At 43.9% G+C, this 144179-nt stretch overlaps 5 protein-coding genes across 8 annotated transcripts in view; 2 read left to right on the top strand and 3 right to left on the bottom strand.

Moving 5' to 3' along the window:
• The window catches only part of elof1 (elongation factor 1), a 56406-nt gene extending 53073 nt beyond the window's left edge, over positions 1–3333 (top strand). The window contains exons 3-4 of the mRNA XM_060855172.1: positions 527–597; positions 3123–3333. Of these exons, the coding sequence (XP_060711155.1) occupies positions 527–597; positions 3123–3187 (136 nt within the window). The 3' untranslated portion in view covers positions 3188–3333. The remainder of the gene's footprint in view (positions 1–526; positions 598–3122) is intronic.
• A 6685-nt stretch (positions 3334–10018) lies between these two features.
• On the bottom strand, positions 10019–35766 carry LOC132835791 (calponin-1-like). The gene is made up of 7 exons (XM_060854857.1): positions 35617–35766; positions 31415–31536; positions 30428–30494; positions 26380–26517; positions 26159–26275; positions 12513–12659; positions 10019–12204 (listed from the first exon to the last, which is right to left on the bottom strand). Exons 1-7 carry the CDS (start codon positions 35755–35757, stop codon positions 11890–11892), a joined length of 1047 nt encoding a protein of 348 aa, XP_060710840.1. The 5' UTR covers positions 35758–35766; the 3' UTR covers positions 10019–11889.
• Positions 35767–75918: 40152 nt separating this feature from the next.
• On the bottom strand, positions 75919–110160 carry LOC132835792 (TLC domain-containing protein 4-B-like). 3 transcript variants are annotated; one of them, XM_060854860.1, is made up of 7 exons: positions 110131–110160; positions 105308–105463; positions 99884–99973; positions 88102–88160; positions 85685–85779; positions 85496–85569; positions 75919–76313 (listed from the first exon to the last, which is right to left on the bottom strand). In XM_060854860.1, exons 2-7 carry the CDS (start codon positions 105448–105450, stop codon positions 76004–76006), a joined length of 771 nt encoding a protein of 256 aa, XP_060710843.1. In that variant the 5' UTR covers positions 105451–105463; positions 110131–110160; the 3' UTR covers positions 75919–76003. The 3 variants fall into 3 exon arrangements, with proteins under 3 accessions (XP_060710843.1, XP_060710842.1, XP_060710844.1); XM_060854859.1 differs by lacking the exon at positions 110131–110160 and adding an exon at positions 109883–110124; XM_060854861.1 differs by lacking the exon at positions 110131–110160 and adding an exon at positions 106779–106799.
• Positions 110161–114138: 3978 nt separating this feature from the next.
• Positions 114139–115104, bottom strand: LOC132836047 (basic salivary proline-rich protein 3-like). Its single transcript, XM_060855284.1, has one exon. The coding sequence runs from the start codon at positions 115102–115104 to the stop codon at positions 114139–114141; it is 966 nt and encodes a 321-aa protein (XP_060711267.1).
• On the top strand, positions 114667–137257 carry apex2 (APEX nuclease (apurinic/apyrimidinic endonuclease) 2). 2 transcript variants are annotated; one of them, XM_060855018.1, is made up of 6 exons: positions 114667–115187; positions 115654–115737; positions 124611–124776; positions 125628–125774; positions 135307–135376; positions 136047–137257. In XM_060855018.1, the coding sequence occupies exons 1-6, from the start codon at positions 115103–115105 to the stop codon at positions 137043–137045; spliced, it is 1551 nt and encodes a 516-aa protein (XP_060711001.1). In that variant the 5' UTR covers positions 114667–115102; the 3' UTR covers positions 137046–137257. The 2 variants fall into 2 exon arrangements, with proteins under 2 accessions (XP_060711001.1, XP_060711000.1); XM_060855017.1 differs by having other exon boundaries at positions 114669–115259.
• The last annotated feature ends 6922 nt before the right edge of the window (positions 137258–144179 follow it).

Here is a 144179-nt window from a genome sequence, read left to right as displayed (position 1 = left end):
TTTGGGGCTGTTATGCCAAGTTGTGCTGTAAACTTTTTATTGTAGGTTTCCTTTCCAAGGTGCACCTTCTGAAGCTTAGTGCTTCAAGTTTATTTGATCTTCCACCTTATGGCCTTTCCTGTAAATACTGCTTATAGTGATTGAGTCTTTACTGTTTTTATTAAAGAGTACTTTTTTAAAAAAAGCAGCATATACTGTTGGAGTTTAAACACCTGTCAATATCTAATTTCATGCACCATCCAAGAAATACATAAATGAACAAATTCACTGAATGTTTGCCAGTTTCTTGACCAGAGAGGTCTGTGTGCATGGAGCTGTGCTTCCTGAATTCTGTTCTTAGCTATCTGCAGGTAATGCTTCTGTGATCCTTTTAAATTTCATAGGTTTTGCCTTTGGCTGGGGCTGAACAAATCCGGGTGGGGAGAACTAATGGGAATGGGTTTTCTCGTTCTGAGAATATTGTGTGGAGTATCATGTTAAAATTTAGTTATTTCTAATGTTTTTCTCCCCACTCCCATTTTTTCAGGGATCGCGCACGGAATACAGGAATCATATCCTGCACTGTGTGTTTAGAAGAATTCCAAACTCCAATAACATGTATCCTTCATTTAAAAGCAAAAGAACATGGTTGGAGAGATTCTGGGACAGTTCACGTCCATGGATATTCGGTCTGACCTTCTCCTTGTCCATACCTCCTCATGGCCATGTTTCTCCATTCTTGTGTCAAGCATACAACATCCAATTTAGTAGAAGTAAGATCTCAAGGAGTGAAATGATCAGACTTCAGCAAGTGTGGCCTAAAGCTTAGTCAGAGATTGTTTGTATGGATGCCCTCAAGAATTCAAGACAAAACTGTAGAGCCTGGGCGTAGATAGCTGAAGCCAGTGTTAGCAGAAATTGGGGCAAAGGAGAGCGGAGATGCTCAAAGTGAGTGTTGGAGGAGTGTGACATTCTTTGGTTGAATAGTGGAGGCATCCGCTTGTTGGATTGGACATGGGAAGTGTATCACTGAAGAGGTTTGAGATAGGGTGGAATGTGGCCATGAAGGGATTTAAATGCAGTTTAAAATTCAAGGCATTGAGAGGACTAGTGTCTAACTTAGGCTTATTACAAAGAGGATAGGATACAGACAAAAAACAAATACTTGGTGAGCTGAAGTTTGTGGAGAATAATCTAGAAGCAACAAAAACATGGATGCGATTTCTACAGAAGGTGGAAGTAGGTGGATGTTGTTATGGCGATCCAAGTATTTTTGTGATGCAGAATATTTGTGATCAGAAGTTTTGTTTGGGTTTTGATAAAATGATAAGACTGTGATTGAAGTCAATGGCAGAGAGGGTTTAGAGTCAGTGGTGAGTCAAAAAATAATGGCTTCGGTCCAAGTTTAATTGGAAAGAAATATGGTTTGTCCAGATCTTGATATGAGCCAGGTATTACACCAGTAAAGTGGCAAAACAAGCAGCGTTGATTCTGATCCAGTAGGAGAAAGTGAGGACTGCAGATGCTGGAGACCAGAGTTGAAAAGTGTGATGCTAGAAAAACAAAGCAGGCCAGGCAGCTTATGTCCGAAACATCGATTCTCCTGCTCCTCGGATGCTGCCTGGCCTGCTGTGTTTTTCCAGCATCACATTTTTCAACCTTGATTCTGATCCAGATGTACTTTGCAGTGCTCTTCTGGTCAGGTTGCTTTCCTCTACTATTATCAATTTCAGCTCGTCCACAAAGATGGTGTCTGTATTCTCATCTTTAGCCAGTCTTGCTCACTCATTATAATTCCTGTGCTCATTGACCTACATGGGTAATTACTTGATCTTCACACTGTGAACAGGTTTACTGAAGAAAAGTGTTAGGTTGATGAGCTAGCAGATGTAAGCGATCAGTTGTGGAAGCCATGGATATTACAGGATGGAGATTATTGAGATTTTCTTTTCGGGTGGCACTGCACCTGTCTGATTTAATTTACATCTACAATCATCCACACCAGCTTCTTCCTGTACTGTTCCGTCTGAAGCCCTCCAAGAATCTCTTCTTGGTCTCCTTATTTCTCATCTCCATGCAATCTCTGGCAACATCCTCTGAAAACTTACATACTAGTGACACACATTTCAAGCTCAAGTTCACTGCTGCTTTGTCTGTTCCCTCCACCATCTCTTAAATGACAGAATGAGCAGAAATATCTTCAGCTGAACGTTGGTATGATTAAATCCAGTGTTCTCAAGCTGCCAACTTCACCTCAAAAGCTGCCTAAAGCTGAACCAGTTTTTTTTCACAGTCTCTGCTGCATTTAAACTTGATCAACCTCCAACCATTCATCTATGCCATAACAACGTCCATTTTTAGGTTGTAAATTCATCTACCTGTGCTCCTGCCTTAACATTCTTGTGGTTTACATACTTATTCACATCTCCAGTTGCTCCACATTTGACTATTCTACCTTGTTCTTGGCTGGCCTCTCACTTTTAACTTTTTGTGAACTTAAAATCATCAAAGGTCTGTTGACAAGTGACAGTGAGTCTTGTTAATCGATCTGTGTTGAGTGAATTGGATAAAATTGGTGAAGCAGCCCCTTGAGAACTGTTTCTTTAGTCTCACTTGTAATCTCTGTTTGCACTACAACCGTCTGAGATATCTGCTGTTCTTCAATGTTGATCTCTCTTGAGCACCTCTGATTTTAAATGTTCCACCATTGGGAGCTGAGCCTTAATCTGCCAAAGGTCTAATGCCTGGCATGTTCTCCAACTCTCTTCCTCTTTCTTTCTTTAATACACTGCTTAAATCCTCCCTATTTGACCAGACATTTAGTCATTTTTCCTAATAAGAGCACTATATATATACAAGTTGGTTTTGCTGTTGGGATAATGGTGAGATTAGTTCTCCCTGGGTGGTAAACTTGGTGAGATTAGCTCTTGCAATGGGCACTGGGTGAAAAGGTTAGTGAACAGAATTCTGTACTTTTGGGCCCATTGTTCAGGAGCTGTGGGAAGAGTGCACACAATTTGATGTCCCTAAATTCCCTTTCCCCCAGGGCACTGGTTTTGCAATTCAGTGTTAATTTTGGTGATTTTAGATGACTACTGTTGATTTCATTGCTGGTGTCGTTTCTTTAACTGCTGTTAACTCAGATCTGTCAGAGCCAGTGGATGTTTACAGTGATTGGATTGATGCCTGTGAAGCAGCAAACCAGTAGTCTATGCTCAACTCCCTTAGATTTTTACTTAAAGATGTTTTTGAGATTGCTTTTTTTGAATGTATATAATTTGAGTTCGTGTGGAATCTGCTGTAATCCATTGGACTGTTCACAGCCTGTGTTATTAAAAAGTTAGAATTCTTCTATTTTTTGTGTGAGCTTTTACTTCTCTATGTTGAATTTTAATGAAGTGAGTGTGCCGTTGTTGGGCTGGGGTGGACAAAGTCAGAAGTCACATGATACCAGGTTACAGTCCAACAGGTTTATTTGAAATCACAAGCTTTCGGAGCACTGTTGCTTCATTAGGTGAAGTGGAGGCAAGTGCACAGGAATAGAATTTATAGGCGGAGAGATCATTGCAAGATAATTCTAGGTAATTAAGAATGCCAAAGATAATACAAATGGTGTGAGTGAAATGTTGAAGGTCTGAATAACAAGTCTCGACTGGTGACCAAAAGTGTCAAATGGTGTGAGTGAGGTGTCAACAGCTGAATGGCAAGTGAAGGGATGACCTATGATCCAATTGATTAAGGCAGAAAAATAACTTCAACAAATACATACCAAATGGCTGGAATAAATGATAGGTATAAGGAAGGCTCTAACCAAAATAACAACTAATCTAAAACTGTGCAAGTTAATGAAGGTAGAGATAGTAACAATTTATCAAGGTGATGGTGTGAAAATAGGGACAGTAAGGAAGATTTTACAGATACAAAACAGTGTGGTGGGGTTACATGTAGTGCGACATTAAGCCAAGATTGTGTTTGAGGCCATCTTAATTGGTACAGAACTTGGCTATCAGTTTCTGCTTGGTGATTTGGCTTTGTTGTCGACCTTGAAGACAGCCCTGGAGGACGCTTACCTGAAGATTGGAGGCTGAATGTCCTTGATTGCTGAGGTGCTCCCTGACTGGGAGGGAAATTTTAATGGGTAGCTTTTGTCTTTCAGTGAATGTGAATGCCCAATCCCCAGTAAGTTAGCATGTGGGCACATATGAGTATAGGACTGAGACTGCATTAAGTGTAACAGAGATGCATTATGATGTGGAGGTGCTGGTTTTGGACTGGGGTGGACAAGATCAGAAATGACATAACACCAGGTTATAGTCCTACAGGTTTCTTTGAAATCACAAGCTTTTGGAACGCTGTTCTTTCATCAGGTGTAGTGGATGGAAGCATAAAGGCACAGAATTTTTATGCAGAGAGCTAATGGTAAGATAATTCCAGGTAATTAAGAATGCTATAAGATAAATATAAATTGTATGGATCGACTATTGACAGGCTGAATAATAAATCTTTGCAGGTGATCAAAAGTATCAAATAGTGTGAGTAAAGTGTCAACAGCTGCGCAGCAAATGAAAGGATGATCTAAGATACGATTAATGATTACAAACGATCAAAAATACGATGGTGTTGAAGACAAACCAAATGACTGGAATAGCATGATACCATCACATGTGGGAATACCGCCTACCACGGACACGGTACATACTCGTGAATTGGCCAAAGTTGCCTTACTTATATGCTGCAGGAAAGGATGCCTAGTGACATGCTATATTGGCAAGACCACGCAGACACTGACAATAGATGAATGGACACTGTGCAACCATTGCCAGGTAGGAGTGATCCCTCCCAGTTAGGGAACACTTCAGTGGTCAAGGACATTTAGCTTCTGATCTTCGGTAAATGGCCTCCAAGGTGGTGTTCAAGATGCATAACGACACAGAATCACCAAGCAGAAACTGATGGTCAAGTTCTGTACCCATGATCCCTGTACATGTAACTCCACCATGCTGTTCAGTGTTTGTAAAATCTTCCTTACTGTTCTGTTTTGACACCATTATCTTGATAACTTGATATTATCTCTCTACATAATTAGTTTGTACAGTTTTGGATTACTTTAGAGCCTTTTCATGCAACTCTGATACCTATCGTGCCATTCCAGTCATTTGCTCTGTCTCAAGCATCATCTTATTTTTGATTTTTTTTTGTAATTAGTAATAGAATCATAGGTCATCCTTTCACTTGCTAACCAGCTGGTTGACACTTTCCTCACACTTTGACATTTTTGGGTCACCTGCAAAGAGTTGTTATCCAGCCTGCCGATACTCCACTCACACCATTTGTATTTATCTTTGACACTATTTATTTACTGGAATTATCTTACCATTATCTGTCTGCATAAAAGTTCTGTGCCTGTATGCTTCCCTCCACATAACCTACCGAAGGAGCAGTGCTGCAAAAGCTTGTGATTTCAGATTAACCTGTTGGATTATATCCTGGTGTCATGTGACTTCTGATCTAAAATTGAAGTTAAGGCATGAAGAAAATATAAATTGCTCACCAAGAACATAAATCCTTTAAATTTTAATTAGTAAAGATGGACAATAAAAAGTACCAAGCAATAGAGAACAATTTAAGCAACAGAGTGGGACAGACCAAGGCCCCAGTCTCTCACTGGGTTGGGTTTAACTAAGTTGCAGTTTGCCTCTGGTTTGGGAAGAATTTCTATGAGTGGGGCGCAATTGTAGGTTGCCTTTCAGCTTGGGTTTTCTTTCTCTTCCAACCAAAGTAAGTGGATAGTTTTTGAAGAGGGTGTGTGTGTGTCCACCTCATTCCCAGTCTCTGGGTTTACACACTCATTCTCACTATTGCATGCCCCACCTCCTCTTATGTATTCACCATCTCTCTCTCGACAGTATATCCTTTCTCATTCCCTCACAAGCACATACACACACCCTACCTCAGTCGTTCCCTTATACAGAAAGCATGTGGTGTATTAGCTTTTATTCGTGAAGCCATTGAGTTTCTGAACCATGAGGTCATGCTGCAGCTGTACATAACAGTCTGGCTGCATTTGGAGTATTGCATACAGTTCTGATCACTGCATTATAGGAAGCATGTGGAAACTTTGGAAAGGGTTCAGTGGAGATTTACTAGGATGTTGCATGGTATGGAGGGAAGGTCATATGGGGAAAGGCTGAGGGATTTGAGGCTGTCCTCATTAAAGAGAAGAAGGTTGAGAGGTGACTTAATTGAGACATACAAGATAATCAGAGGGTTAGATAAGGTGGACAGTGAGAGGCTTTTTTGAGTATGAGGGGACGTAGCTTTAAATTGAGGGGTGATAGATTAGATTAGATTACTTACAGTGTGGAAATAGGCCCTTCGGCCCAACAAGTCCACACCAACCCGCAACCCACCCATACCCCTACGTTTACCCCTTACCTAACACTACAGGCAATTTAGCATGGCCAATTCACCTGACCCGCACATCTTTGGACTGTGGGAGGAAACCGGAGCACCCGGAGGAAACCCACGCAGACACGGGGAGAACATGCAAACTCCACACAGTCAGTCGCCTGAGTCAGGAATTGAACCTGGGTCTCAGGCGCTCTGAGACAGCAGTGCTAACCACTGTGCCACCGTGATACAGGACAAGTGTCAGAGGTAGTTTCTTTACTCAGAGATGTAGGGACGTGAAATGCCCTGTCTGCAACAGTCGTAGACTTGCCAACTTCAAGGGCATTTAAATGGTTATTGGATAAACATGGATAAAAATGGAATAGTGTAGGTTAGATGGGTTTGAGATTGTTTCCACAGGTTGGCTCAACATTGAGGGGCGAAGGGTCTGAACAACATAGAACTTTACAATGTTCTCAGTCCCTATCTCAGTCAGTTACTGTCTCTCTCCTACACCCTCTCGTTTTCAAGTTCATGCCTTCTTGCTTGCTTTTCCTTGTGTATGCTTGTGCCTTCTGGGTAGCTCAGGCATTCACCTTGCTTGTGCTCACATCTCCATCTCTTTGCTCATCCCTGGCCCGCTATACACCCTTTCGCACCATCACTGAGGAGTGCATTGTTAATGAATCTCCATTGTTTCACAAGATGTAAATGTACAATTGAATCTGCAAGATGCTAATTTGGTTTATTATTAGCTAGGGTTTAAAAAATATGACTCCAAACAGGTTTCATTTATAAACACAAAAATGTACTTAGTGTTAACAAGTGGCAAAACGGGTTGCTAACTACTATTATAACTGTGTAAGATGGAACATAAAGCTCTGCAGAATCTTTGTCAGTAGAAAAATACAGACAATAATAAAGTCTCATGAATCAAAAGACCAAAACTCAAAAGTGGAATGAAGTGACATTCTTAGTTGTTTTGGTGTCTGTCAACAAGATCATATTGCTGAAAATGTGTTGCTGGAAAAGCGCAGCAGGTTAGGCAGCATCCAAGTAACAGGAAATTCGACGTTTTGGGCAAAAGCCCTTCATCAGGAATTTGCCCGAAACGTTGAATCTCCTGTTCCTTGGATGCTGCCTGACCTGCTGCACTTTTCCAGCAACACATTTTCAGCTCTGATCTCCAGCATCTGCAGACCTCACTTTTTACTCGAAGATCATCTTGCTGTCAGTCTCAGGACAATTGAAAATCCTCGCTTCTGATCGATGGCCATTTAGATGGGTCTTGTTTATCAGAGTCTTTGAACAATGCCTTTTAGCCAAAGGGAAGGAAAGAGGGAGACCACTTGTTCTCTTGCAAATCTCTCCATAACAGAGAAAGAAACCTGTCTTTGTGTTTGTTGCATACTTTTCCAACTTTTCCACACTCCAGTTTGGCAAAATAGAAACTCCAACAGTCTAAATTTTGTTGCTAGGTAACCTGCAGCCCATTGCTCCTTCCACCTATTTGTCTAATCAAAGTAAGAAATTCATCTGACCTTTCTCTAAACAGCTCAGCTTTTCCAAAAGTCACTTGACTTTATGTAAATCACAGTACAATTTCACTTTTGACTTGAATTTTTAAAAAAGTGGTAAAATCTGCATCCTAGGCATTGGCCACGACTTTTGATTTTCCAATTTACATTCTCAAAAAAATATTTATGGTTCTCACTGTGTACCTGCTCCCCTTTGCAACCCCCTACATCTACATCCGTCTCATGCACCTTCTCTTTGTCTGTGTTTTTGCCACCCTCTTGCATACTTATGATGTCTACACAATAGTGCAAGCACTTGGTCTTCCCTAACATCCATCTGGCAACACGGAAACTCTCACTTGCGGTCTTTCCTTCATCTCACTGCTCAGTCACTCAACCACTCCAGTATTAAGGTCTCAGTTTGAATGAAGTCCCACATTCACACAGCTGGCTGCTGCTCCAATCACTGTATCTTTTCTCCCACAAAGGAAATGATTTGTGATTGGAGAAAAAGCTCCTTGCAGAAGTTTTCACTACCTTGTTTTTTCACCAGTGGTTCTGTACTCTGGACGCATCAGTTGTACCATCAGTTAGTGAGAAGGTTTTTCATGAGGTGAAGTGAGCGGTGCTATGGAGGCTTGTGATTTCAAATAAGCCTGTTGGACTTCTGACTTTATCCAACACTGGCACCTCCACATCATGATTAAAGATAGACTATGGAAGCTACGCAGTTTCATGGATTTCAGAATGAACACACTGAATGCTGGAAATTAAAATTAAAACAGAAAATGCTGGAGATACTCAGCACACCCTGCAGCATTTATGGAACGAGAAACAGTGAAGATTGCAGGTGGTGATCCCTGACAATGTGGGATGATGATTGAAATTCTGGGCCAAGTCCTTCACGTTGGCTAGCATACCAAAATGTTGTGTTGCACCAGTAACTGATGCCAGATTGCCTCTGTATCAGTTGACTCTACATTCAGAATCCATTGCATTGTTGTGAGAATTTTTATGTATTCCTCTTGCACTATCTAGAAAGGCTTTTTTTTTGTTCTTTCATGGGACGTGGGCCTTGTCAACGTTTGTTGCCCATACATAATTAACCTTGAACTGAATGGCTTCCTTGACCATTTCAGGGGGCAGTTAAGAGTCAACTGTAATGCATTAGATCTGGAGTCCCATCTAGGCTGGACCAAGTAAGGATGGTCGATTTCTGTCCCTGAAGGACATTAGTGAGTCAGATGGGCCTTTATGACAATCAGCAATTGTTTAATGCTAATCATTACTGAAACTAGTTTTCAAATCCATACTTTATTAATTGAATTTAACTTTTTGTGACATTATCACTGTGGTACTATCTCCCCACTGTTGTTTCATAGGGCATATCGGGTCATTGAGTGATACAGCATGAAAACAGACCTTTTGGTCCAACAAGTCCATATCAACCATGTTCCAAAACTAAACTAGTCCCAAAGCCTGCATTTGGCCTGTATCCCTCTAAACGTTTCCTATTCATGTACTTACCCAAATGTCTTTTAAACAGTGTAACAGTACTTGCATCCACCACTTCCGCTAGCAGTTCATTCCACACACTAACCACTCCATGTGTAAAAAGACACGTTGTCAGAGTCATAGAGATGTTCAGTACGGAAACAGACCTTCAGTCCAACTTGTCCATGCCAACCAGATATCCTAAATTAATCTAGTCCCATTTGCCAGCATTGGCATATATCCCTGTAAACCCTTCCTATTCATCCAGATGCCTTTTATATGTTGTAATTGTACCAGCCTCCACCACTTCCTCTGGCAGCTCATTCCATTTACGCATCCCCCATCATCTGAACATGTTGCCCCTTAGGTTTAAGGTGAGACAGGAAAGATTTAAAAAGGGACCTGTGTCCTACTGTGGATAAATATTTTAGAATCTATGACTCTAATTGAAACCTGAGGCTTTTCTACTTTCATATTCTTCACAATAATGTTTGAGTAAGACCTGCAATGGGAAAGTGTTAATGAATTCTGTTGAATCCAGTGTCTGAATGAGAGCATTTGAATTGTAGATTTAACGTGCCTTATATGTTAAGGTAAGAACACTAGCTATGAGAGCATTTATTCAATAAATCAGAAGCTTGGTTTAGTTAGGTTTTATTAACTAACAGTGGCATCATGTGCTCTGTATTAGGACAGCAGTACACAATTCATATTAAACTCATTTCAGGAAAAAAAACCTTTTAATTAGCCACATCGGGTGGTTTAACATCATTTACTGAATTGGGAACAATCACGTATCCAGATCCCAGGTAAAGAATTATTACTGTCTGGAGATTTCCTGATTCTAGCGGCACGGTGGCACGGTGGTTAGCACTGCTGCCTCACAGTGCCAGAGACCCGGGTTCAATTCCCGCCTCCGGCGACTGTTGGTGTGGAGTTTGCAACATTCTCCCCGTGTCTGTGTGGGTTTCCTCCAGGTGCTCTGATTTCCTCCCACAAATCCAAAAATGTGCAGGTTAGGTGAATTGGCCATGCTAAATTGCCCACAGTGTTAGGTAAAAGGGGTAAATGTAGGGGAATGGGTCTGGGTGGGTTGCGCTTCGGCAGGTCAGTGTGGACTTGTTGGGCCGAAGGGTCTGTTTCCACACTAAGTAATCTAATCTATTTGAGATTGATTAAAATGATTTGCAGAAGTTAGTCAGTATGTTTGAGCTTCTTTTGAATCCATTCTGTCTACATCTTCCATCATTGACCTGTATCTGCAGTGACATTTCTCCAGTTTATGTGCTGCACTAAGTATTGCCACAATATGCTGAGTCCATATATGGACATCGGGTCCACGAGGTGCTGGGCCTGTGTAAGGAAGCTGAGTCAAAGGGACCTGATGTAACCAGTGACTAGCTGATTGAGGTTTGTTATGTGAGGCTTCCTGATGGTTAAGTCTATTTTGAGATTGGTTGTCATTCTGTTGTTCTTTTGAAATGAAATATCATGTCTCGCTTGTCTGACTTTTAAACTGCTACACTATTTTTTTGGATTTCATGTTTTTGAATAAATAGCAATGAGCCAAGTGAAGGAAAGCACAGAGATCTGGTGTGACCAGTGATGTTCTGATAGAGTTCAGAGTCTAATTGTGTGCCTGCAATTGAGAGGTGTTTGTTGAGTTTGAGAAGTGCTGTTGTGAGCAGGAGATTTACACATCTACACAAGTCACTACATAATTGCTGATTATAATGTTTAAACATTCATACTGGAAAAAGAATACAAAATCTAAAAACTAATCTAATTAACAGCTGTTAAAGCATTCTCATCATCTCAGGTTTTCCTCTGCTACTGTTTCTGTACCAGTGCTGAGTTGGAGGTTAAACTGCTTCAAGCTTTGTAAAATTTCTGTCTCAATATTACCACATGGACATCGCAGCAATGTGTCTGAATTGTTAAATCTTCTCATGTACATGATTGTTAAGCTCATAATAAGGATATCTAAAAATGACTGGTGGATCAGTGCAGTGTTTCCTATGTGGGTCACTGTAGAAAGGGTGATTTCCAATGGCAGCCAATTCATACATTGTATAAAAGTTTACTACAGTGAGTTAATTTACAGAAAGATTTATAAACAACGAGCAAGTGCTGACAAATTGGTGAGTAGGGAAATTATTAAAATTAAACTTTAATTTGTATTTTAATGTTTTAAATGTTATAATGAATATATAAGCTAAGCAGGGTGAGAGATGATTGTATCCATCCAGATCTAATTTAAAACATTCAGAGTACTTTGCCAATTATTACATTAATCTGTAATTATTATTACAGTTTTTGGAATTGATTGACCACCCAGCACTGGTTCAAAGAAATGTTTCAGGTTTCCAAATATAATTCAACCAGCAGAGCCTAACACTGCACGAGCAAGAAAGCATTCTGTGTAGCTAAGTGGTTTGTACCTGAGAGATGTGTAAGGCTGCGATGCACATTTGAACAAGCCAGTTTATTAAGCAGTGCCACTCTGCTCTCATTCAAAATCCTGATATATTTGCCTGTGACGGTTGGAATCTGTTTGCTGATTGTACTTGTACTCTGCTGGGTAGTCACTCTCACTGCATTCAGAGCCACTGGTTAGCTGGTTCCCATTGTTGATGGGGAAGTTGGGAGTGGAGCAGTACTTGGGATCATATACCTGCCGGCTCAACCCATACACAGTCATCCCTTTCTGTGAAGCCCCTTGGTTTGTTCCCATCTGCAGTGACACAATGGTGGAATCACATTTCTCAGTTCCAAGTTTGTTGTCAAAGATGTGTCTTCGTGTCCCTGGAGCAGTCATTCCAGCCTGAAATTAGTAATAGGTTTTGTCAAAGAATGATTGATGTACCCTGCCTGTCCCCTGCAAACCCTCTACCATGCCCTCTGTTTATATAGTCTACATTCTGCAACCCACCTCATAACATGATACTCAATGTCTACCCAGTAAAATTTTCTTTATTCTTCCATACAGGTTAAAGATTTAATCACTTCCATTAAACAGCAATGAAATTTGACCTGATTGCTCTTACACAGTGTCATTTTTAGGTAGAAGTCATTGTTTTCCAAAAATGTCAATTTCCTCCTGTCTTCATGCTTTCAGATGCTTCCCCATACCTGTGTTGCACCCTTGTTGGTTCCCATTTGGAGGCTAATGGTAGTCTGGTCAAGCGGCTTCTCCACTCCAGTTTTTGGGTCATATAAATGCCTTCTGGTACCATATGCTGTCATCCCCTGCTGGCTGGCAAATTTATTTGTTCCCATCTGGAAGAAAAATGGTCAGAATGCAAAAGTGTCTGTGAAACTTGCTCACTTAGTGTGGTGGCGGTGGTTTTGGAGGGGTTCGGAAGGGGTTGCAGTGCAAGGTTAAGTAAAGGAATTTCTCTGGTTGGAATTAAATATTTTTCCTCTGTGAAGTTGAACATCCCTTTAACGGAAAAGCAGCCTTCTACCTTTAGTTAATTTTAAGGAAATTACCTTTCTCAAGAGAATCACTTGTTCAATCTATGGGATTCCCCAGATTGTCAGGATGTCTGCGCTCATACCAAACTGTGTACACTACAAAGTTTCTCCCTCCAGTGTACAGTGCAGCTACCCCTTCTTTTTATTACTGGCAAAGCCTGCTACAAAATCTGCCATTGCGTATTCTTAACAATCAGTGGAGTGAGGAAGAATGACAAAAAGATGAAAAGAGAGCTAAGATTGCTGTTATTCCCAAAAAAAACCACTTTAAAAACGGAAATGCGGTGCCTGCATTCCCTCTGGTTTTCTTCCTAGTGCTGCTTGGGTCTTCAAGCACCCATGTGCAATTTCTGGAACTGGAAGTTGCTGATGTCGATTGTCACGTATGGAACATTGGAGAAGGTATGTGTGCAAATGTAGCTTAGAGGGACATTGCTTGGAGGGCAGTTGAGGTGGGAAATCTCACAACCTTTAAAAGATACTCGGATGAGCACTTGATCTATTACATCCACACTAATCTAATCTAATCATTCAAGACTATGGAGAAATTGATGTAAAATTTGACTAGAGTAGATTTAGAGTAGACCTGATGGACTGAAGGGGCACTTCTGTCCTGTATGATTCTATGAAAAATCTACAGTTGTTGTCATCTCTCTGCAGGAATAAAAATTGTATTCTGGACTCCAAACCAAGTTTTTCCCCCTCCCTATTCATTTTGTCTGCTGCTGTGGAATCAAGTCTATTATTTCTATTTCTACTTTGTTTTCTTCCCCATTTTCTTTCATGACTTTCATCTGATTTAATTTATTCTTGCCCAGGTATTAACCTGCTCAGCCACCACAAAATCCTATCCTGCCCTTCATCAGTCTACAACTTTCCTATTCTCTAGCTTCCGTTCAATGCTCACCTTCCTCTTATATAAGCCTATAGATTTTTTCTGTTGTCTCCAGCATCCACTAAATATTCTACTAAGGTATTCTTGATTAATTTAATAGGATCAGCTGTCCCATCCTACCATATGAATCCGCTGAAGGCTTATCTTTCCTTTCTGCCAGAGTTGATCCTGTCAGCAGCAAACCATTTATTGGAATTCTCTCTCACTGCATCTATGCCCAGAATGTAAATAATGCATTTAACATCCATGAGCTTACTTGAATAAGTACTTGCATCAGTGTAATATCATTGACTTTGAGGTGATGATATGTTTCCACTTAATGAAACTTCCTAGTCTACTACTTAAACCATCCAAACCACTATAGTGTCAATTTTAAAAAAAAGTTTGGATGTAGGTTTGCTCGCTGAGCTGGAAGGTTCATTTTTCAGACGTTTTGTCACCATACTAGGTAACATCATCAGTGAGCCTGGTGGTATGGCCAGCTTTTTATTTAGATGTTTAGGTTTCCTTTGGTTGGTGATATCATTTCCCGTTCCTTTTCTCACGGGGTGGTAAATGGGATACATGAACATCAACTAACCACAAAAAGACATGACCCAACTCTCACTAGTATCCTTACATACAGATGAGGAAGGACACCACTTTGACTGGGATAACACATCCATCCTAGGACAAACCAAGCAGAGACATGTACAAGAATTCCTAGAAGCATGGCATACCAACTGGAACTCTATCAACAAACACATTGACTTGGATCCCATTTACTACCCCCGAGAAAAAGACATCGCACTGGAAATGACATCACCAATCCTAGAAAACATAAACACATAAATAAAAAGTGTGCCATACCACCAGTGCTTCATCCGGAGGCTCACTGAAGATGTTACCTAGTATGGTGACGAAACGTCCGATAATTGAACCTTCCAGCTCAGTGAGCAAACTTATATCCATTACTTCAGTATTCGTGTTGACATATTTGGACTTGCACAAAAACAGATTTAGAAGAATTCATCAAAATCAAAATTATCAACCCCATTTAACCTCAGCCATGACACACAAGAAAAACATTAATTTTCTTAGATAATATGTTTAAATTGACATAAGACAACAGGCATATGTAAGCAAAATAAGTGATACATATTTCATACAGCAAGTCATCATCCTAAAGACACCATCGGCATATTGAAGAGGTTACATCTGATGAGTTTCCATCACATTTACGTAGCTGGGATATTTTAACCAGGCCCTTTTGTACTTTATCTCACATCTCAATTTCAGATTTAAATTTAACAATTACTATAGCATCCACAACAATCTTCTGCACAGAGTAGCTCCTGATCATCTGCAGCCTTAAGCTAGAGATACCATGTCCAGTTGTAAAAATTGACATAGTGAATTATTTGCAAAATCAAAGAATTATAATGGTGCAGAAGGGGACTATTCAGCCTATTATGCTTGCAATGGGCGCTATTATCTAGTCCAACTATCAAGTGCCAATCTTCTGCCTTTTCCCCAAATCCTTGCATACCATTACAAGCTTAAAAAAAACCCATTGAATGTCCTCTTGGATGCCTCAGTTGAATCTGTCTTCACCAAATTGCCAGGCAGTGCACTTCATACACTAACTACTCACTATGAGAAAAAAAATTCTCACATCACCCTTGTTTTGTTTGCACATACCTTTTTTCTCTAAGGTGGCCTGAAGGGGTGGTTGGGATAGAAGATGGACGCTGCACAGGGAATAGTGGAAAACACAGAGGTCACCAAATCCTTTCTGGCCTTAGTTTCCCTTTTTGAACAAGGCTGTAATATTAATATTTCAGTAGTCTTCTGGCAGCTCCCTTGAGTCCAGAGTGGAATAACCCCACAGAGACCAGTATCCTGACACCATGTCACCCTTTACTTACATGAGGAAAGTCCTTGCGAGTGATCCAACTTGCTCAGAACCAGTTGTCAGAGTGAATGGGATGTCTGACACTCCTTATCTATCAACCAGGGCTCCTTGATTGGGCTGTTAATCTGGTTCAATCAAGGAACTCATATTCTATGAGGTCCACCTAGCTGACCTTATTATACTCACTATGCAGGTAAGACTGAAAGATTATGGCCAATTTCTCTGCAATTTCTGCCGTCATTTCCCTCAAAATCCTTTGGTGCATCTCATCCGGTCCCAGTCCCAACAATCTCTCCAAAACTTCTTCCTTATTAATTTTGATCCCTTCTAGTGACAGGGTTTCTTCCTCTGTCACCATGATCCAGGTAGCATCCTCCTTTGTAAAGATATAGACAAAGAACTTATTTAACACCAACCATGTCCCCTGCCTCCATCGGTCAATCTTCTTCTTTGTTTGTGATCGTGCCTACTCCTCTTTTAACCATTCTCTTACTGTTTATATGTTTGGGATTTTGGGATTTCCCTTTATGTCATTTACTAGTCTTTTAATAGTTCATCTTTGCTTTTCTTATTCATGTTTTCATCTCCCTGCCTAGACCTTCAGTGTTCCAGTTGATTCTCAATTGTACTTTCTGCCTTACACCTTTTTTTTCTTTATTCATTCACTGGATGAGGGCATCACTGGCTAGGCAGCATTTATTGCCCATCCTTAATTGCCCACAGGGCAGTTAAGAGTCAATCACATTGCTGTGGGTCTGGAGTCACATGTAGGCCAGACCAGGTAAGGATTGCAGCATTTATCCCTCAGGGACATCAGTGATCCAGATGAATTTTTCCAACAATTGACAATGGATTCATGGTCGTTATTAGACTCGTGCTTCATTTCAGCTACTCTTTCTCTTCTTTCACTTGCAGACTTTCTTCTCCTTACAAATAAATACCAGCCAAACCTTTGCAACCTGCTTTTCACCCTCCTATGACCATTCCGACCTCCCTTACCCAACTGTAGCCTTAATTCCACCCACTGCACAATCTGCAGTTTCTGTGACTTCCCTTATTTCTCCCAAGCAGCCTCTATCATTCCTCCCAACCATCCCTTTTAGCCACTTTGGAAAAACAGTGACTCTCATTATACCTTCTGGCCTTGAGTTCCCTTCCTGACCTCAGCAAAATGCAGCTGGCATCGAGCACCGGCAACTAGCTGTTCCCTCCTGGTCCTTGGACCCCACGCCTTGACATTTGTCCTCCAACTCTTGCCCTCATACTACTGCAGTGTGGTAATTCAGTTCCTGGGGCATTGGCACCAGTAGTAGAGTAGAAGGGAGGTTTTCCGTGGGGTGGGCATGACAGGTGCAAATCGAAAAATTAAAGCTATAGAGAGGGCTTTAAACTAAATACATGCAGGTTGGGTTATAAAATAATAGAGATGTACACACGGAAACAGACTCTTTGGTTTGACTCTTCCATACAGACCAGATACCCTAAAGTAATCAAGTGCCAATTGCCAGCATTTGGCCCATATCCCTCTAAACCCTTCCTATTCATATATCCATCCAGATGCCTTTTAAATGTTGCAGTTGTACATGCCTCCACGACTTCCTCTGGCAGCTCATTCCATACACTCATCACCCACTGTGTGAATATGTTGCTCCTTAAGTCTCTTTTAAATCTTTTCCCTCTCACCTTAAACCTATGCTCCAATTTTGGACTCACCTACTCTTGGGGAAAAAAAAGACTATGGCTATGCACCCTATCATGTCCCTCATGATTTTATAAATCTCTATAAGGTCATCCCTCAGCCTCCCACTCTCCAGGGAAAATGGGCCCAGCCTATTCCCATAGTTCAAACCTTTCAAAACCAGCAACATCCTTGTAAATCCTTTTTGAATCTTTTCAATTTTACAGCATCTTTCTTACAGTAGGAAGACATAATTGAACACAGTATTCCAAAAGTAGTCTAACCAATGTTCTGTACAGCTGCAACATGACCTCCCAACTCCTATACTGGGTGCACTGACCAATAAAGGCAAATATGCCAAATGCCTTCTTTCAAGGTATTGTGAACCTGCACCCCAAGGTCTCTTTGTTTGGTAACACTCTTCAGGACCTTACCATTAAATGTAAAAGTCCTACCCTGGTTTGTCTTTCCAAAATGCAGCACCTCACATTTATCTAAATGACACTCCATACACCAGTCCTTGGCCCATTGGCCCATCTGATCAAGATCCTGTTGTACTCTGAGGGAACCTTCGCTGTCCACCAAATCGCACATTAGCCACCCTCCAGTCTTCTGGCATCTCAAGTGTGGCTATAGATGATACAGATAGCTCAGCAAGTGGCCCAGCAATCACTTCCCACAAAGTCATGGAATACACCTGATCAGGTCCGGAGGACTTATCCACCTTTATTCATTTTAAGACGTCCAAGACCACCTCCTCCTTCCCCCCCCCCTCGCCCACCCACCCCATAATATGTTCATTTTTCAAAATATCATTATTTCTCCAAGTTTTGTAGCTTCTGTAGAGGGAATACATATCCTGAAAAAGCAAAGACAGATGGCAGAATTGCAGGACAGCTATTTTGATACAGTGGGGAACATTATCAAATGCCTTACTGAAATCCATATACGCCACATCAACTGCTTTACCCTCATCCACCTGTTTCGTCACCATCTCAAAGAAATGACAAAACATTGATCTTGGGTGACTTTCATCTTTGGGTAGATTGGGAAAATCAAATTGGCAGAAATAGCCTGAAAGAGGAATTCATAGATTATATTTGATAGTTTCCCAGAACAAATTCTTGGCTAAGTTTGCAGACAATACAAAGATAGGTAGAGGGACAAGTAGCATTAAGGAGGTAGGGAGGCTGCAGAAGGATTTGGACAGGTTAGGCAAGTGGGCAAGAAGTGGTAGATGAAGTACAATGTGGGAAAGTGTGAGGTCATGTACATTAGTCGGAAGAATAGAAGCATGTACTATTTTCTAAAGGGGGAGAAAATTCAAAGGTCTGAAGTGCAGAGAGACTTGGGAGTTCTAGTCCAGGATTCTCTCAAGGTAAATTTGCAGGCTGAGTCAGTAGTTAAGAAAGCAAATATAATGATGGCATTTATTTTGAGAGGACTTGAATAGGAAGCAGGGATGTACTTCTGAGGCTCGATAAGGCTCTGGTCAGGCTTTATTTGGAGTATTGTGCACAGTTTTGGTCCCCGTATCTCAGGAAGGAGGTACTGGCCCTCGACCATGTCCAGAGGAGATTCACAAGAATGGTGCTAGGAATGAAAAGCTTAACATTTGAGGAACGTTTCAAGACTCTGGGTTTATACTTGATGGAATTTAGAAGGATGAAGGGGATCTAATTGAAATATACAGAATACCGAATGGCCTGGACAGAGAAGATGTTGGGAAGATGTTTCTGTTGGCAGGAGAGACTAAGACCTGAGGACATAACCTTAGAGTAAAGGGAAGACCTTTTAGACTAGAGATAAGGAGAAACTTCTTCAGCCAGAGAGTGGGGAATTTATGGAATTCACTGCCACAGAAGGCTGTGGAAGCCAGATCATTGAGTATATTAAAGACAGAGATAGAGAGGCTCTTGGTTGTCAATGGCATCAATGGTTACGGGGCGAATGGAATTGAGAAACATATCAGGCATAATTGAATGGCACTGCAGACTCGATAGGTTGAATGGCCTATCTTCTGCTTGCATACCTTATGCTCTTATACGGGGATCCAACTAGGCTATTTTGGAGCTGGTAATGTGTAATAATACAAGTTTAATAAATGATCTCAGAGTAAACAAGAAATAATGACCATAATTCTGGTAGAATTTAGCATTCAGTTTGACAGTTAGAAACTTGGGTTGGAAGTGGATGTGTTGAACTCAAATAAGACGTTGCTGGCTGGAATGGACTGGGAAAGCAGATTCGTGAACATTGGCAGACTTAAGTAAACAGTTCACGACTCAACAAAAATATGTCCCAGTGAGGAAGAAAGATTCTAGGAAGTGGTAAACCAACCACAACTAACCAGAGAAGTTAAGGGTAGGATCTAATTGAAAGAAAAAACATATAATGTGGCAAAAATTAGTGGTAAACCAGAAGATTGGGAATGTTTTAAAAACCAACAAAAGATTACCAGCTAAGTAGTGGAGGGAGAAAATGAACTTTGAGGGTAAACTAGCAAGTCATATAAAAAGGGGTGGTAAAAACTTCTTCAAATGTTTGAAAAAGAGGAGAGAAGCCAAAGTGAACAGAGGCAACTTAGAGAATGAGGCTTAGGAAATAGTTTTGGGGAACCAGGAAACAGCTGAATAAATCCTTTGTAACATGGTAGAAGATAAAATATAGCCAGAGGCAAAAGTAGAGAAGGAAATCAATACAGTAGCAATCACGGACAAGAAATTATAGGACTAAACAAGTCTTTACCCAATGGCAGACAGTGATTAGTGGGGTACTGCAGGGACTGGTACTTGGATCCCAGCTATTTAAAATATATATATTAATGATATAGTTGAGGAAACTAAATGTAACTTTCAAGTTTGCAGACGATACAAAGTTGGGTGGGGTGGGTAAGCTTGTGAAGAGGATATTGGAGTGCTTCAGTGTGATTTGGACAAGCTGATTGGGCAAAAGCATGATGGAAGCAGTATAATATTGATAAATGTTAGTTTTGGTCTCCTTATTTTTGAAGGATGAAGGTAGTACAATGAAAGGTTTGCCAGGCTGATTCCAGGCAGAATGGACTTATGAGGCGTGGCTGATTTGGTTAGGATTATGTTTCCGGGAGTTTAAAACAATGAAGGTGATATCTTAAAGAAACATAGAAAATTAGACAGGATGATACAGGGTAGATGCAGGAGGATGTTCCCGATGGCAGGGGAATCAAAAACTAGGGCTCATAGTTGAAGAATATAGAGTAAACATTTTTGGACTTGAGATGGGGAAATATTTCTTCACCCAGAGAGTGATGAGCCTGTGGGATTCGACACCACAGAAAGCAGTCAAGGCCAAAACATTGTATATTTCAAGAAGAATTGGGTACAGCACGTGGGGTTAAGGGATTAAAAAGACATGGGAGGGGGAAAAGCAGGAACAAGCTATTTGACTTGGATGATCAGCCATGATAATAATGAAAGGCAGACTAGTCTCAAGTTGCCCACTCCTGGTCCTGATTTCTGTGTTTCTACAGACATGGTAGACAGGAAAGAACTTTTCTCTTTGGTGGAGGGATGAATGATGAGGGGGTGTAAATTTCAGGTGAAGGGAAGGAGAATGGTGGGAAACTGGACCTCACTGTCTGTAAGGGTGGTAGGGGCAGCTACACTCTGAACATTTAAAAATTATTTGGATGTGCATTTGGGATGCCAAGGTACAAAAGGCTATGGATCAAGTGCTGGAAAACAGATTAGAATAATTTGGCAGATGTTTTTGACTGGTGCAGGCATGATAAGCTGAAGGACCTTTTCTGTGCTGTAGACCTCAAAGATGGTAATGACTAGTGCACTAGAGAAAAAGTACTAGGAACCTAATGGAGTTAAAGGCTGCTAAGTCCCCTCAGCCTAATGGGTAACATCCTAGAATATTATTGAAAGAACTGCAGAGATAGTGAATGCTCTTGCAGTAAGCTTCTGAGGATTCTTAGATTCTGGAAAGTCTGAGAGGGCTGGAAAACTCCCAATGTAACATGTTTATTTAAAAAGAGAAGGGGACCAAAAAGAACTTAATTGTAGGCATGTTATCCCACTGAACTCATTTCTACCTACCTTGACACTGTCCTGTCCCCCCTAGTCCAGGAAATCCCCACATACGTTTGAGACACCACCCACGCTCTCCTCCACCTCCAAGACTTCCGTTTCCCCGGCCCCCAACACCTCATCTTCACCATGAATATCCAATCCCTCTACACAACCATCCGCCATGACCAGGGCCTCCAAGCCATCCATTTCTTCCTCTCCCGACGTCCCCAGCAGTACCCTTCCACCGACACTCTCATTCATTTGGCCAAACTGGTCCTCACCCTTAACAATTTCTCCTTCGAATCCTCCCACTTCCTCCAGACCAAAGGGGTAGCCATTGGCACCCATATGGGCCCCAGCTATGCCTGTCTCTTTGTTGGCTACATAGAACTGTCGATCTTCCGTAATTACACCGGCACCACTGCCTACCTCTTCTTCCGCTACATTGATGACTGCATTGGCGCCACCTCGTGCTTCTGTGAGGAGGTTGAGCAATTCATCAACTTCACCAACACATTCCACCCTGGCCTTAAATTTACCTGGACCATCTCTGACACCTCCCTCCCCTTCCTTGACCTCTCCATCTCCATTAATGACGACCGACTTGACACCGACATTTTTTACAAACCTACCAACTCCCACAGCTACCTGGATTACACCTCTTCCCACCCTACCTCCTGCAAAAATGCCATCCCGTATTCCCAATTCCTCCACCTCCGCCTTATCTGCTCCCAGGTGGACCAGTTCCACCACAGAACACACCAGATGGCCTCCTTCTTTAGAGACCGCAATTTCCCTTCCCATGTGGTTAAAGATGCCCTCCAACGCATCTTTTCACATCTCGCACTTCCGCCCTCAGACCCCACCCCTCCAACCGTAACAAGGACAGAACACCCCTGGTGCTCACCTCCCACCCTACCAACCTTCGCATAAACCAAATCATCCGCCGACATTTCTACCACCTACAAACAGACCCCACCATCAGGGATATATTTCCCTCCCCACCCCTTTCCGCCTTCCGCAAAGACCGTTCCCTCCGTGACTACCTGGTCAGGTCCACGCCTGCCCCCCCTAACAACCCATCCTCCCGTCCTGGCACCTTCCCTTGCCACCGCAGGAATCCCACACCTCCTCCCTCACCTCCATCCACGGCCCCATAGGAGCCTTCCACATCCATCAAAGTTTTACCTGCACATCCACCAATATCATTTATTGTATCCGTTGCTCCCGATGCGGTCTCCTCTACATTGGGGAGACTGGATGCCTCCTAGCAGAGCGCTTTAGGGAACGTCTCCGGGACACCCGTACCAATCAACCACACCGCCCTGTGGCCCTACATTTCAACTCCCCCACCCACTCTACTGAGGACATGGAGGTCCTGGGCCTCCTTCACCGCTGCTCCCTCACCACCAGCTGCCTGGAGGAAGAACGCCTCATCTTCCACCTTGGAACACTTCAACCCCAGAGCATCAATGTGGACTTCAACAGTTTCCTCATTTCCCCTTCCCCCACCTCACCCCAGTTCCAAACTTCCAGCTCAGCACTGTCCCCATGACCTGTCCTACCTGCCTATCATCTTTTCCACCTATTCACTCCACACTTGCCCCCCCCGACCTATCACCTTCATCCCCTCCCCCACTCACCCACTGTACTCTATGCTACTTTCTCCCCACCCCCACCCTCTTCTCACCTATCTCTCCACCCTTCAGGGTCTCTGCCTGTATTCCTGAGCCCTCCACAATCACCTGATGAAGGAGCGTTGCTCCGAAAGCTAGTGTGCTTCCAATTAAACCTGTTGGACTATAACCTGGTGTTGTGTGATTTTTAACTTTGTACACCCCAGTCCAACACCGGCATCTCCAAATCATGTATTCCTGATGAAGGGCTTTTGCCCGAAACGTCGATTTCGCTGCTCCTCGGATGCTGCCTGAACTGCCGTGCTCTTCCAGCACCACTAATCCAGAATCTGGTTTCCAGCATCTGCAGTGATTGTTTTTAACCTATGTTATCTTAGTGTCCATCAATGGGAAAAATTAGAATTTGGTAAAGCATTTCGAAATATAAAAAACACAGAGAGAGCATGGCTTCATGAAGGAGAAATAATTTCTTACAAATTTATTAGACTTCTTTGAGGAGGTTATATGGACTAATGGACTTGAATAACTTCTCCAAATACAAGAACTATAGATGAAATGGTGAACCCATATGAATTGTGCTGAGCCTACAAGAAACAGCAACTAAACTTGAAGAATGGAATGGGCTGAAACTGCAGAAACTACAGCATGAGGCAATCGCAGAATAATGGAAACAGGAACTGAACTTGGAAACATCTGGAGGTGGTGGCAACAGAAAGACGTCAAAACAGGTCAGCTAAAGATGAGTGAGCGTCGGAGGTAGATCTTGGATACATGATTTAACTTCAGCCAAAACATCAACCAGTAGTGCAAATCACTCTTTGGGGCAGCACATGGCTCAGTGGTTAGCACTGCTCCCTCACAGTCCCAGGGTCCCAGATTCGATTCCAGCCTTGGGTGAGAGTCTGTGTGGAGTTTGTACATTCTCCCCGCATCTGTGTAGGTTTCCTCTTAGTGCTCCAGTTTCATCCCACAGTCCAAAAATGTGCAGGTTAGGGTGGATTGGCCATGCTACATTGCCCCATAGTGTCCAGGAATGTGCAGGCTAAGTGGGGTAGCCATGGCAAATGTAGGGTTATAGGGAAGGGGGCAGGGTGCTCTTTGATGTGTTGGTGTGGATTAGATGGGCCAGAGCCTGTTTCCAAATTAAGGGGATTCTATGAACTAAGACCAACATTCATGGAAGCAGCCCTGGGTCAGGGACCCAGCCACTGGACTAGGAATTCTGAAACCAAGACTAATCACATTGTGCCTTACTAGGTAATATTCTGTACAGAAACAGAAATAGCTGAAAAAGCTTGACAGGTCTGGCATCGACTGTGGCGAGAAAGCAGGAGTTAATGTTTCAGACCCAGACACTTTCTCAGGACGCTTCCTTAGCAATTTCTGTTTTTGTTTCTTATTTACAGCATCTGTTGTTCTTTTGGTTCTTATTTAGTATTCTGTATACGTTGCAAGTGCATGTGATATTCCTTTGATTGAATAAACTTTAACTTCAGCCTTTTATCAGTCTGCGTGAGTGAGTGTCATTTGGAGAGACACAACAGTAACAAGCAGGATAGGTAAAGGAGAACCAGTAGATGTAATTTTCCAAAAGGTGTTTGATAAGGTACTGCATCTAAAGCTACTTGATAAGATACGAACCAGTGTCACTGGAGGTGGTATATCAGCACGGATAGAAGATTGCCTAAGTAATAGTAGGCAGAAAGTTGGAATAAAGGGGAAATTTTCAGGATAGCAACCTGTAACTAGTGAAGCCCACAGGGATCAGTGCTGGGTCCACAATTATTTATATATTAATAATTTGGATGATGGCAGTGAATATACTGTTGTCAAGTTTGCAGATACCACAAGGTGGGAAGGCAAATGGTGAGGATGACACAGAGTTTACAGAGGGATGTAGACTGGCTAAGTGAGTGGGCAAAAACTTAGCAGATAGAATATAATGTGGTAAAATTTGAGGTCATGCTCTTCGCAGGCAGAAAATAAAAGCTGAATAATACTTAAATGGTGAAAGACTGCAGAAAGTTGCAGCGCAGAGTGATTATGCACGAGTCACTATGCACGAATCACAAGAAGCTAGTGTCCAAGTTCAGCAGGTAAGAGGCAGGCAAATGGAATGCTGGCCTTTATTCTAAAGGGAATGGAATATAAAAATAGGGAAGTTTTGCTAAAACTGAGCCAGACTACCGTGAACAGATCTGGACCTACTGTCTAAAGAAATATATACTGGGATTGGAGGAAGTCCAAAGAAGGTTCATTCAGTTGATCCTGGATATGGAAGGATTTTGCTATGAGGAGAGGATGAGTAGATTGAGCCTGTACTCATTGGAATTTAGAAGAATGAAAAGCAAATTCATTGAAACATCTAGGATTCTTAGAGGATTTTACCAGGTGGATGCAGAGAAGCTATTTATCCTTTTGGGAGAGTTTAGGACCAAAGGGTATAATCTGAGTAAGGGGCCACACAGTTAAAACCGAAATGAGGAATTTCTTTCTCACAGAGAGCTGTTGAGGCTGGATATTTAAGTGTATTCAAGACTGAAGTAGGGAGATTTTTAATCATCAAGAGAATCAAGGTAATGGAGAAAAGGAAAGAAAGTGGAGTTGAGGATTATCAGATCAGCCATTGTGTCCTTGAATGGTAGAGAAGAGTCAATGGGCTGAATGGCCTGATGCTGCTCCTACGTTTTGGGATAACAACCCTTTCAGTTTTGGACATCTGTTACAGTACTATCACAATTTTAATCTGTCTGCACTTTTGGCACATCCCTTTGAGAAGTTCATCTTGTTCCAGCCCTCTCACCCCACTCCTGTCCAGAATTATGATAAGTTATTCAATGTGATATCTTGACTTCTGTTCTCTCTTGGCTTCTACACCAGTTGACTGATCATCTTTGGCAATTTTGACTTCTGCCTCAGTTTACAATGCTCTTTCTTCTTAGGTTTGCAGCATTCTTATCCTTAAACCAATCTATAAAATTAACTTTGATGTGCAATGCTGTGATCACTCTCTCCAATGTACAGTGTTTCTCGTGCATGAACAGTTTAGTTTCCCTTCTTCCAGTGTTTGCTGTGTGCACGCAGCATCCCTGCAGTTTCCCAACCAGTAGCCCCTTCCCATGGTTGTGCCTGTTTGTACCTGCAGTCCAATGATATTCTGTCCTGCTTTCAGTGTCTCGTTATCAAAAGCACGTTGCTGCTTTTCTGCATATCTCACACCAATATCCGATTTTGTATGATAGCCTTTTGTTTTTGCCTGTGGAGAATAAAAGCTTAAGTTTGTCTGACTCGCTTAACACAAGAGACAATCAACCAAGTAGCTTAGGTTGAGATTAAAATAGTCAGAGTGGAAACACTCACCATGCTAGCCAAGGCCATAAGTGTTGTCTGAACTTGGGTTAAGTTACAACCCTCATATAAATCGTTGGCTTCAAAGCTGTCATGACGTTTCACCCCATATTTTGTAATTGCTTTGATAAAGTTCCCAATGTTCTCCAGCTGTCAAGAAAGAGCAATCATGAACACTACAAACAATCCCTACTCTTAGGACATGGCTGCTTGTAATTGTATCACGTTAGGGTGCGAGGGATAGGACAACATTTGGGAAAGACATAAAGGCTTCTCGCCTGTCCTCCCACACACACGGACTCCCGCCTGTCCTCCCACACACACTGACTCCCACCTGTCCTCCCACACACACTGACTCCTGCCTGTCCTCCCACACACACAGACTCCTGCCTGTCCCCCCACACACACTGAGTCCCGCCTGTCCTCTGCACACACTAACTCCTGCTGTTATCCCACACACACTGACCCACGCCTGTCCTCTGTACACACTCACTCCCGCCTGTCCTCCCACACACACTGACTCCCGCCTGTCCTCCCGCACACACTGACTCCCGCCTAGCCTTGCACACACACTGACTCCCGCCTATCCTCCCACACACACTGACTCCCGCCTGTCCTCCCGCACACACTGGCTCCCACCTGTCCTCCCGCACACACTGACTCCTGCCTGTCCTCCCACACACACTGACTCCCGCCTGTCCTCGCGCACACACTGACTCCCACCTGTCCTCGCGCACACACGACTCCTGCCTGTCTTCCTGCACACACTGACTCCCGCCTGTCCTTTCCCACACACTGACTCCTGCCTGTCCTCCCACACACACTGACTCCTGCCTGTCCTTTCCCACACACTGACTCCCGCCTGTCCTCTCCCACACACTGACTCCTGCCTGTTCTCCCACACACACTGACTCCCGCCCTTCCTCACACACACACTGACTCCCGCCTGTCCTCTGCACACACTAACTCCTGCCTGTCCTCCCACACACACTGACTCCCGCCTGTCCTCTGCATACACTGACTCCTGCCTGTCCTCCCACACACACTGACTCCCGCCTGTCCTCCCCCACACACACTGAGTCCTGCCTGTCCTTGCACACACACTGGCTCCCATCTGTCCTCCCACACACACTACTCCCGCCTGTCCTCTCACACACACTGACTCCCGCTTGTCCTCTCCCACACACTGACTCCTGCCTGTTCTCCCACACACACTGACTCCCGCCTGTCCTCACACACACACACTGATTCCCGCCTGTCCTCTGCACACACTAACTCCTGCCTGTCCTCCCACACACACTGACTCCCACCTGTCCTCTGCATATACTGACTCCTGCCTGTCCTCCCACACACACTGACTCCCGCCTGTCCTCCCACACACACACTGACTTCTGCCTGTCCTTGCACACACACTGGCTCCCACCTGTCCTCCCACACACACTGACTCCCGCCTGTCCTCCCACACACACTGACTCCCACCTGTCCTCCTACACACACTGGCTCCCACCTGTCCTCGCGCACATACTGACTCCCGCCTGTCCTCCCACACACACTGACTCCCACCTGTCCTCGCGCACATACTGACTCCCGCCTGTCTTCCTGCGCACACCGACTCCCGCCTGTCCTTGCGCACACACTGACTCCCACCTGTCCTCTCCCACACACTGATTCCTGCCTGTTCTCCCACACACACTGACTCCCGCCTGTCCTCGCGCACACACTGACTCCCGCCTGTCCTCCCGTACACACTGACTCCCGCCTGTCCTCCCGCACACACTGGCTCCCACCTGTCCTCCCACACACACTGACTCCCGCCTGTCCTCTGCATACACTGACACCTGCCTGTCCTCCCACACACACTGACTCCCACCTGTCCTCCCACACACACTGACTCCCGCCTGTCCTCCCACACACACTGACTCCCACCTGTCCTCTGCACACACTAACTCCTGCCTGTCCTCCCACACACACTGACTCCTGCCTGTCCTCCCACACACACTGAATCCTGCCTGTCCTCCCACACACACTGACTCCCGCCTGTCCTCCCAAACACACTGAGTCCTACCTGTTCTCCCACACACACTGACTCCCGCCTAGCCTTGCACACACACTGACTCCCGCCTGTCCCCCCCACACACTGACTCCCACCTGTCCTCTGCACACACTGACTCCCGCCTGTCCTCCCACACTCACAGACTCCCGCCTGTCCTCCCACACACACCGACTCCCGCCTGTCCTCCCACACACACTGACTCCCGCCTGTCCCCCCCAACACACTGACTCCCACCTGTCCTCTGTACACTCTCACTCCTGCCTGTCCTCCCACACACACTGACTCCCGCCTGTCCTCCCACACACACTGACTCCCACCTGTCCTCGCGCACTCACTGACTCACGCCTGTCTTCCTGCACACACTGACTCCCGCCTGTCCTCTCCCACACACTGACTCCCGCCTGTCCTCTCCCACACACTGACTCCTGCCTGTTCTCCCACACACACTGACTCCCGCCTGTCCTCACACACACACTGACTCCCGTCTGTCCTCCCACACACACTGACTCCTGCCTGTCCTTGCACACACACTGGCTCCCACCTGTCCTCCCACACACACTGACTCCTGCCTGTCCTTGCGCACACACTGACTCCCACCTGTCCTCTCCCACACACTGACTCCTGCCTGTTCTCCCACACACACTGACTCCTGCCTGTCCTCGCGCACACACTGACTCCCGCCTGTCCTCCCACACACACTGACTCCCGCCTGTCCTCCCACACACACTGACTCCCGCCTGTCCTCTGCACACACTGACTCTGGAATTAATATCATAATCATTACCCTTCCATTAAACTTGAAGCTTTAACACACAAGTTAGCAACAAACGTTTAACTGACACACAGCTACACAAATAAAACTTTTACCCTAAGCACAGCTTCTGCAGACTGATGAAGTGACAACTAATGCAGATCCATCACATTAACATAAAGCTTGAAAGTTTTATGAGATTAGGTTAGATTGGATTAGATTAGATTACTTACAATGTGGAAACAGGCCCTTTGGCCCAGCAAGTCCACACCGATCCGCAACACACCCCAGATCCATTCCCCTAACATTTACCCCTGCACCTAACACTCCGGGAAATTTAGCATGGCCAATTCATCTAACCAGAGTCTGGTTTCCAGCATCTGCAGTCATTGTTTTTACCTACCTCATTCATCTAACCTGCACATCTTTGGACTGTGGGAGGAAACCGGAGCACCCGGAGGAAACCCCCGCAGACACGGGGAGACTCCACACAGAGAGTCGCCTGAGGCAGGAACTGAACCCAGGTCTCTGGCGCTGTGAGGCAGCAGTGCTAACCACTGTGCCACCGTGCCACCCAAAATGCATTGCTATACTTTTTACTGCAAATCAGATCTTAATCTTGGTGTAATTTTAACAACTGACAAATGTTAATTATACTTGTGACTACTCTGATATGATTATTCTGAAAGTTACAGAGCTTTAACAATTCATATTCATTTGTGAGGAATTGAATTCATAACCTCTATGATTTCATAGTAATGGTAAGAGAACAAAATGGTGAGGTATTGGTAATAATAGAGAACTTGCAAATTCCAGAATGGAGAGTATTCTGAGGGGGAATGATCCCCTTAAAATGTTCTTATCACTTTTCAGCCTCCCTATCGTCCCCCCCACCAGCAACCTCCCCACATTGCCTTTTGCACCCTCCCTGTATCCCTATCACTTCACATCCTTCTCTCTCTTGAATCCAGTCTTCCTCTCTCTGTGATTGATTATTGCTGAATGTCACCATTTACCACAGTCTTGGTAGGTCAGAATCTTGGAGTTCTGTACCTAGCAGGAGTGGGAATATTCCCACAGACTACAACAGTTCATCAAGGTCCTCTTCATCAGATTTGTAAGGACAATTGGAGATGGCCCATAAATACTGGCCTTGTCAAAATTAAACATTAGAGGAATAGAAGAAAAGATTTCATATTCACATTGTTGCCCAGACCAATCGACGTATGCACACTCTTAATTCATTCACTTATTACCTGATGCCAGTTCTGTGGTGAGTCACTAATTTTCTTCACTGAACCAGGTTGAAGTTTATTTATCAGCCTTAAATATAAGGAAATACAAGATAAAATGTAATCATACTTTTCATATGAATGTGGAAAAATGAAGTTATGGACTCCTTTACACAATAAAGTTTGACTAGTCTGTACTAAAGTGGGGCAGCATGGCGGCTCAGTGGTTAGCACTGCTGCCTCACAGTGCCAGGGGCCTGGGTTCAATTCTGGCCACGGGCCACTGTCTGTGTGGAGTTTGCAAGTTCTCCTTGTGTCTGTGTGAATTTCCTCCGGGTGCTGTGGTTTCCTCCCACAATCCAAAAGTTGTGCAGGTCAGGTGAATTGGTCATGCTAAATTGCCTATAGTGTTAGGTGCATTAGTCAGGGGTAAATGCCAGGGAATGAGTCTGGGTGGGTTACTCTTCGGAGGGTTGGTGAGGACGTATTGGGCTGAAGGGCCTGTTTCCATGCTGTGGGGAATCTAATCTAATCTAAAGCTATAGATTGGTAATGGTCAGAGAACAGAATGGTGAGGTATTGGTAATAATAGAGAAAAGCAAGGAACTTGCAAATTCCAGGATGGAGAGTATTCTGAGGGGGAATGATCCCCTTAAAATGTTGTTACATATGGCCATTTCCTGCCAATGTGTGATATTTTCCTGGCCGCTGCATGAATGCATCTGCTTGTAGCACAGAGGGAGAATTTCTGAGAATAAAGAGTAAAGAGACATGAGCAAATATTACAGAATAATAAGGCACTGGCAGGCATTTCAGGGAATAGTTTCAAACAGGGTAGAAACCGCAGGGTGCAGTGAAAAATATAATTTAGAGGCATTGTTAGAGGAATTTATGCCCACAAACATTCTGGGATCAGCTTGCCCCAGATCCAATTTGGAGCTTGTGACTTCTATATTTGGGTTCTTCTATTTCTAGAATTGTATCTTGGACATTTCCAAAACTTCTGCTTACTGGCACAGTATGACTCCATTTTTCAGTTCTTCCATTAGGTTTTCTGTAAGAGTTGCTCCGGTAACATCTTCAATCCACCTCCGAATTGCCTCATCTTTCTGTGGGTCATATTTCTGGGCAATCTATAGGTCAGACAGTAAATGCATGTGAAACTCTCAGCCACAGCTCTCTATTTCTTCCTGTTTCATTTGTGTATCTAGATACCCCTTGATTGTAACTGTACAAATCTTCTCAGTTACTCCCTCTAGGAGCAAGTACCATATTGTCTCTGTTTGGTTAAAGATACAATCATAAAGTACAGAAGAGGCCCTTCAAGTCTGTACTGCCAAAGCTACATTAAATCTACACTAGTTCCACTTTCCAGCGCTTGAATGTTGTGATGTTTCAAGTGCTTATCCAAGTACTTTTTAAAGGTTGTAAGTTATTCACCTCAACTACCCTCCCACTTAGTGCATTCCAGATTCCCAATAACCTTTGGGTGGAAATATTTTTCTTCAAAATCCTCTTTAGACATCCTGTCTTTCATCTTAAAATTATTGAGCCTTTGATTAAGGAGAACAACTGCTTTCAAATCAGTTATATACCTCCATCATATAATGATACCAAAGTCGGTGGAGTTGTTGACAGTGAGGAGGGATGTGGCAGGTTACAGCGGGATATAGATAAGCTGCAGAGCTGGGCAGAAAGGTGGCAAATGGAGTTCAATGTAGCTAAGTGTGAAGTGATTCACTTTGGTAAGAGTAACAAGAAGTACTGGGCTAATGGTCGGATACTTGGTAGTGTGGATGAGCAGAGGGATCTTGGTGTCCATGTACACAGATCTCTGAAAGTTGCCACCCAGGTAAATAGTGCTGTGAAGAAGGCATATGGTGTACTGGCTTTTATTGGTAGAGGAATTGAGTTCCGGAGTCCTGAGGTCATGTTGCAGATGTATAAGACTCTGGTGCGGCCGCATCTGGAGTATTGTGTGCAGTTTTGATCGCCATACTATAGGAAGGATGTGGCGGCACTGGTACTGGTGCAAAGGAGGTTTACCAGGATGTTGCCTGGTATGGTAGGAAGATCGTATGAGGAAAGGCTGAGGCACTTGGGGCTGTTTTCATTGGAGAAAATAAGGTTTAGGGGTGACTTGATAGAGGTGTACAAGATGATTAGGGGTTTAGACAGGGTTGACCATGAGAACCTTTTTCCACATATGGAGTCAGATATTACGAGGGGGCATAGCTTTAAATTAAGGGGAGGTAGGTATAGGACTGATGTTAGGGGTAGATTCTTTACTCAGCGAGTCGTGAGTTCATGGAATGCCCTGCCAGTAACAGTGGTGGACTCTCCCTCTTAATGGGCATTTAAACGGGCATTGGATAGGCATATGGAGGAAAGTGGGCTAGTGTAGGTTAGGTGGACTTGGATCGGCGCAACATCGAGGGCCGAAGGGCCTGTACTGCGCTGTATTTTTCTATGTTCTATGTTCTCTATGTTCTGGGTTCTATCAGGTATCCCCTCAGCTTCCTGTGCTCTTAAAAAAACAACCGAAGCTTATCCAGCCTGTCTTCATAGCTGAAATGTAGATGGTGACCAGAACTGCAGGCTGTGACCATTATAACCTATGGCATGACTGATAAAGGCAAATGTCTTGTATGGCTTCTTAACTACCATATTAACCTGTCCTGCCACCTTCAGGGATTTTTGGACAAGCGCTCCAAGATCCATCTGTTCCTGTGAGCTTGTCCTGCTAGAACATGTTTCTTTTAAATACACAATTTGATTTTTTTTAGTGGCTACCTTACATTGACAGCCTCTAGTTTTGCTCCTTCTTGCAAGTTAAAGGCTCTGTATGTGTTTATTCTATTAAAACCTAGTATAATTTTAAAGAATTTTTGTTTTATCTTTGTGTGCAGTTTTGTATTATATTAATTATTAATGGAATTTTAGAAGATATTAAAGATTGCAATGATATTGCTGAAAACAAGGTTTTATTGCTTAAAAGTAAAAATAAACAACATGAGACAGTGATTTAATCATTAGTGAGAGGTCAATGATTGCATTTCATTGACCTGCATGTCAATTGTTGGAGTTGCACCAAGTCAGCCTGTGCGTCTCACTGGTTGAAAAACACTTTGGAGAGGCAGAGAGGATGACACAAACAGTATAAATGGAAAGTTCTGCTGCATCTTCAGATGGAGAAACAAAGTCAATATTTTGGATTTTAATTGTTCAGAACTGTAAAATGTTCAACATGTAACAAATTTTAAGCAAATACAGTGTAAGGAAATCAGGAGAGGACAGAAAGGAAGCTTTGTGGTAGAATTGAAGAATGGAGTAATTAAATTGTAAAAGACTTGACCAAGGCAGAATGATGAGAAAGCAGTGGGAGCAGACAGAGGTCTAGAAAAGAGGCCACTGAGGGAAAAACAGCAGGAACATTTTCAGAACTCAGTCTCACAAAGCTTCTGCTTTCAGATCCAGAAAACCCTGCATTAACTCATTACCTGTAGAGCTGCTGTGTCAATGGTGTGCTTTCTAGCTCACCCTTTGACTTGTTGCCATCAGCCTAGATCTCCTAGAGTAGTGTGCTTTTGCAGCCTGCTCTACCTTAGATCTACCAAATCCATTGTTGCAGTTTATTAATCTCTTTTATTTTATACATGCAAGGGTGATGGATGCTGTAGTCAACCATGCCAAAGGCTGCAGATAGGCTGAGAAGGTAAAGGAAATATAGTTTACTATGGTTACTCTATTGCTGTCCACATTAGCTTTCTGAGGCTTAGCCAGATGGTTCATGGAATTGGAATCTTATTTGACTCTAAGGTTCAGCTTCCAATCAATGCCCTTTTTCCACTAGAAACACAGCCCACATTGACTAACTCCATATCTGGCTCAGTCTATCCTCTGTTGAAACTCACTTTTGTTACCTTCAGACTTGACAATTCCAATGTTATCGCGATTAGCCATCTCCCTTTAACACTCTAAACATTAGCTCATCCATATTATAGCCCCATTCTAACTTGTACAGTCCATTCACCCATCACCCCTGTTCTCATTGATCCATATGCTCCTCCAGTCCAAGTTTCTTGCACATCCCTAACTACGTTTGCTCTTATGTATGCATGCATATGTTCAGGTGTCTGAACTGTAAGCTCTGGAATTCTCTCCCTAAATTTCTCTTTCTCTCTGTGTCTCTTCCTTCTAAGATATTTCATAAAGCTACATTTGACTGAACTTCTGGTCACCTATCCTTATATGGTTCCTTGTCACATTCTGTTTCTTGAGACATTTTGTAACGGTAAAAGATTATAAAATACAAGTCATTGTATCAAACCTATGCTATACGTCCGTAGAATAAAGCAAAAAATAAGAAAGTTTACATTTGAATATCCAATTATTTACAATGAAATTGAATAAATTTGAATTGCTGAGTTAAACTGAAGATTTACATCAAGAAAAAAAATTGCTGCCAAACCTTTCATTTGAATAAACCGCTACACAAGTTGTTTGTGTACCATACTCTGTGGTGATAGACTTAGTACATTTGTCATTCCTTCATGTAATCTCTAACCTTTTGTACTCAAAGGGAATGCCACTGCTGCCAGTAAGACTGCAGCTAAATAATTTTAATATTAGTTCCAGTGAAACAATGATATTTTGGCTACAACTGAAGTTGAAATACTTATGAAAGCGGGTCTCATGAACTGAAGTTCTCAAACTGTCTCAGTTTTATAAACTCTGAAATTGCTTTAATAAAAACTCAAATAGATGCAGACTGGAGCCACGTGACCACAGCCATTTAACAGTTGGCTGTTGGCTGCCGTTCACATCCTGTGGAACTAATACTTAAGGGAATTAAATATCATCTGTTTCATTTTCACTGAATTTAAATCACACTTGTTTACCTTTATCTTGTTGAACTCTGACACATTTCTGACTTCATTTCCCAAATTCTCTTTGGAACCTGACTCATCGACAAGCTAGCTAATATTGAAAGGAAAGTTTCTAGAGATTGCTATCGATTGATGCTAAAAGTGAACAGAGTAGAAATTGCCAGCGCTTTTCTGTAAGTTTCTAAACACAGCCTTAAAAATCACCTGACACCTATTGATGAAATGTTTTGGTGGACTTGTGGCTCATTAACCACTAACATTCGGGTAAAATAACTTATTCCGCACATTCAGAGTTTCTGTACACAAAAAAAGGGCAAATCCTACCTTGCGATTCACCTCTGCTGAAAGACCATATGCCGGTCCCTTGTTGAAATGAACTGACATCTCTGAGCTGCCTCTTGCAAGTTTACAATCCCCATGCACCAACACCTGCTTTCTCTCTCTCGATAGTTCTGAGAGTCCCATAAAATTCCCAAACTTTTCAAACTCTTGAATTAGTTGGGGGCTGAGAAACTTATCCTATTGGTTCAGAAGACAGCAAATCAGGAAGGTCTAGCTTACAATTTCAGTGATGCCTGCCTATTGGAATTTTACGAAGTGTCGTCACTTTTTCCATGTTGTCTGTTTATTTTGGATCTGAGCAGAGATTGGTTTGATTTCACATCAGAATTTTAGAGTTAGACAAAAGAAAAATCGGAAATTTTTAAGATGTTAAGAGGATATTTGCTCCTGAGGAAGACCAGCCAACTCAATCCCCGTAAAGGGCTAGGTCCCAGTGAGCAGTTCCAGAATTTAAGCAAACCGTTAAGTAGTGAGTCTTTGCTGAGCTTCAGTACTTGGCAAGTTGACATAGGTTTTCACCGAAAAGAAAGCTCAATTTTCAGCAAAGCTATCTTGAATTATTCAACATAATATTACTTGAGTATTTAATCTTCTGATAGAATGCAGTCAGCCTGAATTTTAAGCAATTCTTGAGCTATTTTAACCAGCAGCATCTAGAAAAATGGAAAGGTTATGACAGGTTCGTGGACAGAATAACTTAGAACAATGCTCAATGAATTAATAATATACAGGATAAGTGATGCTTCTTCACTCAAGGTCTCAGTTGAATAAAAATACTTGAATTAATTCTGAGTATCAGTATAAGCCAGCACTTCAGGAAACAGCCGATGAAGGAAATACATTTTTTTATATTCATTCAGAGGTTGTGGGTTTCATTGGCTGGGCCAATATTGCAGTTCCTAATTGTCATTGAGAAGGTGTCAGTGAATTTACTTAGAGAACTGCTGAAATTCCATTTGGTGAAGGGACATCTACAATGCTGTTAGGGATTTCCAAGACTTTGACACAGCAACACAGAGTAATGGTAATATATTTCCAAGTCAAGATGGGTTGTGGCTTGGAGGCGAACTTGCAAGTGGTGCTGTTCTCATATATCTGCTATCTTTGTCTTTCTGGATGGTAGTGCCCATAGTTTTGAAAGGTGTTGTCTAAGGAGCCTTGGTGAATATCTGCTGTGTATCTTGTGGATGGTAAACACTGCTGCCACTTTGTGTCAGTGTTGAGTGACTGTATCTGGATGTGCTGCTAATCAAGTGACTTGCTTGGTTCTGGATGGTGCCAAGCTTTTTGAGTGCTGCTGGAGCTGCTCTCAGCCAGGCAAGTGGGGAATATTGCATCTCACTCCTGACTTGAGCCTTGTACATAGTGGACAGGTTTTGTGGAGTCAGGAGGTGAGTTATTCCTAGCATTTGGTGTAATCTTGCAGCCACTGCATTTATGTGACTAATCCAGTTCAGTTTCTGGTCAACAGTGACCCCCAGACTGTTGATAGTTGAGAATCAGTGATTGTAAAGCCATTGAATGTGAAAGAGTGATGGTTAGATTTTCTCGTGGTGGAGATGGTCATTGCCTAGCATTGTTACTTGCTACTTGTCAGTCAAAACCTGAATATTGTCCAGGTATTGCTGCGTTTGTACATGGATTGTGTAATGAATAATGCTGAACAACGTGCAATCTTCAGTTAACATCCCCATTTCTGACCTTATACAGTCACAGAATCATACAGCATGGAAACAGACTCTTTGATCCAACCAGTCCATGTCAACCATCATCCCAAACTATACTAGTCCTACTTCTGCTTGACCTATATCCCTCCAAACATTTTCTACTTGTGTGCTTATTTAGATGTCTTTTAAACGTTGTAACTGTATCCACATCCACCACTTCATCTAGATGTTTATTCCACACACAATGGCTCAGTGGTTAGCACTGCTGTCTCAGTGCCAGGGACCCGAGTTTAATTCTAGCCTCGGGTGACTGTCTGTGTAGAGTTTGTACATTCTCCCCATGTCTGCGTGGGTTTCCTCCGGGTGCTCCGGTTTCTTCCCACAATCCAAAGATGTGCAGGTTAGGTGAATTGCTAAATTGTCCATAATGTTCAGGGATGTGTGGGTTAGGTGTATTAGTCAAGCGCAAATGTAGAGTAATAGGGTAGAAGAATGGGTCTGGGTGGGTTACTCTTCAGAGAGTTGGTGTGGACTTGTTGGGCTAAAAGGCCTGTTTTCACACCGTAGGGATTCTATGGTTCTATGGAATCACTCCTCTGCGTAAAAAAGAATGCCCCCAAGTCTTTTCTAAATTGTTCTCTTCACACGTTAAAAATATGTCCACTTGTCTTTAAATCCCCCACTCTAGGGAAAATATATCTGCCATTCACCTATATGCCTCATGATTTTATAAACCTCCATAAAGTCACTCCTCAAACTCCTAAGCTCCAGGGGGAAAAAACAGCCTATCCAGTCTCTCCTTATAACTCAAATCCTCCATTCTTGCCAACATCCTGGTAAATCTTATCTGACCTGTCACCAGCTGATAGTATCCTTCTATAACAGGGCAAACAGAATTCAACACAATACTCTAGAAACTCCCATACTCAAATGTCTGAGCAAAGCGTGCTAACGCCATCTTAGCTACCCTATCCGTATAAAATGTGGGGTGCTGGAAAAAGCACAGTAGGTCAGGCAGCATCAGGGGAGCAAGCAAGTCAACGTTTTGGGCAGGATCCTTCATCAGGACTGATGAAAGGTCCTGACTGAAATGTTGACTCTCCCAGGAAGGAGCTAAAGAGGGAGCTAAGAGAAGCGAGAAGGGGACATGAAAAGTCTTTAGCTGGTAGGATTAGGGAAAACCCAAAGGCTTTCTATAGGTATGTCAAGAATAAAAGGATGACTAGGGTAGGTATCGGTCCAGTCAAGGATAGTAGTGGGAAGTTGTGTGTGGAGGCGGAGGAGATTGGAGAGACATTAAATCAGTACTTTTCATCAGTATTCACTCAGGAACAGGACACTGTTGCTGATGTGAATATGGAATCACAAATAATTAGAATGGATGCCCTGGAAATATGCAGGGAAGAGGTTTTGGGAATATTGGAAAGGATGAATATAGATAAGTCTCCTGGGCCTGATGGCATTTACCCCAGGATCCTATGGGAAGCTAGGGAGGAGATAGCAGAGCCATTGGCCTGGATTTTTATGTCGTCATTGTCAACGGGAATAGTACCAGAGGACTGGAGGATAGCGAATGTGGTCCCATTGTTCAAGAAAGGGAGTAGGGATAGCCCTAGTAACTATAGGCCAGTGAGTCTGACTTCAGTGGTGGGCAAAGTCTTAGAGAGAATGGTAAGGGATAAGATTTATGAACATCTGGGTAGGAATAACGTGATCAGGGATAGCCAGCATGGTTTTGTGAAGGGCAGGTCGTGCCTCACAAACCTTATTGAGTTCTTTGAGAAGGTGACTAAGGAAGTGGACGAGGGTAAAGCAGTAGATGTTGTGTATATGGATTTTAGTAAGGCGTTCGATAAGGTTCCCCATGGTAGGCTAATGCTAAAACTACGGAGGTATGGCATTGAGGATACATTAGAGGTTTGGATTAGGAATTGGCTGGCTGGAAGGAGACAGAGGGTAGTAGTTGATGGATTATGTTCATCTTGGAGCGCAGTTACTAGCGGTGTACCACAAGGATCTGTTTTGGGACCATTGCTTTTTGTTATCTTTATAAATGATCTAGAGGAATGACTTGAAAGCTGGGTAAGCAAGTTTGCGGATGACACAAAAGTCGGTGGAGTTGTGGATAGTGAGGAAGGAAGTGGTAGGTTACAGCGGGATATAGATAAGTTGCAGAGCTGGGCGGAAATGTGGCAAATGGAATTCAATGTAGCTAAGTGCGAAGTCGTTCACTTTGGTAGGAATAACAAGATGATGGATTACTGGGCTAATGGTAGGCTACTTGGTAGTGTGGATGAGCAGAGGGATCTTGGTGTCCATGTACACAGATCTCTGAAAGTTGCCACCCAGGTAAATAGTGCTGTGAGGAAGGCATATGGTGTACTGGGCTTTATTGGCAGAGGAATTGAGTTCCGGAGTCCTGAGGTCATGTTGCAGTTGTATAAGACTCTGGTGAGGCCTCATCTGGAGTATTGTGTGCAGTTTTGGTCGCCATACTATAGGAAGGATGTGGAAGCTTTAGAACGAGTGCAGAGGAGGTTTACCAGGATGTTGCCTGGAATGGTAGGAAAATCTTATGAGGAAAGGCTGAGGCACTTGGGGCTGTTCTCATTGGAGAAGAGAAGGTTTAGGGGAGATCTGATAGAAGTGTATAAGATGATTAGGGGTTTAGATAGGGTAGATACTAAGAACCTTTTATCGCTAATGGAGTCAGGTGTTACTAGGGGACATAGCTTTAAATTAAGGGGTGGTAGGTATAGGACAGATGTTAGGGGTAGATTCTTCACACAGCGGGTTGTGAGTTCATGGAATGCCCTGCCCGTATCAGTGGTGAACTCTCCTTCTTTATGGTCATTTAAGCGGGCATTGGATAGGCATTTGGAAGTTATTGGGCTAGTATAGGTTAGGTAGGACTCGGTCGGCGCAACATCGAGGGCCGAAGGGCCTGTACTGCGCTGTATCCTTCTATGTTCTATGTTCTATGCACCTCGGATACTGCCTGACCTGCTGTGCTTTTTCCAGCATCACACATTATTGACTCTGACTCTCCAGCATCTGCAGTCCTCACTACCTCTTATCTATATGTGATGCAAATTTCAAAGAATTATGATGGAGGGCAAGTCATTGATGAAGTAATTGAAGATGGTTGGGCTTTAGGCACTACCCTGAGGAACTCCTGCAGTGATGTCCATGAGCTGAGATGACTGACTTCCAAAAACTACAATCATCTTCCTTTGTACCAGGTATGAATCCAACTAGGGGAGACTTTTCCCTCGATTCTTATTGACTGCAGTTTTATGAGGTTTCCATTATGACATATTTCATTGAATGTAAGGTTCATCAGTAGTGCTGAAAGTTCCTCCAGCAGATAGTCCAAGAATTTTGGTACAATTGCAACATTTAAAAGGCATTTGGATGGGTATATGAATAGGAAGGGTTTGGAGGGATATGGGCGCTGGCAGGTGGGACTAGATTAGGTTGAAATATCTGGTCAGCATGGACAGGTTGGACCGAAGGGTCTGTCCATGTTGTACATCTCTATGACTCGAGTTCAGTTAGGGTCCACGTAGAAAACTTATATAAATAGACTCTGGTATCCCATTCTCTGAAAATCTGGCATTTCAAATGTGCTTTGCTGTTGAGATCAACCTATTTATGTTAAACATCTTTCTAATTAGAAATGCAACTAGTCACATCTAGATTCTCAGTAAGCCACAAATGGTCTGTGGCTATTGTGTTGGACAACAATAGACTTGATCAACTGTCCATAATACCATAAGATATAGAAACAAAATTATGCCATTTGGCCAGTTGGGTCTGATCTGCTATTCGCTTATGGTTGATATGCATCTCAACCCATCTATCTCTGTCTTAAATACTCTCAAGGCCTTGGCCTCCACAGCCTTCTTGGGCAATGAGTTCCACAGAGTCACCATCCTCTGGCTGAAGAATTTCTTCCTCATATCAGTTATATAGAGTCACCCATTCACTTTGAGGGCTGTGCCCTTCAGTTCCTGGTCTCTCCTGCTAATGGAAACATCTTCTCCATGTCCACTCTATCTAAACCTCTCAGTATTCTGTAAGTTTCAATAAGATCTGCTTCATTCTTCTAACTCCCTTGAGTACAGACCCAGAGTCCACAACCTCTCCCCTTCTGACAAGCCCTTTATCCCCGGGATCATTCTTGTGAACCCCCTCTGAATGTATTCCTAGGCCAGTGTGCCCTTTCTTAGAAACAGGGCTTAAAACAGCTCACAGTATTTCAATTGATTTTTTAAAAAAATTATTCATTGTGTGAGACGTGGATATTTCTGGCTGGGCCAGCATTTATTGTCCATTCCTAGTTGCCCTTGAGAAGGTGGTGGTGAGCTGCCTTCTTGAACTGCTGCGGTCCACCTCCTGTGAGTTGACCCTCAATGCCATTAGGGAGGGAATTCCAGGATTTTGACCCAGCAGTGGTGAACGAATGGAGATCTATTTCCAAGTCAGGATGGTGAGTGACTTGGAGGGGACCTTGAAGGTAGTGTTGTTCCCATATATCTGCTGCCATTGTTCTTCTAGATGGAAGTGGTCATGGATTTTGAAGGTGGTGTGTGAGGATTTTTTGTGAATTTCTGCAGTGAATCAGTGAGCATCAGTGGTAGCTGGAGTGGATGTGGTACCAATCAAGCAGCTGCTTTGTCTACAATGGTGTCAAGCTTCTTCAGTGTTTTTGGGGCTGCACTCATACAGGCAAGTGGGGACACCACACCACTGAGTACAGACACACCATCACACCACTGACTTGTGTCTTGCAGATGATCGACAAGCTTTGAGCCAGGAGGTGAGTTATTCACCGCAGTATTCCTAGCTTCTGTCCTACTCCTGTAGTGTGGTGTTTGTGTGGTGTTTATGTGGTGAGTTGAGTTCCTGGTCAGTGATTACCCACAGGATGTTCATAGTGGGGCATTCAGTGATGGTAACACTGTTGAATGCCAAGGGGTGGGGTGGTTAGATTGTCTCCTATGTAGAAGTATAGAATCCCTACAGTGTGGAAACAGGCCCATAGTAGTCCACACCGCCCCTCTGAAGAGTATCCCACCCAAGCCCATTCCCCTTACTCTATCTTTACCTCTGACTAATGCACCTAACCTACATATCCCTGAAATTCAGCATTTCAGTATGGCTAATTCACCTAATCGGCACATCTTTAGATTGTGGGAGGAGACAGGAGCACCTGGAGGAAACCCATGCAGACAGATGTAAAATATGCAAACTCCACACAGACAGTTGCTCGAGGGTGGAACCCAGGTCCCTGGCACTATGAGGCAGCAATGCTAACCATTGAGCCACCATGCCTAATGCACAGTGATGGTCATTTTGGTGATGGTCATAGCCTGGCATTTATGTGGCACGAATGTTACTTGCCACTTGTCAGCCCAAGCTTGGATATTGTTCAGATCTTGTTGTATTTGAACACAGACTGCTTCAGTATCTGAGGAGTCATGAGTGGGGCTGAAAATTGTGCAATCATTAGTGAATGTCCCCACTTCTGACCTTATGAAGATGGTTGGGCCGAGAATACTACCTTGAGTATTTCCTCCAGAGATGTTCCAAGAGCTGAGATGACTGACCTCCAATAATCATGAACAACTTCCTATGTGCCAGGTATGACTCCAACTGCTGGAGAGTTTGCCCCCTGATGCCCTTTGATTCCAGTTTTGTTAGGGCTTCTTAATGCCACACTCAGTTGAATGCAACCTTGATGTCAAAGACTATCACCCTCAAATCACCTCTGAAATTCAGCTCTTTTGTCCATATTTGAACCAAGACAGTAATGGGATCAGGAGCTGAATGGCCCTGGCAGAACCCAAACTGGGTGTCACTGAGCAGTTTATTGCTGAGCAGATGCTGCTTAATAGCACTTTTGATGACACCTTCCATCACTTTACTGATGATCAACAGTAGACTGACAGAGTGGTAATTGGCTGGGTTGGATTTGTCCTGCTTTATATGTACAGGATATGCTTGGGCAATTTTCCCCATTGGTAGATGCCAATATTGTAATTGTATTGGAAGAACTTGGCTGGAGTAGCAAGTTCAGGAGCAAGCCTTGAATACTATTGCTGAAATTATATCAGAGCTCATTGCCTTTGCAGTATCCAGTGCCTCCAGCCATTTTTTGATATCACATGGAGTGAATTGAATTGGCTGAAGACTGGTATCTTTAAAGCTGGGACCACTGGAGGAGCCCGAGATGGATCATCCACATCTGACCGGAGATTGCTGCGAAAACTTCAGCCTTATCATTTGCACTGATGTGCTCGGCTCCTCCATCATTGAAGATGGGGATATTTGTAGAGCTTCCTCCTCCAGTGAGTTGTTTAATCTTCCACCACCATTCACAACTGGATGTGGCAGGACTGCAGAGCTTAGATCTGAAGTGTTGTTTGTGGGATCACTTAGTTCTGTCTATCACTTGCTGCTTACACTGTTTGGCATGCAAGTAGTCCCATTTAGTGGCTTCACCAGTTTAACACCTCACCTTCAGGTATGCGCGGTACTACTCCTGGCTTGCCCTCCTACACTCTCCACTGAACCAAGGTTGATCGCCTGCTTGGTGGTAATGGTTGAGTGGGGGATATACTGGGGCCTTGAGGCTACAGATTGTGTTGGAGTACATCTGAAGTTGATGGTCCACGGCGCCTCAAAGATGCCCAATCTTGAGTTGCTAGATTTGATCATAGTCTGTCCTATTTAGCACAGTGGTAATGTCACACAACATGATGGAGGTTATTCTTAATGTTAAGGCAGGACTTCATCTCTACAAGGACTGTGCGGTGGTCACTCTTACTGATACTGTTGTGGACAAATGCATTTGCAGCTGGCAGATTGGTAAGGATGAGGTCAGGTATGGTTTTCTCTCTTGTTGGTTACCTCACCACCTACCGCAGACCAGTCGAGCAGCTATGTCCTTTCGGACCCGACCAGCTCGATCAGTAGTATTGCTGCTGAACCACTCTTGGTGGTGAACATTGAAATCCCCCACCCAGAGTACATTGTGTGCCCTTGCCATCCTCAACGCTTACTCTCAGTCTTGTTCAACGTGGAGGAGTACCGATTCATCAGCTGAGGGTGGAGAGTATGTGGTAGTCAGCAGGAGTCTTCCTTGCCCATGTTTAACCCGAAGCCACAAGACTTCCTGGGATCCAGAGTCAATCCCAGACTGTTTACCACTGTGCCAACCCCTCTACTGGGTGTGAACTTCAAGTGAGACAGGACATATGCAGGAATGGGTGATGGTGGTGCTGAGACACTGTCTGTAAGGTAGGATTCTGTGAGTATGTCTATATCAGGCTGTTGCTAGACTAGCTTGTGAGACAGCTCTCCCAATTTTGGTCTCAGGCCCTATATGTTATTGAGGAGGATTTTGCAGGGTCAACAGGACTGTTTCTGCCGTTGTCTTTTCCAGTGCCTAGGTCAGTTCCAGGTGATCCTGTCCAGGGTGATGTACAGCCTCAGCTGTACATCCCAGCTCTTGTATTCAAGTCGTCTGAATCTGCATGTTTACCTTAAGAGAATCCTCAACTACAGTTCATAAGTCCTTTAATGCCTCAGATTTCCAAAGCCTTATGGCTTGCCAGTTAGATGCAAAATTGGCTTAATGGTAGGAGGCCTGTGACCAGTGGTAATTCACAGGGATTGGTATTAGGTCCAAATTTGTCATTTATATAAACAATTTGAATGAGAATATAAGAGGCATGGTGAGTAAGTTTGTGAATTACACCAAAATTGATGGTATAGTGGACAGTGAAGGAGGTTATCTAAGATTACAAAGAGATTTTGATCAATTCAGTTAATGGGTGGAAGAGTGGCAGCTGGAGTTTTATTTGGATATGAACGAGAGGTTCTGGATATAGGTTTGCTCACTGAGCTGAAAGGTTCATTTTCAGACATTTTGTCACCATACTAGGTAATATCTACAGTGAACCTCCGGAGGCTAGTCCTAGTATGGTGATAAAACGCCTGAAAATGAACCTTCCAGTTCAGTGAGCAAACCTACATCCAAAACTTCAACCGGAGCTACAAATCTTCTCAAAACTCGATAAGTGAGAGGTATTGCATTTTGATAAAACAATGAAAGACAGGACTTCGACAATTGACAGTAGAGCTCTGTTGTTGTAGAACAGACCTCAAAGTTCAGGTCCATAATTCTTTGAAATGTGCGTTTGACATGCTTGCCTTCACTGCTCAAACGTTTGAATATAGGGGTTGGGATGTCACATTGAGGTTGTACAGGACATTGGTGAGGCCACTTCTGGAGTACTGTATCCAGTTCTGGTCACCCTGTTATAGGAAGGATATTATTATGCTGGAGAAGGTTCAGAAGAGACTTACAGTTACTGGAAATGGAGGCTTTAAATTATAAGAATAAGCTGGATAGGCTGGGACGTTCTTCAATGGAGTGTAGAAGATCGAGGGGTGACCTTATCGAGGCTTATAAAATCATGAGGGACATAGATAAGTTGAATAGAAACGGTATTTTCCCTTGGGTGGAGGAGTTCAAAACTAGGGGACATATTCTTAAGGTGAGAGGAGTAAGATTTAAAAAGGACATGAGGGGCAACTTTTTTACACAGAGACAGGTTTGTGTGTGGAATGAACAGCTAGAGGACGTGGTGAATGCAGGTACAATTATACCATTTAAAAAACATTTGGGTAGGAACATCTATAGGAAATGTTTGGAGGGGTATGGGCCAAATGCAGGCAAATGGGACTAGTTTAGTTTGGGAACATGGTCGACAAGTTGAAGTGAAGGATCAGTTTCCATGCTGTATGACTCCATGATTCTAGTTAGAATATAGTCTACACCTCTGTTCTTCCTACCAAAGTGCATAACCTCACACTTTCCTGCATTGTTTTCCATCTGGCACTTTGTTCACTCTCCTTGTCTGTCCAAGGCCTTCTGCAGTCTCCCTGCCTTCTCAACACTACCTGTCCCTCCACCTATCTTTGTGACATCTGCTTTGTATCCATTCTCTGCCTTCTGCCAGTCACCAATCCTCTATCCATGCTGGTACCATCTCCCTAACATACTTGCTGTTATCATATATAGCATCCTCCTATGCGGCACCTGGTTAAAGACTTCCTGGAAATCCAAATTGATCATGCCCCTCCGTTATCTAACTTGGTCATACTAAATTGCCCATAGTGTTAGGTGCATTAGTCAGAGGGAAATGGATCTGGGTGGGTTACTCTTCGGAGGGTCAGTGTGGACTTGTTGGGCCGAAGAGCCTGTATCCACACTGTAGGGAATCTATACATCAGTTTTGGGGCAGCACAGTGGCTCACTGGTTAGCATTGCTACCTTACAGCACCGGGGTCCCAGGTTCAACTCCAGCCTTGGGTGACTGTGTGGAGTTTGCACATCCTCCCCGTGTCTGTGTGGATTTCCTTTGGGTGCTCCGGTTTCCTCCCACAGTCCAAAGATGTGCAGGTCAGGTGAACTGGTCATTCTAAATTGTCCATAATGCTAGGTGCATTAGTCAGAGGGAAATGGGTCTGGGTGGGTTGCTCTTCGGAGGGTCGGTGTGGACTGGTTGGGCCAAAGGGCTTGTTTTCACACTGTAGGGAATCTAATCATGATCTCCCCTTGCTGAACCCATGCTGACTCGGCAATATTTTACCTTGTACTTCCAAGCACTCAAGAGTACAGTGCTGGAAAAGCACAGCAGGTCAGGCAGCATCTGAGGAGCAGGAGAATCGACGTTTTGGACATCCTGATTATTCTCCTGCTCCTTGGATGCTGCCTGACCTGCTGTGCTTTTCCAGCAACACACTCTCAACTCTGAACTCCAGCATCTGCAGTCCTCACTTTCTCCCACTTCCAAGTACTCCACAATCTCATCCTTAATAGTGGACTCTAAATCTTACCAATAACTGAGGTCAGGCTAACTATCCTATAATTTCCTGTTATCTGCCTCCCCCCTTCAACAGGGCAATTATATTAACCATTTTCCACTCCTCTGGGAACATCCATGATTCTAGTGATTCATGATGTTCACCACCAATGTCTTGACAATCTCCTGAGCTAGCTCCTTCAGTACTCTGGGGTGTAGTCCATCTGGTCCAATTAATTTACCTATCTTCAGACTTCAGCTTCCCCCATACTTTCTCCTCAGAGATGGCCACAACACTTGCCGAGGTTGTTGGGAGTTTTATCTGTGAGTATTGTTTCAGATGAGATTGTACAATGTTATCCTGTCAAATATGAAACAATGTTTTCGTCAGAGTTACAGGAGGTAAATGATGACTTCTCCTGTATGAAAAGCACATGAGGATGCTGTGACTGTGTTTTTTGGCTCAGTAGTAGCATATTTGCCTCTCAATTATAAGGTTGTGCAGTTACATTTCATTCCAGAGAGTTAATCTACTGTCCAGGTTGGCACTTAATCCGGAGGGAGCATTGCATCATGATATATGCTCTATTTCAGATTCTAATTTAAACCAATGCTCCACTGCACCTCAGTGACCTTGGTGTTTGATAAAAAAAAAAGGTCCCATGACATTGTTCTGAAGAACAGAGGATTCTCCTTGGTGTACAAGGAACCTGTTTCTCACCCAATATCCTCAAACCAGCATTATCTGGTTTACATCACATTGCTCCTTTGAGGTCTTGCTTGGTCCTAATTGGCTGTTGTTCTACATCACAACTACATGTATTTAGCTGTTCAGCATTTGGAAGTTCTGAGGTGGTCAATGGTGCTATAGAAATGCAAGTTCTTTCATACTTCACCGTACAAGTGAAAGTTTTAATATTTCAGTTTCATAAGGAATTGCAGATGTATTTATGTGAATACATAATTGGTATCTGAATTAGAAAGATGTGCCGATTATAATGAAAAATATTCAGAAACTTTGAGAATCATAGTGAATTATGGAATAATAGTGACTGTAGATTATTAGACTTACAGCCAATAAATGAGGGAAATGCTGCATTTCAACTCCAAAAAAGACTGCAATCCAAACAAAGAATAGGTCAGAGAGTCCAGCTATCCAAGGGTTAACTCAGTCACAATATGAGTGAAGATAAAGATGGGTGTCCTGTGAAGAAAGGAGTTTACAGTCTGATGAAATAATGGCACAGATACTAAACTGAGGTTGAGACAGTAAATCAGCATGTTTTTACAGAGTTTATATTACCACAACACTGCCTTATAAGTCCTTGCACCTCGCAGCTCACATTCAGAGACCAGAGGGATCAGATCTGGGAGCAATCAGACTCCCGTTTCAGCTGGTGCCAGCATCAGTTGTATAAACATGCAGTTCAGGAGATCTCAGACTTTATATGGACATAAGGCATTAACTGCCAAAGCTCTCATTCTAAACACCTCGCTGTTCAGACAGATAGCAGCTTCTGGAAGACATAAACTCAATTTCAGTTTGTAGAAATCTGTTTTCACACCCACTCTGCTGGCCCAATCACTTTGTAATATTTTGTATTGGGTACTTTCAGTAGCTGGTTCAGGCTACAGACATGAGTTTGAGTTTTTATAAAGATTTGAACATTAACATAAAAGATTATTATGTGAAGTAGGAGCTCATGTGAGGAGGGTTGTTATCGGCTGCAAAGGGACTTAGATATGATGCACAGCTGGGCTGAGGAGTGGCAGATGGAGTTCAACCCTGTCAAGTGTGAGGTTGTCCATTTTGGAAGAACAAATAAGAATGCAGAATACAGGGTTAACGGTAGGGTTGTTAGTAATGTGGACGGGCAGAGGGTTTTTGGGATCCATGTTCATAGATCTTTGAAACTTGCCACTCAGGTGGATAGAGCTTGTATTAGTGTTCATTAGCAGAGGGATTGAATTCAAGAGTCGTGAGGTGATGTTGCAGCTGTACAGGCCCTTGGTAAGGCCATATTTGGAGTACTGTGTGCAGTTCTGGTCGCCTCATTTTAGGAAAGATGTGGAAGCTTTGGAGAGGTTGCAGAGGAGATTTACCAGGATGTTGCCTGGAATGGAGAATAGGTCGTACAAGGATAGGTTGAGAGTGCTGAGCCTTTTCTCATTGGAACGGCGAAGGATGAGGGGTGACTTGATAGAGGTTTATAAAATGATCGGGGGAATAGATAGAGTAGACAGTCAGAGACTTTTTATCCGGGTACAACAGAGTGTTACAAGGGGACATAAATTTAAGGTGAAGGGTGGAAGGTATAGAGGGGATGTCAGGGGTAGGTTCTTTACCCAGAGAGTGGTGGGGGCATGGAATGCGCTGCCTGTGGGAGTGGCAGAGTCAGAATCATTGGTGACCTTTAAGCGGCAATTGGATAGGTACATGGATAGGTGCTTAAGCTAGGACAAATGTTTGGCACAACATCGTGGGCCAAAGGGCCTGTTCTGTGCTGTATTGTTCTATGTTCTATGTGGAGTTAACATTGTCAGGATGTGATGAGTGGGTTGTAATAGGGGTCTGTGTTGTCCCCTCAGCTTTTTACAACTGATGTCAATGATGAGGATTGGGGGATTGAAAGCATGGTGGCTAAATCTGACATTTAGTAAAATATGCAGGGAGGAGTACGTAAGGACAATACAGATAGATATACGTACAGTTAATAGAGTGGTAAAAATCTTGCAGATGAAATATAATGTGAAAAAATGTGAAGTTCACTTTCATAGGAAAAATTCTGAGGTGCAGGGGATCTAGATGAGTCACAAGAAGCTAGTATGCAGCTACAGCAACTATTACAAAAGGCTAATGCAAAGAAATTATTATGAAAGGAATTGAACACATAAGGAAGAAGGTATTTGGGGTCCAGGTGAGACCACATTTCAAATACTACGTGTAGTTCTGATTTTCTTTCTTTTATGAAGGTTTACTGATTGAAACCTGGAATGATTGGGTTGTCTTATGAGATTCCACTAGAGTTTAGAAGTGTGAGGAGTGACTTGGTTGAAGTTTATAAGTTCCTGACTGGTCTTTACAATGTGACTGTAATGGAAAGGATATTTCATCTTGTGGGTCAGTCCAGAACTAGGAAGCACTGTTTTAAAATTAGGCATTTAGGATATTTGAGAATTTTTTTTCTGAGGGTTATGCAACTTTGGAACTCTTTGTCTTAGAGGGCAGTTGGCGGGGCGGGGGGTGGCGGGGGGGAGGTCATTGCATATTTTTAAGGCAGAGGTGAATAGATTCTTATTAGAAAGAGAATCAAAAGTACTTGGGGGTTGATGGGAATATGATATCTGAAACACAAACAAATCAGCTGTGGTCTTAGTGAATGGTGGAACAGGTTTGAAGGCCCAAATGGTCTAATTCTGTGTGAATTTGTATGTTCATATTGTGTATAATGGTGTGTACAGTGCCTGATTGTATTGGTGAATGTTGCATGTGTTGTCAAATGGAAGTCAATCTCCGGTCTATGGAAGATGCTCAGAATTTGATGATGTATTTGCTACTGTTACACTAAAGTAAGAAGGATAAGATCAATAATTTGATTATCTGAGGTAATGTGGGGTGATGTCATTCTGCTCGTTTTATTCTATAAAGTCAGTCTATTTTTGCTGCTCTTTGACTATTGCTGGACTAAAGCTGTCACTGAGTCACAGAGGTGGTTGTGAGGAGAACAGCTCCTTTTTTAGTATAAGATTCCCCAGTGATGTCACTACTCCTTACACAGCTGCATTGGGCTGTGTGGAGCCTGGGCTCTGGTTCACAGAATAGCTGCTTGAATTAATGCCATGTGCCTTTTTAAGGAGGAGATTTGGATAATCTGAGCATTCCTTCACACTCCCTGGAGCTACTCTTTAGGAATCCTGAAGAAGTTAGTGATTAGAGACAAGGCAATTGATATTCAATTCTTGAAAACACAAAGAACTAGTTTTAAATAGTAATTAACTTAATCTTTGCGTGTAACTGAATTATGACGGCAGGAATACCAAACATTTTTAAAAATTTGATACGTTGCCCTCTTTCTAATTGTGATAGCCTTCCTGTTTAGTTTATCACCTTGCTTGCTGAGACAGTGTTATCCTGAGGCAGGGTTCCCAACATTTTAAAAAGTTATTTGAGTGAAAATATGTCAGAACATTCAAGGCCTTATTTTAAAAAAAAGTCATCTGTGGGACTTGAATGTTGCTGGCCGGCCAGCCAGCATTGATAGCCCATCCCTAGTTGCCCTTGAGAAGATGGTGGTGAGCTGCCTTCTTGAATCGCTGCAGTCCACTTGCTGAGAGTTGAACCACAATGCCAGTAGGGAGGTATTCCAGGAATTTGATCCAATGACTGTGAAGGAACGGCGATATATTTCTAAATCAGGGTGGTGAGTGGCTTGGAGGGGATCTTGCAGGTGGTGGTGTTCCCAAGTACCTGCTGCTCTTGTCCTTCCAGATGGAAGTGGTCATGGGTTTGGAAGGTGCTGTCTAAGGATCTTTGGTGAATTTCTGCAGTGCATCTTGTGGATAGTACACACTGCTGCGACTGAGTGCCGGTGGTGCAGGGATTGAATGTAGATGTGGTGCCAATCAAACGGGCTGCTTTGTCCTGGATGGTGTCAAGCTTCTTAAGTGTTGTTGGAGCTGCCCCCGTCTGGGTAAGTGGGGAGTATTCCATCACACTCCTGACCTGTGCCTTATAGATGGTGGATAGACTTTGGGGTGTCAGGGGTGAGTTACTCACTGCAGTATCCCTATTCTCTGACCTGTTCCTGTAGTCACTGTTTATGTGGTGAGTCCAGTTGAGTCTCTGGTTAATGGTAATGCCAAGGATTTTGACAGTGGGGGATTCAGTGATGGTAATACCATTGAATGTCAAGGGGTGGTGGTTACATTGTCTCGTATTGGTGATGATCATTGTCTGGCATTTGTGCACAAATGTTAATTGGCACTTGTGAGCCCAAGCCTAGATATTGTCCAGATCTTGTTGCATTTGAGCACGGACTGCTTCAGTATCTGAGGAGTCAGGAATGGTGCTGAATATTGTGTAATCATCAGTGACCATCCCCACTTCTGACCTTATGACAGAGGGAACGTCATTGAGGAAGCAGCTGAAGATTGTTGGGCCTAGGACAGTACCCTGAGGGACTCCTGTAGAGATATCCTGGAGCTGAGATGACTGACCCTCCACAACCACAACTATCTTCCTTTGTGCCAGGTATGACTCTCACCAGGGGAGTGTTTGCACCCCCCCCTTTTTTTTGGTGAATGAGCATTCAACAAGGTTCCCCATGGTAGAGTAGTTAGTAAGGTTAGATCCTATGGAATATGAGGAGAACTAGCAATTTGGATACAGAACTGGCTCGAAGGTTTGAGAAAGAAGGTTTTGCTGGAGGGTTGCTTTTCAGAATGGAGGCCTGTGACTAACAGTATGGTACAAGGATCGGTGCTGGGTCTCACCAGGGCCTTGCCAGTAAATATATAAATGCCCTGATTTGCCTTCCCAAAATGCAGCGCATTGCATTTATCTAAATTAAACTTCACTTGCCACTTCTCAGCCCATTGGTCCATCTCATGAAGATCCCATTGTAATCTGAGGTAACCTTCTTCACTGTCCACTACACCTCTAATTTTGGTGTCATCAACAAACTTACTAACTATACCTCTTGTGCTCATATTCAAATCATTTATATAAATGATGAAAAGTAGAGGACCCAGCACCGATTCTTGTGGCACTCCACTGGTCACAGGCCTCCAGTCTGAAAACTAACCCTCCACCACCACCCTCTGTCTTCTACCTTTGAGCCAGTTCTGTATCCAAATGGCTAGTTCTCCCTTTATTCCATGAGATCCAACTTTGCTAATCAGTCTCCCATGAGGAACCTTGTCGAATGCCTTACTGAAGTCCATATAGATCACATCTGCCGTTCTGCCCTCATCAATCCTCCTTGTTACTTCTTCAAAAAACTCAATCAAGTTTGTGAGACATGGTTTCCCATGCACAAAGCCATGCTGACTATCCCTAATCAGTCCTTGCCAATCTAAATACGTGTACATCCTGTCCGTCAGGATTCTCTCCAACAACTTGCCCACCACTAAGGTCAGGCTCACTGGTCCACAGTTTCCTGACTTGTCCTTAACGCCATTCTTAAACACGTTAGCCAACTCCAGTCTTCTGGCACCTCACCTATGACTATCGATGATACAAATATCTCAGTAAGAAGCACAGCAATCACTTCCCTAGCTTCCCACAGAACTCTAGGGTACACCTGATCTGAGACTGGGGATTTATCCACTTTTATGCGTTTCAAGACATCCAACACTTCCTCCTCTGTAATATGGACATTTTTCAAAATCACCATCTATTTCCCTACATTCTGTATCTTCCATGTTCTCTTCTACAGTAAATACTGATGCAAAATACTTGTTTAATATCTCCCCCATCTCCTGCGGCTCCACACAAAGGCTGCCTTGCTGATCTTTGATGAGCCCTATTCTCTCCCCAGTTTACTTTTAGACAATAGACAATAGGTGCAGGAGTAGGCCATTCAGCCCTTCGAGCCTGCACCGCCATTCAATATGATCATGGCTGATCATTCCTAATTAGCATCCTCTTCCTGCATTATCTCCAAAACCCTTGATTCCACTATCTTTAAGAGCTCCATCCAACTCTTTCTTAAATGAATCCAGAGACTGGGCCTCCACTGCCCTCTGGGGCAGATCATTCCACACAGCCACCACTCTCTGGGTGAAGAAGTTTCTCCTCATCTCTGTCCGAAATGGTCTACCCATATTTTTAAGCTGTGTCCTCTGGTTCGGCACTCACCCATCAGCGGAAACATGTTTCCTGCTGCCAGAGTGTCCAATCCTTTTATAATCTTATGTGTCTCAATCAGATCCCCTCTCAGTCTTCTAAACTCAAGGGTATACAAGCCCAGTCGCTTCTGAAAGGCCATTCCAGGAATTGACCTCGTGAACCTACCCTGCACTCCCTCAATAGCCAGAATGTCTTTCCTCAAATTTGGAGACCAGAACTGCACACAGTACTCCAGGTGTGGTCTCACCAGGGCCCTGTACAGCTGCAGAAGCACCTCTTTGCTTCTATATTCAATTCCTCTTGTTATGAAGGCCAGCATGCTATTGGCTTTCTTCACTACCTGCTGAACCTGCATGCTTGCCTTCATTGACTGGTGTACAAGAACACCCAGATCTCTCTGTACAGCCCCTTTACCTAAATTGATTCCATTTAGGTAGGAATCTGACTTCCTGTTCTTGCCAAAGTGGATAACCATACATTTATCCACATTAAACTGCATTTGCCATGCATCTGCCCACTCACGTAACTTGTCTAGGTCACCCTGTAATCTCCTAACATCCTCATCACATTTCACCCTGCCACCCAGCTTTGTATCATCAGCAAATTTGCTAATGTTATTACTAATACCATCTTCTATATCATTAACATATATTGTAAAAAGCTGCGGTCCCAGCATGGATCCCTGCGGTACCCCACTGGTCACTGCCTGCCATTCCGAAATAGAGCCGTTTATCACTACCCTTTGTTTCCTATCAGCTAACCAATTTTCAATCCAATCTAGTACTTTGCCCCCAATACCATGCACCCTAATTTTACTCACTAACCTCCTGTGTGGGACTTTATCAAAAGCTTTCTGAAAGTCCAGGTACACTACATCTACTGGATCTCCCTCATCCATCTTCAGAGTTACATCCTCAAAAAATTCAAGAAGATTAGTCAAGCATGATTTCCCCTTCATAAATCCATGCTGACTCTGTCCTATCCTATTACTACTCTCCAGATGTGCCGTAATTTCATCCTTTATAATAGACTCCAGCATCTTTCCCACCACTGAGGTCAGACTAACTGGTCTATAATTTCCTGCTTTCTCTCTCCCACCTTTCTTAAAAAGTGGTATAACATTAGCCACTCTCCAATCCTCAGGACCGGACCCCAAATCTATCGAACTCTGGAAAATAATCACCAACGCATCCACGATTTCTCGAGCTACCTCCTTCAGTACCCTGGGATGTAGACCATCAGGCCCCAGAGACTTATCAACCTTCAGACCTAACAGTCTCTCCAACACCAAATCCTAGCAAATATGGATTCCCTTAAGTTCAGGTCTTTCAGCCACTGTTACCTCAGGGAGATTGCTTGTGTCCTCCCCAGTGAACACAGATCTGAAGTACCCATTTAATTCTTTAACCCTGCAAGCGCTTCTTACTAACATCTGGAGGCCTGTGCCAAACTTGGGAGAGCTTTCTGACAGATGAGTCAGGTTGATATAGTCATACTCATAGAATCATTCTTCACAGCCAATGTCCCAGACATCATGATCACTATCCATAGATATGCCCTGACCCACTGGTAGGATATAACCAGCAGTGGTAGAAGCACCATGGTATACATAGAACATAGAACATAGAAGGATACAGCGCAGTACAGGCCCTTCGGCCCTCGATGTTGCGCCGACCGAATCCTACCTAACCTATACTAGCCCAATAACTTCCAAATGCCTATCCAATGCCCGCTTAAATGACCATAAAGAAGGAGAGTTCACCACTGATACGGGCAGGGCATTCCATGAACTCACAACCCGCTGTGTGAAGAATCTACCCCTAACATCTGTCCTATACCTACCACCCCTTAATTTAAAGCTATGTCCCCTAGTAACACCTGACTCCATTAGCGGTAAAAGGTTCTTAGTATCTACGCTATCTAAACCCCTAATCATCTTATACACTTCTATCAGATCTCCCCTAAACCTTCTCTTCTCCAATGAGAACAGCCCCAAGTGCCTCAGCCTTTCCTCATAAGATTTTCCTACCATTCCAGGCAACATCCTGGTAAACCTCCTCTGCACTCGTTCTAAAGCTTCCACATCCTTCCTATAGTATGACGACCAAAACTGCACACAATACTCCAGATGAGGCCTCACCAGAGTCTTATACAACTGCAACATGACTTCAGGACTCCGGAACTCAATTCCTCTGCCAATAAAGCCCAGTACACCATATGCCTTCCTCACAGCACTATTTACCTGGGTGGCAACTTTCAGAGATCTGTGTACATAGACACCAAGATCCCTCTGCTCATCCACACTACCAAGTAGCCTACCATTAGCCCAGTAATCCATCATCTTGTTATTCCTACCAAAGTGAACGACTTCGCACTTAGCTACATTGAATTCCATTTGCCACATTTCCGCCCAGCTCTGCAACTTATCTATATCCCGCTGTAACCTACCACTTCCTTCCTCACTATCCACAACTCCACCGACTTTTGTGTCATCCGCAAACTTGCTTACCCAGCTTTCAAGTCCTTCCTCTAGATCATTTATAAAGATAACAAAAAGCAATGGTCCCAAAACAGATCCTTGTGGTACACCGCTAGTAACTGCGCTCCAAGATGAACATAATCCATCAACTACTACCCTCTGTCTCCTTCCAGCCAGCCAATTCCTAATCCAAACCTCTAATGTATCCTCAATGCCATACCTCCGAAGTTTTAGCATTAGCCTACCATGGGGAACCTTATCGAACGCCTTACTAAAATCCATATACACAACATCTACTGCTTTACCCTCATCCACTTCCTTAGTCACCTTCTCAAAGAACTCAATAAGGTTTGTGAGGCACGACCTGCCCTTCACAAAACCATGCTGGCTATCCCTGATCACGTTATTCCTACCCAGATGTTCATAAATCTTATCCCTTACCATTCTCTCTAAGACTTTGCCCACCACTGAAGTCAGACTCACTGGCCTATAGTTACTAGGGCTATCCCTACTCCCTTTCTTGAACAATGGGACCACATTCGCTATCCTCCAGTCCTCTGGTACTATTCCCGTTGACAATGACGACATAAAAATCCAGGCCAATGGCTCTGCTATCTCCTCCCTAGCTTCCCATAGGATCCTGGGGTAAATGCCATCAGGCCCAGGAGACTTATCTATATTCATCCTTTCCAATATTCCCAAAACCTCTTCCCTGCATATTTCCAGGGCATCCATTCTAATTATTTGTGATTCCATATTCACATCAGCAACAGTGTCCTGTTCCTGAGTGAATACTGATGAAAAGTACTGATTTAATGTCTCTCCAATCTCCTCCGCCTCCACACACAACTTCCCACTACTATCCTTGACTGGACCGATACCTACCCTAGTCATCCTTTTATTCTTGACATACCTATAGAAAGCCTTTGGGTTTTCCCTAATCCTACCAGCTAAAGACTTTTCATGTCCCCTTCTCGCTTCTCTTAGCTCCCTCTTTAGCTCCTTCCTGGCTACCTTATAACTCTCAATCGCCCCAACTGAACCTTCACGCCTCATCTTTACATATGCCGCCTTCTTCCCTTTCACAAGGGACTCCAATTCCTTACTAAACCACGGCTGCCTCACAAGGCCCTTTACACCATGCCTGACTGGTACATACCTATCGAGGACACGCAGTAGCTGCTCCTTGAACAATCCCCACATCTCATTAGTGTTCTTCTCTTGAAGCCTGTTTTTCCAATCCACACATCCTAAGTCATGCCTCACTGCATCATAATTTCCCTGCCCCCAGCTATAGCTCTTGCCCTGCGGCGCACGATTATCCCTCTCCATCACTAAAGTAAAAGTCACCGAGTTGTGGTCACTGTCCCCGAAGTGCTCACCTACCTCCAAGTCTAACACCTGGCCTGGTTCATTACCTAGAACCAAATCCAATATAGCCTCCCCTCTTGTTGGCCTGTCGACATATTGTGTCAGGAAACCCTCCTGCACACATTGTACAAACACCGACCCATCTAATGAACTCGAGCTATAGCTCTCCCAGTCAATATCTGGGAAGTTAAAGTCCCCCATAACAACCACCCTGCTACCTTCACTCTTTTCCTGAATCATCCTCGCAATATTATCCTCTACTTCTCTAGGACTATTAGGAGGCCTGTAGAAAACACCTAACAGGGTGACCTCACCTTTCCTATTTCTAACCTCAGCCCAAACTACCTCAGATGGCAAGTCCTCTTCCATCGTCCATTCCACTGCTGTGATACTGTCTTTGACAAGTAATGCCACGCCTCCCCCTTTTTTACCCCCATGTGTGATCCTACTAAAACATTTGAACCCTGGAACATTTGGGAGGTTGTTCTCTTGGGAGTCCTTAGCATTGACTGTGGGCCCCATGAAGTCTCATGGCTTCAGATTAAACATGACAAGGAAATTTCCTGCAGATTACCACGTGCTGTCCTCCCCTGGCTGATGAATCAGTACTCCTCCATTTTGAACACAAGAACATAAGAACCAGGAGAAGGAGTAGGCTATCTGGCTCTTCGAACCTGCTCTGCCACTCAGTAAGATTATGGCTAATCTTTTCTTGGACTCGGCTCCATTTACCGTGCTCTTTGATAGCCTCCCTTATTTCCTTCGACACCCATGGCATATTACTCCTTTCTTACAGTCCTTCCTTTCACTGGAATATACTTTTGCTGAGTACTTTGAAAAATTGCTTTGAAAGTCCTCTGCTGCTTGTCAACTGTCCCACCATAAAAATCTTTGTTTCCAGTTTACTTTAGCAAAGTCCTCCCTCATTCTATTGTAGTCTCTCTTGTTTAAGCACAGGACTCTGGTATTGGATCTTATCTTCACACTCTCCATCCATATTCTAAATTCAGCCACACTGCCATCGCTCCTTCAAAGAGGATCCCTAATTAAGAGGTCATTTGTTATTCCATCCTCAGTGCTTGAAGGAAGCACTGAGGATGGCAAGGGCACACAATGTACTCTGGATGGGGGATTTCAATGTTTACCACAAAGACTGGATTGACAGCTGCATTACTGATCGAGCTGGTCAGGTCCTAAAGGACAAGCGGCTTGACTGGGTCTGCAGCAGGTGATGAGGTAACCAACAAGAGGGGAAAAAAACTTGACCTCATATTTACCAATCTGCTGGATACAGATGCATCTGTCCATGACAGTATCGGTAAGAGTGACCATCGCATAATCCTTGTGGAGACACTTTTTAACTCTGATCTCCAGCATCTGCAGTCCTCAATTTCTCCTAGGAGCACCATCAGGCATACTTGAAGATGAGATGTCAATCTGGTGAAGCTAACAAACAAGACCAGTTGTATGCCAAACAGAATAAGCAGCAAGTCATAGACAGACCTAAGCAATGCCACAACCAACAGATCAAATGGAAGCTCTGTAGTCCTGTCACATCCTGTTGGGAATGGTGATGGACGATTAAACCACTTACTGGAGGAGGAGGATCCACAAAGATCCCCATCCTCAATGATGGAAGAGCCCAGCGCATCAATCGAAAAGTTAAGGTTGAAGCTTTTGCAGCAATTTTCAACTGAAAGTGCCAACTGGATGATTAATCTCTGCAGCATTATAGATACCAGTCTCAGCCAAATCGATTCAGTCCATGTGGTATCAAGAAAGGGTTCGATGCAACAAAGGTTACAGGCCTTGACAACAGTCCAGCAATAGTACTGAAGATTTGTGATCCAGAACATGCTGTTCACCTAGCTAATCTGTTCCATACAGTTACAACACTGCTATCTACCTGACAATGTGGAAAATTGACTAGGTTTATCCTGTATATAAAAAGCAGGACAAATCCAATGCAGCCAATTACTATCCTATCAGTTTACTCTTGATCATCAATAAAGTGATGGAAGGTGTCACCAACAGCGCTAGCAAGCAGCATTTGCTTTACATTAACGTGGCCAGTTTGTGTTTAACCAGCACACTCAGCTCCTGACCTCATTATTGCCTTGGTTCAAACATGGTCGACAGAATTGAATTCCAGAGATGAGGGGAGAGTGACAGGCCTTGCTATCAAGGTTACATTCATAGAATTATAGAATCATTCAGCACAGAAACAGGTCCTTCATTCGACCTTGTCCGTGCTGTTGAGGTTTCCCAAACTAAATAAGTCCCATTTGCCTTTAAGTCCTTTCTATTCGTATCCATAGCCAAATGTCTCTTAAATGTTGAAACTGTATTTTCATCGACCATTTCAACTAGCAGCTCGTTCCACCCTTTGTGTGAAAAAATTGCACCTCAACTGCCTTATAAATCTTTCCCCTGTCATGTTAAAACTATGCCCTCTAATTTTGAATTCCCCTATCCTTGGGAAAGACCTTTTCCGATTCATGTTATGATTTTATAAATATCTATAAGATCACCCTCGACATCCTATATGCAAGGGGAAAAGGTCCCAGCCAACATTGACTGGAATTCACTAGTGTTAGAGGTCTAGATGGAGCAGAATTTGTAAGGAGCATCCAGGAGGGTTTTATACAACAGTATGTAAATTTTCCAACTCAGGAAGGAGCCATAGTGGACCTGGTGTTGGGGAATGAGTCCAGCCAGGTGGGTGAAGTTTCAGTAGGGGATTACTTTGGGAGTAGTGATCACAATTCCATAAGTTTTAGAATACTCATGGTCAAAGACGAGTGTGGTCCAAAATGAAGAATGCTAAACTGGGGGAACGCCATCTACAGAAAAATTCAGCAGGAGCTGGGGAATGTGGATTGGGAGCAGCTGTTTAAAGGTAAATCCAGATTTGATATATAGGAGGCTTTTAAAGAGAGGTTGATTAGAGTACGGAATAGACAGGCAGGAGGCTGGAAGCTCACAGCAAGCCAGGCAGCATCAGGAGGTGGAGAAATTGACATTTTGAATGTAACCCTTCTTCAGGACTCGGGGTAGGGTGTAGGGGGAGCTGCAGATAAAGGGAATGGCGTGGGCAGGTGGTGAAGTGAGGATAGGTGAAGACAGGTAGAAAGTACGACCTGGTTGGTTAAATGGGAGGAATGAATCTAGTTGGTGGCAGGGAGGAGTTTGTGGGGGCCAAGAGCTGGGAAGGGAGTCAGGAATGGGAAGGGAGGTTATTTGAAATTAGAGAACTCAATGTTGAGTCATCTGGGCTGGAGGCTGCTCAGGTGGATGATGGAAGTATTGTTCTTTCAATTTGCGCTGTGGTTTGTTTTGGCAATGCAGGATGGTCATGTCGAAAATGGAGTGGGAAGGGGAATTGAAATGGGCGGTGGCTGGGAGTTCCAATTGGCCTCTGCGGACCCACCTGTAACGATCGGTGAGCTGTTCTCTAAATTTATGTTCGATCTCCCTGATGTAGAGAAGACCATGTCGGGAGCACCTGATGCAGTGAACAAGGTCGGAAGAGAGGTGGTGAACCTCTGTCTCACCTGGAAGGACTGTTTGGGACCCTTGATGGAGGTGAGAGGGCTGGTGTACTGGCAGGATTTGCACCTTTTCTGGTTGCAGGGGAAGATACTTGGGGGTTCGGGGGGTTTGGTGAGGAGAGTGGCGCAAACCAAGGACTGTCGAAGAGATTCGTCCTTTTGGAAGACAGAAAGGGAAGGGGAGGGGAAGATGTTCTCGAAGGTGAGGTCTAGTTGATATGCATTGGATGCTGGACCGACATGACCGTGAAAGTGAGGGATAGAAATGGCAAGATTAGGGATCCATGGATACAGGTGAAATTGTGAAACTAACTAAGAGGAAAAAGGAAGTATACATAAATCTAGGTGACTGAAAACAGACAAAGCTTTCGGAGAATATCGGGAAGGTAGGACCAATCTGAAATGAGGAATTAAAAGGGCTAAAAGGGGGCATTAGATATCTTTAGCAAACAGGGTTAAGGAAAATCCCAAAGCCTTTTTTTCATACATGGGGAGCAAGAGGGTAACTTGAGAAAGGGTTGGCCCACTCAAGGACAAAGGAGAAAAGCTATGCCTGGAGTCAGAGAAAATGGGTGAGATTCTTAACAAGTACTTCGCATCGGTATTCACTGAGGAGAGGGACATGATGGATGTTGAGGTTAGGGATCGATGTTTCATTACTCTCGATCAAGTTAGCATTAGGAGGGAGAAAGTGTTGGGTATTCTAAAAAGGCATTAAGGTGGATAAGTCCCCATGTCTGGATGGGATTTATCCCAGGTTATTGAGGGAAGTGAGAGAGGAAATAGCTGGGGCCTTAACAGATATCTTTGCAGCATCCTTGAACACAGGTGAAGTCTTGAAGACTGGAGAATTGCTAATGTTGTCCCCTTGTTTAAGAAGGGTAACAGGGATAATCCAGGTAATTATAAACCAGTGAGCTTGGTGTCAGTGGTAGGGAAGCTACTGGAGAGGATACTAGGAATAGAATCTCTCCCCATTTGGACAAAAATGGGCTTATCAGTGTTGAGCAACATGGTTTTGTTTAGGGAAGGTCATGTTTTAACAACTTGATAGAATTCTTTGAGGCAGTGACAACATTGATTGATAAGGGAAAGGGATGTAGATGTCATATACATGGACTTCAGTGAGGCATTTGATAAGGTTCCCCATGGTAGGCTGATGGAGAAAGCGAAGTTGCATGGGGTCCAGGGTGCACTAGCTAGATCAATAGAGAACTGGCTGGGCAGCAGGAGACGGAGAGTAGTAGTGGAATTTCTCAAAATGGAGATCTGTAACCCTTGGTGTTCCACAGGGATCAGTGTTAAGACCACTGTTGTTTGTGATATACATAATAATCTGGTAGAAGTTATAGTTGATTTGATTAGGTTTGCAGACGACACTAATATTGGTGGAGTATCAGATAGTGAAGGGGACTGTCAGAGAATGCAGCGGAATATAGATAGATTGGAGAGTTTGGTGGAGAAATGGCAGATGGAGTTCAATCTAGTCAAATGCAAGGTGATGATTTTGGAAGATCGAATTCAAGTGCGAACTATACAATAAATGGAAAAGCCCTGGGGAAAATGGATGTACAGGGAGATTCGGGCGTTCAGGTCCATTGTACCCTGAAAGTGGCAACACAGGTCGATAGATTGGTCAAGAAGGCATATGACATGCTTTCCTTCATCAGACGGGGAATTGAGTATGAAAGTTGACAAGTCATGTTACATTTGTATAGGATTTTGGTTCAAGTTCAATGTGAGAGGGGAAATGTTTAAGGGATTCAAAGTTTGTGAGAAGATTTGTAGCTCGGGTGCTTGTTGTAGTGGTTCTGTTCGCCGAGCTGGGAATTTGTGTTGCAGACGTTTCGTCCCCTGTCTAGGTGACATCCTCAGTGCTTGGGAGCCTCCTGTGAAGCGCTTCTGTGATGTTTCCTCCGGTATTTATAGTGGTATAAATGCCGGAGGAAACATCACAGAAGCGCTTTACAGGAGGCTCCCAAGCACTGAGGATGTCACCTAAGACAGGGGACGAAACGTCTGCAACACAAATTCCCAGCTTGGTGAACAGAACCACAACATGTTTAAGGGAGATATGCATGGAAAGTTCTTTACCATGAGGGCGATGGGTGCATGGAATGCATTACCAATGGAGGTGGTAGAGGCGGGTACGATAGCGTCATTTAAGACATATCTAGACAGATACATGAATGGGCAGGGAGCAGAGGGATACAGACCCTTAGAAAATAGGTGACAGATTTAGATAGAGGATCTGGATCAGCACAGGCTTGGAGAGCTGAAGGCTGGTTCCTGTGCTGTAATTTTCTTTGTTATTAATCAATTCCTTGATCCTCCTTTATTGACTTCTAATGTATACCCAAACCTCAAAATCTATTCTTTGTTCTTGCCAATTTCTATGCCTCTTTTTTGCACCTACTACCTAACTTGCCCTGTAACCCTGTAAACAATGTTCTCTTTGCATTCTTGCATCAGACAGGAATAAACATATTTTTGTTCACCCATTTGGAGAGAATAAACTGATGCCAGGAATTCTGTTTGAGCCCCGGGAATTGGAAGAAAATATGTGTGGTAGGAAATATTGGGATAATCTAAATAGATTTTTTAGTTCCTTCCACATGAACTCAAAAAAAAATAGATCTTCAACCTCAGAGCGAGAGGTAACAGAAGCGTTACCATGAATGTTGTCAGTTGGTAGTTTACAAACCCCTCAAAGACTAAAATTCCCAGGACATAATGTAACATTCAGATTCCTACCAATCAGACGTCAATTATGAACAAAATCATCAGTGCTGAAGAAAAAAGGTTCATGTTGTAGTGCAAAGTATGTTGCAGGTACTCATACAGAGTACCTTTTGAACAGACAGTCTTTGAAAAAGTTTAAGGATCTGCATCTTCCCTCAGTTCAGTTCATTCTATCACTGATGCTCTAGCCGTATTTGGTCAGTGTTTAAAAGGCTCTGGGTGGTATTTTCTCTGACATGTTTCCTAAAGTAGAAGAAATTATGCTTCTGTTTATAATTCCTTTCAGCTGCAAGTACTTCATATGTTACTTGCTAAACAATTGACCCATAATGTGATGAATTGGTTAAAATTGTTCATGAAATCCCATTTACATTGACGAGGACCTCAGGAGTTATCTAACACAAAGCACCATTCATACTGGAGTGGCTGCTCCAAACAACTTAATGACCATTCCAAGCCACTGTCACTCCCTGTGGTCAAAAATACCAAGAGATGCTTTGAGAATAAAAAACATCTTAACATCTCTTTAAAGAGTCACTTATAACACTGGATGCTATTCAGCTTGTTTCCTCCAATTCCTTCAGTAACGTTCACCTAACCAGCCTAATGTATCTAAATCAGCAACAGACTCTCAAATTTTGGATTAAATAAATTTATTCAATCAGTTCAAGAATTTCAGTACAAAAGGCAATATCTGCAGTTTTTTTAAATTTGATGTTCAATACAACATTTTATAAAACTGCCCTGTGACACCAGGTTTATTTGAATACAAGACACTTTAATTGTTAAAAATTAACAATTTAACAGAATTGAAGACACTTGTTAGACCTCAGTATTGTGTACAGATGTAGGTCCCATGTTATAGTAAAGATGTGAACACATAGAACATAGAACAATACAGCGCAGAACAGGCCCTTCAGCCCTCGATGGTCCGCCGACCTGTGAACTATTCTCAGCTCGTTCCCCAACACTATCCCAAAATGATCCATTGCAGAGGTGCAAAGGCCATTTACAAAATGAAATGGTTCCAGGAATAAGAAACTTCAGTTGAGAGGATTGACTAAAGAATCTGGGACTGTTCTCCTTGGTGAGAAGTCAAAGAATAAGGTTTTTAAAATAATGAGTAGCTGGATAGAGCAGGTTAAAAACTATAGGACCATAATAAAAGCATAAGTAGCAGCAACTGGAGTAGGCAATTCTGCCCTTGAACATGCTGCACCATTCAATAGAATCATGGCTGATCCAACATTCCTCACATCCACTTTCCCGTCCATTACCCAAAACCCTTGATTGCTCTACTGATCAAGATTCTATCTCAGCCTTAAATATACACAAGGATTCTGCTGTCTGTGGCAAGGAGTTCCAAAGATTCCCAACCCTGTGAAAGAAGAAATTCCTGCTCATCTCGGTCTTAAATTGGTGCCCTTTATTCCGAGACTATGCCCCTGGTCCTGGACTCTTTTATGAGGAAGCATCCTCTCAACAATTACCCTGTCAAGCCCCTTAAGAATTCAATACGTTTTGATGAGAAACTATTCCTGTTCATGAATAGTGCATAGAATTAAAGTGATTATCAAAAGGAAATACATTCTCCTACAGTTGGTAGTTAGGGTATGGAATGCACTGCCTGAAAATGTAGTGGTGGCAGGTTTAATTGAGGTAGTCAAGAGAGCTTTGGGAGATTGGTTGAATAAAAATAGTTTGAAAGGGTATGGGAAAACAGGAGATTGGCATTAGGTAATGAGCTTGTGTAGGCAAGATAGGCCAAATGGCTGTCCATTCCGTAAAACTTCTGTGAGATCAATCTTTTCACACCATGTGCAGGAAAATTACAAATCCCTTTCCAATAGGGGTTGTATCTGAGGCAAGTGTAGGAACGAATAAGTACACAGTTATTTTGGATTGCTAAGGGCACAATAAAACGAATCCTAATATTCAACAGGATTCAATATGTCAGTCCATTATAAAACCATTGGCATGAGGCCCAACTACAAGAACATGGCAAGTGCAGTGTTTGAAACAGGTGGTAATGTACTAGGAGCTGGGTTTTCTCATCTAGAAGTACTGGCACAGTCAATATATAAAATAGCATGCTCATGGAATAGACTGACACCCCAAGTAACTGGAATTCAATGGTAGTGTGTTGTTTTCTTTGTTGAAGGCTTTTAAAAATTCATGTGGGACTTGGGTGTTGCTGGCCAGCCAGCATTGATAGCCCATCCCTAGTTGCCCTTGAGAAGGTGGTGGTGAGCTGCCTTCTTGAATCGCTGCAGTCCACTTACTGTGAGTTGACACACAATGGCATTAGGGAGGGAATTCCAGGATTTTGACCCAACGACTGTGAAGGAAGGGCAGTATATTTCCAAGTCAGGGTGGCGAATGGCTTGGAGGGGAATTTGCAGGTTTTTAACAAAAGCAGTATGTAAGATTCCAAGGTGAGGAGGTCATGTGCCACAGTTGCAGCATACCATCTCTGGATCTATGTCTCATTCAGGACTTATGTCATAGGAATTTAAGAATAGGAGAGGCAGCCAATCAATGTGATCATGGCTGATCTGTGGCCTAATTCCATTTACTTACCCTTGGTCCATATCTCTTAGTACCTTTGTTCAACTTGGATACAAAACGAAGAACTGATCCTGCATCCACTGACATTTTGGAAGAGAGTGCCAAACATCTACTATCCTCTGTGTGTAGAAATGCTTCCTAACATCTCTCCTGAACAGTCTAGCCCTAATTCTCAGACAATGGTCAGGCCGAGCAGTGACAACAGCAAGGAAGAGTGAATCTGGGGGTGAACAGCAACAGCAGGATAAATGCCAGAGGAGCAAGGTCAGTCCGCGCAGGCACAAGGTGAAGGAACTGAACCTGGGGGTGAATATCAACAGAGTAGAGTCCTGGAGGTGATGTCAGGACTCAAATAGTGATCTAGGCTTGGCTGCTCAGGAACCAGGTTTACATACTGAGTGAGTAGTTTCTGGAGAGAAATAAAGTACTTCTTGTAGTCGTAGTCTGCTAGGGATAGAGAGTGAGAGACCTGAGTTTGGTGACGAGCGGGTAAGGTTGTGGATTATTGACTGTAGTTGATAAGGTGGATTTAGTCAAGAAGTTTCAAAATGGCAGGGAACTCGGCCCCATGGAATGCTCCTCCTGCAATAAGTGGGAAATCAGAGACATTTCAAGTATCCAGTTCCATTACATATGCAGGAAGTGTGTACAGTTGCAGCTCCTGATTTGCTGTATGGAGGGCCTAGACTCACTATGGAGCATTCATGAGGTGAGAATAGTGTGGATAGTATATTCAATGAGCTGGTCACACCACCAATGGGGTGGTGGACAGAAAAGAGTTGGGTGACCACCAGGAAGACGAGTAAGCATGAGTTGGCAGTGTGGGAGTACCCAATGCCATTCCCCTGCCAAACAAGTATTGCTTTGGATACTGTTTTTCTCTGGAGGGGTGGTGGTTGTTGCCTCTCTGATTTATCCTGGTTTACACTGAATTCCAGCCGACACAGTTTTGCCCATTCACCAAGTCTATCAGTATCCCTTTGTAACTCTGAGTTATCTTTTACATTTTCTATAATGCTGCCTAACTTTGTGTTAATCTTCAGTGCTATTATCCAAGTTATTGATAAATACATTGAGGCCCTAACACAGATCCTTGTGGGACACCACTGTTCACATCTTGCCATTTTGAGTACCCAACCATCATTCCTATTTCCCAGCTATATCAGTAATTTACCTTCAATTCAAAGTTTGTGCGAAGATTTGTAGCTCAGGTGCTTGTTGTAGTGGTTCTGTTCGCCGAGCTGGAAGTTTTTGTTGCAAACGTTTCTTCCAGCATTTATAGTGGTCTGTCCTTGCCGCTTCCGGGTGCCAAAAACGGATACCCGCGCAACTTTATCAACAGATGCCTAAGAGATAGACCACGGAATGAGGACATGCCACAACCAAAAGGACTAGCCACACTACCATACATCAGGAGCGTTTCAGAACTGACAGCCAGACTACTGCGACCCCTAGGACTCATAACGGCACACAAGCCAACTTCCACACTCAGACAACAACTTACTAGAACAAAGGAGCCAATACCCAACATGAGCAAAACTAATGTAGTTTATAAAATACCATGCAAGGACTGCACAAAACACTATATAGGACAAACAGGAAGACAGCTAACAATCCGCATACATGAACACCAACTAGCCACGAAACGACACAACCAGCTATCCCTAGTAGCCACACACTCAGACAACAAGCAACATGAATTCGACTGGGAAAACACTACTATCATAGGGCAAGCCAGACAGAGAACAGCCAGGGAATTCCTAGAGGCATGGCATTCATCCACAAATTCCATCAACAGACACATCGACCTGGACCCAATATACCAACCACTACAGCGGACAGCTGAAACTGACAACCGGAAGCGGCAAGGACAGACCACTATAAATGCCGGAAGAAACATCAAAGAAGCGCTTCGCAGGAGGCTCCACAGCACTGATGATGTCTCCTAGCCAGGGGACGAAACGTTTGCAACAAAAACTTCCAGCTCGGCGAACAGAACCACCACAACAAGCACCCGAGCTACAAATCTTCGCACAAACTTTGAACACTTACGGGCGAGAGACGCTGAGACAAGCCAGGAAATGGGAATCCTGCGCTAACCGCCTAAGCGCAACATAGGAACAACCCCGGTTTCTACACGAATGCCGAAAGAATCAAATCCTTCCACAATGTGTCAGGTACAGACCACCAGTCAATAATCCACAAGCCAGGGAAACAGCCAAGCAGAACGGACTCAGGATGATCCAGGTAATGATCAGACGCTCACAACCGACTGCACAAATACAAACAAGAAATTGCGCGCCAAAAGTCGTTAATTTCAAAGACCACTAATCATGAATGGACCCGGACCATAGAACAGGCTGTCACTATAGGACAGAACAGGACAACACATCGCAAAAAAACGGCACTAAAAGAAAAACTGGCCAAACTAACACACAAAAAAGAGGACACTACAACACACACCTGGGTTAAAAACCTCTCCCACAGATAGCTCACAGACATGGTAAGAACTATACTGACCAAGGGACTCAACTACAACCACAGGGACGCCAAGACAGCAGACTTCCTAGCAGCACTGGAATGCACACTCAGGAACAATGGAGTGACTGAAGAGACACAACAAACAGTGAGACAAACGGTCGTACCTATGATGATAAGAAAAAGACAAACACATAACCTCAACACCAAGGAGAGGGAAGCACTGAAAGCACTAAGAAATGATAAGAACATAATCATACTACCAGCAGATAAAGGCAGAATGACTGTCATCCTAGATAAATCAGACTACATCAAAAAAGCACAACACCTACTAGCAGACACCAACACCTACCAAATGAAGGATTCGGACCCCACACCACAACTCACCAATAGAATAAACAACACTCTAAGGAATCTACAAAAAAACGGACAGATAACCAAAGCGGACCTACGAAGAATGAAACCGGAAAGCAACAACACCCCCAGATTCTATGGACTACCCAAAGTACACAAACCAGACATCCCACTCAGACTCATAGTATCACTACCAGGGACACCAGCATACAAACTGGCCAAAGAACTACAACAGAAACTGAAACACCTGGTCAGCGGATCCAAACACTCCATACAATCAACACAGGAATTCTTGGACGCCATCAGGAATACACACATAGACAAAGAAGAAACCATGATCTCATTCGACGTGACGGCACTGTTCACATCGATTGACAAAACCCTAGCCAGAGAAACAATAGCCAACCTACTGGACATACATAACAGAAAACAGGAGGCGGAACCTATCAACAAAGACGGCATATTTAAACTACTGGACTTATGCCTCACTACACACTTTACATTCAACAATCAGATATACGAACAAATCAACGGAACACCCATGGGATCACCAATCTCGGGACTCATAGCGGAGGCAGTTATGCAAAGGTTAGAACAAACAGTCCTACCACAAATTCAACCCAAACTCTGGGTCAGATATGTCGATGACACTTTCGTAATCATTAAAAACACGGAAATAGAAAAAACACACCGGATCATCAACGCCACACTCACAGGCATCTGATTCACGAGAGAAGTAGAAAAGGATAGCCAACTTTCATTCCTAGACGTGATAGTACAGAGAACACCGAACGGAGAATTCACCACAAGGGTACACAGGAAAACAACACACACAGACCAAGTCCTAAACTATGAAAGTAACCACCCCAACACACACAAACGAAGCTGCATCAGGACACTATTCAAAAGAGCTACAACACACTGCAGTACACCAGAACTGCGAAAAGAGGAAGAACACCTATACAAGGTATTCGCCAAAAACGGATACCCGCGCAACTTTATCAACAGATGCCTAAGAGATGGACCACGGAACGAGGACATGCCACAACCAAAAGGACTAGCCACACTACCATACATAAGGAGCGTTTCAGAACTGACAGCCAGACTACTGCAACCCCTAGGACTCATAACGGCACACAAACCAACAGCCACGCTCAGACAACAACTTACTAGAACAAAGGCGCCAATACCCAACATGAGCAAAACTAATGTAGTTTATAAAATACCATGCAAGGACTGCACAAAACACTATATAGGACAAACAGGAAGACAGCTAACAATCCGCATACATGAACACCAACTAGCCACGAAACGACACGACCAGCTATCCCTAGTAGCCACACACTCAGACAACAAGCAACATGAATTTGACTGGGAAAACACTACTATCATAGGGCAAGCCAGACAGAGAACAGCCAGGGAATTCCTAGAGGCATGGCATTCATCCACAAATTCCATCAACAGACACATCGACCTGGACCCAATATACCAATCACTACAGCGGACAGCTGAAACTGACACCCGGAAGCGGCAAGGACAGACCACTATAAATGCCGGAAGAAACATCAAAGAAGCGCTTCGCAGGAGGCTCCACAGCACTGATGATGTCTCCTAGCCAGGGGACGAAACGTTTGCAACAAAAACTTCCAGCTCGGCGAACAGAACCATTACCTTCAATTCTCTGGGTTTCTACCTTAATTAACACTCTCTCATAAGACCTTTATGAAATGCCTTCTGGACGTCTGTATAACTAACAACCACAGACCTTCTCCTGTTCACTACCATAATTAACTCTTCAAAAACATTCTGAGGTTTGCCAGGCATGACCTACCTGTCATGAATTCATGTGGTTTCACCCTGATTAACTGAAAATTTAAGGTGTTTAATTACTCATTCTTGATTATAGATTCCAATAATTTCCGTACCACAGATGTTAGGCTAACAAAGGCTAAAACTTCCCTGGTTTTCACCTTTTTCTCTTTCGAAAAGATTGATATCTGCAATTTTCCAATTTAGAGAGACGACTCCAGTGTTTAGGGAATTCTGAAAAATTATAGTTCAGCATCTATAAAGTTCTCTCCTACTTGCTTTAACATCCTTGGATGGAAAACATTCATTTTACAGATTTGTTACTTCTTTAATTCTATTAATTCCAATGTTTTACCTAATTTTATTCTTTCATAAACAAAGTGTTTTCACAATGTCACCAACAGGTTGATTATCAATTTATAAATTTGTAAATGCAACACATGCCAATAGCAGATGGTAAGAATGGGAGAGATTCCTGGTCAGCCACATGATAGAAAGGACACTGGGGCCTCCACCACTGTCCTTAGCTACAGGTGACAACATAAGACAGCATGGTGCAAGCTGCAACAGCAACCTAGACTCCTCGGGGAGCTGGTTGGCAGGATGGCTAGTGAGAATCATGTTGATGCCATTAGCACAACATTTGATTCATGTTCTGGCTGGGATGGATTCAGAGTCTGCCTATTACTTGATCCATGGCAGAGATTAAATCATAAATGGGTTGGATGTGTATAGGGTTAGAGAAACAATGAGTAAGAATCTGATATAACCTAAAAGATTAAATTGAAAGTAAGGAAGCTCAAAAAAAGGGAGAAAAGAACTTTCTCAGTTTAAAAATTTGTTGTCACTAACCCTTCATATTTATGTAGCAGGTTAATGGCCTTTGTTGAAGATTATTTTGCCAGTGTATCAGTGGAAAGTCTGATTGACACTTACCATGCAGTGTAAGGAACAGCAATAACACAGTAGTAGTGATTATGTGATGTTGGTTGAAGAATTAATATTGGTAACAGCATGAGGAAAATTTGCTATTTAAAGACAATGATTAGATTCTACATTTGTCTGCGAGACAGCAAAGAGAGGAATGTGACAGAGTAGAACCTGATTAATGCAGATTATAGAAGCTGGGAGGAGATAATTAACTTACAAGTGAAGGATTTGGAACCAAAGGAGTAGTTATAACGGAAGTTGTAAAAGTGGTTTTGGGAGGGAGGATATGTAATATGCAACAAACTCAAACAAGACGACACAACATGCCCAGAGACTCTAGCCACAAGACCATACATCAAAGACATCTTGGAGATGACAACCAGACGACTTTGACCATTTAACATCATGGTAGCCCAGAAACCTACCAATACACAAACAGCTACTGATGAACCTAACTGACCCTGTACTAACAACCAGCAAAATGAATATTATTTCCAAAATACCCTGCAAGGACTATAACAAAGACTACATTAGGCAGACACGCAGGAAAATAGCCACCCAGGATATATGAACACCAACTAGCCACCAAAAGTCATGACCAGCTATCACTAGTATCCTTACACACAGATAAAGGAGAACACCAAAAGAGAAAATGCTGGAAAATCTCAGCAGATCTGGCAGCATCTGTAAGGAGAGAAAAGAGCTGACGTTTCGAGTCTAACTGACCCTTTGTCAAAGCTTTGACGAAGGGTCAGTTAGACTCGAAACGTCAGCTCTTTTCTCTCCTTACAGGTGCTGCCAGACCTGCTGGGATTTTCTAGCATTTTCTCTTTTGGTTTCAGATTCCAGCATCCACAGTGATTTGCTTTTATAAAGGAGGACATCACTTTGACTGGGACAATACATCCATCCTAGGACAGGCTAAACAGAGACATGCACGGGAATTCCTAGAGGCCTGGCATTCAAAGAGGAACTCCATCAATAAACACGTCAATTTGGATCCCACTTACCAACCTCTGAGAAAAAGAACCAGAAATGATATCACCCACCTTAACAGACCAAGACACACAAATAGAAAGCAGGACAGTACACTAGTGCTTCAACAGAGGCTCACTGATGTTACCTAGTATGGTGACGAAACATCTGAGAACAAACCTACCAGCTCAGTGAGCAGGCTTACAACCTGAACCTCAATCTGAGCTACAAATCTTCTCAAAAATCACAAAGGATATATGGGCTCAGAAACTAAGCTCTGAGCTCAGACAGGAAACTGTCTGATTGGCAAGGAAGACATGTATTTTCACCCTTGGTGAAACGGGTTTGATCTTCCAAACTTTGTCCTGGAGGAAGTTATAATTCATAAAAACATTCATAACATTATAGTGGTGGCAATACGGAGGAAAACTAGAGCTGGTTGTCAGTAAGCATGTTGTAGTTGATCTCATGACTATTGATTATTACTGAGAGAAATCTTGTAGAAAAGGAGGGGCTAAGTTAGATCTTTAGGGCACTCAAAATCATAAGGACATAAGGAATAACCACCTTTCGATAAATTACTTTATGGTCTTGCCCTATAATATTTGGTAGGTGACTTCTTTAATTCACTATAATCCCGACATTCTTGCTTACATATTTAACTTCTCAGATAAAAGGTCAAATGTTTCATTTAGCAATCAGTGCCCAGGATCATGACTAAACATTACTCAATTTAATTTCCCAAATCTCTCTATTTACTTAGCCTCTCTGCAATTTAGAGAATAGAGAAATATTGATCCGATGTAGATAATCCCACACGCTCACACTGGGAAACCTTGTGGCAGGTGGAGCTCAAACAGTTAATCCATTAACATCCCTTTGAAACTTTCTGCTTCTGTTTACTCTTTACAGTGCAACTTATACAATTTCCTGCTACTTCATCCAAATCATTTATACATATCATTAAAAGCTGGAGACCCCCAGAATCCTGGGGGACACCCGCCAATTTGGTTATGTACTTTTTATCCTTTTCTCTCCCTTACCTCTACCCAATTTCTATCCAAGCTAATAAGTTGTTTCCAATTCCATACACTTTCCTTTTACATGGAATCCTTTGTATGTTTTCTGAAATTCCATTTAAATAGCAGTATAAGTGCTTCCTAACTACAGTACTATATTAGCTATTTCCTAAAAAAAATGCATTAGAAATACCTTAGCCTTTACAAATCTATGATCAAACAGTAACTCATTTACACTAACTAGTTGAGTGGACAACAATTAATGGTGCAATTTGATTCTGATTCATTAAATAGATGCATTTCATAAATGTATTTACCAGTTAAACTGAAGTTATAGAAATCTGTGGGGAATGGGATTACACTAAAGCAGTTTAAATAAAGCAGAGTATGATATTTTCAACAGCCAATCTCTGGGGTGACCAGGGAAATTAGATGTGTTTCTTTGGAGAGCAGAGACTGCTGAATGTGGTAAAAGAGTAAATAGGAAGAATCAGTCCATAAAAAAAGGGAATGTATCTATTGGGTTAAATAGCCCTTTTCTGTTCCTAAAATCCTTATTTTAATAATCAGATAACTCAAACCATTAATAAGGGAGATTCAAATTGCAAGACTTATTTAGTTATTTTAAATAAATTCTGAGTCTGATCTGTCTAGGTTTAACGATGACTGTGAGCCATAGCGCTGTGGTACCTTCCCCAAATTATGAGGCTGAGTGTCTGGCTCCCACTCTCAGAACTTCAACACATTATCTAGGCTAACATTCCAGCCCAATGCTGAGGGAGCTGCACTGTCAGTACTCTTTTACAGTCAAAATGTTGAACCAAGCTCCTACTGCCCTCTCAGTACACAAAGAAGATCCCAGCATATTAAGAGAAGGCAAGTCATCTCTGCTATCTGTCGATGTTTGATTTTCAACCAACACCAGTAAATCAGATTACCTGGTCATCTTCTCATTGCTGTCTTTCAGAAATACATATACATCGCTCTTACACACAACTCTCTAATAACGCTCACAATGCTCACTCTCATACAAGTATATGCACAGACATTGAGAGGATGAGAGAGAGGAAATAATTTGAATTCCTTAATCTGAGGGGCCTAGCGAAACAGGAGCTGCTGATACATATCAAGGGCTCAAGGAGGGTGCTCGTGTAAACTGGAATAACAGAGAAAGGCACCAGTCACGCTTGAAAGAATAGTGAGACTCACAGAAGCAAATGGAAAAACTGACACACGTGAGGAGATATAGACCGAACACTGAACACTTTCTTTGGTTAACCTTTGCAGAAGTATGCTCAATTAGCACAGTCTGGAAGGATGTGGGTGAAGCAATTCTACAAAGCAGTTTCTGATGAGCCACAAACCTTTTGATCCAGATGTCTGTCTAGGCCAGCACTGGAGAGCTTGACCCAGGTTGGCTCTTAGGCACTTTCCAATCTTGAGGCATTGTCCTTATTGTTACAGACAGATGAAGAATTGATGATTAGTTTCTGACAATGAGCTCAGTTTATACTAATCTAAGACTCATTACAAAATTGTGACATTTTCAATGTCTCAGTTGCAATATTACATAATAAAACATTTACAGATTTATTTCAAAAATAATTGTAAGTTTTCAAGAGTGCTGATTTGATGTAGATTGATTGAATGATTAAAGTTTCAGCAGAAAGGACTTAACCTGGAAAACCTGCTACTTCTCTATAAACTCTTAGTGAGTTCAGCTTTCCGGTGCTTCTGGGATGTAAACAGAATTTTCCAGCACCCTTTGGCGATTTTGTACATCCAGACTGTGTTAAGAATATCCAGGACAACACTGGAAATGATCCAAGCACACTGTGGCCCAAGGCCCAGGCGGTGGAAGGCTGCTGTCCCAAAGGTAGAAACCATTTGAATGTAGTAGGACGGAATCACAGCAATGCGCACAAGGAAGAAGCTCACAGTCATGGCGACACCATTCAACACAACCAACCGGGCATTTCTGGGGAACCGCAGAACCTCAAAGAACCACCTGCACTTAAACACAGAGTGCATTATCGTTCAGTGATACACAGACCTCCCAGCACCAGAGGCAGCCCCAATCACACACCTCCCAGCTTCAGAGGCAGCCCCAGACACACACCTCCCAGCACCAGAGACATACCTCCCAGCACCAGAGGCAGCCCCAGACACACACCACCCAGCACCAGAGCAGCTCCAGACACACAACTCCCAGCACCAGAGGCAGCCCCAATCACACACCTCCCAGCACCAGAGGCACCAGACACACACCTCCCAGCCCCACACACACACACTAGATTATACTTGGGAAGCTTGTGAGAGTGATCTTTGTGAGCACTATCCCTCCCTAACATATTTAAATGTACATACTCCTTACCAAACCATCCTCCTCCTTCACTGAGTAGAATGTATTTTTGTTATCCAATCCACTGTTGGATATATTTACCACTGAACGTCTGAGAACAGATTCTTTTTCACCTCAACAAATTAAAAATTTCTCTACCATCTCTGCTGCAAAGGGTTGATATTTTATATATATATATATATATATATATATATATATTCCTTTTGACTACATTATTCAAAAATACATCGGAATCCCCATGTCCACTGATGACATGCTTCCCTTGCTCATCCCCTCTAAGGTCTGTGTTGTCAGTCTGCTTAGTAACACCATACTCTGTATGGGGCTGGAAATTCTGCAGGACTTTCTACTGATGAAACTTTGGGAAGATTGAGGTAATTGTCATCATATATCCTGTTCTCTGGTCACAGATTCAACCTCCTTCCCTGGCCACTATTTGAGACTGATTACATGAAATTGGAGTAAGAATGCCCTTACAACCTCATGATTTGGAGATGCTAGTGTTGCTCTGGGGTGTACAAAGTTAAAAATCACACAACACCAGGTTATAGTCCAACAGGTTTAATTGGAAGCACAAGCTTGCAGAGTGCTGCTCCTTCATCAGGTGGTTGTGGAGTACACAATTGTATGACACCTGCTGAAGGAGTAACACTCCGAAAGCTAGTGTGCTTCCAATTAAACCTGTTGGACTATAACCTGGTGTTGTGTGATTTTTAACTTCTTATAACCTTAGTGAGCCATGAATTCAGTAAGAGCAGGGCATGTCCCCACCTCAACTCCACTCTCCCTTCCTGTTTCCTTATATCCCAATAATCATTTGATCTCAGTCTGGAACTGTGAAATTCTCCTCGATTCAGTCCTTAATGAGGTGACCTCTATCCTGAAACTATTACCTATTCTAGTAAGGGGAAACAGCCTCTTAGCGACTATCCCATAAGGCCCTCTTAAGAATTCTATTCCTTTCAATATCACATCTCAATCTCTGAACTGGGCATTCATAACTTTGGTGTCTGAGTTTCTAACTAAAATCCATTCCATCACCAAGACTCCTTACTTCCGCTCCTAACATAACCTTACCAATTTGCTGCTGTACCCTCATCCCACCTTTCTTACCAGAGGTGTCTACACCAATATCCCCTTGCTGGCTGACCATCTTCCATAAATTACACTTTTTTTTGATTGTTAAAAAGCCCTGTTCATGAGTCTTCCCTGTTCTTTCTAGCTGACATTATCTCTGAGATATGTGGACTTAAAAGTTCTCAACCTTGTGTTCACACACCTCCCCACCTCTCTAAAATTCTCCAATCTAATGCCCTCCAAGACCTAAAAGCTAATTCTTGTCTCATACACATTCAACAAATCATTGGTCTCACCTTTGCAGGCTATGCCATCAATTCCAAACTCTCAATTTTGAGTCCCAAATCTCTTATCTTCCTATTGCTTTTCTTCTTTAAGGACCTCCTTTGAAAACTCTCTCTTCCAGCAGGTTTGTGGTCAGCTGACATAATATTTTATGCTTTGCCTCTATAAATCTTGATTTTGCTAGTCTGAAATATCTTGCAATGTCTATGGTGTGAAAACTGCTATATATTGCAAGTTATTGTTTGTTTGTATATGTGTCAGCTGTATAGTTGCAGGAAAGCCATTGCAAGTTCCTGTAATTTTTGAACTGTACCATGTGTTTGGGAGACAATTTATAGAACATTGAACAATTACAGTGCAGTACAGGCCCTTCGGCCCTCGATGTTGCGCCAACCTGGGGAACCAATCTGAAGCCCATCTAACCTACACTATTCCGAGTTTTGAGATTTGTAGATCAGGTTGAGGCTCTGGATGTAGGTTTGCTCACTGAGCTGGAAGGTTCGTTTTCAGATGTTTCATCACCATACTAGGTAACATTTTCAGTGAGCCTCCAAATGGAGCATTGGTGATGTAGCCCACTTTCTATTTATATATTTGAGTTTCCTATGGTTGATGATGTCATTTCCTGTGGTGACATCATTTCCTACAGTGATGTCATCTCCGGTTCTTTTTCTTAGGGAGTGGTAAATGGAATCCAAGCCAATGTGTTTGTTGATAGAGTTCTGGTTGGAATGCCATGCTTCTAGGAATTCTTGTGCGTGTCTCTGCGACATCTAGAAATTGCAGTTTGTTGTTATTTTCCTCCTCTTTAGTGAATTTTATGCCAAATTCACAAACCAGGAGCCCCTTTCAGACCCATAGTCTCGCATCCTGAAATACCAAAGACTAAAACACTTAGAAGACTCACGCCACTCCATCCGCTCCACCCAAGCCACCAAGATAGAAGAGGATGCAATAATGGTCTCCTTTGACAATAACAGCCCTGTTCACATCCATCAATATCAACCTGGCCAAGGAAACACTGACTACATTATTAGAAGAACCAAAGACACATACACCAAACACCAACTTCATCAGAAAGGACAGTATTATCAAGCTAGTGGACCTATGTCTTACCACCCACTTCACCTTCGGCAACAAAACCTACTGACAAACCAACGGAACACCCATGGGATCTCCGATATCAGGGTTCTTAGCAGAGGCAGTAATGCAGAGACTCGAACAAACCACTCTGTCAACCATCCAACCCAAACTTTGGGTCCGCTACATGGATGACACCTTTGTCATCACTAAACGAAACAAATTAGAGAAAACCTTCAAGACCATCAATAATATCCTTCCAGGCATAAAATTCACAAAAGAGGAGGAAAACGACAACAAACTCCCATTCCTAGATGTCACAGTACAGTGAACAGCCAATGGAGAACTTCAAATCAGCATCTACAGGAAAACAACACATACGGACCTAATATTGAACTACAGAAGCAATCATCCCAACATCCAAAAATGAAGCTGCATTAGAACATTATTTCAACGAGCCACCACACACTGTAGCACAGAGGAACTACGAAGAGCAGAGGAAAATCATCTATACAGCCTGTTCAAAAAGAACAATACCCAATGAACACAGTCTGCCAATTTCTCAGCAACAAACCCAAACAAGCAGACAAAACACGTCCAGAAACCCGAGCCACTCTCCCCTACATCAAAGACACCTCAGAAATGACTGCCAGACTACTCAGACCCCTTGGCATCATGGTAGCCTACAAACCCACCAACACACTAAAACAGCAGCTAATGAACTTGAAAGACCTTATACAGACAACAAAGAAAACTAATGTCATTTACAAAATACCTTACAAGAACTGTAACAAACACTACATTGGACAAACAGGCAGAAAACTACCTACCAGATACATGACCATCAAGTAGCCACAAAACGACATGACCCACTCTCACTAGTATCCTTACATGAGAATGGACACCACTTCGACTGGGACATCCATCCTAGAACAAGCCAAACAGAGACACACACGAGAACTCCTAAGAGCATGGCATTCCAATGGAACTCAATCAATAAACACATTGACTTGGATCCCATTTACCACTCCCTGAGGAAAAGAACAGGAAATGACATGAGCACTGGAAATGATGTCACCACAGGAAATGATATCACCAGCCCTAGAACACTCAAATATAGAAATAGAAAGCCTTCATTCAGAGGCTTACTGAAGATGTTACCTAGTATAGTGATGAAACGTCTGAAAACGAACCTTCCAGCTCAGCGAGCAAATCTACATCCACTACACTATTCCATTATCATCCATATCTCTATCCAATGACCATTTAAATGCACTTAATGTTGGCAATTTGCAGGAAGGCCATTTCATGCCCTTACTACTCCGAGTAAAGAACCTACCTCTGACATCTGTCCTATATCTATCACTTCTCAATTTAAAACTGGCCATCACCATCCAAGGAAAAAGGCTCTCACAGTCCACCCTATCTAATCCTCTAATTATCTCTATTAAGTCACTTCTTAACCATCTCTTGAATTAAAACTGCCTCAAGTCCCTCAGTCTTTCCTTGTATTTCTTCCCTCCATACCAGGCAACATCCTGATAAATCTCCTCTGCACTCTTTCCAATGCTTCCACATCTTTCCTATAATGCCACGACCAGAACTGTATGCAATACTTCAAGTGCGGTCACACCAGAATTTTGTACAGCTGCAGCATGATTTCATGGCTCTGAAACTCAATCCCTCTACCAATAAAAGCTAACACACTGTACGCCTTTTTAACAACCCTATCAGCCTGGGTGGCAACCTGTAGGGATCAATGCACACGGACACTGAGATCTCTCTGTTCATTTACACTACCAAGAATCTTACCATTAGCCCAGAAGTCTGCATTTCTGTCACTCCTTCCAAAATAAATTACCTTACAATTTTCCGCATTAAACTCCATTTGCTACCTCTGAGCCAAGCTCTGCAGCTTATCTATGTCCCTCTGTAACCTGCAACATCCGTCCACATTGTCCACAACTCCACTGACCTTAATGTCATTGCAAATTTATTAACCCATCCTTCTTACAACTAGCAAATTTCTGATCCAAACGGCTAAATCACCATCAATCCCATGCCTCTATTTTCTGCAATAGACTACCATGGGGAACCTTATCAAATGCCTTACAAATTCATATACACCACATCAAACGCTTTACCCTCATCCAACTGTTTGGTCACCTTCTCAAAGAACTCAGTAAGGTTTGTGAGGCATGACCTACCCTTGACAAAACTGTGTTGACTATCCCTAATCAAATTATTCCTTTCTTGATGATTGCAAATCCTCTCTCTTATAATTCTTTCCAACAGTTTACCTACAACCAAAGTAAGGCTCACTGGTTTATAATTACCAGGATTGCCTCTACTCCCCTTCTTGAACAAGGGCACAACATTTGCTTTCCTCCAGTCTTCTAGCACTATTCCTGCAGACAATGCTGACATAAAGATCAAAGCCAAAGGCTGGCAATCTGCTGCCTGGCTTCCAGAGAATCCTAGGATAAATCCTATGCAGCCCAGGGGACTTATTTATTTTCACACTTTCCAGAGTTGTTAACACCTCCTCATGAATCTCAAGCTGGTCTAGTCTAATAACCCGTATCTCAGTATTCTCCTCGACAACATTGTCTTTTTCCTGTGTGAATACTGTTGCAAAATATTCATTTAGCGCCTCTTTGGAGTCCACGCACAACTTTCCACGACTGTCCTTGACTGGCCCTAATCTTACTCTAGTCATTTTTTTTAATTCCTGACATACCAATAGAATCTTTAGGGTTTTCCTTGATCCTACCTGCCAAAGACTTCTCATGTCCTCTCCTGACTCTTTGTAGCTCTCTCTTTAGGTCCTTCCTGGCTAACTTGTAACTCTCAAACGCCCTAACTAAACCTACACGTCTCATCCTTACATAAGCCTTCTTCTTCCGCTTGACAAAAGATTCAACTTCTTTAGAAAACCATGGTTGCTTTGCTTGACCACTTCCTCACTGCCTGATATACATACTTATGAAGGACACAGAGTAGGTGTTCCTTGAACAAGATCCACATTTTAATTGTTCCCATCCCGTGCAGTTTCCTTCACCATCCTATGTATCCTAAATCTTGCCTTGTGGGCGGCACGGTGGCACAGTGGTTAGCACTGCTGCCTCACAGCGCCTGTAGACCCGGGTTCAATTCCCGACTCAGGCGACTGACTGTGTGGAGTTTGCACATTCTCCCCGTGTCTGCGTGGGTTTCCTCCGGGTGCTCCGGTTTCCTCCCACAGTCACAAGATGTGCGGGTCAGGTGAATTGGCCATGCTAAATTGCCCGTAGTGTTAGGTAAGGGGTAAATGTAGGGGTATGGGTGGGTTGCGCTTCGGCGGGTCGGTGTGGACTTGTTGGGCCGAAGGGCCTGTTTCCACACTGTAAGTCTAATCTAATCTAATCTAATCTAATCACATCATTGCCTTTTCCCCAGCTACAACTCTTGCCCTGTGGTATATACCTATCCCTTTCCACCACAAAAGTAAACATAAACAAATCATGGTCACTATCACCAAAATGTTCACCTATTTCCAAATCTAACACCTGGCCCGTTTCATTATCGAGTACCAAATCCAATGTGGCTTTGTCTCTTGTTAACGTAAGTATATACGGTGTCAGGAAACCCTCCTGCAAACATTGGACAAAACTGGACCCATCTAAGGTACGAGCTGAAAAATGTGTTGCTGGGAAAGCGCAGCAGGTCAGGCAGCATCCAAAGAGCAGGAGAATCGATGTTTTGGGCATAAGCCCTTCTTCCTGAAGAAGGGCTCATACCCGAAATGTCGATTCTCCTGCTCTTTGGATGCTGCCTGACCTGCTGCGCTTTCCCAGCAACACATTTTTCAGCTCTGATCTCCAGCATCTGCAGTCCTCACTTTCTCCATCTAAGGTACTCAAACTAAAGTATTTCCAGTCAATATTTGGACAGTTGTGGGCGGCACGGTGGCATAGTGGTTAGCACTGCTGCCTCACAGCGCCTGAGAGCCGGGTTCAACTCCCGCCTCAGGCGACTGACTGTGTGGAGTTTGCATGTTCTCCCCGTGTCTGTGTGGGTTTCCTCCAGGTGCTCTGGTTTCCTCCCACAGTCCAAAGATGTGCGGGTCAGGTGAATTGGCCATGCTAAATTGCCCGTAGTGTTAGGTAAGGGGCAAATGTAGGGGTATGGGTGGGTTTCGCTTCGGCGGGTTGGTGTGGACTTGTTGGGCCGAAGGGCCTGTTTCCACACTGTATGTAATCTAATCTAATCTAATAACAATTGCCCTGTTACTCGTATCCAGAATTATCTTTGCAATCCTTTCCTCTACATCTCTGGAACTATTCAAAGGGCTAGAGAAAACTCTCCAGAGAGTGACCTCTCCCTTCCTGTTTCGATCCTCAGCCCATACTACCTCAATAGACAGGTTCTCATCAAATGTCCTTTCTGCCACATTAATACTAGCCTTGATGAACAATGCCACACTTCCCCCTCTTTTACCACTATCCATAATCTTACTGAAACATTGAAATTTCAACAGAGGAAAATACAAATTTTTCTTCAATATCCGACATAATCATTCAGTTTAAAACAAAAGTGGGACGTGTGCACATTTGTGCGTCGTGAATCTTCCAGACTGCAGTGTTGTAGACCCATTATGTCCCTAATCCGGTGTCGAGTCCCTCTAATATCCTGTACCTGGCTCCTCTCCCTCTGATATCCTCACACCCAGGGACATGTCCCTCTACTATCCTGTACGTGGGCTCCTCTCCCATTGGTATCCTCACACCCAGGGTCGTACCCCTCTACTATCCAGTACCTGGGCTCCTCTCCTACTGGAATTCTTACACCCAGAATCGTGTCCCTCCACTATCCTGTACCTGGGCTCCTCTCCCCCGGTATCCTTACACCCAGGGATGTGTCCCTCTGCTATCCAGTACCTGGGCTCCTCTCCCTCTGAAATCCTTACACCCAGGGTCATGTCCCTCTACTATCCTGTACTTGGGCTCCTCTCCCTCTGGTATCTTCACACCTAGTGTCATGTCTCTCAACTATCCTGTACTTGGGATCCTCTCCCCATGGTATCCTCACACCCATGGACACATCCCTCTATTATCCTATACCTGGGCTCTGCTCCCTTTGGTATCCTCACACCCGAAGTAGTGTCCCCCTACTTTGCTGTACCTGGGCTCCTCTCCCCCTGGTGTTCTCATAACTAGGGTCGTGTCCCCCTACTTTGCTGTACCTGGGCTCCTCTCCCCCTTGTATCCTCATATCCGAAGTCGTGTCCCTCTACTATCTGTGTCTGAGCTCCTCTCCCTCTGGTATCCTCACACCCGGGATAGTGTCTCTCTACTATCCTGTACTTGGGCTCCTCTCCCTCTGGTATGCTCACATCCATGGACATGTCCCTGTATTATTCTGTACCTGGGCAGCTCTTCCTCTGGTATCCTCACACCCAGGGACGTGTGCCTGTACTATCCTGTTACCTGGGCTGCTCTCCCTCTGGTATCCTCACACCCAGGGTCATGTCTCTCAACTATCCTGTACCTGGGGGCCTCTCCCCCGGTATCCTTACATGCAGGGACGTTTCCCTCTGCTATCCAGTACCTGGCCTCCTATCCCTCTGGAATCCTTACACCCAGGGTAGTGTCCCTCAACTATCCTGTACCTGGACTCCTTTCCCTCGGGTATCCTCACACCCAGGTTAGTGTCCCTCTACTATCCTGTACCTGAGGTCCTCTCCCCTGGTATCCTTACATCCATGGTTGTGCCCCTTTACTAACCTGTACCTGAGCTCCTCTCCCCCGGTATCCTTACACCCAGGGTAGTGTCCCTCTACTATCCTGTCCCTGAGCTCCTCTCCCCCCGGTATCCTTACACCCTTGGTCGTGTCCCTTTACTATCTGTACCTGAGCTCCTCTCTCCCGGTATCCTTACACCCAGGGTCATGTCCCTGTACTATCCTGTACCTGGGCTCCTGTCCTTTTGGAACCTTACAACTGGGGTTGTAATCTCTGGCACTCCTGTAAGTAGGTTGCTGCCCTGATATGTTCATCTATATTCACCTGGGGGGTCATGTTCCTCTGCCTAGAATTGTGCCTGTCTACTGTCCTGTACCCAGCATTGTGCCCCACTTGTGTCTTGTTCACCTCCCCGAATTGATCCCCTGCACCCAGGGGCTGTGTCCCTCCCCAGGGGCCCTTCCCCTCTACCCAGGCTCATGCCATCTATATCTCTGTACCCGGGATTGAGTCCCTCTAGCATCCTGTTCCTGTGTTTCCTCCCATTTAAGGTCCTGTACCTGCGGTCGTGACCCTTTATGCCTCTGAACCAGCACTGGATGTCTTAAGTTGATTGATTAAATGCAGAAGCAAAGGGTGTTACAGAATGCATCCCCAACTTACCGCTGATTTACAAATGGTGTGGACAGCTCAGCAATCAAGCGAAAATTAGCAAAATATGGAAGGAGGCCTCGTCCCTATAAAGCAAACAAAGTGATACAAATAATCTAAGATAAGGATGATAAAAGGATAGAATGGATTGATTCCAGAATCTGTTCATCATTGATGATATCTGATTAACCTTTCACTTACCAGCACATACTGGTACGCATAGAGTGCTGCCAAATGGTGACTGAGGAAAAAGCTATCGCCCAATGTCTTCCAGTGCCAGACAAGCAGCATTAAATCTGCAATGAGAGCAGTAGTTGAAATGGGCAGAAAATCCAGGGCAAAATGGACAAAGCTAGTGACCAATCAGAATGCAAAGCATAGAAACCAAACAGATTCAAAATCTGCAGTGCCAATATACAAGCTACAGATTTTTAAAAACAAATCTTTCTTTTAACATCCATCCTGGGAGTACTTAATTGAGATAGTGTACATGAGAAAGTGAGGACTGCAGATGCTGGAGATCAGAGCTGAAGATGTGTTGCTGGAAAAGTGCTGCAGGTCAGGCAGCATCCAAGGAACAGGAGATTCGATGTTTCGTGCATGAGCCCTTCTTCAGGAGGCTTTGGAGAGGTTGCAGAAACTTTACTATGATGATGCCTGGTTTGGAGGGTATTAGCTATGAGGAGAGGTTGTTTGTTTGGTTTGTTTTCACTTAAATGTTGAAGCCGGGGGTGGGGAGATGTTACCTGACAGAACTTTACCAAATTATGAGAGGCATGGAGAGAATGGATAGTTGGAGTCTTTCTTACAGGGCAAACAAGTCAATTACTAGGGGAATAGGTTTAAAGGTAAAAGGGGCAAGTTTAAAGGAGATATTGAGAGGCAGTTTTTCTTAAGTGCTTGGAATGCACAGCCAGAGGTAGTGGAGGAGGTGAATACAATAGCAACATTTAAGAGGTATCTTAACAGATCTATGAAAAGGCAGGGAACAGAGGGATTCGGGCAGCAGAGTTGCAAAAGGTTCTTGTTTAAAAAGCCTTCATGTGTTGCTGCGGTCTTGGTGGGTCGAAGGCTCTGCTCCTGTGCTGTACTGTTCTTTGTTCTAAGCTTGTGTTCCCCCTGGGAGTGTCAGATGGGGATAGTGTAGAGAGAGCCTTACTGTCACTATTAAAAGTGTAGAGGGAGGTTTATACTGTATCTAACTCTATGGCATACTTCTCTTGGGTGTGTTTATGTGTGCAGTGTACAAGACACTGCACTTTCAGTTTAAAAGTGTAGAAGAGCTTTACTTTGCATTAAACCCTGTGCTGTACCTGGCCTATGAAAGTGGAGAGGGTGCTTTATTCTCTATCTAACCCTGTGTTGTCTCTGGCCTGGGAGTGTTTGATGGGATAGTGGAAAGGGAGCTTCATTCTGTATCTAATTGTGTGCTGGACCTGGCCTGGAGTGTTTGCTAGGGACAGTTTCAAGAAAGTCTTATTTTCAGGTTATTTTCAGTTGAAAAGTGTGAAGAGGATTTTATTTTCAGTTTAACAGTAGTGGGAGTAAGGTTGTCTTTAACTATATGCAATTCCTTTCCTGGGAGTATTTGATGGGGACAGGAGATTTGTTTTCAGTTCACTTTCAGTTCAAGAAAGCAGAGGTATTTTTACTTTCTGTTTAAAAGGGCAAAGAGTTTTACTCTGTATCTCATTCCTTGAAAGTGGAGTCGGAAATAGGATAGTGAAGAAGGTGTTTGGTATGCTTGACTTTATTGATCAGTGCATTGTCTATAAGAGTTGGGAGGTCAAGTTTGGGCTGTGCAGGACATTGGTTAGGATACTACTGGAATATTATGTGCAATTCTGGTCTACTTCTAGAGGAAGGATGTTGTGAAACTTGAAAGCATTCAGAAAAGATTTACAAAGATGTTGCCATGGTTGGAGGGTTTGAGAGGGAGAGGCTATACAGACTGGGGCTATTTTCCCTGGAGCGTTGGACGCTGGTGGCCTTATAGAGGTTTACAGAATCATGAAGAGCAGGGAATAGGGTAATTAGACAAGGTCATTTCCCCAAAGTGGGGGTCTCCAAAACTAGACGGCATAGGTTTTATGTGAGAGGGGAGAGGTTTAAAACGGACTTTTTCACGCAGAGGGTGGTACGTGTATGGAAGGAGCTGCCAGAGGAAGTGGCGGAGGCTGCTACAATTATAGCATTTAAAAGGCATCTGGATGGGTATATGAATAGGAAAGCTTTAGCGGGATATGGGCCAGGTGCTGGCAAATGGGACTAGATTTATTTAGGGTGTCTGGTTAGCATGGACAAGTTGAACCAAAGCGTCTGTTTGCGTGCTGTATATCTCTATGACTCTATCTAACACTGAACTGTCCCTGTCCTGGGAGTGGTTGACAAGGTCAGTGGAGAGGGAGCTTTTTTCTGTATCTAACCTGGTGTGGTACCTCGCCTGGAGATGTTTGATGGAGATAGTGTGGAGGGAGCCCACATTGTATATGCCTTTGAGGAAACAATGCAGTGGGAGTAATTATCAGTAGCGTATAAATTGAGATTGATTTGCTGAAGAAAGAGAGTTAGAGTCGTTTGTTGAAACCCTGACTGGAAGCATGTTCTGTAATACTTACCATTAATCAAGTATCCTGAAGCGATTGCTATATTAAGCTTCACGAGTTTGGGATCCCCCCTGTAAGACACAAGAGCAAAGGCTTCAGTTTAAACATTCTGTCGCTGCTTAACAATTGAAACTGCGTCACTTGGAGGCTGAATAACATTGAGTGGCTCAATTATGGATTCTGTCATTTGTGAATTTAAGTATAGCATGTGAATTTTGCTGATTCAGTTGTTCAATAGTAACAGAGAGATTGTTTAAGTTGACGTGTTTAAACAGTATAAGGATACAAAAATCAATTGGCAACATTCTGAGAATAAAGGGAAATGGAAGTCTTGTGTGAATCTGATTTCCTCGTGCCTCATCACAAATTGCTTTCGGGCTTTATTCCTATTATATCCACAACGACAATACATGTCTGTCTGTAAGCGAAGCCTCAAACTAACCAGGATCTGAATCAATACATGGGATCCTCGCTGCTTAGATTAGATTAGGTTACTTACAGTGTGGAAACAGGCCCATCAGCCCAACAAGTCCACACCGACCCTCCGAAGAGCAAGCCGCCCAGACCCATTCCCCTACATTTACCCCTTCACCTAACACTATGGGCAATTTAGCATGGCCAATTCACCTAACCTGCACATTTTTGGACTGTGGGACGAAACCGGAACACCAGGAGGAAACCCACGCAGACACAGGGAGAATGCAAATCCATACAGACAGTTGCCTGAGGTGGGATTTGAACCCAGGTCTCTGGCGCTGTGAGGCAGCAGTGCTAACCACTGTGCCACCCACCACTGCTGACTGGGATGCCTGAAGGATGACCATCAGCAAGGGCATGGTCAAAGAAGAGCACAAATGAAACTAGATGGAAAGGCTGCTGAAAGGAAAGAACATTGATCGATGATAGGTCAGTGCGATTGAAGTTTGTCCACTGAAGAAGGGACAGCCACGCATGATTGGCCAATTCTGTCACACTACATGGCATTTAATCCAGAAGTGGCATTCACACAAGTGCCGTCCATCAAATCCTGTGATGGATGGATGTGGTCAGTTATATCCCATCAGTCATCATTTCCCAGATGTTCTTTTCCTCTTGTGGGCTGCTGATGCTTCAGGGAGACGTCCTTCAAGTGGCCAATGAGTGTGTTCAATGTAAGTTGCCAGTGCTATCCAGTTAGGCTCAGTGCCCGAGTTTCTGACTCTCAGGATTGTGGTTTCAAGGCCCATAGTGAACAAAAGTTGGCATTTCACTTGTGAGCCTGAGCTGTCTATTCAAAATCCCAGCAGGATTGAAGGACACAATTTGAGCTTACAGCAGAGTTTAATCATCTGTGGAGACCAAGGACTGATGCAGGAACTCTGCTGATTCACTAGGGGAGATTGTTACTTTGCATCACATCAACACCCAGAGTCACTGGAAAACTGTATATTCTGCATTACATCAACACCTAAAGTCACTGTGGGGCAACATGCTCAGTATTGCTTGTTACAATCAAGTGGGAGATGGTGAGATAACATCTCTCTGCCATTCCTTAGTGTAAATTTAAAAGGAAGACACTATTGCCAATTTAATTAATAAAACTTTACTGTATATACTTTGGTGCAACCAGTAAGCCAATCAAATTCCTTCAGTTAACAACCAAAAAAAAACGCAGTCATAGAAATGTACAGCACCGAAACAGACCCTTTGGTCCAACTCATCCATGCCAACCAGATATCCCAACCTAATCTAGTCCCATTTGCCAGCACTTGGCCGATATCTCTCCAAACCTTTCCTATTCATATACCTATCCAGATGCCTTTTAAATGCTGTCTTTTTACCAGCCTCCACCACTTCCTCTGGCAGCTCATTCCATACATGCACCACTGCCTGCATGAAAAAGTTGCCCCTTAGGTTCCTTTTATATCTTTTCCTCTCAACCTAAACCTACATCCCCTAGTTCTGGACTCCCCCACTCTGGGGAAAAGAACTTGTCTATTCATCCTATCCATGCCCCTCATGGTTTTATAAGGGCACCCCTCAGCCTGTGACACTCCAGGGAAAACAGGCCCAGCCTATTCAAATTCTCCCTATAGCTCAAATCCTGCAACCCTAGCAACATCCTTGCAAAACGTTTCTGAACCCTTTCAACTTTCTCAACAGCTTTCTGACAGGAAGGCGACCACAACTGCATGCAAATTTCCAAAAAGTGGCCTAACCAACGCCCTGTAGAGCTGCAAAATGACCTCCCAACTCCTGTACTCAATACTCTGACCTATAAAGGAAAGCATACCAAACGCTTTCTTCACTATCCTCTCTACCTGCGACTCTACTTTCAAGGAGCTATGAACCTGCACTCCAAGTTCTCTGTTCAGCAGCATTCCCTAGGACCTTACTATTAAGTGTGTAAGTCCTGCTAAGATTTGCTTTCTCAAAATGCAGCAACTCGCATTTATCTAAATTAAACTCCACCTACTACTCCCCAGCCCACAGGCCCATTTGATAAAGATCCCATTGTAATCTGACCATCTTCACTGTCCACTATATTTCCAATTTTGGTGTCATCTGCAAACTTACTAACTTTACCTCTTAAGCTCACATCCAAATCATTTATATGAATGAAGGAAAGCAGTGGACCCAGCACCAATCCTTGTGGCATTCCACTGGTCACAGGCCTCCAGTTTGAAAAACAACCCTCCATCACCACCCTCGTCTTCTACCTTTGAGCCAGTTCTGTATCCAAATGGCTAGTTCTCTCTGTATTCCGTGAGATCTAACCTTGCTAACCAGTCTCCCATGGGGAACCTTGTCGGACGCCTTACTGAAGTCCATATAGATCACAGCTACTGCTCTGCCCTCATCAATCTTTTTTGTTACTTCTTCAAAAAACTCAATCAAGTTTGTGAGACATGATTTCCCATGCACAAAGCCATGTTGACTATCCCTAATCAGTCCTTGCCTTTCCAAATACATGTAAATCCTGTCGCTCAGGATTCCCTCCAACAACTTGCCCACCACCGACGTCAGGCTCACCAGTCTATAGTTCCCTGGCTTGTCCTTACCAACCTTCTTAAACAGTAGCACCACGTTAGCCAACCACCAGTCTTCTGGCACCTCACCTATGATTATCGATGATACAAATATCTCAGCAAGGGGCCCAGCAATAACTTATCCAACTTCCCACAGAGTTCTAGGGGACACCTGTGGGTGGCACGGTGGCTAGCACTGCTGTCTCACAGCGCCTGAGACCCGGGTTCAATTCCTGACTCAGGCGACTGACTGTGTGGAGTCTGCACGTTCTCCCTGTGTCTGCGTGGGTTTCCTCCGGGTGCTCTGGTTTCCTCCCACAGTCCAAAGATGTGCGGGTCAGGTGAATGTAGGGGTATGGGTGGGTTGCGTTTCGGCAGGTCGGTGTGGACTTGTTGGGTCGAAGGGCCTGTTTTCACACTGTAAGTAATCTAATCTAACCTGATCAAGTCCTGGAGATTTATCCATGTTCATGCGTTTCAAGACATCCAGCACTTCCTCCTCTGTAATATGGACATTTTTCAAAATGTCACCATCAATTTCTCCACATTCTATATCTTCCACGTCCTTTTCCACAGTAAACATGGATGCAAAATACTCATTTAGTATCTCTCCCATCTCCTGTGGCTCCATACAAAGGTTGCCTTGCTGATCTTTGAAGGGCCCTATTCTTTCCTTAGTTACCCATTTGTCCTTAATGTTTTGTAAAAACCCTTTGGATTCCCCTTAACCCTATTTGCTAAAGCTATCTCATGTCCCCTTTTCTGCCCTCCTGATTTCCTTCTTAAGTATACTCCTACTGCCTTTATAGTCTTCTAAGGATTCACTTGTTCTCTCCTGTCTATACCCGACATATGATTCCTTCTTTTTCTTAACCAAACCCTCAATTTCTTAAGTCATCCAGCATTCCCTACACCTACCAGCCTTTCCTTTCACCCTAACAGGAATATACTTTCTCTGGACTCTCATTATCTAATTTCTGAAGGCTTCCCATTTTCCAGCTGTCCCTTTACCTGCGAACATCTGCCCCCAATCAGCTTTTGAAAGTTCCTGCCGAATATCATCAAAATTAGCCTTCCTCCAACTCAGAACTTCAACTGTTAGATCTGGGCTATCCTTTTCGATTACTATTTAAAAACTAATATAATAATGGTCACTGGCCCCAAAGTGCTCCCCCAATGACACCTCAGTCACCTGCCCTGCCTTATCTCCCAAACGTAGGTCAAGTTTTGCACCTTAGTAGGTACATCCACAGTCATTCCCTATTTTCATAATATTTAGGGCTCATGCAATTGCTCCTTCACATGTAGCAGTGTGTTCCACTATTAGTATAAGAAAAACATCTTTTTTAACCCTAACAGCTTGGGCTGTTGGCTCGCTCTCCTTTCAGAAGTTGTGCCCCTCATAAAGGTACCACTTTAGCTGTAGGCCAGTAATTTTTTGCTTTGCAATGTATTATTTTCAAAAAGTTCATAACGAAATCACATTAAGCCAAATCGGATAGCCGAAAATTCCAGATGTGGTGAAGTTGTCAGGTCATTCCCACTGAAATAAAAGCAAATATAATAGAAGGATGCCCATGATTCGTCAAAGTTCTGAAGTGATAACTCTGGATTGGCTTGAACCATCATGTGACCACGCTAATCAACTGGGGTGGGGTAGGCCTTACATCTCAAAATCACTGGCAGCATCAATCCACAGAGATCTCTCAATGAGACCCTGCAAAACCTGAGAGAACAATAAAAATAGTGTGAATGGGAGCCAAAGTGAAATTGAATGTGGGAAGTGGAAAACTGTGACACGAAGCACAAAGCAGACATTGCAAACGAGAGATATTCCACAAAGTTTATCAATCATGTTGAAGTAAAGGACGAAAATCTTGTCACAGATCAGCAAGCAAGGAAAAGATGAAATTGGCTGCCTCTCTAGCAAAGGTGTTCTGCAAACATACTTCTAGGCAGTTTCAGTAGAGAACATTCCAGTCCTCAGTCCAATCCCACTGGAAAGGGCTGTCAAGGAGGCTTGGTCACAAGGAAGTTATCTTCAGGGAGGGAGGCTGACAAGTGTCAGACCACTCACTCACTTGGAGCTTCAAAGGCCATGGGATGCTCCAGGATTATGTGCTGCAGGATGAAAACACAGAAAACAAGTCTGCTGCAACAATAAAATGGCAAATTACATCGCACTTGTCTGAAGATAGCTCACTCTTCAGATGTATTGACCAACGTTTTTCAACACCATTGCTGTAAAGGGCAGGCCATTGTAATGTGTCAACATATTTAAAAATAAAAATATTTTTCACATTTTTACTATTTCATGGTGTCTTCATTGTTTTTGATATACAGCTCATTTGTGGACAATGCTGATTTGCTTAAGGACCTCGTCAACTATCTGAAAACTCCGCTTACCATGAATTTGTGGGTTGGACCCCTGCAATTTGACCTATGATTTTAGATTACATTTTTAAAAATATAGATATTTTTATTGAAGAAAAAGGAAATTTTTTAAAACATTTTTTACAAACTTACAAAGTAACACAAACAAACATAAACACTAATATACCATTAAATATTAAATAAATAATAGCCAAAACACAACAAACACAAAAAGAAAAAAAACCACTCAACTAAGAACTAATCTAACCTACAAATAACCAAAGCATATAATAGAATATCTTACATTATGCAAAGAAAAACATAGTAATTAAATAGTGAAGTACATGCTCAGAACGAATTAACATCAAGTCATAATAAAACCCATATTCATACAGGATTCCTCCCCCTGGGGAGCCCCCGGACTAGCCAGAACCACTACCACAACTAGATGAAAGCCCTTGACAATATAGCCAAAATATCTGTATTTATATAGTTCAGGAATGGCTGCCATATTTTATAGAATAATTCAGTTTTTTGGTGCACCATATTTGTTAAGCAAGTCAAAGGGAATATATTCCATGATTAACCTGTGCCAATTCGAAAGTTCTGGAGGGCCCTCAGCTATCCAATTTACTAAGATATTTTTATTTGCACAGAAGGAGAGAATGGAAAATAATTTCCTCCTGTGCACATCCAATGAAGGCAGGTTCAGAAAGCCCAGGAGAAGAGATACTGGATCTACTCCAATTTCCGCTCACGAGATTTCTGTCAGCGCATTTGCTACTCTGGTCCAGTATTTACGGATCTTATGACATGTCCATAAGCAGTGTGTGAGAGTGCTCACTTCTATTTTACATTTAGGACACATTGAGATGTTCCTGTCCTAAATTTTGCCAATCCTTTCGGTGCTATCTGAGTCCTATGGAGTAGCTTTAGTTGGATGGCTTGGGTTCTATTACAAATGGAGATCTTTCTGGCATTTTCCCAGATGTCATCCCATATTTCTAAAGGGATTTCCAACCCCAATTCCTGATTCCATGTTTTAAACAATTGTTCCATGTCTTTCGATACTTCGTGATAAAGAGTGCTGACCGAGGGTGGACCCATTGGCCATAACACTCTTCTTTCCCTATCCGATTTATAAGAGCTATCTAATAATGTGGTCGTCTTCTGTATTTAATCTCGAATTTGGAAATATCGAAAAAGGTCCCCATTAGGCAGTCCAAACTTCTGGTGCAGCTGTTCAAAAGACATCATAATCTCCCAATCGAACAGATTCCCTTAGCAAGAAATACCGCTGTACCTCCAGACCTTAAATGTAGCATCAGTGTGCCCCGGGTGAAAATCCCATGCCCCCATTATAGGAGTATAAGAAGGTTTTTTGTGAATTACCCTTGTCATACTGCATTATCTTCCAAGCTTTAATGGTACTTAATACAATAGGGTTTTTACAATGGTCCATAATGACTTTCATCTTATCTAAAAATAAGAGATTAATAAGGGGACACTTTGCTTGAGAAGCCTCAATGTCCAGCCAGATTGATTGCGGGTCACACGAGACCCAGTCGGCTATGTATCTTAATACAGAACTCAGCTGGTACTTCCTAGAGTCTGGAAAATCCAGTCCTCCCCTTGCTTGTGGGAGCTGCAGCTTCTTTAATTTAATAAGGGGCCGTCTATAATTCCAAATGAAAGAACCAAGCCAACCATATAGTTTACGCAATGCCAGCCTTGGCAACAGCACAGGGAGCATTCTCATAGGGTATAAGAGACGAGGCAAAATATTCATTTTAATTAGAGCTATTCTGCCTAACTAAGATATCAGGAGATTCCTCCCCCCCCCCCCACCCCCAGCGTTGAAAGTCCTGCCTTATCCTCTTTAATAGATGCACAAAATTGGCTTTGTACAGCTGACCAAAAACTGGGGTGATAAAAATCCCTAAATATAAAAAGCCCTCCTGAGAGCACTGAAATGAAAAGCAAGACCCGTTGATAAACTAGACGTAATAGTGAAGCCACCCATCGGCACGGCCTCTGATCTTGTGAAATTGATTCTGTAACCTGAGAATGCACTGAATAAATTAATTACTTGGATCAAGCTGGGCACAGATATCAAAGGATTACTAAGAAAAAGGAGAACATCATCTGCATAAAGGGTAATTTTATGTTTACCTGAACCAACCCTCAGAGCCATTATATTAGAATCGGCCTGTATAGCCTTCCGCTAGTGGTTCAATTATTAGCATGAATAATAACAGTGAGAGAGGACAGCCGTGACGACAGCCCCTACCCACACTGAAGCTATCCAAACCTAAACCATTAGTAACCATGGGGTTTGGGGTCATTGTACAATATTAAGACCCATTTAGCAAATACTTCTCCGACACCAAACTTTTCCAGTGTGTAAAACAGATATGACCATTCAACCCAATCGAATGCCTTCTCTGCATCTAAAGAGACTATTCCCGGTGTTGTTTCCTGATGACAGACTTGGATCACATTTAAAACCCTTCTAATATTATTAGATGATCTACGGCCCTTAACAAACCCCGCCTGATCCTCTTTTATAAATATATGGTAAGACTCTCTCCAGCCTTAATGCTAATGTTTTAGAAAGAATTTTAAAATCTACATTTAGCAAAGATATTGGTCTGTATGCTGTGCAGTCTTCTGGAGCCTTTCCTTTTTTAAGGATGAGAGAAATATTTGTTTCTCTCATTGAAGGCGGGAGGCAGCCCTGACTATATGAATAATAATACATGTCTATAAGTGGACCAGCCAGTACCCCTATAAACTCTTTGTAGAATTCAGCCTGGAATCCATCTGGGTCAGGTGCTTTACTGCTCTGAAGCTGCCTGATTGCATCAAGTATTCCTGGGTTGTCAGGGGAGCATTCAGGATCAACACCTTCCGGGGTTAAGTCTGGAAAGGACAGGCTTTTAAAAAAGGACTCCATCTTCTTAGTTCTGTCTTCACAATCCTGTGATTTATACAGATCAGAAATAAAACTTTCTGAAGGCTGTATTGACTCTTGACCGCAAAAGGATCAAAGTACCATCACTTTCCCTCATGGACATGATAGCCTGAGGGGCCTTTTTTCTACTTGCAACATATGCTAGGTATCTACCAGGCTTATCGCCATATTCGTAGTCTTTGTTTTGCAAATATTATTTCCCTCTTTGTTTTTTTGGGTATGTGTGGAATTCAAGACTGTCCTAAGGGCTGTAATCCTTTGTAATTTAGCAACAGAGGGCCTATCAACATAGCTGAACATGTGTTGCTGGTTAAAGCACAGCAGGTCAGGCAGCATCCAAGGAACAGGAAATTCGACGTTTCGGGCCAGAGCCCTTCATCAGGGCCCTATCAACATACACTATCTCAGCTGCCTTCAAGCGAGCCTAGAGTAGACGCTGTTGTTCTCCCTTTTATTTTTTCTGCGTCGCCAATTATGGAATAATGAGACCTCGCTCATAAGCCTTAATGGTCTCCCATATCACCGACGGGATACTGGCCGTGCCTGAGTTAATTTCCAAAAAAGTTCTACTTTCTCGAGAGAAATATTTTATGAATTTACTATCCTTCATTAAGAAGGAATCCATACACCAGTGTCGGGGGCTTGTCTCATCATCCCTAGTCTTAACTTCCATTTATACTGAAGCATGATCAGAGATTATCATATTACCTATTTTGCAGGATAATGTAGAGTTCAAGGAGGTCGAGGGAGCAAAAAACATATTAATTCTAGTATGACACTTATGTGGGTTAGAGTAGAAGGTAAAGTCTCTGCCCTGCGGATGAAGGCACCTCCACACATTACTAACCCTAGCTCCTTATTCAAATCCGCCAATTGTCTGGATCGGAGAGATATACCCACAGTACTCTTGGGTATCCTGTCTATCTCTGGGTCCATACTACAGTTACAATCTCCTCCTATAATTGTGTGACGAGCCCCAAAAGCCATCAATTTGGAGAACGCTTCCGTTATAAATTTGAAGGGGTGTACCAGGAGACAATAAACATTCAAAATTCCATACTTCTCTCCATTTATGAGGGCTTTGATCAGTATATACCATCCAGATTCATCTTTTATCTGACTTAAGATTTTGAAAGGAAGGTTCTTCTGAATGAGAATGACAACTCCCTTACTTTTGGAACTAAAAGATGAAAAGAAGGCCTGATCGAATCTTCCTTGTTGTAATTTTAAGTGCTCTTTATCCAGTAAGTGTGTCTCCTGTAAGAGAACTATATCAACCCTTTCTTTTTTGAGGTTTGATAGTATTTTCTTCCTTTTGATTGGTGAATTACTCCCCTTGATATTCAAGATGCACCACCTAATCGAATGACTAACCGTGATCGTCCAGGCAAGTCCGAGACCCCCTGGGAGGAAGAACCCCACCCAAAACACTGAGCACAGACGTACAAAATTCACAAAAGTAGAAATTCTTTAATACATTAACGCCATTATAGTTAAAAACTATTTCTAAATAAGAAAAATATAAAACACATTTAAAAGGAGATTTCCCCCTTGCTCCCAGGGGGCATCACTACCCGTCAATAAATCCACTGTATCCTCTTCCAACCAGTACCCCGCCCTCGACCCAGGCTCCACAAAATAGAGTAAATAAATTCACATGTACAATAAAATCAAAGTTAAAAGTGAGTGCCCCACTTCCCCACAAACTTGAATACGTTTAGTAAAGATAATACAAAGTATAAATATATAAAACTATAAAGGTTACAATCCCAGCAAGTAATAGATAACTAAGTATAATAACAGAAGAAGGAAAAAAGTAATGCCACTCTAAAACAAATTGAGGTAGGACAGAGCAAATGCTCCCACTCCCACACACACAAGTTAACTTAGTCGCCTGGCCTGTAAAAAATAAGAAAATCACATTGTGGATAACAAATAAGCCCCCCTCCTTGCCTCCTGGAAACAATATTAAAAAATAAAGGGGATAAAAAGAGAAAGAAAAGGTAAACCGGGAGAGGAGGGGGGCAAAATAGCATCATTAGCCATACAGTTTAATTCTTACAGTCTATTTAAGAGAGTCTAAAAATTCTTTAGCCTTCTCCGGTGATCCAAAGTTTTAAACAGATCCTTCATGGCTAAAGCGCAGGTTGCTGGGTAATGCAAGGAATATTAGATGTTTAAGTCTCTCAGATGCTTCTTCGCCCCATCAAATGCCCTCCTTTTGGAGACCACAGCTGGAGAAAAATCCTGGAATAGCATAATCCTAGAGCCTTTGTACACCATGGCCTGGGGATCCTTCCCCAGGATTCTAGAGGCTTCCAGGAGCATCTGTTTCTCTCTATAGCATTAGAGCTGGAACAGGACTGGGCAGGGGCACTGGTCCGACCCGGGCCTGCGGATAGCAACCCTGTGGGCCCACTCTACCCACACCTGACTTGATCTGGGCTCCAGCTTTAATATTTCAGGGAGCCAATGATCAAAAAAAACTACCAGCTGGCCTTTCTCTTCCCGTTCGGGAAGGCCCAGCAATAGAATATTTTTTCGACAACTTTGATTATTGAGGTTGATGCGCTCTTCCAAGGTTCGGACTCGCTGTTTGAGAGCCTGGACCCGGCCCACAGCTGATTCAGCGGCAGTCTCTGAGGTTGCGGCCTTTAGCTCCCCCCCTCCAATGCGATGTTCGAGCTTTTCAATTTCTCGGTCGTGCCTTTGCAGCGCGACCGAGAGTGACTCCCACCTGCTCCTGGATCCTTCGATGAAGTCATTGATCCTTTCCTTGTTAATCACGGAGACCAGGCTCGCCTCTGCTGGTAAGTCCCCCGAGGCGGCTGTGGATGTCTCCGCTGCTGCTGGAGGGTTGGGGGTGGGGGAGGGGTCACTGCCTGGTGCGAGCATTTTTTCCTTTAGTCATTTTAAGCACAGCACCAAACTGTTCAAGTTTGGTGCAAAATGACGAAATATGTTGGGTAAAAGTTATTTTAAATGGTTTAGAGGATGTGGTGGAGGCTGATACCCCACTTTGCCTGAATCTTGGGCAGAGTACTACAGACTCAGACTTGCTGGGTCACCGCCATCTTGAATCTCCTAGATTACATTCTTAACAGCAGTAATACACAGAATCATGAACACCAGAACTTCCAGCTCATGGGACTGATTCATAGAAAAACAACCTTTGCTGCCCCAGGACTAGATTAAATGTTTGGTGAAAGTTCCTTCCCATTCCTTTGATCCTAATGTCACTAAAGGGGTCAGTACTGTAAGGAGGTCAGAAGTCAGACAATACAAGCTATTGGAAGGTTGCCCCTTTGTCAGGTGAAGTTCACTTGAGAACAGAGCAACCCTCCGAGAGCTTGTGATTTCAAATGGACCTTGTGTACTCTGACTTCGGACCTTGTCCAACCCAGTCCAACACCAACACTTCCACATTATAGTCTCTTACCAGATATGGTCTTTGTTGACAAGATCATCGAACCAAAGGATATATAAAGCTAGTCCTCCGACCACAAGAGCATGAATCGTGGAGACACATCTAAGGAGACACAGTGAGAAATAAATGAAAGGAGTACAGGGAATTGCAAATGTAAAACAAGTTGGTATGTTAGTGAGCTAAGGTTTGTTTTGATAGGATGAGGACCAATCGCATAGTTAAACAGTATTATATGGTCAGAATAGATGTGAGTACTGTGGATGCACATGTGCTTAGAACATAGAACAATACAGCGCAGAACAGGCCCTTCGGCCCTCGATGTTGCGCCGACCTGTGAACTACTCTCAGCCCGTTCCCCCTACACTATCCCAAAATCATGCATGTGCTTATCTAAGGATTATTTAAATCTCCCTAAAGTGGCTGAGTTGACTACATTAGCAGGTATGGTATTCCACACCCTTACCACTCTCTGCATAAAGAACCTGCCACTGACATCTGTCTTAAATCTATCACCCCTCAATTTATAGTTGAGCCCTCTCATACAAGCTGACGTCATCATCCTAGGAAAAAGTCTTTCACTGTCTACCCTATCTAATCCTCTGATAATCTTGTATGTCTCTATCAAATCCCCCCTTAGCCTTCTTTTTTCCAGTGAGAACAGACCCAAGTCTCTCAGCCTTTCTCATAAGACCTTCCCTTCAGACCAGGCAACATCCTGGTAAATCTCCTCTGCACCTTTTCCAATGCTTCCACATCCTTCCTGAAATATGGGCACCAGAACTGTATTGAAAATGTGTTGCTGGAAAAGCGCAGCAGGTCAGGCAGCATCCAAAGAGCAGGAGAATCGATGTTTCGGGCATAAGCCGGAGTGGAGGTGGAGGTGGAGAGGTCAGGAAGAAGATTGCAGGTTAGGTGAACTCAGCACCGCCTTCCTAACCTGCAATCTTCTTCCTGACCTCTCTACCCCCACTCCGGCCTATCACCCTCACCTTGACCTCCTTCCACCTATCGCATTTCCAACGCCCCTCCCCCAAGTCCCTCCTCCCTACCTTTTATCTTAGCCTGCTTGGCACACTCTCCTCATTCCTGAAGAAGGGCTCATGCCTGAAACGTCGATTCTCCTACTCTTTGGATACTGCCTGACCTGCTGCACTTTTCCAGCAACACATTTTCAGCTCTGATCTCCAGCATCTGCAGTCCTCACTTTCTCCTCCGACCAGAACTGTACACAATATTCCAAGTTTTTTTTTAGATTAGATTACTTACAGTGTGGAAACAGGCCCTTAGGCCCAACAAGTCCACACCGACCCGCCAAAGCGCAACCCACCCATACCCCTACATTTACCCCTTACCTAACACTACGGGCAATTTAGCTTGGCCAATTCATCTGACCCGCACATCTTTGGACTGTGGGAGGAAACCAGAGCACCCAGAGGAAACCCACGCAGACACGGGGAGAACGTGCAAACTCCACACAGTCAGTCGCCTGAGTCAGGAATTGAACCCGGGTCTCAGGCACTGTGAGGCAGCAGTGCTAACCACTGTGCCACCGTATAGCTGCAACATGATATTGCGGTTCCGGAACTCAATCCCTCCACCAATGAAACCTAACACACCGTATGGCTTCTTAACAGCACTATCCACCTGGGTGGCAACTTGAAGAGATCTATGCACATGGACTCCAAGACCCCTTTGCACATCCACACTACCAAGAATCTTTCCACTGATCCAGTACTCTGCCTTCCTGTTATTCTTCCCAAAGTGTATCACCTCACTTCTCAATCCTTAAACCTGCGCAGTTTCTTTTTATGAGGTAGCCCATTTTCTAATCAAGGGAGCAGTATCTCCATGTGAAGAACCACAATTCTTTTTTCATAATTAGTATTTTTTTTCTATACTACACAGATTTTGGTGGTTAACTTTAAAGTTGATCTGTTATGAATGTCAGTATGAAAGACATCAAAGTAATTATGTTACTCAATTGAATAATTATCACAGATATAACTGATTGACAAAGTATGATTCTCTTTATATTCAATTACACTCTGGTTTTTAAATTGCAATTGGATACTAACGTGACATTTTAAGTAATTCATTAGAAGGAAGTTAAAAATCAGAGTTCACCCAATAACCTCAAAAATGTTTGGAAGCGTCACAAAGGATTGGTAGATTGCAAGACAAATAGAACTACAGCAATAAGTACAGTAACAGTCATTGCATCGGAGATCCTGGTTTACAACATTATCAGGATTAAATAGAAGTGAATTCCTGGCTGTTCTAGTTTATTCTGTTTTTAAAAAAATAGATTTTATAGATATAAAAATTATATGTAAAGATAATATATATAAATGCTATCATTCTTGTGATAGCATTTACATCATGAGACTAGAATAATTTAGGATATCTGGTCAGCATGGACAATTTGGACTGAAGGGTCTGTTTCCGTGCTGTACATCTTTATGACTATGAATATGATTATAGTTGAAATTATTGCACTAGTTTTGGATGGTCACCTGAACATTACAAACCCTTACCTTGTTGGGCTGCTAACAGTACCTCAATCAAATTTTAAATTTCAGAGATGTCAATAATTTGTAGCTGAAATGATTATTCACCACTGGAATATATGCTTAAATTCAACGTGGACTGAGGTGTTCACTTTCTTCTCAGTCTGCCAGTTCAGCAGATGCTCCATTTAGGAAAGAATCACTGATAAATGAGGAAGTTATGCACAACTTTCATTCAACACTGGTTTTATCTCAGATGGAGTATGGAGCTCGGTTGTGGGCACTTTACATTGGGAAGATTGATGTAACCCTCACCAATGTTTTAACAAAGTTTTATGAGAATTATACTGGAATGAAGGGATTCAATTCAGTGGTGAGGAAAAGGTGCTAAGCCTCACTTGCAACACACCCAACATCATCAGCTTGTGTTTACAGAATACAAAAAGTAGCCACCAGAAGTTATATTAGTACAGATAACCTGAAGTGTAATCAAATCGATAGGTTTAAAGAAGCATTATAAAAGAGAAGTGAAAGGCATAGTCGGTGGGATGTTTAGGGCACAAGTTCTACCCCTTAGGGTTTATTCAGTTTGAGGCACAGCTGCCAATAGTGAAATTAATAAATGGGATGCGCAGGAATAAGGGTACAGAGATCTTGGAGGGATGTAGGGGATAAAGAGGGATTTGTAAACAAAAAAAACACAATATCAAGACCAATGTAAATCTGAAAAAGTAATGACAACAAGTAAATGGGACTTGGTGCAAGTTAGGAAATTGTTAGCATAGATCAAATTTATGGTGGGTGGCAAATAGGAGGCTATTCAATGAAGAGTTGGAATAATCAAGTCTAATGATTACACAGTCAGTAAAATGTGCGCATTCCCCAAGCTCCTACTGTATGACATGCTGTTGTTTTGAAGTGCTTCAGATAGAAGCCACTTCAGACATAATCCTATTTGTTCTTACATGCCAGTAAGTGTAAGTGTGCTGTGAACGATACCCAGTCTCTGCCTGACTCATGTACGTGATGAATGTACCCTAAACATAAATATATTTGAGCAGCCAACAGAGGCAGGCAGAATGACTCTGGTAAAAACAATGACTGCAGATGCTGGAAACCAGATTCTGGATTAGTGGTGCTGGAAGAGCACAGCTGTTCAGGCAGCATCCAAGGAGCAGCAAAATCGACGTTTCGGGCAAAAGCCCTTCATCAGGATTCCTGATGAAGGGATTTTGCCTGAAATGTTGATTTCGCTGCTCCTTGGATGCTGCCTGAACTGCTGTGCTCTTCCAGCACCACTAATCCAGAATGACTCTGGTGGCAATTTCTGCTTCAAATCGGCAGCAAAGATCTCTTCAACGGATATAGACTGCCTCATACAAAGGTCAACATCATCAGCCTGGCAACAAATCAACCAAAGAAGTTCAGATCACGTCTCCGGATCTTTGCAATGTGGATTCAATCTATTGGCAAAATAACAGTGAGGAGAGGAGGAGGCGAGATAAGGGAACACAACAAGTCGCCGTTTGGCCCTTTGCATCCCTACTCTTGCAAGAGCACCTCCTCTTGTATCACTAGCCCTGCCACCCTCTCTTCAGATGATGCTTCTCCAGTTGCAAATGCTTATTCAGGGGATGTGGACGATGCTGGCTGGGCCAGCTTTTATCCCTGTTCCTAATTGCCCCTAGATCGGAGTGCTTGCTGGGGCTATTTCAGAGGACAGATAAGAGTCCACCCAATGTGGGTCAGGAGTCTGGCAGACTTCCTTCTCCAAAAAAATTTACTGAATCAGATGGGTTTTATTTTGAAAGAGCAATCAACATTGATTACATGATTGGCACTGGGCTAGCTTTTTATTGATTTCAAATTTCACTATTTATCAAGGTGGTATTCAAATCTACATGTCCAATCCATTAGCTTGGGGTTCTGGAACACTAGCCCAGCAACACTACTTCTACTACCTTAATTGAAATTGTCCACGTGCTCCCAGCTCCCAGCTGCAGTGGCTCAGTGGTTAGCACTACTGCCACACAGCACCAGGGACCCAGGATTGATTCCAGCCTTGGGTGAGTGCCTTTATGAAGTTTGCACGTTCTCCCCGTGTCTGTATGGGTTTCTTCTGGATAGTCCAGTTTCTTCTCACAGTCCAAAGGCATGCAGGTTAGCTGGATTGGCCATGCTAACTTGCCTGCTGAGTACTCATTTTCCCTTAAAATAGGAACAACCAGGCACTGGAATTCCACACTTGTCTTCTTTATGTCTTTATTGCAGAAGTATGATAAGTTACATGAATGGTACAAGACAACTACAAAGATGTGACAGCTTCATAGATGCTATAAGGCAGTCCTCCCTCTCCGATCGTGGCTCACATTCTTACACCCTTGTGGTTTCTGTGGTTTGGGTGTAACTGTATTTGTTCTGTCTATAGCAAAGTCAATTGAAACTGATCTCTGCATTTACCTCCTGCTGTCCACTTTAGCACTTCAACCATTAACAGTGATTGTTCAGTGAAGTACTACGCATCATGTGAATTTAGTATCATGGTTACCCCCTGCTGTTCGCCCAAGTGCTTCAACCATTTTAAAGGTCCCATGTTCCCTTTATAATCAGTTCCCCATTTACCAAATCAAAACCACTCATCTTGCCCTGTAAGTAGCTGCCAAGAACTCATCCCTGATCTAATCAAGTTCTATTATGTTTTCTCTGATCTGTTTAAATCCAATTTAACACTTTCTTGTTGTGGACTTCCACTGAATCCCACATAATGTCCAGGGATGTGCAGGCTAGGTGGATTAGCTATGGGAAACAGGGTTATAGGGATAGGGGAAAGGGGTGGCTTTGGCAGGATGCTGTACAAGGGTTATTGTGGATTCAATGGGGTGAATGGCCACCTTCCACACTGTAAGGATTCTATGATTCTATGAAATACCTTGAGTTCCATTCCGTTTTTTGTTCCCAAGATAAGTTCTTGTATCCACAGCTGAGCAGAGTGGAGAGACGGGGAGTGACATTATGATATAGGACCTGGAAAATGAAGAAACTGCCGACAACAACATTATAACACACATCCATTCCAGCTGGTCCCCTGAGGAGAAATCACAAAAAGCGCAGATGTCAGTGGAATGAGCAGAGTCAAATACAAGCATTCACACACACTCCCAGTCTCACATGGTAACAAGAAACAATTCAGTCCTGTCTGTTAAGTGTGTTACAGTGTTCACTCTTGTATTTTATATATTTATAAATCTGATAAATCTGAGAACGTTAGCCACTAATCTGTTTCACGAGTAGAATAAACAAAATCGCCTTGTTCTTGCAACTTTAAACTAATCTGATCAGATTCATGACAAACTGTAAAACAGCTATTTCCAGTCTGCCCTACATTAATTTCTGTCTTCAGCAGTTAGCAGATATAGCAATGTGTAAATGACTCAGACAGCTGTTAAGACAAATACTTTTTAGAAAAAGAAACCTACAGAAAGGCAGCTCATAATACCACTTTGCCTGTGCTTAGTCCCACTTTCTTGGGACTCAAATTGACTTTGTCAGAAGTGTACACCATTAGAAGAATTGGCATGTTGTCAACTTCATAATGCATTTATTTGTGCTTAGCTTGATCCCAGCTTTCCTGGTTCTCTGATGTTTTCCAATTACACCAATGTTCGAGAAAGAATCAGTATGCTGACTGTTCTTCTGCATCCCTGTATGTCTCTCCTACCTTCCGTAAGACTACATCCTGGCTCACTTTAATTCTAAAAGGTAAACTCAGGAACCTACACCAGTCAACCAGTATGTTGAAAGTTGTGAACAACAAAGATTTCTTGTTGAGCTTTATATTCCAGTAGGCATTTAGGACACAGAGCTTTCTGAAAATATTTTCATTTATTAATGCTAGGTGGATCTCTTCTGATGTCGGGATGACATTGTAGTTCCTCTTTATTGCTTGATAAAGACCTATCAATTGCAGGTAAATTTACACCTGTCTTTTTCTCAAAATAATTCATTTTACTCAAACCATAGGCTCTGCGGCTTTGGCAATCAGCTTTTCTTCCTTCTATAGAAGCTCTCATTCAAACTTTCCTTCTATCTGGGATTTGATTTGAATCACCGGTTTTATCACTAATCGTGGTCTGATGCTCAAGGCATCCAGCTGTCTCAGTGAAAACCTCTGATACAATGCACTCGATGGGCTTGCTACCTTTAGCCCTCAGTGACAACTCTTCCATCTCATTTCAACTGTTCAACCCTGGGCCATTTGTTACAGTGACACTGAACACAGAGTTAACATCTGTTTCCTTTGTGTGTCATTAGATTTGGGCTATTCCGAGCTGTTGCAGCATATTATTCTACCACAATTGATATGATCCTATTCAGTTTCAGAACACCACTCCTGGGGTTACCATTGAGAGTTGTATGCTTGCTTCCCACTCTCCTGATAGATTTGAATGACCGCCAGAATTTTCTCTGTTGGATCCAGATACTTCATTTGGATGGTTCCTATATCTGTTGTGCCCTGAACTCTGTCATCTTCAATGATATGGATATTTTGTTTCTTTTTACTTCTATTCCTGTTGCTATGACTCATCTTTCCCTGTTGAGCATATCTTCTCACAGTGATTGAGCTTTCAACCTTCTCTGAACTGTCTCCAATGCAATTACATCTCTCCTAGAGAAAGGGGAACAAAACCATACAAAGTACACTAGATGTGGTCTCACCAGTACCTTGTATAGTTACAGCAACATTTGCCTGTTTTTATACTCCATTCCTTTAGCAATAAATGTCAGAATTCCATTTGATTTCCTTATGACCTGCTGTACCTGCATACTAGCTTTCTGCAACCCATACACAAGGACACTCAAATTCCTCTGCACTGAAGCCCTCTCAAGTTGCCTTCTTATTCCTCTGACCAAAATGAATCTAACCTCACACTCTTGGGCAGCACGGTGGCACAGTGGTTAGCACTGCTGTCTCACAGCGCCTGAGACCCGGGTTCAATTCCCGACTCAGGCGACTGACTGTGTGGAGTTTGCACGTTCTCCCCGTGTCTGCGTGGGTTTCCTCCGGGTGCTCCGGTTTCCTCCCACAGTCCAAAGATATGCGGGTCAGGTGAATTGGCCATGTTAAATTGCCCGTAGTGTTAGGTAAGGGGTAAATGTAGGGGTATGGGTGGGTTGCGCTTCGGCGGGTCGGTGTGGACTTGTTGGGCCGAAGGGCATGTTTCCACACTGTAAGTAATCTAATCTATCCATGGCTTAGACCATAAGACATAGGAGGGGAAGTAAGGCCACTCAGCCCATTGAGTCCACTCTGCCATTTAATCATGGCTGATGGGCATTTCAACTCCACTTATCCGCACTCTCCCTGTAGTTCTTAATTCTTTGCGAGATCAAGAATTTATCAATCTCTGCCTTGAAGACATTTAACAGCCCAGCCTCCACTGCGCTCCGTGACAATGAATTCCACAGGCCCACCACTCACTGGCTGAAGAAATATCTCATTTTCATTCTAAATTGACTCCCTCTAATTCTAACGTGAATTCTAACGAACTTAAAAGACTGTACACAGACAACAAGCAAAACAAACATCATTTACAAAATACCTTGCAAGAACTGTAACAAACACTACGTTGGACAAACAGGCAGACAACTTGCCACCAGGACAAATGAACGTCAACTAGCCACAAAAACACATGACTCACTATTACTAATATCCTTCCATGCAGATGAGGAAGGACACCGCCTTGACACGGACAACACACCCATCCCTCGGACATGCCAAACAGAGACATGCATGAGAATTCAAAAGCATGGCATTCCAACCATGGGCAGCACGGTGGCACAGTGGTTAGCACTGCTGCCTCACAGCGCCTGAGACCCAGGTTCAATTCCCGACTCAGGCGACAGACTGTGTGGAGTTTGCATGTTCTCCCCGTGTCTGCGTGGGTTTCCTCCGGGTGCTCCGGTTTCCTCCCACAGTCCAAAGATGTGCGGGTCAGGTGAATTGGCCTTGCTAAATTGCCTGTAGTGTTAGGTAAGGGGTAAATGTAGCGGTATGGATGGGTTGCGCTTCGGCAGGTCGGTGTGGACTTGTTGAGCCGAAGGGCCTGTTTCCACACTGTAAGTAATCTAATCTAATCTAAAAAAAATTCTATCAACAAACACATTGACTTAGATCCCATTTTCCACCTCCTGAGAAAAAGAACAGGAAACTACATCACACGGGAAATGACAACCCAAGAAACCTCAACATAAATAGAATGTGGGCCACGGCACCAGTGCTTCATGTGGAGGCTCATTGATGATGTTATCTAGTATGGTTATGATAGTGAGAACAAATCTTCCAGCTCAGTGAGCAAACTTATATCCAGAACCTCAACCTGAGCTACAGATTTTCTCAAACTCCCTTATAGATTCTAACAACTCCCCAGTGATAGTTGTTATACCAACTGGTCTATGGTTTCCTATATTCTGACTCCCTTACTTTTTGAATAAGGGTGTTGCAATAGAAATTTTCAAATCCACTAGAACTTTTCCATAATCCACAGAATTTTGCAATATTGCATTTAATGCATCTACCATCTCTGCTGCATTTTCCTTAATACCCCAGGATGTAGGCTATCAGGTTCTGGGGACTTGTCTGTCTTTAGTTCTTTCAATGGTTTACTCAGTTATTTTTCCATAGATACAGCAATTGTTTTAAGTTAATTGCTTTAATCTCTAAATTATCTGTTCCTAATGGAATAGCTTCAATGTGATCCACCATGAAAACTAATATTAAATATTGACAGAAGTCACACAACACTAGGTTATAGTCCACAAGTTTTTTGAAATCACAAGCTTTTGGAGCACTACTCCATCAGGTGAAACCTGACTTCACCTAAGGACCAGCGCTCCAAAAACTTGTGATTTCAAATAAGCCTGATGGACCATAACCTGGTTTCATTTGACTTCAACTAGCCCAGCTGAAAATGTGTTGCTGGAAAAGTGCAGCAGGTCAGGCAGCATCCAAGGAGCAGGAGAATCGACATTTTGGGCATGAGCACTTCAACTACCCAAGTCCAACACTGGCACTTCCACATCATAAAACATTGATTTACCATCTTAGCCATTTCCACAAAATGTCCCAATGAGAGAAAGATGAAAAGCTTCAAATGTGTATTTTTTGAGCAACACTAGTGGTTCTATCAGTGACTGTTACTTTCTAATTCTTTACCATCTGTTTATATCATTCGTAATGTCGCTCTGCTGAGTTTTATCTAATGGTAACATTTGGAAATCAATCTTTCATTGTGAATCCTCTGAAAATACATTACTTGTTTATTTGCCTCCTCAGTATTGGCCTTCAGCCTTTTTCACCTCCCAGTTTGTGATCCTGTAGTTATTGATTTGTCAATCTCCATATCACCTATGAACTTTATAATCTGGTTACAAACCAGAGTCGAGGTTTAGGGTGAGTTTAAAAATGTAAACGAGACCTAAAACCAGCACCTTCCTATAGCATTACCTTCTGCTCCTGTCTCTGACTCCATCCCATTTCCAGATACACTTTCATTTCGAGATTGTTGCACTTGAGCGGATGTCAGGAAAGTGAGATTATCAAAACCAATCTGAAACTTCCACTATTTCTCACAACTCCACAAACTGCTGCAGACAAAACATCATGCCTCTGTTCCTGCCCTAAGGGAACCACACTGTCACTTGCTGATTCTCCACAGAGGCCGGGGAAAGGCCCAACATTTCACCGAAACTCACTTGTTCACAACCCACTCCAACGCATGCTCAGTGACACCACACCACCTGACCTGCTGCATCACTTCCGCTTCAGCATACACCGCCAGACGATAAAAATCCAGTGTTGCCCGCGGGAGGTGCAGTACCCCAGGGTCACCAGCAGGAGGAGGAGAATAATATCAGTCACAAGCATGTTACTAGGATCGAAAGCTGAAAATGTGTTGCTGGAAAGGTACAGCAGGTCAGACAGCATCCAAAGAGCAGGAGAATCGACGTTTCGGGCATGAGCCCTTCTTCAGGAATCTGACCTGCTGCGCTTTTCCAGCAACACATTTTCAGCTCTGATCTCCAGCATCTGCAGTCCTCACTTTCCCCCGTAATAGTAACCCTCCCCTTCCTAGACCTTTCCATTTCTATCTCGGGCGACCGACTCAACACAGACATCTATTATAAACCGACTGACTCCCACAGCTACCTGGACTACACCTCCTCCCACCCTGCCCCCTGTAAAAACGCCATCCCATATTCCCAATTCCTTCGTCTCCGCCGCATCTGCTCCCAGGAGGACCAATTCCAACACCGCACAACCCAGATGGCCTCCTTCTTCAAGGACCGCAGATTCCCCCCAGACGTGATCGACGATGCCCTCCACCGCATCTCCTCCACTTCCCGCTCCTCCGCCCTTGAGCCCCGCTCCTCCAACCACCACCAAGACAGAACCCCACTGGTTCTCACCTACCACCCCACCAACCTGCGCATACAACGTATTATCCGCCGCCATTTCCGCCACCTCCAAACGGACCCCACCACCAAGGATATATTTCCCTCCCCTCCCCTATCAGCGTTCCGCAAGGACCACTCCCTTCATGACTCCCTTGTCAGATCCACACCCCCCACCAACCCAACCTCCACCCCCGGCACCTTCCCCTGCAACCGCAGGAAATGTAAAACTTGCGCCCACACCTCCACACTCACTTCCCTCCAAGGCCCCAAGGGATCCTTCCATATCCGCCACAAGTTCACCTGTACCTCCACACACATCATCTATTGCATCCGCTGCACCCGATGTGGCCTCCTCTATATTGGTGAGACAAGCCGCTTACTTGCGGAACGCTTCAGAGAACACCTCTGGGCCGCCCGAACCAACCAACCCAATCACCCCGTGGCTCAACACTTTAACTCCCCCTCCCACTCCACCGAGGACATGCAGGTCCTTGGACTCCTCCACCGGCAGAACACAACTACACGACGGCTGGAGGAGGAGCGCCTCATCTTCCGCCTGGGAACCCTCCAACCACAAGGTATGAATTCAGATTTCTCCAGCTTCCTCATTTCCCCTCCCCCCACCTTGTCTCAGTCGGTTCCCTCAACTCAGCACCGCCCTCCTAACCTGCAATCCTCTTCCTGACCTCTCCGCCCCCACCCCACTCCGGCCTATCACCCTCACCTTGACCTCCTTCCACCTATCCCACCTCCATCGCCCCTCCCCCTAGTCCCTCCTCCCTACCTTTTATCTCAGCCGGCTTGGCTCTCTCTCTCTTATTCCTGATGAAGGGCTTATGCTCGAAACGTCGAATTCTCTATTCCTGAGATGCTGCCTAACCTGCTGTGCTTTGACCAGCAACACATTTGCAGCTTCCCCCGTAATACACTAGGATGACGAGCAGGGGGAATGAAGCATTTATGGCAGGGAAGCTTTGGGTCCACGAAGCTGAGAGCTCGAAAAGCAGAAACTTGGAGCTGGGAACCAAGAGTGGGGAAACTGCAAGCCATGATTAGGGAAGCCCGCCAAGTGGGGACACCTGCAACCAATAGCCTGAAGCAGGGATGCAAGCAGCCCTGTGTGAAGTAGGGTCTGTAGCCCAGTGCAGTGTGTGGCGACAGCCAGTGGTTAGATCACACAGAGGACCCTTATGCTGATCTGATGCAGAGAACCCTTGGAGGGAGATTATGATGTTTGTCTTTGAACTTACTGTTTTTCTGACCTATGCAAGATTGTATATTTAGTGATATTGTTACACTGTAACCAATCTTGAAAAGCTGTACCAAGGTACCTTTGCACCAAGAGGACACTGCAAGTGACAACTTATCAACTTTTCACTACTCATTTTGAATACATGGGACAATAAAGCTAATTCAATACACATATGATAGGAGGCTGTGGGAGTGGTGAAAAGACTTTGGGAGGAGGAGCTGAATGTGTTGGGAGGGTGGGGAGCTGACATGCTGGGCAATCTAATAGTGGAAACCTAGTAAATTCACTGGCAGATGGGATATACAAGTTCTTCCTGTGTTTCAATATGTGTCTAGTTGATTCTCTTGTACAGATTTAAGACTCTGGCATACATCCTTCATGTGTAAAATGGATTCCTGTCCAATCAATTTCCAACTGACCCACAGTTTTCTGAAGTAATAAAACTACTTCATGACAGCACAATGGTTAGCACTGCTGCCTCACAGCGCCAGAGACCTGGGTTCAATTCCCGCCTCAGGCGACTGACTGTGTGGAATTTGCACATTCTCCCTGTGTCTGCGTGGCTTTCCTCTGGGTGCTCCAGTTTCCTCCCACAGTCCAAAGATGTGCAGGTCAGGTGAATTGGCCATGCTAAATTGCCCGGTGTTAGGTGAAGGGGTAAATGTATGGGTATGGGTGGGTTGCACTTTGGCGGGTCAGTGTGGGCTTGTTGGGCCGAAGGGCCTGTTTCCACAATGTAAGTAATCTTGAAACAAGTGACTCAGTAGTTAGTATTGCTGCCTCAGAACACCAGAGTCCCAAGTTCGATTCTAGTCTCGGGTGACTGTGTGGAGTTTGCACCTTCTCCCTGTGTCTGCGTGGGTTTCTTCTGGGTGCTCTGGTTTCCTCTCACAGTCCAAAAATGTGCATGTAAGGTAAATTGCCCATAGTGTTAGGTGTTTTAGTCAGAGGGAAATGAGTCTGGGTGAGTTACTCTTCAGAGGGTCGGTGTGGACTGGTTGGGCCAAAGGGCCCGTTTCCACACTGTAGGGAAACTAATCTAATCAAACTGATAATATTACCACTCCACCAGAAACCCCAATAGTAAAACTGAAATTATCACCAATTCAGTAGGGGTTCCATATGTTTTGAATGATGATATTATTACATCTTCTGGAATTTGCTTCAGGGACCAGCTCTACTGGTCACAACAGTTCTTCTGAGGCAGTGGTGCTGTGCAAATTGGAAGAATATCTGTTCCCCTCATGGCTCACTATCTTGGAGCAGTGAAATTGATGATGTCACCACTTCATCAGTTAAAAGGTGTGTTAATCAGAGTAATGGAGATTTTACAGCACAGAATGAGATCCCTTGGCTTATTGTGACATCAAACATCTATCTATTCTAATCCCAGCCTTGGGATTGAAGTACTTGTCTAAATACTTCGTAAATGTCTTAATGGTTTCTGCCTCTGCTACCCGTTTTAGATGAGTTCCAGATACCCAGCAGCCTGTGACTGAAAAAAATCTTGAATTCTCCTTTCTGACCTCCTGATCATTACCTTAAAACTACATCTAAAACCTGGTACACTTCAACCAGATATCCCGTCAGCTTTTCTGCTCTAAGGAAAACAATCTCAGCCTATCCAGTCTCTCTTCAAAGCTGAAGTACTCCAATTGAAGCAACATCCTGGTGAATCTCTAATTTCAAATAACCCTGCCAGTCATGCCTCCTCCCTTCGCTTCCACTTATTGATACTTCCTGCCAGTTACCAACCAGATTCATCCCTCCAATCTACCAATGAGGTCAGACCCATTGTCTGTGTTCATCTATCATGACTTCAGCATTCTGCTCCTCTCCCATCCCTCTTTATCTGTAGCTCCCTCTACCCCCCAATATCTAGTCCTGAATAAGGGTTAATATCCAAAATGTTGACTTCTCCACCTCCTGATGCTGCCTGGCTTATTGTGTTCTTCCAGCATCTCCAGTTTTTTTTTGTCTCTATCCTGGTGAATCTCCTCTGCACCTATGCAAAGGCAATCATATTCATCCCATAGTGTCGTTGTCCCACTCTCCTAGAGGCACTCCTGGTCCTCATTATTTGGAGAGGGTGGAACCCAGGGTCGCTGTTTGAGTTCTTTCCATCCTGCCGGGGTCGCTGTCTCGGTCCTCCCGGCCTGTTGGGGTCGCTGTCTCGGTCCTCCCGGCCTGTTGGGGTCGCTGTCTCGGTCCTCCCGGCCTGTTGGGGTCGCTGTCTCGGTCCTCCCGGCCTGTTGGGGTCGCTGTCTCGGTCCTCCCGGCCTGTTGGGGTCGCTGTCTCGGTCCTCCCGGCCTGTTGGGGGTCGCTGTCTCGGTCCTCCCGGCCTGTTGGGGTCGCTGTCTCGGTCCTCCCGGCCTGTTGGGGTCGCTGTCTCGGTCCTCCCGGCCTGTTGGGGTCGCTGTCTCGGTCCTCCCGGCCTGTTGGGGTCGCTGTCTCGGTCCTCCCGGCCTGTTGGGGTCGCTGTCTCGGTCCTCCCGGCCTGTTGGGGGTCGCTGTCTCGGTCCTCCCGGCCTGTTGGGGTCGCTGTTTCCAGTCCTTCTGGCCTGCCAGGATCGCTGTGTTGGTCCTCCTGTCCTGCTTGAGCTCGCTGTCCGGCCCTTCCCGGCCTGCCAGGATTGCCGTCTCGGTCGTGCTGTCCTGCCGGGTCACTGTCCCGGTCCTCCCGTCCTGCTGGGGTCACTGTCTGGGTCCTCCCATCCTGCCAGGGTTTCTGGCTCGTCCTCCCGTCCTGTTGGGGCCGCTGTTCCCGGTCCTCCCGTCCTGACGGGGCCGCTGACAGGTTCCTTTCGTCTAGCCAGGCTCGCTGTCTCCCAGGGTCGCTATCTGGGTCCTCCCGTCCTGCCGGGGTCGCTGTTCCCGGTCCTGCCGGGGTCGCTATCTGGGTCCTCCCGGGGTCGCTATCTGGGTCCTCCCGTCCTGCCGGGGTCGCTGTTCCCGGTCCTCCCATCCACCCGGGGTCGCTGTTGCGGGACTGCGGTAGTGGGTGCTGATTGGTGGCCATGGCCATGGCTATGGTGGTAGGAGAGACGGAGGGCTCCGGTTTACGGCTGGTTTCCTGGAACGTGAACGGGATCCGGGCGCGGGGTAAGCGGCTGCAGTCTCTGCTGCAGCGACTCGGAGCTGAAATCATTTGCCTCCAGGAGACCCGAGTAACACGTGAGTGAGGCCCAGAGGAACTAATCTAAGGGGTCCTCGGCGTTCCCACCCCCCCCCCCACACACCCCCTCCCACACACCCCCCCCCCACACACCCCCCCCCACACCCCCTCCCACACACCCACCCCTCCCACACACCCCCCCCCACACCACCCCCCCCCACACCCCCCTCCCACACACCCCCCCCCACCCCCCCCCCCCACACCACCCCCCCACACCCCCCTCCCACACACCCACCCCTCCACCCTAGTTTGTGCCTCCTCTCCCCTGTTGCTCCCATACCCCTTGCTCCCCTCACCTCCCACACCCACAACTTCAGCCCCTGCACACTCCCCATTCCCATAATTTTCCTATTGTCTTCAACTGACATTTTCTTACGGTTTCACTTCTAAAAGGTGAGTTACTGGATGAACCAACTGCCATTGTTGACGGTTTCAACTCGTATTTCAGCTACAGCCGTCATCGACGTGGATACTCAGGTGAGTTGCTCTTTAAAACAATAATATGTGGGAGCAGAAATACTTATTTTGCCCATTGAAACTGCTCTACCATTCAATGAGATCTCGACTGATCTGAAAGTTCCACAACTCCCTCACTTCTTCAACATTTCCCTGTAATCTTTGATTCTCTTACTGATTACAAATATCTATCTTAACCTTGTATATTGATAATCCAGCCTCAACAGCCTGCTACAGTAAAACATTTCTTAGCTTCTATACCTTCAGATGAAATTGCCCCTCATCTCTATCCTAACTGGGTGACGCCTTACTCTGTCCTTGACTCTCCCACAAGGGGAGCAGATATGTAGTCAGATACTGGAGAGGCATGAAAAAAGCAGAGTAGTTGTGGTGGGTAACTTCAACTTTCTTCTTAATGACTGGGATTGCCTTTGAACCAGAGTTTTGGATGAAGAGCAATTTGTTAAATGTGTCCAGGAGGGCTTTTTGAGACTGTATGTTGACAATCCAACCAGAGAGGAGGCCATAGTAGACTTAGTATTCGGGAATGAGCCAGAACAGGTGATTGATGTTTCGGTAGGAGTGCATTTTGGGCTTAGTGACCATAACTCCATAAGATTTCAAGAAATCATGGAACAAGGACAAGAGTAGTTCTTCGGTGAGGCTGCTTAATTTGACAAAGACCAAATACACCCAAAGTAGAGAGGATTTGGGGAATGTGGATTGGGAGCAGTCAGTCAATGTCAAATCTACATCTGGCATGCAGGAAGTTTTTAAAGACCAGTTGATTAGAGCGCAGGACATGCACAACGCTTTAAAATTGGAGGAACGGAATGGCAGGATTCTGGAACCAAGGGAAATTGTAAGCTTATTCAAAGGGAAAAAGGAAGCATACGATTGGTCTAGGCAGCTACAAACTTGCGAAACCCTTGAAGATTATAGAGAAATTAGGAAGGACCTAAAATGTTGAATTAGGAAGATTAAAAGGGGCCATAACTTGTCTTTCGCAAACAGTATCAAGGAGAATCCCAAGATTTTGTATACATATATTAGAAGAACGAGGGTAGCAAGGGAAAGAGTAGGCCCCCTCAAGGACAAAGGAGGGAAGTAATGTGTTGAGCCACAGGAAGTGGGAGAGATCCTTTTGAGTACTTTGTTTTGGTATTCACTATGGAGAAGAACGTGACTGATGTTGAGGTCAGGGATGAGTGTGAATATTCTAGAGAATGTCAATATATTGAAGGAGGAAGATTTGGGTCCTAAATTACATTATAGTAGACAATCCCCAGGGTCAGATGGCATCCATCCCAGGTTACTTTGAGAGGTAAAGGAAGAAATAGCTTGGGCATTAGCAAATGTCTTCATATCCTCTTTGACCTTGGGTGAGGTTCCTGGAGATTAGTCAATGTTGTTCCTTTGTTTAAGAAAGGAATCAGGAAATTATAGGCAGGTAAGTCTGATGTCTGTGTTGGGAAGCTCTTGGAGAAGATACTGGCAGACCAGATATATGCACATTTGGAAGAAAATGGTCTAGCTAGTGACAGTGTGGATTTGTACAGGGAAAGTCATGTCTCACCAACTTGATTGAATTTTTTTTTAGATGTGACAAAAATAATTGAAGAAAAGGCTGTGGATGTAGTTTATATGGATTTTGGTACAAAAACTAAAATCACATGGGATTCTGGGTGGGCTGGCTAGATGGATACAAAACTGGGTAGATGACAGGGTAGCAGTGAAAGGGCATTTTTCAGAGCGGAGACGGGTAACTAGTGGTGTTCCACAGGTCCTCTGTTGTTGGTAGTATATATAAATGATCTGGAGGATAACTTGGGTGGTCTGATTAAGTTTGCAGATGACATGAAGGTTGGTGGAATTGCTGATAGTGCCAACGATTGTGAAAGGATACAATAGAATGTAGATAGATTGGGCGCAGAAATGGCAGATGGACTTTAATCTAGACAAATGCATGTGATGCATTTTGGAGGATCAAATTTAGGTGTGAGTTATCCTGTGGATGGCAGAACTCTTAGCAACATTAACATACAGACAGATGTGGACGTGCAGGTCCACAGTTCCCTAAAATTGACAACTCAGGTGGCCAAGGTGATTGAGAACGTACATGGCATGCTTGCCTTCATCGGCTGAGCCATGTTGCAGCTATATAAAACACTTAGTAGGCAGTATTGTGTGCAGTTTTGGACGCCACACTACTAGAAGGATGTGGAAGCTTTGGAGAGATTGCAGAGAAGATTCACCAGAATGGTCTCGGCATTGGAAAAAAGGTTCAAAAGACAAGGATTGTTTTCACTGGAAAAACAACAGCTGAGAGCAGGCCTGATAGAGGTCTACACAATTATGAGAGGGTGGATAATCAGAGGCTTTTTCCCCAAAGTTGGAGTTTCAGTTACAAGAAGGCAGAGATTCAGGATAAGAGGGGGAAAGTTCAAGAGGACTGTGTGAGGGAAGTTTTTCACAGAGGCTGGTAGGAGCCTGAAACACACTGGTAGAAGAGATGGTGGAAGCAGACATGTTGGTGACATTTAAGAGTTATCTGGATGGTTACATGAATAGGGAGGGAATAGAGGAATATGGACTGAATGAGGGCAGAAGGTTTGTTGTTTAAATTAGTTAGGGCATGATGATTGGCACAGACTTGGAGGGCCCAAGGGCCTGTTCCTGTGCTGTACTTCTCTTTTGTTCTTTATTATTTGAAATATCCTTTCAAGGTTTAACTGGCACGCTCCCTAAGAATCTTGTATGTTTCAATAAGTCAACCCCTCGTTCTTCTAAAATCCAGCGAGTCAGCCCGATCTATTGAATCTTTTCTCATAAGACAGTCCCTGTTTTACCCAGGATCAATTGAGTGACTCTTCTGTGGACTGCCTCCAATGCCAGTATACCAGTCCTTATATTCCTGATGAAGGGCTTTGGCCCAAAACGTCGATTTCGCTGCACCTTGGATGCTGCCTGAACTGTTGTGCTCTTCTAGCACCACTAATCCAGAATCTGGTTGCCAGCATCTGCAGTCATTGTTTTAACCTCTTAGATAAGTGGACCAAGTTTCACAGTTTGCATGGTGTGGTCTGAGTAATTTCAGCAAAGTCTCCCTATTGTCATACTCTATTTTCTGTGAAATAAATGTCAACATTGGAATTGCCTAGCCTTTTGCCAGCTGAACTTAGATGTGAGCTTTCTGTGATTTATGCGCACAGGTCCCCAAATCTCCCATGTTGCAGAGTCCAAGACTGGGGGGCATAATCTCAGAAAGGAATTGCCCACTTAAGACAGAGATGTGGAGGACTTTTTTCTCTGAGAATAGCAAATCTGTAGAATTCTTTATCTTAGAGAGCTGTTGAGTTTGTTCGTTAAGTATATTCAAGACACGGATTTTTATATGGTAGTGAAATAAAAGGTGGAAAAAAAGCAGAAATTGTTGGAAAAGGTTAACAGTTCTGGCAGCATCTATGAAGGGAAGTCAGAGTTAATGTTTCAGGTCCGGTGACATTTCCTCAGAATTGATGGTAGCTGGAAAATATGGGTTTTTACGCAGAAGAGGGAGGAGGGGAGGTGGTAAGCAGTAAATTGATAGGTAGGGATAGAGCCCAAAGAGCGAAAAACAATTGGACAGACAAAGGAGTGGATAACCATCAGGTGAGGAGGATGAATAGCTGATAATGGAGACAGTTAGTGGCTAACAATGGGTTGTGTGCATTAGCAGACTTTGTGATTTCAATAACTTTTGAGCTTGATCTCCCTTATGTCTTAGTTCCCCCCTCACCCACTAGGCCTTGTAATAACACATAGTCTGCTATTCATTGATTCCAGTTTTGCAAGGGCTCCTTGATGCCACACTGTGTCGAGTGTGACCTTGATATCTCTCACTTCACATCTGGAAACCAGCTCTTTTGTCCATGTTTTAACCAATGATGTCATAAGGTCAGGAGATGATTGGCGTTGGTGGAATCTAAATTGGGCATCACCAAGCAGATTATTGCTGAGGTGCTGCTTAATAACAGTACTGATGACACCTTCCATCACTTTACTGATGATCGAGAGGAGACTGATGGAGCTCTGGTTGACCAGGTTGGATTTGTCCTGCTTTTTTCTGTACAAGAAATACCTGTGCAATTTTCCACATTGTTAGGCATGTGCTAGTCGTAGAGTTGTCCAGCATGGAAACAGACCTTTCGGTCCAACTCGTCCATGCTGACCAGAAATGCAAAATAACTCTAATCCCATCTGCTAGCATTTGGCCCATATCTTTGTGGACCCTTCCTATTCATTTAACCACCCAGATGCCTTTTAACTGTTGTAATTGTACCAGTCTTCACCACATCCTCTGTCAGCTCATTCCATACATGCACCAGTTTCTGCATGAAAAGGTTACCCCTTGAGCCCCTTTTAAATCTTTCCCCTCTCACATTAAACCTACGCCCTCTAGTTCTGGACACCCTACCCCAGGTAACTATCCTTGTCTATTCACCTTATCCATGTCTCTCATGACTGTATAAACCTCTCTAAGGTCATCACTCAGCCCCAGAGAAATTAGCCCCAGCTTATTCAGTCTGTCCTGTAATGATGCTGCCTTTAACAAGGTTATGTTATCTTAGGTTTTTTTCAAGAGAGGTCATAAAGGTAGACATTCTGATATGTCTGGAAATATCTATTTGAAAAGACTTTTAAGTTTTTTTTAAAAACACTTGTACAATGAACGGGGAATGGCCAGTGCTCCCATTTTAGGGGTTTTTCTGGTTTGGTTTGGTTTTAGCAGGCAGTCTGTTTGAAGCTGCTGGTCTAAAAAACAGCTGGGGAGAAAGTTCCCTGATTCAACAGAGGTTTTCTGGCTGACTCTCTGACATCACTCCTTAAGAACTTGTGTTTGATTTACCATTTTTTGCTAAGGGGGTGGTTACTGAGATGTTGCAGGAAATCAGAACAACTCTTCAATAAGTTGCCTTTTCGTGTGTGTTGGGTTTTCAAATAATGATGTTATTCTAAATTCTGTATTTTTTTAAAGTTTGTGAGAAGATTTGTAGCTTGGATGCTCGTTGTTGTGGTTCTGTTAACTGAGCTGAGAATTTCTGTTGCAGACGTTTTGTCCCCTGTCTAGGTGACATCCTCAGTGCTTGGGAGCCTCCTGTGAAGTTTCCTCCGGCATTTATAGTGGTTTGTCTCTGCCCCTTACGGTTGTCAGTTCCAGCTATCCGCTGCAGTGGCCGGTCAGACTACTACGACCACTAGGACTCATAACAGCACACAAACCAACAGCCACTCTCGGACAACAACTCACCAGGACGAAGGACCCGATACTCAGCATGAGCAAAACCAATGTAGTGTACAAAATCCCATGCAAGGACTGCACAAAACACTACATAGGACAAACAGGAAGACTGCTAACGATCCATATCCATGAACACCAACTAGCCACAAAATGACATGACCAGCTATCCTTAGTAGCCACACACGCAAATGACAAGCAACATGAGTTCAACTGGGACAACACTACTATTATAGGACAAGCCAAACAGAGAACAGCCAGGGAATTCCTGGAGGCATGGCACTCATCCACAGATTCTATCAACAAACACATCGGCGTGGACCCAATATACCGGCCACTGCAGCGGACAGCTGGAACTGACAACTGGAAGCGGCAGAGACAAACCACTATAAATGCTGGAGGAAACGTCATAGAAGCGCTTCACAGAAGGCTCCCAAGCACTGAGGATGTCTGGTTTCTTTTGTTAGTGTGTACAATGAATTCTGTTTTGCTTCAAGCTGAGTGGTTGGGCCAGCTGCATCACTCCTGGAACATATACCTTACACCTGCTTAACACCACTAGAAAAGTTAGGGTCTGGGCTGACTTCTTGAAATGTTTTGAGGGACTGTGACCTGGTCCATAACACACTCTGTAGCTCAAACCGTACAACCCTGGCAACATCTTTGCAAATCTTTTCTGAATCTTTTCAAGTTTCACAACATCCTTCCAAAGCAGGGAGATCAGAATTGAATGCAGTATTCCAAAAATGGCCTAACCAATGTCCTGTACAGTCGCAACGTGCCGTCCCAACTCCGATACTGAATGCACTGACCAATCAAGGAAAGCGTACCAAATGCCTTCTTTACTACCCTATCCACTTTCAAGGAACTATGAACCTGCACTCCAAGCTCTCTTTGCTCAGTAACACTCGCCAGGACCTTACCATGAGGTGTATAAGCCCTGCCCTGGTTTGACTTTCCAAAACATAGCACCTCAAATTTACCTAAAATAAACTCCATCTGCCACTCCTCGGCCCATTGGCCCCCTGATGCCTGAAACTTCGATTTTTCTGCTCCTCGGATGCTCCCTGACCTGCTGTGCTTTTCCAGCACCACTCTAATCTGGACACCATCTGATCACAATCCCATTAAATACTGTGAGGTAACCTACTTTGCTGTTCACTACACCTCCAATTTTGGTGTCATCTGAAAACTTACTAACCACTCTTCCTATATTCACATCCAAGTCATTTACAACGAAAAGCAGTGGACCCAGCACTGATCCTTGTGGTACATAGCTGGTCACAGGTCTCCAATCTGAAAACTAACCCTCTATCACCAACTTCTGTCTTCTACCTGCAATGTTGCAACTCTACAGGAAGAGCTTGGCTAGGAGAACGGAGCACACGTCTTCAGTACTATTGCTGGAAGGTTGGCAGCCTTTGCAATATGCAATGCCTTCAGTTTCTTGATACAACATGGAATGCATTGAATTGGTTGAAGACTGGTATTGTAATGGTGGGGACAGCTTTATATTTTGCACTGATGTGCTGTGCTCTTCCATTATTGAGGACGGGGAGATTTATAGACCCTCCTGTTCTGGTGAATTTAATTGTCCACCACCATTCCCAATTGGATGTGGCAGGATTTCAGAGCTAAGATCTGATCATTTTGTTGTGGAATTGCTTGACTCTATCATTTGCTGGTTATGCTGTTTGACATAACTATGTCCCTTCCTGTCGCACTCTGGGCACATTACCTAAATAGCTGCCTTACTATACTGCTAAAAACTTGTTTTATAAGCCTATTTATCCCAACCACTGCCAACCCCCACCATCGTCCAAAATATTGAAATTCTGGTTCACCATCTACAGCTCTTGTTGTTTGATTTGCCCAGATACTGGTCCCAGTAAAAGGCAACTGAATTGTGTTCCACTAGAACAGTTCCTTTCTACCCCAGTGCTGATGCCAGTACCTACGAATTGAACTGAAACCCATTCCTCCCACACTAATCTTAGAGTCTTGCATTTACCTTCTTGATTGTATTTACTCTGTACTAGTATGTCATCAGTGTCAAGGTAGATGACAACAATAGGATCTCTCCCCTCCCGCTTCAAGTATTTCTCCAAATCTGGGGAGATGTCCTTAACTCTTGCACCAGGCAGGCTGCACAGAAGAGTCTCTTTGCCCCCAAATTAGGCAGTCCCCTACCATTATTGTGTTCCTATTTTCAATCCCCACTTGAATGGCCCCTTGTATCGTGATGTTGTGATCACTTTGTTCATCCCTGTGGTCCCCACAGTCATCCATACAGCTTGCAAGTACCTTGTAATAGTTAGATGATTGCTGAGGCTCATTCAAAACTATCCCCAACTCTCCATTCCTGCAGTTACACCTCTGTTGTCCCTGATCACAGACCAAATTGGATTTGCTTCATCTCTGTGGTGTGACTGCCTCTTGGAGATAACTTTCCCCTCCCTGAGGTAGCATTTATGTCTACAACTCAGACACCAGTTCTCAACTCCCATCTGAAGTTCCTTGATCTGCAAACACTCACTACAGATGTTTGTCCTGGTCTCCAACAACACATCATCCGTTCTGTCATCACCATCAGGTTTTATTTAATTTATGAATGAATTACTCTCATCCCTATTCCTTATACTTTATAGTAAATTAATTAGTGTTTATGCCAGAATCAGCCTTATTCTTTACAAGTTATTTTTAAGCAAAAGAGAAAGGCAAAGACCAGAGACCTAAACACCATCTGAAGACGTTACTTTCACTGAAATGAAAGTTCTCTCACTCTTCAGCTTTTATTCTCTACCATTCACTTGCCTCTCTGGAGACTTTGTCTTACAGTACATTATTTAAAACACCTCTTTTCCCCTCTGCACTGAATTCACACTTTGAACTAGTTTTCCAGATGTTATCACTTGGTTTCTAACTCTGTCAGGCCAAATATCCACACACACTGACCGTACTCCTTACTAATTGAATAGTCCCCTCATTCCAAATCATTTATCCTCCCCTTGCCTTTTAATTAGTAGTGAGTTGATGGGTTGTGGTGACTGGGCAGGAAAGAGGAGTTGAGGCTGAGATGAGATCAGTCGTGATCTTATTAAATGGCGGAGCAGTCTCAAGGGGCTGAATCGCCTCCTATTATCCCAGATCTTACGTCCTTCCCTCTTGCCTATTCCTCTCCCTCAATTTCTCTTCCCTTCCTCCTCCATTTACATCCCCACTACCTACCTACCTTCTCTTCCTTCCACTCGTCTCCCATTATCCTCCTCCCTCTGCATTATCTCCACCTCCCCTCCCATGCCTTCTCTCTTGTCCTTTCTCCTCTCTTCATTCTCCATCCCCCTTCTCCCACCTTGACCTCCATCATTCCCCTTCTCCATGATAAACAGTGAGAATACTATTGAATTTCAAAGTGCAAAGATTTAGATCCTGTCTTGCTGGCAGTGGTCGTTGCCTGGCACTTTTATGGCAAGAGCATTACTGGCCACTTGTCAGCAGGAATCTGGTATTGTCCAATTCTTCCTGAACTTGTCTACCTCCCTTGCTCTCACCAACAGTAACCATATAGCTTTGCCATGTTATGTCCACCTCATATTGCCTTGTTACTGCTGCACAGGTGTTGCTACCTTTTGTACAGACAATGCTGTGCCATTTGCTGCAGAAGAAGGTCTGTCAGGAATCTTGGCCAATCCTGCTTCAAATGCCCTGGAAGGATTTTCAGATAAGGAATTGAAAGAGTTGGATAGTGAAGGCCGAGCTTTGATCACAAAACATCGAGTCAGGTAACTCATGCCCATTATTGTTAGATCTCAGTGGGTAATGACACTTGAAGTCAGGCCCTAGTATTCCTGGAGTAGTGACAGATTAGAGATACAGATGTTTACAAATATGCAGAATCCTCTAATGTTTGACCCAAGATGAAAAAGAGCACAGACTAGATTTCTTAACAAGAATGACCATTTACACAGTCAGTTCTGTTATAACACCGATTCAATGCGTTTCTTCATGCAAATTGGCTTTAGTGCGATTGAAGGATTTTGATTCTTGTTTATAGAATGCAAACTTTCCTTATCTGTATTGGCTTATAATGCGATTCCGACCCCATTAGTTTAAATGACACTGCTATTGTGCAATTTCCTTTTTACGCGAGGTCACACAAGGACAGAACTACCGTGTTATATCAGAATAATTAGCTACTCACTGCTGGCAGAATCTCCATTTATACACCTCCAAGGCTGCAATTCCTCTGTACTTTCTACTATTGCTTGAACCAGTAGCTGTATGAACAGCACTTACAATGTGTATCAGATTACCTGTTTTCAAAAACATGCAGTAATCCTTCAATGATCATTGCTTTTAAGACTGCTCTTTTCCCATTTCAATCCATGATTAAAAACACAGAAAAATAAAAGCTTTTCTATACCTTTTCTGACTTGTTAAGCTGGAAATAATTAAAGGCACTTCGGTTTCAGTTTGCACTTGACGCATCCATAATTCACATGAACACAGAAAGTGCCAAATTTACTAAAATGTTTTGGATCAATTAGATTCTCAGCTACATGTCCACTACCAGTAGACATTTTTCACTTTCAGGAAAAATCAATGCTTAAAAGTCTTTGTTTTTCAACTTTAGAACATGTGAGGAGAAGGAAAGAATGTTGACAGTGATTAATGTGTACTGTCCCCGTGCGGATCCTGAGATGGAGGACCGTCACCATTACAAGTTGCGTTTCTATCAACTGTTGGAAGCGAGGGCACAGGCTCTGCTGCAGGATGGAGGGTGAGAATGAGTTCTACTGAGTAGGTAGAGATGACCTCATAGCAATTCTTGCATCTCTCCCTGTTCTACTGTCCCCACTTTTAGACACACTCACCGCACCCTAATTATAAGACTCAATGGGCTCTCCATTACCTATACATCCCAAACCCCATTGGGATCTCTCTGTGCCACATCACAAAGCCAATGAGTCCTCCCCTGGAAGCCCCCAATTCTGATTGGCGGGGCCATGGATTGCAACACAAGCTACCTTTTTCAATCTCAGGATTCCCCTAATCCTTTCCTGACTAATTGTTAGGTTCCCTGCCTAAGAACCACCTCTCACCCACTATGTGTTTGCCCCATCCTAGAATAACTTAGGCCAGCTCCCTCCCACCCTAACTGCTGAAGGAACTCCTGGGTGCTACAAGGAAGGAAGGAAGGATTTCCTACTGAGGTGGGTTCCTTACACTGCCATAATCCCTACCTTTCAGCCAGTACTTCTCTGTAATATCTGATAATAGATTAACTAATTAGATTTTGAGATTGATAAATGAGGGCATTCACAAGTGGGTAAGATTGTGTAATCAGTTCTTGGATTATATTCTGTAGTTGTTAAGGTTGATTTAGTTGAAACAGTTCAAAATGCAGGAGAACCTAGCCCTGTGGAATTGTCTTCCTGCACTGTTGTAGCGTGCAGGAAGTGTGTTCAGCTGCGGTCTTGATTTGCCACATGGAGTGCCTGGATTTGCGGATGGACTCAGTATAGAGCATCCATGAGGTTGAGAATGTCATGGGTAGCATGTTTGGTGAGCTAGTCACATCACAAGTAAGGACTATACTGATGGAGAAGGGTTGGGTGATCACCAGGAACACAAGTAAGCATGGATAGGCAGTGCAGGAGTCCCCTGTGGCCAGTCCCCTTTAACGGGTATACCACCTTGGATACTGTTATTGGGCAATTGGCCTCTCTGGAAAGCAACAGCCACACCAATAACACTGCGACTGGCATTATTGTACAGCAAGGAGTGTCGAAGTGTAGACGAGCTGAAAGGACAGGGCACTCTATAAGCACAGATAGGTGTTTCTGTGGCTGCAAATGAGTTTCCAGGGTGGTGTGTTACCTCCCTGGCAGAGTCAAGGATGTCTCTGAGTAGGCACACAATATTCTGAAGAGTGAGGTTGAGCATTCAGAGATTGCTTAATACGTGGTCAATATTGGTACCAGTGATATAGGTAGAAAGAGAGATGAGGTCCTGCAAGGAATGATCAAGGAGTTAGAAAGGAAATTGAAAAGCAGGATGTATAATGTAATCTCAGGATTATGTCCTGTGCCAAATACCTGTGAGGCTATGAATAGGAAGATAGAACAGTTACATGCATGGTTCAGGAGCAGGAGAGACTTGCGGGGCATGTGGGACCGATAAGAGAAGAGATGGGTTGCACCTGACTGGAGGTGTACCAATATCCTGGCAGGGAGATTTCCTAGTGCCACTTTGGAGGGTTTAAACTAGTGTTGCAGTGGGGGAAGGGGAACCAGCGCATGATCCCAGGAAGTAAAATGACCAAGGAGGAGTCAGAGTCTAAGACCAGTAACACCATGAGAAAGAACAGACAGGGCAGAATGATGGTCTGAAGTGTGTTTGTTTATGCAAGGTGTATGACAGGTAAGATAGCTGAAATGAGAGTCATAGAGATGTATAACATGGAAACACACCTTTGGTTCAATTCGTCCATGCTGACCAGATATCGAATGTAGAACATTACAGTGCAGTACAGGCCCTTCAGCCCTCAATGTTGTGCTGCACTGTGAAATCAATCTGAAGCGTGTCTAACTTCCACTACTTCATTATCATCCACATATCTATCCAATGACCATTTAAATGCCCTTAAAGTCGTCAAGTCTACTACTGTCACAGGCAGGCCGTTCCACCTCCCATACTACTCTCTGAGTAAACAAACTAATTCTGACATCTGTCCTATATCTATTATCCCTCAGTTTAAAGCTATGTCCCCTCATGTTAGCCATCACCATCCAAGGAAAAAGGCTCTCACTGTCCACCCTATCTAAACCTCTGATTATCTTGTATGTCTCAATTGAGTCACCTCTCAACCTTCTTCTCTCTAATGGAAACAGCCTCAGGTCCCTCAGCCTTTCCTCGTAAGACCTTCCCTTCATATCAGGCAACATCCTAGTAAACCTCCTCTGAACCCTTTCTGAAGCTTCCACATCCTTCCTATAATACGGTAACCAGAACTGTATGCAATACTCTAAGGAATATCCTAAATTACACTAGTTCCATTTGCCAGCACTTGGTCCCTATCCCTCTAAATTCTTCCTATTCATATACCCATTCAGATGCCTTTTAAATGTTATAATTGTACCAGCCTCCACCACGTCCTCTGGCAGTTCATTCCATTCACGCACCACCCTCTGCGTGAAAAAGTTGCCCCTTTAGTCCCTTTTGAAACTTTCTCGTCTCACCCTAAACCTATGCTCTCGAGTTCTGGATTCTCCCACCCCGGGAGAAGACCTTGTCTATTCACACTATTCATGCCCGTCATGATTTTATAAACCTCTATAAGGTCACCCTTTAGCCTTCAACGCTCCAGGAAAAACAACCCCAGCCTATTCAACCCCTCTCTGTCACTCAAACCGTCCAACCCTGGCATCATCCTTGTAAATCTTTTCTGAATCCTTTCAAGTTTCACAACACCCTTCCAATAAGAGGGAGACTAGATTTGCACACAATACTCCAGAAGTGGCCGAACCGATGTCCTATACAGCTGCAACATGACCTCCCAATTTCTCTACTTGGATTAATACATATATCTATGATGTTATAGTTGTTATAGATACTTGGTTAAGAGAGACTCAGGACTGGCAGCTTAACATTCCGGGATTTAGATGTTTCAAGTGAGATAGGGGTAGTTGCGATTCTGGTAAGAGATAATATGATAGCCGTACTGAGGGAGGACCTTTGAGGGCTCATCCAACAAGACCATAAGAGTAGAGCTCATGAATAGGAAAGGTGCAATCACTTTGTTGTGATTGGGCTTAAGGTCCTCCCAAAAGCCAGAAGGAAATAGAGGAGCACATATGTGGACAGATTGTGAAAAAATGTGAAACCAGCAGAACTGTTGTCGTGGGTGATTTTAGCTTACCCTAGATTGACTGAGACTTGCTTAGTACCAGGGGCTTGGAGCGGGTGGTGAGTTCAGGATGGTTTTTTGAAACGTTATGTAATCATACAACTAGGGAAGAGGCCATATTAGACTAGTGTTGGTGATTGAGCTCAGCCAGGTAATTGAAGTTTCAGTGGGGGAGTATTTTGGAAACAGTGATCACAATTCTATTAATTTTAAGTTCCTTATAGGTAAGGACAAGTGTAGTTCTTGGGTGAAAATATTAAATTGGGAGAAGGCTAACTATGACAACATGAGGCAGAAACTAGGAAATGTAGATTGAGGGCAGCTGTTTGAGAGTGAATCTACATCTGGCTTATAGCAATTTTTTAAAAGCCAGTTGATTAAAGTTCAGGACCAGCATGTTCCTGTGAAAATGAAGGATAAGAATGGCAAGAGAAATTGTGAGCTTAGTCAAAAAGAAAAAAGAAACATGTATACTAAAGACAGAGCTCTCGAATGACACAGATAGCAGGAAAAACCTTAAACAAGGAATTCGGTGGGCAAGCAGGATTGAGGAAAGTCCTAAGGCGTTTTATACTTAGATAAGGAGCAAGTGAAGCACATAGATATGCAAGGAATGGAGAATATGGACCAGGCAGGCAGAAGGGATTAGTTTCATTTGGTGTCATGCTCGGCACAGCGTTATGGGTCAAAGGGCCAGTTCCTGTGCTGTACAGGTCTATGTTTTAAGCACGTACATCTGGAAAGGGCAGGTGCACTCAAGGGCGAAGGGAATTTATACGTGGAGCTGGAGAAAGTGGCTGAGCTCCTGAACAAATACTTTGCATCGGTATTGTCACAAAACCAGTCCCTTTTTTTCCTAAAAGCTGTTCCTTGGCTCAAGGAGACTCTGTTCTTGATTTATTTCAGAGGGGGAGTAAACAAGGTCAGGCTCCGATCAGTCTGGTTTGGTACAGAGATGAAAAGGATTTTGAGAGGCCTTTTATTTATATGTAAACAGATGAGACTTGAGGCCAAAGTGGCAAAAGTGAGGGAGGTGTTGCATTGCTGGTCAGGGATGACATCACGTCTGTGCTAAAGGAGAACACTATGGAGGGCTTGAGCAGTGAGGTATAATGGGTAGAGCTGAGAAGTAAGGGTGCAGTTACATTGCTGGGCTGTATTGCTGGCCTCCCAACAGTGAGCGTGCGGTAGAAGAACAAATAGGTAAACAGATTATGGAAAGATGTAGAGGCAACAGGGTGGTGGTGATGGGAGATTTTAATTTTCCCCAACATTGACTGGGCTACACTTATTGTCAGAGGTCTAGTTGGGACAGAATTTGTAAGGAGCATCCAGGGTAGTTTTCTAGAGTAGGATGTCAATAGTCCAATGAGGGAAGGGCCATATTGGACCTGATGTTGGAGAATGAGCCAAGCCAAGTGGTAGAAGTTGCAGTGGGGGATTTCTTTGGGAACAGTAACCACAATTCTGTACATTTTAGAATAGTTGTAGACAAAGATGAGACTGGATGTGATTTATCCCAGGTTGCTGAGGGAGGCGAGAAAGGAGATAGCTGGGGCCCTGACAGATAACTTTGTAGCATCCTTAAACACAGGTGATGTGCCAGAGTGTTGTTCATGTTGTCCCCCTGTACTAGAAGGGTAGTAGGGCTATTCCAGGTAACTAAAGACCAATGAGCCTGACATCAGTGTAGGGGAAAGTTGCTGGAGAAGGTACTGAGGAATAAAATCTATTTATATTTGGGAAAGAATGAACTTATTGGTGATAAGCAACATGGTTTTGTGCGGGGGAGAGCATGTCTTACTAACTTAATAGAGCTCTTTGAGGAAGTGATCAAGTTGATAGATGAAGGAAAGACTGTCGATGTCACATACATGGACTTTAGTAAGGCATTTGATAATGTTCACCATAGTAAATTAATGGAGAAGGTGAAGTCACGTGGTGTGCAGGGTGTTCTGGTTAGGTGGATAAAGAACTGGCCGAGCAACAGGAGACAGAGTAGTAATTGAAGGGAGTTGCTTGAAATGGAGAAAGGTGACCAGTGGTGTTCCACAGGGGTCAGTGCTGGGGTCACTGTTGTTTGTAATATACATAAGTGATCTGGAAGAAGACATTGTTGGTCTGATCAGTAAGTTTGCAGATGACACGAAGATTGTGAAGTAGCAGAAAGCATAGGGGACTGTCAAAGAATACAGGAGAATATAAATAGACTGGAGAGTTGGGTGGAGAAGTGGCAGGTGGAGTTCAATCTGGGCAAATATGTGATGATGCATTTTGGGAAGTCTATTTCTAGAGCGAAATATACTGAAAAAAGAAGAGCCTTGGAAAAAGTTGATGAATAGAGAGATCTGGGAGTTCAGGTCCATTGTACTCTGAAGGTGGCTGTACAGGTAGGTCATGTTAAAATTGTACAAGACTTTGTTTCAGCCTCATTTAGAATACTGTGTACAGTTCTGGTCGCCACATTACTAAAAGGATGTGAACACTTTGGACAGGGTGCAGAGAAGGTTTGTTGCCTAGTATGGAAGATGCTAGCTGTGAAGAGAGATTGAATAGGTTGGGATTGTTTTCATTAGAAAAAAGGAGAATCGGGGGCACCTGATTGAGGTTTACAAAGTCATGAAGGGTATAGACAGGGTGGATTGAGATGAGCTTTTTCCCAGGGTGAGGGATTCAAGAACGAGAGGCCACGCATTCAAGGCGAGAGGCGAAACGTTTAAGGGGGTTACACATGACAAGTACTTTACTCAGAGGGTGGTAGGTGCCTGGAACATGTTGCCAGCAGAGGTAGTAGAGGCAGGCATAGTAGATTCATTTAAGGTATGCCTGGACAGATGCATGAGTAGGTGGGGAGCAGAGGGATACAGATGCTTAGGAACTGGGCAATAGGTTTAGGCAGTGGATTTGGATCGGCTCAGGTTTGGAAGGTTGAAGGGCCTGTTCCTGGGCTGTTAATTTTCTTTGTTCTTTGGTCATGTTTTAGAAGTGACCTGTATAAAGAAAGGGAAGTAGTCAGCTCTCTTGCTGAGCTGAGCAGTTTTAGTTCAGTCTTGAACTGGTTGGAAGTTCAACAAGGAACTGTGTGGAATCTCTCTGTCTCTCTGTGCTGTTCAACTTCAACCATTTACACAGGTTTTTAAAGGGCGTTTGCTTATTGGGACTGTTGTGTATATTTGGAACAGCATAATTAAGTTTAGTTTGGATAGGCTGAGCTCTGTAGGGATTCTTTATTCTGTTATTTGTGTTTTATTGTGTAATTTTGTGAATAAATGTTTGTCTATTTTAAAATCTAGTAGTCAGCCTAGCTAACGTAATCTGGTCATTTTCACTGTACACTTACCAAACTAAATTGCAAAGTCATGGTCTGAGCTGCCTGCTTAAGAATGTTTTGAGTGGTCTGGCTTAGTCCATAACATGTTTCACAATGAAAATGACGTGGTGGATGGTGAATCCAGGATATGTTGTTTGAGAGTAAGACCGTATAACAAAGGAGGTAGTGTTAATTCCCAGCCAGGGAATTCCTAGAGGCATGGCATTCATCCACAAACTCCATCAACAGACACATCGACCTGGACCCAATATACCAATCACTACAGCGGACAGCTGAAACTGACACCCGGAAGCGGCAAGGACAGACCACTATAAATGCCGGAAGAAACATCAAAGAAGCGCTTCGCAGGAGGCTCCACAGCACTGATGATGTCTCCTAGCCAGGGGACGAAACGTTTGCAACAAAAACTTCCAGCTCGGCGAACAGAACCACTACAACTTGTATGGAATCTTGGTATCCTTTTTAGTAAGAAGAGAGGCCCCAGAGACTGGAGAATAGCCAATGCTATTCCTTAGTTTAAAAAGGGCAACAGGGATAATCTGGAAAATTACAGGGTGGGTGAGCCTTATGTCAGTGGTAGGAAAATTTTTGGAGAAGATTCTTAGGGATAGGGTTTATTCACATTTTGAAAAATATGGCCTTATTCGTGATAAGTAGCGTGGCTTGTGGAGGGGAAGGTTGTGTCTCATAAATTTAATTAAGATCTTTGAGAAAGTGATGAAGGACAGGGAGATAGTTATCAAAGGCCTTTCTAAAGTCCCTCATGGCAGGCTAATACAAAAGATGAAGTCACATGAGATCCATGATGAGTTGGATACAGAACTGGCTGAATCATTGAAACAGAGTAGGGGTGAAAGGGTGTTTTTTTTATTGCAGTTCTGTGACCAGTGGTGTTCCTCAGGAATCAGTGCTGGGACACCTGTTTTGTATAATATATAAATGATTTAAAGGAGAATGTAGGTGGCTTGATCAGTAAGTTTATGGGTGCCACAAAGATTGGGGTGGTTGTGGATAGAGGATAGTTTAATCCAGACTAATGCGAGGTGATATATTTTAGAATATCTTCTACTTTAGATGTAAGTATACAGTATTGGTAGAACACTTAGAAACATCAACATGCAGGAAGATCTTGGTATAAAGGTCCATAGTTCCCTGAAAATGGCAACACGATGTGGATGAGGTGGTCATGAAGACATATGGCATGGTTGCCTTCATCGATGGGGGTACAGAGTGTAAAAAATGGCAGATCATGTTGCATCTGGACAGAACTTTACTTAGGTCACATTTGGAATATTGTGTTAAGTTCTCATCACCACATTGCCAGAAGGACATAGTGTCCCTGCAGTGTGGAAGTAGGCCATTCAGCCCACCGAGGTAACATTGACCCTCCAAAGAGTATCCTATCCAGACTCTTTTGTCTCCCCAACCCTCCCACCTCCCAATCCCATTCCTGTAACCCGCATTTCCAATGGCTAATCCACTTAGCCTGCACATCTCCAGACACTATCGACAATTTAGTCTGGCCAATCCACCTAATGTGCACATTTTTGGACAGTGGAAGGAATTGGAGCACCCAGAGGAATCCCACACAGAGGTAGGGAGAATGTGCAAACTCCACACAGAACTGAACCTGGGTCCTTGGTGCTGTGAGACAACCATGTGTGGAGGCTTTGGAGAGATTTCAGGAATGCTTTACCATAATGTTGAGTGGTTTTAGGGAGTATTGGCTATGAAGAGAGAATGGATGAACTTGTTTATTTTTACTTGAACATTGAAGGATGAGGGGTGACTTAGTAGAACTTTACAAAATTATGCGGGGTATGGATATTCAAGAGTCTTTCTCCCAGGATAGAAAACTCAATTACTTGGGGACATGGGTTTAAAGTAAAAGCGCTTAAAGGACTGTGAGGGGCGAATGTTTTACGTGGAGGCTGCTCAGTGCCTGGAATGGGCTGCCAGAATAATAATGCAGGCGGATACAATAGCAATATTTAGAAGGTATCTTGACAGATACATGAATAGACAGTGAATAGAAGGATAGGAACTACATAGAAGCAGATGGTTTTTAGTTTCAAAAATCATTGTGTCAGAATACTCTTGATGGGCCAAAGGGTTTGTTCCTGTGCTGTATGTTCTTTGCTCTTAAGGCGTGACCTTATAGAGGTTTATAAAATCAAGCGGGGTATGGAAAAAGACAAGGTCTTTTTCTGGGGTGGTAGAGTCCAGAACTAGAGGTTTAGAGTAAGAGGGGAAAAATTTAAAAGGGATCTAAGGGGCAACTTTTTCACACAGAGGATGGTGCATGTATGGAATGAACTGCCGGAGGAAGTGGTGGAGGCTGGTACAATTACAATGTTTAAAGTATTTGGATGGATATATGAATAGGGAAGGGTTTAGAGGGATATGGGCCAAGTGCTGGCAAATGTGATTAGATTAATTTAGGATATTTGGTCGGCATGGACGAGTTGGACCAAAGGGTCTGTTTCCGTGCTGTACATCTCTATGACTGTATGATGTCCTAAAATTTGGAAATTTACTGTTTGATTTGGTTAAAGTTTTCAAGTGATGAAAGAAACCTAACATAATAGGTAGACCAAAACCACTGTTGGGTGAGTCAAGATCCATTGAGTATAGACTTAAGTTGTCAGAGCTTTCAGAGCTGAAATTAGGACACACTTGTATTCTCCAAGAGGGGAGATGTTTGCGATTTGTTTCTGCAAGTGGCAGTTGATGTTGAATCAGTTGTTAGTTTTACATTTTCTTTCTTGATAGAACTTTGTTAGGCAAAATGATCAGAGATAAAGGCAGATATTTGCAGTTACATCTCAGATCAGCTGCAAACTGCTGATTGACAGGACAGATCTGAGAGGCTGAATATCCCGCTGCAGTTTGAGTGTCAGAATTGAGGATGGAGCTGAATGGTCATCTCCTGTTCCTATGTAACAGACTGGTTCATAACTAAATGGCCCATTGTGTTCCAATCCGTTCGGATTAATGGTTGGCCTTTGTTGCTTGTACTGGTCTTAGGTTTTATTGCATTTTGCTCTTAACACTTGGTTTTCCCTGAATCAGGAATGTGATTGTCCTGGGAGATCTGAACACTGCACACAGGCCCATCGACCACTGTCAACCAGGCGATCTGGTAAGTCAACACAGCAAGATCTCACTGTAACTCTGAGAACATCCCATTGCCTGAGGTCTCCATTCACTCCCTTGTGGGGAAAACTGTAAATCAGATGGGATAATCCTTATTGTAGATGATCTCATTCATGTAAGGTTGTATTGTGAATGTAATATTGCTGGCTGGGAATTCTTTTCTCAGTAACTCGCCCTCTGATAGTTCAGAGGCTGTCCACCATACAAGGGACAAGTCAGGAGTGTGATGGAATACTCCCCACTTACCTGGATGTGTGCAGCTCTAACAACACTTAGGAAGCTTAACACCAAATGAACAGAGAAGTCAGCTTGATTGGTACCATATCCACTACCTTCAACATTTATCCCTTTCACCACTGATGCAGAGTGACAGCAGTCCATACAATCTACAAGATGTTCTGCAGTGACTCACTAAGGCACCTTGCAAACCTGTGCCCTCTGTCCCCTAGGTCAAGGGCAACACACACATTGAAGCACTACCACCTGAAACTTCTTTCCTAACCAAGGATAAGCAAAAATGCTGACATTGCCAGCAATGCTCACATCTGTGAACCAATAAAAATAAATTCCAAGTAAATGCACTCCTGTCCTTAGGGCTCTGCTGTTCCCCTTTCCTCCAGTCCTATGTTCTATTACTTAGTGTTTGTTACCTGCAGAATCAATTCAGTGAGTATCCCGATCGAGTGTGGATGGACAGGTTCCTGTTTTGTGCCTCTGATCAGTCGCAATTAGATGAAATCAATCAAAATTCTGACAGCCAACCAGGACTGGACATGAGAGAGAAGAGCGGGAATGGGCTTTTTGTGGATGCGTTCCGTTTCTTCCATCCAACAGAGAAAGAAGCATATACCTGTTGGCGAACAAGTACAGGAGCTCGCAAAACAAACTATGGGACAAGGATTGATTACATCTTCGTGAACAAATCCCTGGCAGAAACTGAATTAGAGAACTGCATCCTGATGCCGGAGATTGAAGGATCAGATCATTGCCCAGTCAAAGTGTTTTTAAAGAGCCACTGTGTCCCAGCCACTAAATGTCCTCCACTTTGCACCAAATACATGCCAGAATTCGCTGGTCAACAACAAAAACTTTCCAAATTCCTGGTAAATATTCAGGAAAATCAAAGCAGATTGGATTTCCAGAATTATGCAGAAACTAATCAGAATTCTAAGTTGTATCCCCAGACAAAAAAAGTAAAACTGGATCAAAAACAAATGGGAAAAGGTTTAATGAGAAAGAAAGGAAAAAATGGTCGAGGCAATTCTCATCTCTCAAGAAATTTATTGCAGTTTTTCAAACCAGCTGACACTAATTCAGCTTCCGAGTTTAAAACATGTGATGACGTGGGTCTCTTTAATAAAACAGCTCCCACTGTCACTGGGCAACAGCAAGCTGATAGCAAGGAAATTAAACAGGACATCCAGATAGAGAATCCACAAAGTTCATCACAAGCTGCTTTTTGGAAGTCATTACTGAAAGGACAGCCTCCTCCCCCAAACTGTTCTGGGCATCGCGAACCATGTCTGCTACGAGTTGTCAGGAAACCTGGGCCTAATCAAGGCAGACAGTTCTATATCTGTCCACGCCCTGAAGGGTCTGTATCAAATCCTGAATCGAGATGTAACTTTTTCCGCTGGGTGAACACAAGAAACTGAATGCAATAACATGGAGAGCAGGCTGGTAGAGTCAAGCAGTGGGGAAGAAATGGAGGCACTGGGAGAGAGTGGAGGAGGAAGAGAAGTACTGACACAGGTGAGGGAGATGTTGGGGATAGGAGTGACTGGGAAAGAGAGGGAAAGTGACAGAAAGAGAAATGAAGCTGGGGAGGGAGGGGTAGCAAAATGGGGACCATAGGAAGAGTGGGTTGAGGAGAGCATCCCTACTTTTGCAGTGGGCACACGGGAGGGGGGGAGGGATAAGGTTAGAAAGTGCTCCAATGTTCAAACGTTCAGTGAATTACCATTTGCTGTCAGTCTATATTTGTTTTTCTTTTTATAAAAATAAAAATAATAAATTTTAATAAAAAATACAGATTTGAGCAGCAGGAACCTAAGCAGTCTTACATTGTGGAGAGAGAAACAGAGTTAACCTTTTGGGACCCAATATGACTTCATTTAAATTCTGAAGAAGAGTCACTGGACTGAGCGGTAACTTACTCTCCATGGATGCTGCAAGACCTGTTGCATTCCTCCACCATTTTGTTTTTATTTTAGATCTCCAGCATCCACAATACTTTGCTTTTATTTACATGTTTGCTATGACTGACAGGAGGTATTCATTAGTAATCAAGCCCAAATTCTCCAATAGTCTAACCTTTAGTATAAACGTTGATGCAGTCACTAAAATGGCTAACTGATCCTCTTTGTGCTACTATTGAGAATAAAGTGACTTTCACCTAGTTTTGTTATTCAACCCCAAATTAATCCATTTATTATAAACAAAACTCATTCTTAAAGGTGACAAAATTGGTTAACAGTGAAATAGTATCCAGAATTAGAACTACAGAGGAACCTCTATTATCTGAATGAGATGGAAGGGCACAATTTGGATAATTGATTATTCGGTTAATTGATTCAACGCCTTTCCTCTCGGGCTCGGAGTTTTCTGTTAAGTCTGCTCCCTGCTCAAGAGACTAGGCAGCAGCACACCGTGCACGAGCTTCTACCCCCCCCCATCCATCCCCAACTCTGTCCAACACCTCCCCCCCCCCCCCGCCCCCCAAACCTATCCAACACCAACCCTTCCCGCCCACCCCTGCCAGTACTGGCCCCCCTTCTCCCCCACCCCTGCCCACCTCTCAACCCTTTTCATCACCACCCCTCTCGTGGGCGGCCTTTTGGTGGTGGTGGGAGGATAGGGGAAGTTAGTCTCCAAATAGAGCGCACGTGCATGCACACACACAAGTTTTTACTGTGACTTCTTCATAGGTTCCACCTTTGACAATGTTGGAGAGATTATCTGGGGAAGTGGGATTTAGGGTACACATCCATGTAGAACTTCAGGGAAGGTGTGGCGGGAGAGAGGGAGCACGGTCAGTCATTTAGAGACTGTGCCTGGGCACCCATCAATGTCCAAGACTGTTCTCGGCAGCATTTCAGTAAGCCGAGTTCACTTTTAATCACTGTAAACAAAAGCAATCCATGTTGGAAACACGTCTTTGATGTAATGTTTCTATTGGCACCTCGAGATCTCCTTTGGATAATCTGAAATTTGGATAATTGATATTTCGGTCATCTAGGTTCCTCTGTATATTCAGAGGTGTACAGGACAATGAGAGGCATAGATAGAGTTGATAGCCAGAAACTTTTTCCCAGGGCAGAAATTGTTAACATGAGGGGTCATAGTTTTAAGCTGTTTGGCGGAAAGTATAGAGGGGATGTCAGAGGTGGGTTCTTTACGCAGAGAGTTGAGAGCATGGAATGCGTTGCCAGCAGCAGTTGTAGAAAATCTTTTGATAAGATCTTACATGGGACGCTGGTTGAGAATGCTGAAGCACATGGAATCAAAGAACATAGGGTGAGATGGATCAGAAACTGGTTTAGTAATAAGTCACAAAGGATAATGGGAGAAAGATGTTCGAGTGACTGGAAGCCATGTGCCACAAGGATTAGTACGGGGACCCTAATTGTTTGTTAAATGCATAAATGATATATGAAAATATGGGGGAATGTTAAGCACATGTGCAGACAGCACCAAGATTTGTAGAGTGGTTGATAGTGTGCTTAGAGGAAGGTACAGTTGGGTTAGTCAAAAGGGTAGACCAGTGGCAGATGGTATTTAACCCTAGTAAGTGCAAGGTGATGCACTGTGGAAGAAGAATCAAGATAAGGAAGTATTTAATAAATGGCAGGACACTGAGTAGCTTAGTGGAACAGAGGGATATTATGTTCAAGTAGATGGCAGATGCTGAATGGTCACTGGCATCTGATGGAAGAGGCGATCAGTCTATCGGGGAGTGGTTAGAGTTTGAAATAGCTATTGTACTTTGTTTTCTGTAAAAGAATAGAATGAGGCTGTTCATGCTACAATTGGCGATTGGGTTAGGTTCCAGTATTCAGGCAGAAGATACATCACAGTCTCTCTTGTGATTTTCCAGTCACATTTTAGAGTTTAAAGAATCAAGCGAGTTTGCTGTTTTTTTGGCTCATGTTCAGCATTATTACTCATATAAAATAAGTATTTCTGCTGGTCAACATTGCCACATTACAATTCAGGGTTGAATGCATACCCATTGAGTAGGTATGATTGGTATCCTTTTGATTACTTGCTTGTGTTAACCATCCTCCAAGTCAGTCTTCTGTTTCATTCCTGAAGAATATCAATAACTGATGTTCATGTGATCCTATTCTCTGGATATCATTTGCTTCCATTCTTGGCACACCAGTTCCTCAGATTTTGTGTTTCATATCTGGAAATATCAGTAACTAGTGTTTATTAGTGAATGTAGGTGATTAAATCAAGGTTAGTTGGACAGGTGCATGTAAGTAATAGAATTAACGTGACCCAATGATATAGGGTGGGTCAGAAGTTTATGATTACAATCTGAAATAGGAATTGCAGGTTAAGCTTAACTCCGACATCAAGCATAGTTCTTAAGTTTAAGATTTAGATTGTAGAGTTAGAATCGAGGTAGGGGTCAGAATTAAGATTAGGGGTTAGGGTTAGCTCCGAGCTGGGTGGTGTGGTTTAGGATTAGAGAAAATGTTAGCAATAGGGAAAGGGATATGGTTTGGGTGATGTTATGGGACTTTGGTTAAGGTCAGGATTTGTGGGATATGTTTGGAGGTTGTTTGGAGTAGTCTCTGATAGAATTAGCCTTATCTTCGATTTGGGGTTAGTGTAGTTAGTTTAGGGTTGTTTAGGGTTAGGGCAAAAGTTAGGATTGGGGAATTATGGAAAGGAGTATGGGTTAGAATTAGTGTGATGGACCGGACCAAACTCCCTGAAAATATTTCAGGGAGATAACTTAGACCTGAACTTCTTTGTTAACTTAATGGCAAGTGTAAGGTTCCAGATGTGATTTGATTGGTTATATTACTCAGCTTTAAGCAAAACAGACTTTATCCTTATCCTACAGTTAAAATAGTACACAAATCCGGCACAGTCGCTCTGTGGTTAGCACTACTGTCTCTCAATGTGAAGGACCTGGGTTCAGTTCCAGCTCCTGCCGACTGACTGTGTGGAGTATGCACCTATCACCTGTGTCTGCATAGAATTCCCTTCTCAAAGATTTGCAAGTAAGGTGGATTGGGCATGCTAAATATCCCCTAATAACCAGGGGATATGTAGGTCAGGTGGATTAGCCATGGGAAATGCTGGGTTAGATTACCTGTGATAGGGTTAGGGTTAGTGTTGGGATTACCTGTGATAGGGTTGGCATTGGGGTTAGGGTTAGGGATATAGTTAGTGTTTAGGGTTAGGGAGGATTGGGTTAGGTTTAGGGCTAGGACCGTGCTCACCCCCAACCCGTGTGATAGGGTTGGGGGTGGGGATAGGATTAGGGTATGGGTTGCCTGTGTGATAGGGTTAGGGAGGCGATAGGGTTAGGGCGGGGAGGGGTTGGGGGGAGGAAGGGAGGTTAGGGTTAGCCTGCGATTGGGTTAGGGTTAGCCTTGCGATAGAGTTCGGTTTAGGGTTAGGGCAGGGGAGTGGTGGGGGGGGAAGGGGAGGGTTAGGGTTAGCCTGCGATAGGGTGAGTGTTAGCCTTGCGATAGGGTGAGGGTGAGGGTTAGACTTGCGATAGGGTGAGGGTGAGGATGAGCCTTGCAATAGGGTTAGGGAAGGGTGGCCGTGGGGAGGGGGGGTGATGGAGAGTGTTAGGGTTTGGGTTAGCCTGCGATACAGTTAAGGTTAGGGTTGCGATAGGGTTAGGGTGAGGGTTGCGATAGGGTGAGGGGTTAGGGATTAGGGGTAGGGAGGCCGCGGGGAGCGAGGAGGGAGGGTTAGGGTTAGCCTGCAATAGGGTTAGGGTGAGGGTGAGTGTGAGGATTACAGCGAGGGTGAGGCTTGCGATAGGGTTAGGGTGAGGGTTAGATTAGCCTTGCGATATGGTTAGGGTTGGGTTAGCCTTGCGATAGGGTTAGCCTTGGGATAGGGTTAGGGGAGGTCACCTGCGATAGGGTTTGGGTTAGCCTTGTGATGGGTTTAGTGTGAGGGGTTAGGGTTAGCCTTGCGATGGGGTTAGGGTTAGGGAGTTAAGGTTAGGGCTAGGGTCAGGGTCAGGGTTGGGATGGGGTTAGGGTTAGGGAGGTCCGATAGGGTCAGGGTTAGGGGGGTAGGGTTAGTGTCAGGGTTAGCCTTCGATAGGGTTAGGGTAAGGGTTAGGGGGAGGTCACCTGCGATAGGGTTAGGGATATGGTTAGGGTTAGGATCAGGGTTAGGGTTAGGGTTAAGGCTAGGGTTCGGGTTCGGGTTAGGGTTAGGTATAGGGTTAGGTATAAGGTTAGGGATAGGGATAGGTTTGGGTTAGGGTTAGGGTTTGGGTTATGGAGGCGATAGGGTTTGGGTTGGTTAGGGTTGGTTTAGGGTTAGTGTTAGTGTTAGGGTTAGCCTGCGATAGGGTTAGCGTAAGGGTTAGCCTTGCGATAGGGTTAGGGCTTGCCTTGCGATACTGTTAGGGGGTTTGAGATAGGGTTAGGGTTAGGGTTAGGTTAGGTTTATTGTTGCGATAGGGTTCGGGTTAGGGTTAGGTTGCGATAGGGTTAGGGTTGGATTAGGGACAGGGTTAGGGTTAGGGTTAGCCTTGCGATAGGGTTAGGGTGGGAGGGAGGGAGGGAGGCCCGCGATAGGGTTAGGGAGATAGGGTTAGGGTTAGGGTTTGTGGGTTAGGGTTAGGGTTTGAGTCAGGGTTAGGGATAGGGTGTTAGTGAGATAGGGATGGGGTTAGGGTTAGGGATGGGGTTAGGGTTAGGGTTGGGTTAGGGTTAGGGGGAGGGGGAGGGGGGAGGGGAGGGGGTTAGGGGTAGGGTTAGGGTGTGGGTGGGAGGGAGGGAGGCCCGCGATGGGGTTGGGGTTGGGGTTGGGGTTGGGATAGGGATAGGGATAGGGATAGGGTCAGGGCCAGGGCCAGGGCCAGGGCCAGGGTTTAGGGTTAGGCCTGCGATAGGGTTAGGGTTGGGGGGAGGGGGTTAGGGTTAGGGTCAGGGTTAGGGTGAGGGTGAGATAGGGTTAGGGTGGGGGAGGGGGACGGGTTAGGGTGAGGGTGAGGGCTAGGGCGAGGGTTTGGGTTAGGGTTAGGGTTTGTGGGGTGTGGGGTTAGGGATAGGGTTAGGGTTGGGTTAGGGTTGGGTTAGGGTTAGGGATAGGGTTAGGGTGTTAGTGATAGGGTGAGGGTGAGGGTGGGGGTTGGGGTTGGGGTTGGGGTTGGGGTTAGTGAGGGAGGGAGGGAGGGAGGCCCGCGATAGGGTTGGGTTAGGGTTAGGGGGTTAGGGTTAGGGTTAGGGTTAGTGTTTAGGGTTGGGGTTAGGGTTAGGGTTAGGTATAAGGTTAGGGATAGGTTTGGGTTTGGGTTAGGGTTTGGGTTATGGAGGCGATAGGGTTTGGGTTGGTTAGGGTTAGGGTTTAGGGTTAGGGTTTAGGGTTAGGGTTAGGGTCAGGGTCAGGGTCAGGGCCAGGGCCAGGGCCAGGGCTAGGGTCAGGGTCAGGGTCAGGGTCAGGGCCAGGGCCAGGGCCTGCGATAGGGTTAGGGTTAGGGCGAGGGCGAGGGCGAGGGTAGGGTGGGTTGGGTTAGGGTTAGGGTAGGGTTAGGGTTAGGGTAGGGTTAGGGTCAGGGTCAGGGTCAGGGTTAGGGGTAGGGTTAGGGGTACGGTTAGGGTTAGGGGTAGGTTTAGGGTTAGGGTCAGGGTCAGGGTCAGGGTGAGGGTGAGGGTGGGGGTGGGGGTCGGGGTCAGGGTCAGGGTCAGGGTCAGGGTTAGGGTTAGGGTTAGCCTGCGATAGGGTTAGGGTTAGGGTTAGGGTGAGGGTGAGGGTGAGGGCTAGGGCTAGGGTTAGGGTTAGGGCTAGGGTTAGGGTTAGGGTTAGCCTGCGATAGGGTTAGGGTTAGGGTTAGGGTTAGGGTCAGTGTCAGGGTTAGGGTCAGGGTTAGGATAGGGTTAGGGTTAGGGTCAGTGTCAGGGTCAGGGTCAGGGTGAGGGTGAGGGCGAGGGCTAGGGTTAGGGTGAGGGTGATAGGGTTAGGGTCAGGGTCAGGGTTAGGATAGGGTTAGGGATAGGGTTAGGGTTAGGGGTTAGGGTGAGGGTGAGGGTCAGGGTTAGGGTGGGGGTGGGGGTGAGGGAGAGGGATAGGGCTAGGGCTAGGGCTAGGGTTAGGGCGAGGGCGAGGGTGAGGGTAGGGTGGGTTGGGTTAGGGTTAGGGTTAGGGTTGCGATAGGGTTAGGGTTAGGGTAGGGTTAGGGGTAGGGTTAGGGTCAGGGTCAGGGTCACCTGCGATAGGGTTAGGGTTAGGGTTAGGGTAGGGTTAGGGTTAGGGCTAGGGCTAGGGCGAGGGCGAGGGTGAGGGTAGGGTGGGTTGGGTTAGGGTCAGGGTCAGGGTCAGGGTCAGGGTCGGGACGTGGTCCAAACGGGGTTGGGAGTGAACCTAACTGCTCATACCGACTTTGAGGCTTCCAAGCCGGGTCGCTCAGCCGCATTTGTCCCGGCGGTTCTGCCGAATGCCTGGCCTTCGAGGGGGGCCTGCCCTCTGAGTTCAGGCCGAATTTGGTGAATTTCCTATGTCGGGAAGTGGTCCAAACGGGGATGGGAGTGAACCTGACAGCTCATACCGACTTTGGGGCTTCCAAGCCGGGTCGCTCA

This window comes from Hemiscyllium ocellatum, chromosome 45 (genome assembly GCF_020745735.1).
Source record: "Hemiscyllium ocellatum isolate sHemOce1 chromosome 45, sHemOce1.pat.X.cur, whole genome shotgun sequence".
NCBI classification, from domain to species: domain Eukaryota; kingdom Metazoa; phylum Chordata; class Chondrichthyes; order Orectolobiformes; family Hemiscylliidae; genus Hemiscyllium; species Hemiscyllium ocellatum.
This window is presented reverse-complemented; position numbering and strand designations above follow the sequence as displayed.

Bases quoted from the DNA above. Each gene is read 5' to 3' on its own strand.
- LOC132835791 (XM_060854857.1), bottom strand. From the start codon at position 35,757: ATGGGACTCTCAGAACTATCGAGAGAGAGAAAGCAGGTGTTGGTGCAT. The intron at 26,276-26,379 runs GTGAGTGTTTCC...TATTCTCCACAG, and splicing joins TTATGGCCTTGGCTAGCATG to GCAAAAACAAAAGGCTATCA. The intron at 12,660-26,158 runs GTACAAACAGGC...TTTTTCTTCCAG, and splicing joins AGAATATCATTGGACTGCAG to ATGGGAACAAATAAATTTGC.
- LOC132835792 (XM_060854860.1), bottom strand. From the start codon at position 105,450: ATGGATGTGTGTTATAATGTTGTTGTCGGCAGTTTCTTCATTTTCCAG. The intron at 88,161-99,883 runs GTAAGAGACTAT...TGTGTCTTACAG, and splicing joins GTCAACAAAGACCATATCTG to GGGGGATCCCAAACTCGTGA. The intron at 85,780-88,101 runs GTAAGTATTACA...CTCTCATTGCAG, and splicing joins TTCAGGATACTTGATTAATG to ATTTAATGCTGCTTGTCTGG.
- apex2 (XM_060855017.1), top strand. From the start codon at position 115,103: ATGGCCATGGCTATGGTGGTAGGAGAGACGGAGGGCTCCGGTTTACGG. The intron at 124,777-125,627 runs GTAACTCATGCC...TTTCAACTTTAG, and splicing joins ATCACAAAACATCGAGTCAG to AACATGTGAGGAGAAGGAAA. The intron at 135,377-136,046 runs GTAAGTCAACAC...TGTTACCTGCAG, and splicing joins ACTGTCAACCAGGCGATCTG to AATCAATTCAGTGAGTATCC.
- LOC132836047 (XM_060855284.1), bottom strand. From the start codon at position 115,104: ATGGCCACCAATCAGCACCCACTACCGCAGTCCCGCAACAGCGACCCC.